The following is a 144,179-nucleotide window of genomic DNA, read 5'->3' as shown; positions in this document are numbered from 1 at the left end:
GGGGCTAAGCCCCGGCGGGGTCAAGGGGTAGAACGCCCGAAGCTCAGGGGGTATGGGCATTTAATTACGGTCAGATGATCATATTTTGATACCTTATTCATGACACGGGCAGGTCACTAATATGCGTGGGGTCCAGGGGGCTGAGCCCCATGAAACTCAGGGATTTGAGGCTTTTTATAACGGTCAGATAAGCATTCAGGGGCTGTCTTAGGCTCCCTGGTAACGTTGATGGGGCGGAGCCCCGGGAAGCTCAGGGGTTTTAGGCATTTAATTACAGTCAGATATGCTTAAGTTATTTTTGACACTGGCAGGACACTTATCAGGACACTTATTGGCGTGGGGTCTAGGGGGCGGAGCCCCCAAAAGTTAAGGGGTTTAGGCATTAAATTACCGTCAAAATGAGCATCCAGGGGCCGCCGCGCGACCTAAACTTGTCTTTCTCTGTCTCTCACTCTCGGTGTTGTACGTTATTTTGTCGGTAGTCGGTGGCCTCAACACCCCCCCCCCCCCCCCCCCCACTGAAAAAAGTCTAGCGACGCCCCTGATAACAAGACAGTTTATACACTCGATAATTTTTGCAAGCACTACTTGTGAGGTATCAGACCACCACCTTGTGCATTGTGCAGCAACGAAGCATATTATAATCTCGCGACGTGACATGCAGATCACTTTTCTCTACAGTTATAACTTCTAACCAATCAGAAGGCCAATCTCTCCAGGAAGTGCCGGTGGACATTAATGCGCCAGTTGTGGTTCTCAAATTGCAAACGATCCCTACTCATGGAGAGGGTAGGAGAAAGCAATTTTGCGTCAATTACTCCAGGAAGTGCCTGAAAATGCGCCTAATGTGGTTCTAAAATTGCAAAAGCTTCCTACTCTAGGTGGGGGTTCTGACCCCCTCCCAGACCCACTCCCGTTTGGTCGCTCCGCTCCGCCGCCGCTATGACGCCTCGCTCTATTGCTTCGCTCAATCGTTTGTCATATATTTCACCCAATGTGATTTTGTGCCCCCCCCCCCCCCCCCGGTAAGAAATTCCTGGATCCGACACTGAGACTTATTATAACTTTTGTAGAAAAAATGAAAGATTATTACATCAAAATGAGAATGGGAAATGCAAAATAAACTTTTACAAATTCAGTATAATGGCCTTTTTTATTTTTGTCATGAAACTGAAACAATCGAATATTATTTAATGGTTTGTAAGAAGTATGTAAGAGATAGGAAACGGTTGTTTTCAAGGTTAAACATTAAAGATAAGAGTTTAAAGAATTTACTGGGGAATGAGGATCATTCTGCACGCTCTCATTGTGTTGGCTTTCATAAAAGCCACAAATAGATACCACTCATTATTTTATTTAGGTCTAAACGCCAAAGTTATTCGCCTTCTCTCTCTCTCTCCTGGAGAGGAGGGGAGGGAATGTATAGTTTAGCACTGCACAGTTAACCTCTATTATTAATAAAATACTCGCACCCTGTTCATGGTCGACACCTAAATTATTGCCCGCACCATCAAGTGAACGGAAGCTAACGTGACGGAATCAATGTTTGCGCCAGAGGAAAAGAAACAGCGCCATCTGTCGGTAATCATCACTGATGAACTTACTCGAAAAACAGTATAGCCAGGCGGGAATAATCTTTTCAGATTGGACAGCCTTATGAACCCAACAACAACAACTAACCGGGGAGCTAATACAAGGAGTGGAATCAAGCCGCTCCTTTAACCCCATGCTTAAAGCCGTCGAAAAGTTATGCGCTCCTCCACAACAGTTTGTTGACAAGGTGGTGAGATAAAAGAACGCATGAAATATCAGGATTTAGAATTCCTACATCAGAAAATGGTACATCAGCAATATTGTTCGCTGTCCCTTTCAATGAATTCTCATCAATTATTATTGGATGTGTAATGAGTTGAACAGGTGAACCATGACCAACTTTTGTAATATCATACCTTTTTCCAACTGCAAAGATAAAAAAAAAAGCGAGCGAAAGCACGCATAAGCAAAGTTATCGAAGATTGTAAATCATGGATTAAATGACGGGACATTGAAATAATCGGATTATCCTAAGATATTGAGTTTTTGTCAGCATCTAATTTTTCTTTCGCCAAATCTGGCACAAAAATTATAGCTGAAAGGGCGGAGTACTAAATTTGAATAATTGCACAATTCCCAATATAATCCCCAGTCATAATAGTGTGGTATTCTCGAAAGCGGTCGGACTAGCTTTAATCCATGGTTTAATTTACCGACTAAGTATGGAATGCCAACTGTCCATATGAATATGTTTTATTTGATAATTTAATCTGTCACTTAATTAAGATAAAACGTAATAACATAATTAATAAACAACAATATAGCTATGATATAGTTATGTTATCATGGTAATTTAGGGACAAATCAAATTATTTTTAAAATATATTCATATGGACACTTGGCATTCCATACTTAGTCAGTGGATTGAACCATAGACTAAAGTAAGTCCGCTTTCGAGAATATCACCCATAAAGTTTATAATTTACACTGGAATTTTGCCGGCAATTTAATGTGAAACTGGGGCAAACCCGGACTTTAGTGCCCCAGCTGAAAATCTCAGTTTATTATGGATTTAATATCAATAATATTAATTATGCTAATATATGCAAATATAAACATACCAAAACTTGATGATTTTTAATCATTTGACGTCATAAAAAGCAATTTTAAGCCAAAAATAGCAGCGAAGTAGGGGATCTCCTCTTTGCTTGATGCGAGATACTAGCGAACTGAAATAACCGAATAAAAACTATGGTGAACTAAAAAAAGAAAAGAAAAAATCAAACCACCTCTGAAATTACCTTTGAAATGTTTATTAATTTTTTCTTCCGATATGCGCACATGATAGGGGCAGGTTGGGATGGGATGGGGGGGGGTGCTCAATAGTCGCCAAATTTGGGGTAAAAGGGCAACTGGCCTTGGGGGGGGGCTAAATTTATTATTTACTTATTTTTCTTTGTAATCATTTTTCTAATTTTTTTCCGGGGTGGCTCTTTTCTTTATTCTGCCCCCAAGGCCAGTTGCCCTTTTACCCCAAATTTGGCGACTATTGAGCACCCCCCCCCCCATCCCATCCCAACCTGCCCCTATCATGTGCGCATATCGGAAGAAAAAATTAATAAACATTTCAAAGGTAATTTCAGAAGTGGTTTGATTTTTTCTTTTCTTTTTTTAGTTCACCATAGTTTTTATTCGGTTATTTCCATAGAGATATATACTTAATAAGGCTAGAGTGCGGACTCGTCATACGCGCCCGTTCAAAGCTCTGTGCGCGCATGGAGCGCGGTCCGCCATTACTAAGGAGGGCACAACTTCGAGAAATACCCGGATGTTCCCTTCGAAACTGTGCTACTGATAAGCAATGTGAAGCTTCATTTTTCGAGTTGATTTATCGGTTTTCGAGTATGAAACGTTATAATTGTGGTATTTTGCATAATGCATGAACCCTACTCATGCCTCAGTCATGGTATCTGGTGTAGGTCAAGATTAATTACGGGTGTTATGGTGAGGTAAAAGGGACACAAAAAGCTATTTATATTTCAGTATATCTTCAATTTTTCTTCCTCTTTGTCAATATAAAACTGCGATATTATGACATCAAATATTACTTGGCTTTCAACCAATCAGAATCAAGCATTTGGGACTTGTATTTGATATTTATGTCATGATATTAACCAAAGTTTTATGCTACAGGGCCAATGCCGGGGGTCAATGTCTTTCTAATTCAGTTATTATGAGAGCCAGGGTTTATTGATTTGAAACGCTTTAAAGGTTATATATTCATTTTATGTTTATGGCTATTATAAACAGATTGATACTTATAGATTTGGGATAGAGATGGGTATAGCTAGACACATAAATAGATGGATAGATAGATATAACATAGAAGGATAGGTAGATAATGGAAATGCAGATATAGGACGATACTGAAGATAGGAAGAGGGGAAAGGAAAGAATTATACACATTTATTTAAAAAAAATTATGTTATTTACTCATCCAATCATTCATCCATCCATCCATCCAAACATTCTTTTTCTTCTTCTCTCACTCATTTTATATCAAATTCACACCTTATGTCTTTCACCTAATCTCTATAAAATTTCTATGTCTGAAAGAATAATTCAATTTTTTACAGTTCACTATAAATATATATGAATATTCTTTAAAAACAGCTGATCATTGATGTAATAATTATTTATTCACATCACCTTTTTTCTCCATAAATAATATTCTCCTTGATACAGTGTATTTCTTATTTTCTTCATCAACCAGTTTTAGAGAATAAACTTATAATTCAATTTGAAGGAAAAAAATGAATAAATGAACCTTATATTACCACACGGCACACGTGTGTTGATATTCTACAGCATAGGCATTTAAGTTTTGACATTTTATTATACTGCAATAATACAACACAATTGAAAGGACAGACATTGCAAAAACAACATCTCAGATTTTAGCCCCAAATTTACTGTCACGGATCATAGGCAACACAACCACGACAAATTGATTCGCCACCAAAGACAAGCATTACACATCCCAAAACCGCCACAATAACTCCCAAAACATAAATGTCAGGAGGCCAATGTCTATGTGTCAAGATGTCAGCGATAACGAACACTTTATTAACTAGTCTTGGCTCCAAGCGCACGCAGGCGCGTTACATTTACTAATAATACAAAGACATTTCATCGAGTAATAAATGCAAACCAGAAAATGTAATTGAGCATATATATTCCAAGTCACCTGTATTGCTATGAAGAACTATAATTGAAGAGACTTACATCTCAGGATACTGCACTACACTATTCAGTGAAACCTCATAGTAACATGGTCTTTTGACATCATTATTCATCAGGTATAATAATAAATTTGAAACTGATTACCCTCAAATGTACACAGTAGATACAACAAGCCAAAGAGTGCACAATCTTATGGGTTTACATCTAGTGACATTATTCCATATAATTGTTCTGTTATCAAATCTCTTCAAAAGCAGTTTTCCATTTTGGAACAAAATTCAAACCTATGTACAAAACGATCTATGGGTGTGTATATGGTGTGCAACTGTGCATTACACAAGCTTTTCAATTGCAACACATCTGTGAATTCTTCTCGTTTATTGAAAATGGGCTCACTTGATGTGAATTTCTTGCTTTTCATCTTTAATGATGTAAATCACTTGGTTGAGAGCAATCCAGACAATGTTATAAAAAAAGGTCTACATGTTTATCTCAGGTTATCCATACTGTACCTGCAGAATCAAAGCACATGTAGAGTGCAAATAATTTGCAAAAATTATAGCAACTGAATCAGATACAGCAGGTACAATTATGAAGCTTATAGAGTAAATATTCAAATACAGTGTACCTCACAACAACTCAAAATTCAAGTACATTTTGTTTAACCCCTAATTTAATCAACTCTTCTAAGTTCCACTTTAGTTTGCCTTCGTGTAAAGTTAACAAACAGAAAATTATGGTTAGGTTGTGCAACTGTCACAATGTGTCCCAAGAATTTTATTTCATTACACAGAACAAAAGTCTCAGATTGTTCTGTTTTTTAAAAAGATTATTGAAAGCTCTCTCCAGTTTTAAACGGCTTCACAGTCAATCATCCAGTGGATAAGCTATGCAGACAAGAGGCAAAATATAAAAGACTGATCTGTCTTTGTAGTTTGTACGAATGAAGTTCTATGTTTTGTTTTTTTTTCCTGAAAATGCGTTCTCTCCAAAGTTGTGTTGAAGTAGGTCAAGCTGATCCTGGCTAATGAGCTTGCTTTCGTGGACTTCCTGCAAGAGAGTCCTGGTTTTTCCATCTCTCCTGTTTACCTTGTTTCACCACTTGAAGCTGTTTCTTGGCATCCTGCACTTGCTGTCTGGTTATATTCAGTTTCTAATCAACTCAGACAGAAAAAGAATAGTCATGTTCTTTTGTAATGTCATAGGGTTTCTTTGGAGGCACGGGAACACTTTCCGATGTTGTACATGGTTTTGCTGGGAGTCTTGAGCCATGGGTCTGTTTATAGGGAGGATGTCCAGGAAAGACAGTAGGCACAGCTCTAGGAATGAGATGTGGTGTGTAACATCCTTTCCTCTCTTGAGTGTATTCCTGCATTACAATAAAAGCAAATGGAAACAATAATGAGTTTTTTCTCATAACATGACAATTGTTCTACTATTCATGCTATTTCATGTGATTTTTAAGACTGAAACTGAAAGCAGCTTCCAGCCAAATAAATAAAATAATAATAATGTCAGCAAGTCATAAGCAAATTTGATAGAAATAGTGTAGTGTGCGGTGGGATTTTCAGGCTTGCCTAGCCTAGCTGGATAACTCCTGTGATGTGAAATATGGCAGGCTAGCCTGGCTTAGACCAAAAGCTTCAGTCTCTCTATATCGTCGGTTGTTCTACCGAGACTGCGTCTGGCTCCACTAGACCTCTGATTATATTATGGGGAATGTCAACAAATGTCAGTTTTATTAAAGAAATGACCCATATCAGACGGTTATTTCTGTCTAACCTGGCTTTGCTGTTCAGGCTTTAGAAATTAGAGACTAGAGTTTAGATCTAGAGTCTAGAGTCTAGATCTATCATCTAGCTCTAGTCTAGTCTAGTTAAAATATAAAGAAGCTGACATTTGATTTTTAATTTATCTTGAAATTAGATAAGATCAAATGAATTATATCATTTTATTCTAGACTTTTCTTTAATAGAATCAAGCTCATGGAGTTATATTTCCGAGTTGGACTCTCTGACTCTTGGAGTTGCGAGCGACTCCAGCGCAGCAGAATTTTCCCATCACCATCCCCAGAACCTTAACCCATGCCTGCTCCAGCCCGGCTGGCGTGGACTGGCGCGCTCCGCTGCTGCAGGAGCTGCCGTGGCTTGTCATGAGACAACCCGGGTACAGACTACAGTCACTGCATTATCTGCATAAACTACATTTTTAGCTCTAAAATCTCCTTATTAATCAACATAACATTAAGAAGAACTTACTTGTGAAATATTATGCAGTTCCCTTTCTTTCTTCGGTTCGAACATCCAAATGCAACGCACGAACCTGGCTTCTTCAATTTTTCCACGTATGTTGTGCACAGTATCTTGTTGGGTCGTCCGTTTTTCTGCCCTCCTTAGTAATGGCGGCCACCGCTCCAGCTCGGAGCAGCAATTTGAGCGAGTACGCCCTCTAGTGTTTAGTAGTATATATCTCTATGGTTATTTCAGTTCGCTAGTATCTCGCATCAAGCAAAGAGGAGATCCCTACTTCGCTGCTATTTTTGGCTTAAAATTGCTTTTTATGACGTCAAATGATTAAAAATCATCAAGTTTTGGTATGTTTATATTTGCATATATTAGCATAATTAATATTATTGATATTAAATCCATAATAAACTGAGATTTTCAGCTGGGGCACTAAAGTCCGGGTTTGCCGAAACTGGTGCCTGGCCTCCGAAATTCTCTGCAGTAGAGCGACTTTAAAGCCAAGTGGAGTTACGCATCCATTATTGTTGGCAAGACATTGATCTAGGCCCGTTACATATTATTTTGTCACTCTCCACACAGGTATGGCACCCGGTAGTGTGCGAAAGCTTACGTGCTGAGATTAGCGCGACCAGTGTGCGCTTGTTAAAGGGAAAGTCCACCCCCAAAATAAGTTTGTTTCGATAGAGGCAGAATAATAAGAAAATCAGGTGAGTGAAAGTTTGAGCAAATTCTGAATGAAAATAAGAAAGTTATGAATTATTGAAGTTGTGATCAATCAAATACAAATTGGCAACTCTGTGACTTATTATACGAGCTCTCCTTCATTTGCTTTGTGCATAATATTCCATAAAATCATGTTTTCTTCGTTATTGATGACGGAATATATATTTGTTCCTTGCAGGGGGAGTATAGAAACATATTTGCAATTATTATATTTAGGGTGCATGTATGGTTGAAATTTTTCTTGAGGAAAAATGAAAATTTTAGATTTTTTTAGTACTGAGCAAATGCAAGTTGAGCTCGCATGATACGTCATAGAGTTCCTAATTTGTGTTTGATTGATCACAACTTCAAAAATCCTAACTTCCTTATTTTTAATCGGAATTTGCTCAAACTTTCACTGACTTGTTTCTCTCATTTTTCTACTCCTATTAAAACTAACTTAATTTCAGGGTGGACTTTCCCTTTAAAATTGTTACTACAACTATTACTAATAATAATGATAATAACATTAGTAATAATGATAATAATAATTATAGGCCTAACAATGATAATGACGATTAACTTAGGGGCTACATAGTAGATAATTTTTCGGAAGTTACCAAGTCTCCAAACTATAGTTGGGAAAAGTATCGGATTGAAATCAAATATAAATAATACAGGGGCGGATCCAGGAATTTCTTCCCGGGGGGGGGGGGGGGGGGGGCACATGGGGGAATACACGGGGGGTAAGAGAACATAATATATATTTTTTTTAGTTCCCAAAAAATCGCAACAAATCTGCCAGCCGCTCAATAAGCGGGGGGGGGGGGGGGGGGAGTAAGGTCATCTTTTTAGGTCAGCCCTTGGTATATATATATATATATATATATATATTTTTTTTTTTTTTTTTTTTTTAAATAACATTTTTTATTTAATTTTGTAGGTCGGGGGCACGTCTCCCTGTTTTTCAGTGCATTTCTTGCGAATTTAGGGCCGATTTTAACATATTTTTTTTGGCCGGCGGGGGGGGGGGACACGTGCCCCCTGTGCCCCCCTGGATCCGTCCCGACTTACTTTGTAATTTCGTAAATATAGATGGCAGCCTTTCCATTTTATACGCCTACTGCTGAAGGCTCCATATATAAGGCCATGTAAAAAAAATATATATATGTTTAGCGTCCCCGCCCGCTTCCTTTTTTGGGGCCGCCTCCTCTTTTTCTTTTTGATTTTTTTTTTTTTTTTTTAATTTTTTTTAATTTTTGATTTTTAATTTTTGATTTTTTAAAAGAAAAATAACATGAAAAACACTGCTAAAACTAGCTCTATTTCTGAAAAAAAAAAAAAAAAAATTCGGCGGCCATCAGGAAGAAAAGGGCCTCCTTCCTATTTTTCGAAAAAACAGGACGCTAAACATGTTTTTTTTTTTATTTGGCCTAATTACATGCAGACAACCTCTCTATCATTTTTAGGATGTAATTAAGCATTATCTAGGGGAGTGAGTGTCCCCCTTACTCATCCCCGGGATGGTGGAATGGGACAGTGCTTGTACTAGACCGTCGTGCCTTGTCGATAATTGTGCGTAATCTTGTCTGCACTATATGAGACTACGTAAATGCTATAGCTGCTTCTGACCAAATGGCCGCCACCATGGACTGACACAGCCAGAAACTGACGGATGAGGCTCTGCCCAAGGCTTTAGAAATTGTAGTAAAGTTTCAAATTAGAGTCTGTGATTGTAGCCAGACAGTGATATAACCGGGGATGAAATGGGACAGAAGTGGGACGTATTCTCAAATGCCGAAAATCGCATTATTTCATTTTTTATTATTATTTTTTTACATGTCATTTTGCCGTGCTGGATATAATAGAATCAACCTATAACTTGAAGCATTAACCATCATCAAAGAACTGTTGAATTTCAAACCTAATCAACAAAATCGCAACTTGCGCAGTTCCCGAGATACTTTGTTGCTACAGATTCCATCTATCAAAACAAAAATAACGCTAGGTGATCGAGCATTTGCTTGTGCAGCCCCAAAACTCTGGAATAACTTGCCATTTGAAGTCAGGAAATCACCATCTGTAAACGTCTTTAAGTCAAAACTGAAAACACATCTTTTTAATTAACTCAGTACCGTAAATCTAAGCATATCAGGAGCTCTTGTAGCGCAGTAGAATATATACCTAATGGTGTTATTATTATTTTGTACAATTCATTTTGATAAACTGATTTATATTTTGTCAGTTTTAACCTTATTCAACATTTTTGTTCACATTCGGCAATCCCGGGGGGGGGGGGGGGATACTCAAATTTCGTTTGGATGGGTGTGCCGCTGAAGCCTTGAAACGCCAGTTTAAGGGTCATTCAATTTGGGATTTTTTTTTGGGGGGGGGGGGGAAATAAGGCACATTTTTTTACAATTTTAGGGTGTTTTTCGGGCCGTTTGCAATCCCGAAAATTTTGGACATTTTGAAAAAATAGACCCGTTTTTAATGGTATTATTGTTAAAAATAGGAGCCCGGCCATGTTTAGGGATTTTTAGTACACCCCCGTATGTCATAATATGTGATACCGCCCCCCCCCCCCCCCCCCCGGATCGGCACTACGTTCCTTGTTTGTGAAGTAGTTTAAGTCCCGTACACAAAACGTCAAGAGCGTCAAAGTCAACTTGATAGCCACTATATTTTATTTTTTTACTTTTTACCTGATAAAAAAAATATAATGTCAAAGTATTGCATGGATCATACTAAACTGAATTTCAATAAAGCTCGAGTGTTCACAACATCTACATGGATACAGACAATTTGACACGCATGAACGCCGAAAAAGGTGGAAAGGGTCACCCGGCCCCCGCCCCCCCCCCCCCCCCCGGCCGCCCCCATGAAATGATGATTAATAATAATAGGCCTACATCTACATGCAAAATTGTGATATAAAATGTACATTTATTAACACTGATGATAGGCCTTTTGTAGGATTCGAACTAATTATTTGCCATAACATTTAGTTCTCTTACAGGAACTGTACCGCATAGAGATGTAGACCTAGATCCTATAACAACTCTATGATGCTTTACCCTCATCTAGATGCTGAACAGGCGTTGATGAGTATTACCGTACTAGAAGTAAGGAGAATTTTTTTTTTGGATATAGTTAGATGAGGTGTACAAACTCGATGTGCACTATACTCTTCCGCGTCCAAGTTGATACTGATACTAGACCAAAATGATTTTGAAGCTAAATTTGTGATGGAGATCTAAGGAGAACATAAGAAACAAAAATATCTTCCTCTATTGTAAAGGCATGCCTTTTATTAAGGTTGTGAACATAATTTTATGGAATTATACCAAACATTTTTTGAATGATAAAAACTGAAATACATCTATTTATAACGCACGCAGTGTACAGTTGTGACATGATAGCAGACGATGCTAATGCGTAGCGGACGACAAAAATCTTCGCAACCCATCTATGCGTTTAACACGTAAAGTCCCATAGGCGAGCTTGGACCTTTTGGAAGGATCGGACGGCCAAGGGTGTTGGCCAATCAAATAGCTCAAAAATTGACCAATCGGTCTTAGTTATTTCTGCCCCGATATCCAATCAAATGTAGGTTTTTCTAGCCAATCAGATATGAGTATATTGCCGGCTCTACGCCAATAACATATCTTCTTATTGCGACATAATTGAGTAACCAATGAGGATTTCCGATTCATACTCCACATACACATAAAAGCACGTTTGATTATTTTGATTGTTTTCTCACTTCTTTGGTATCGACAAGGCGCGTAATATTTCCGACGAAACCCGCTGATAAGTAAGTAAAAATAGGTCATTTTCTAGAGAAATTCATGTGATTAATGAATCGTTAATTTAAGGAATGAGTTTAGCATGATTTACTGTACGTGTTTTACATGGTGTTTTGTAGATATTAACTTTGATTTAGATGTAATTTGCTAAAACTTATGTGGATATTGAAAAAATTGCAAGCCGACAAGACGATTCAACAAGCGCGCGCCATTCATCTGGTTCACCGTCCCGTCGTGCTAGTTGCCCTTCGTGGTGTTTGATTGTGGCATGCCATTGGCATTGACCATGTAAACTGGTATGGCTGTGGCTGTGGCTGTGTTTGTAGTTAGTAAATTGTACTTAGATCTAGACCCTAGGCCTAGATATAGAGGTCTATACAATCCTGCATTCCATTTTTGCTGATAGATCAATTCAATTTTAGCTTTAGTCTAGTTTTACTTTTAGAAGAGTTGCATTGCTGTCTGTCTCCTGTCAAGTGTCAGTGTGGTTGGTGTCGAGAATTTTTCTCAGACACCCAATCCCGGTTTGTCCTCCCATTTTCAATTCATGTTCAACAGTAGACTTGAGGGGTGCTGGTCCGAGAATAAGGATTGTCTGCATAAACATAGGCTAGATCATCTTCGTAAACAGACGGACGCTTCGACCAAAATAAGGATCGTCCGCATTTTCGCCGACTAGATCTAGGGACGATTCTGATTTCCGACTGCACGTTATTTTACTTGATGCATTTCACATTGACTTTGTAGACTAGATTTCTACAGAGACTTTCATGTTGTGAGTGATAAATCCTCGGGAAGATGGACAATCCATAAAAATAGAAGGTGAAGTGTGGGTAGACCTATTTCATTAGCTAGGGCTACGCGAAATCCGTTTTTCGCATTAGCAGCGCAGATCGAGAACCCAAAGCCAGCAGAGCGCCGAAAAAAAAAAATCAGGGGAAATATTTTAGAATTCATTTTTGTCCGCGTTAAGATTCTAAATCGGTTTCCCGATTTAAAAAAAAAAAAAAAAAAAATTTAAATATTTTCTTTTACTTAGTTTAGAGTCTAGACCCTAGACCCTACTGATTTTTTTCTCTATTCTTCCCTATTATTTCCCAATTTTTCTAATTCAAAAGGGGAAATGTTGTTAAATACCATTTTTTCCCCAAAATCCCCTTTTACGCAAGGGGGGCGTGCGTGGTTGAGGAGCGAAAAAAAGCCCCTCAAAAACTGCAATATTCATAGCGGAAGCTTTGGCGTTTCATTAAAATATTAGAGAGAGAAGACCATTTGTTTTACCGTTCTCGACTCTAAATCCTTATCTGAATTCAGTTCCCACCCCCCCCCCCCCCCCAAGCTGTGACATTTTATGAATTATTAGAGAAAGAAGGCGATTCGTTGTACCGTTCTCGACTCTTAATCCTTGTTCTTCCTAGAGTAAAGTACCCGGTTTTCGGCCACTTAAGACAAAATCCTATTTATTGGACTCTTTACTTCCTATTTATTATCATTTCTTGTTCAAATCATGAAGCAAATATTATTATTATTTAAACAAAAAAAGAATCCCCAAAAAAAATCACGAATTGCCATGACAATATTCATTTCAATTTTCACTGTTTTGGAGCCGGTTATCGGCCGAGCGTTTCAGTTTACGGCCGCATGTACAAAGTCAATAGGAAGCGCTCGCGCGCGCCGTGCGTTTCTGCGCTGATGTATAGCACAAGCGGGCGGAGCAGGTATCCCACGCCGGAGCTCCCGGGTGCTCGCCTGGCCGAATACAGGCACAGCGGTGATCGGAAGTTGGAATCTGAATTAGAAAGACATATCGTGTGTGCGTCGTGGTGTGCGGCTGCATTGATTTAATACATGCGATGAGATACTTTTGAGCTTGCGACCAGCACAAAATCGGGCTCTATATCTGAAAAATACTTGAAATAAAGCTCATTTTATGGTACCCATATTTCTTACATACACGCGTAAGAAACTCGATTTTTCAGATTTGGGTAGCGGGACCGCCGATTACATCGCTAAAATGTGATATTTTAGGATATATTTTTCATTGCAAATGTGGTTCTTCAGTGACACTGGCATGGTATGGTATGTGTGGGATATGTGTTATGCTATTATGCGATGTATTTTAAAGTGATTTTACCATGTATCCAACCAATTGGCCGAAAACCGGAGCTGACCGATTACCGGGTACTTTACTCTACGTCCTCTTCCTTTCTCTCTTTTTTTTTGGGGGCCCCCCCCCCCCCCCCCCCCCCTTGGCTACGCGCCTGCCTGTGCTACTCGCACTAACATCCATTAGTGGGACTACAACATCACTTTCATTATCAAAATCACTCCCTAGTACTAGGGCTGCAACGAGTAGTCGAATACTTGAGTACTCCCACTGTTTACAACTACTTGATTTCTCATACCTGAATATTCGGCCGCTAAAAAAAAAAAAAAATGGTCACCTGGCACTGTCCAGGCCAACGCTTAGCCGTGCCAGGTAAAGCGCCTGCCCCGGCATGGTACCGTTTGTAAAAATGTTTCCCAGCTTAATCACTGTCAAACTCACCACTCAGAAACTGGGACCAAATGTCCGAATTTCTTTTTGGACTCGGAGGAAAATAGATTATTCTGCCATCTTTGGTTTTTAAAACAGCATTGTTTACTGTTATTATTATTATTAAATCGGCGCCTTTAACTGCAACTCAAAGTAAAATTGCTTGAGTTTTCGGAGACGGACCTGGGATACTGCTCCCGTGGTATGGTGGTGGCAAAAAAAACAAAACATGGCGTCCGAATATTAGTGTACCGTATTCGCTTGTAAGCCTGGGAGTGTACTTGGGTACCTCATTACACGGTTGTGCACAGCCTTACTCCCTTTCGCCTTCTTAAATATCTGAGCAATCACTGAAATCACTTTCACTTTTGTAAGCAAATGTATCATCCAATTTGTTACAACTCCGAAGTGAACGGCGGGCCGCCATTTTGAAAGTTTTTTTTGCTCAGTACATACATACAGCTTACATAACTGAACACATATATAGTCGTTAAAGAATGCCAGATTTTTTTGGCAAGAACACCAACTACTGTTCAAGACCTGTTTAACATCATTGCTGTGCTATGGTCTTGAAAGTACAATGCCCATACAAAGCACCTACATGTATGTGATCCGCAGTCTAGTGGTTTAATCACTTTTTTTGACCAAGATATTTTAGAATTCCGAGATGACGCTCCTTCGGAAATATGGAGATAAACCTGCTCTTTCATAAGACACCTCATTTATTGAGTATCACCTTCAGGATCACGAACAATAAAGGTTCAAATCTCAATTTGGTTATAAAAACATTGACCAATTTTGCATGATCGCGCAATGCAAGAACATGTAGGCTGCATAGGGATGCTTGCAATCTATGGGAAGGATTTTAGCACACAACATCGAGTGCGCGATCAGACACCCTATTACTATTTTCTTAAGCCAAGGGCTAGGTGAATGTTAACTCCAGGGAGCTCTGGCGTCGGGGCTCTAGAGGCTGTGTTAGATATGATTTGAAGAAGTCTTCGATGGGAAAAAGGGTGATTCCTCATCCCATGTTGTATATCGTTGATTCAACATGACAAAGAGAAAGATATACTGCGCATGCGTACTTTCAAGTTGAATCGACGATATACAACATGAGATGAATTGGGTTAGGGCGAGGAATCACCGTTTTTCCCTTATAAGACTTCTTCAAATTATAATTTCAAGTGGTTGGAAAGATGCTTAGAGAAGTGGAACATTGTAATTACCACTTCTTTACATTTCAAAAAAATGTGACCCAACCCGCGGTTCAAATCGTTTCAAGCGGAGCTCCCTGCAGTTAGACGAATATGAAATATGATATCGATATAACGTAGCCTTAATTTGCACCCTACTTATGTACACTATAAAAAAAATATTTGGATTTTATTCTGATAAATTATGCATACCTTTTTTTTTCCTTTTCTTTTATTATGCCTACAGCTAAACAATGGCCCGTACTAAGCAGACCGCTCGTAAGTCCACCGGAGGTAAAGCTCCCCGTAAGCAGCTGGCCACAAAAGCAGCCAGGAAAAGTGCGCCCTCAACCGGAGGCGTGAAGAAGCCTCATCGTTACAGGCCCGGTACCGTCGCTCTCCGTGAAATCAGGCGTTACCAGAAGAGCACAGAGTTGCTCATCCGTAAACTACCATTCCAGCGCTTGGTTCGTGAAATCGCCCAGGATTTCAAGACTGAGCTGAGGTTCCAGAGTGCTGCCATTGGCGCTCTTCAGGTAAGCCACTGCAGCTTCATTTTAACAGCAGATTTTTCTCTCCTTTGGTGCAAATTTCTCACCCGTTAAAAGGGCCCAAGGATCTAGAAAAGAATTTCAGGGGGGGGGGGTTTGCAGGGGAATGTGGTTAAACCTTCAAAAATGTATTTTTGACTATAAATTGTTACCGGTGATAGGAAGAAAAAAAATTGAAATATTTTACGAATGCTTTTGTGTAGCTCTTTTACAGCACATTTCCCCCCTATCCTGATTATTCAAGAAGAAATATTTTCTCTGCAAAAATATAAGGATTTCAAGTTCATAGTAGCCTTTTTTTTTCTTCTTTGTAACATGTCCTTAATTGATTTTACTTTTGTTTATGAAATCCTAGACTCCAAAGTAATCTAACTCTTTTTATACCACATTTGCCTCTGACTCTGCAGGAAGCCAGCGAAGCCTACCTGGTCGGTCTCTTTGAGGATACCAACCTGTGTGCTATCCACGCTAAGAGAGTCACAATCATGCCCAAGGACATTCAACTGGCCAGGAGAATCCGTGGTGAACGTGCATAAACTGGAACCTTGTCATTTAGTGTGAACCTGTATATACATAAATGAAGCAAAAACAAGTAAAGTAGATGGCACTAAGATGGGCAGTGGGGCTGGGTCCTGCCTCCCCCTTTTTAATATCGGATTAGCAACACCGTACGCAGAAGGCAGTATTCAAGAGACGATTCCAGATGTTTCATAATCAGGGCTTCATAACGAGCAAATCACATAACACATGTACGCTGCATTCTGAAGTTTGTTGCAGACCTCCACATTGTTCACAATCGGATTGGTAAAGAAGACCAAATGTTTTCGACAAGTTTACCCACAGTGCAGAACAAACGAATAAGGATGATTAGCACATCTTTCTCTTTAATAGTCTGTCATATCTACCAGACTTCAGGCAAATATTGCTGAAAGGGTGTTTGATCAAAAACCCTCCAGTACAAAACAGAAAAGGTCGTTTGTTCTGCACTGTGGAGAAATTATGATAAATATTATGTATGCCTACCACCAAGAAAACTGATCTTGTTCTCGTCATTGTGGACTTTGTGTGATGACGAATCACTTGAATCGTGTCTGTACAACATTCATTCAATCATCAGGGATTGGTGAATTTTTTTAGCCATGTGACATTTTGTATGTTTCTTTTTATTATTGTTGTTGTAACTTATATTTAAAGAATTTTGGTGAAGTGTTTCAGTGGTGTTTATCAATTACATGTAGTTGAAATTGTGTAATTTGTTAGACTGTTGTACATGCAATCAAGTTTTTATGCCCCTTTCAACTCTGACCTCTATCTAGCCCAGCATTTTTATATATAAATTTAATTTTTCATGTCACCCAAATGACCCAATGCATTATATTAAACTCAACCAAAAATTTCTTACAAATTATGATACAAACAGAATCTAACATAAAAATCTTCCTACATAGTTCAGACACAAAATAATGGTCACTGAAACAATAAACTTACTTTACTTTCAATTCAGAAATGCTAATTTGATGTTACTACATTTACTTCTGATAACTTTTGGGGGTGTGGGCTTATTTTGAAGAGATACAACAACTATTGTATTTGAATGTAAACTTTATTGTGGGGGGGGGGGGGGAGTAAAGACCAAAATTTATGTCCTTCATAACAAAAATATGTTCAATTGTGTTTTCATGTAATAAAAAAAAAATGGGCGACAACAAAGGTTTCAATTTGTATTTTTTTAATAGTGTAAGTAGTGAGGTATGTATGTGTTGCTGAACTGAATGTCTGATTACTTTGTTTTCAGTTTTAAATTTTAATTCATACCTAAGCCTAAGGCAGTGACTGTAGCACCGAGGAGACGGACATCACCCACAAAAAGTGAAACAACGAATTCCATCAAACTGAAGAAAATCTTTAGTCGGTTGTCTGTTTGGGAGTGTTTGCTGAAGCAGTATTTGGTTGGTGCCTTGTCTCAGTTGTATGTACATGGATAAGCCTACAAAATTTCCGGTTTTTTTTTCTTCATAAATCTGTTAGTTAAGTTACGAACGACTTAAATATGAAAAGCCAAATGGGATGCTTAACATTTTTCAACTGCATCATCTAAAGTTGAACTGTGCAGATGTACATGTAGATTAGCATTCTTATTGTAACAAACATTTTTAATGCAAAGTATGTTTTTTTGCCATAATTTAATTGAGGTTAAATATTGTCACACTTTGTTAAAACATCTGAAAAAACTTTGGGCATCTTATCTGGCACTCGTATTCACGTCTTTTGTAAAGTCATGCGTAACTTTATTAACAGCTTCATGAAACAACCCCTGAGAGGTTAGACACTAAAGTGCAAAGAAACAAATGATCATACATGAATGTGTCTCAGTGTGTTGCTTATTTGAAATCTGGGTCTGAATTTGTGTTCTGGAGTGTGAACAAAAAATTGTGCAATGCTTATTTTGAAATTTGGATCTGCATTCAGTGAAGTTTGGGAGTTCATGTAATTGGTTAATTTGTAAGAATATCTGAAAGTGCATTGACTGTGTTTCTTTGAGGTGATATAGGAGGATAAATGTGATTGCAGAGTTGAGTAGTTTCTGATGAGTTGTTAGTGACTTTTAGATCTGCACGACTAGAACGTGGACTGCGACGTGTGACATCTAAAAGTCCCTATTATCAAAGGTGTCTGTCTACTGATGTGTGATGAACATGCGTGTCTGTACAGTGGAACCTCATAAAAGAACAAAGAAAAATGCAAGAAGTGATCTTGCTTGCCAAATTATTTGTTTGTTTTGGCACGATTTCAATATTTCACTTGTAAAAGGCAATTTCTTTAGTCACAACTCTCCAGGAGTTCATAAGAGAAATGTTCCATTGTACATGTTCATGTACTTTGAAGTGTTAGTCCATGGACTTACTAAGTCCATGGTTAGTCATTAAGAACAAAATGCATGTACTGTATGCGGAAAGCCACAAATTCTCACTCTTCCTTGTATTTCCTGTACGTAAATAAACTAAATAAAGCCATTTCTCAAAATAAAAATTTCTTAAGATTTTGGGAATTTCCAGATGAGAAGATTTCATTTTAACATGCACTTAAATGTATTTATTGGGGAAAGTATAGCCGGCTGGATACAGTTTTTGTCCTCTTTTTCAGAAGACAATAACTCAATTTTTGTAGTAGCAAAAAAAAAATGATCTCGAGTAGTTCTTAAAAGGGTTGGGCGGTAAATACCGTCCAGTAAATAAGATGGGCGCCCGGTAAATATGTAAAAAAACGGGAAATATGATTTTAATTCTCTATTTATTAATAATTTTACTTGTTTTTAGCCTCAACAACTGAAAATATTGTTCTGAAATAATTAGCAACACTCGGAGTAGAAACACACAAACAGATTTATAAAATCTACACTGCATACATGTACACACCCAAACACACATACACAAATAGTACACACCAGAGCAACCATACTCGATACCATTGTTATTATGTTCAAAATTGGACTATGCCTATATATGGCTATGAACAAGTGAGTGGAAAAATATATTTCCCGATAAATACCGCTTATTTCCCGCCGTCCGTATGCCAACACTGGTTCTTAACCATACTGATTATGTGATGCTATATGCATGCCCATTATAATCATCAGCATTTACATTGTACATGTATTTTTTAATTTGTTTACACAATCTCTTTGGATCAAGGAAATGAACTGAAGACCTTGTTTCTAGTTATATGTATGCTCTTAAATCGGCAAAATGGCTTTCCTTTTCTTTCCTCTTTCTCCCCCCCCCCCCCCCCCTTTCTCCTTCTCTCTCTATCTTTCTGTCTTTTCATGAACATATGAGGGCATCCAAGTTTCTATGAAAGTGGGGGAAGGGGTGGTGCAATTCCAAAAGATCCCATGCAAGTAAAAAAAAAAATAAAAAAACATGGCGGGGTCTTAAATTAGATAAGGAGATAAGGACACGCATTGAAATGGCTCACAAATTTTGTGTACAGTATTTCAGTATTTAATTTTAAGCTCTAAAAATATAGGGCAATGGGCCAATTATGCACCCCCTGATCTGAAACATGTAGTCATTTATATCACAATTCTATTATGGTTGTGAACCCTGTAGGAAGGTGGAGGACCCATTAAATAACATACCATACAATTGGTACTTATTTTGTCAACTTGTTGTGCCCCATCTTTTTAATTTCACCACTTTCTGTGTGAAGAATATCCCCCCCCCCCCCTCAATTCTTTTAGACACTGATAGAAAATATCTTGTTCTTTTCTCCCCGACAAAGAAATTCAATTGAATTACATGACATTTTAAGATCGAATATTGTTCTATAATATATGTACACAGATGCCAAACAGTAACTTTTTTTTTTAGTACGATAAAACAAAAAGTGAAATACAATAACTTGTTGTCGCCGTTTATTTTTTTGAATTATCCGACACCTGTTTTTCTTTATAATTTCAGTTAACAGGAATGTGGCACATATTTCCACGAGTATAATGCAAGTCCTTACAGTTATTTTTCCTCACTTCTACTTCAGGCTTGAACCAAATTTTCATTGGCCCAAAAGATGTCAGCAATCAAGTTGTATCATTATTCTCATTATGCATTTAAAGTTTTAAACACCCTTTTTGCATAAGAATTATACTGGTGCTTTACAATTTTCTCAAATTCTAATAAGTGTTAATGAAAGAGCAAACATTTTACTTGACCGTTCTTATGAGTAAAACATTTTTCTGATATTTTAATGGCCCGAGGCCGACGGGCCAGTGGTAGTGTCGAGTTTTCATAACAATCTGATTTTAAAAAGGATATTCAGCCCGTTTTTGTGTGTGTGTCAAGAGGATGGCATCTAGTAGGGTCCATGGTATAACCCAACACTCGTGTCGGTCTCCTTTCTAAACCTTCCCACTGCCACTCCCCCCCCCCCCCCCCCCATCCACCCCATTCTCTCTCCACTCCCCCCCCCCCCCCCCTCTCTCTCTCTCTCTCTTACTTACAGGGTCAATATCCAAATAAATGTAAATAGAGAAGCTGGTTTGATCACTTTGATTCATTTAATTCAACATCATGAGTGAACCACAAAAACGCTATGAATCTTAACAAAAATCAATTTCACGCATCTGCAGTGTGCAGCTGCAATCCAGATTGATCGTTTAACATGAAGTGCTCCTAATCCTTTCAGGACATGTACTGCTGGATGGCAGAGTATAGTAATGTCATGGAAATCCTAGTAGAAACTTACAAAGTTTTGTCCAACTTATCAAAATCTAACAAAGTGACAAACCCACCCCCTTCCACTCAAAATGGTCCAGGGCCCTATTTCATGAAACTTGTTATCAATAACAGCTGCCACAGACCTACAACAAGTTCGCCAATCAAATTCAAACATTTCAGTAGCTTGTAAAATTAAATTATTATAATTGATATTGATAACAAGTTTAATGAACAAGGCCCAAGACCCAGGTTAACAACCAAGATCATTCATTTTGTTTGATTGGTACATGTAAATGTAGTAAAACCTGTAACTCCATTTTAACAATGATACATGTACACTGTATACAGGAATCCCAGGCCACCAAAACACTTGGTCAGGCATAACAGATAGAAATTTGGATGTACATGTATATGCAAATGGGCAATAAAGGTTTTCAGTTATAGATGAGCCCTGCTGTGAAATACAAGAAAAATTGAATCAAATACATATAGTACGTTGATATTGCATGTATACAACTATTGGATAATGTATTTATCTTTCTTTTTTTAACAATACCTGGATGGTTATTGCCTGTAAAATAAAAGTAAGCAATCTACCGGTATGCAGAATCAGAAAGGAGCTTTGCTCTACGTTTTCATATACAGTATAGAGTGTAGCAAGGAGGCAGCCTCCCATTAGAGTCCCTTCCACACTTCTTATCTTAACTTCTTAGTGTCACCTTATCTAAGTTCACTTTAAATAATGGTGAACTGTAGCCAAGTATTACAGTAGCTTATTGTAGTAAAAGGAAATATAAACACTATATCGATCCACTTTGGGAGGGCCTTGTTGCATTCTTGCATTGTAATCACAATGATTGCAAACACAAAAAGTACACATAAATCAATGTTTCTACATGTCCAACACTCAGATTTTTTTTAAATTCATATTTATGCAAAGGGTGCTGGGGGCAGGGTTTATTAATTTACATTAAATGTAAATTATATCATATGGAAATGTTAATTTTTCTGTTAGGTATAAAATTATATCAAATATTATATGATTTGTATATTGCCCATACAAATTAACCAGCCAGCTGACAAAATACTTCTGAAAAGAAATTCCCCACCATTTGCACATCCATGCTCAAACAACAGACAAAATGAAATAGGATCCTCTCTTGGATGTGGATGGTCTTTCCAGAATCTCGAAGACTTCGAATACAACATGAATTAACATAGTTAAATCAATACCAAAAGCTCAGTCTTTTAACATTATCTCAAAGACTTCATACAAAAACATGCACTGACTGCTTTACCGGTAAAGTTCAATACAGAGTTCAAATCATCTTGTGTCTTTTGTGACATCTTCTGCTTCAATTTGACTTGATTCCTCTTCTGGAGGTGGAAAAAGATCTGGCAATCTCTCGCTCAAATTGACCTCCAGCTTCCGATCAAGGTCCGTCTCTGACCTCAGGAAAATCCATGCCACCAGAGCAACAAGCGACAGGCTCAACGGAGCTACCTTCCACCAGGGGCGAGAATACTGGGAACCAAAACTCTTGTCCACTGTCCAGTGCGCTGCTTTGCTCTTTGAAAAGGAATATGGCTTTTCAGGGTCTTCTTCTTCTACCGGTATTTCAACATTGCTTTTGCTGTTAAAATGTTTGGAGTTTGTTGAAAAGTGGGAAGCAAGTGAGGCTGAACTAGGGAGCTGCTGATGAAGTGAAGTCCTGGAGTGTATGATTGAAAAATAATAAATAATTAGAGTTCATGATCAAAGTAACATTTATGTACATGTACAGGTGTATGTAGTCAGAGTAACTGCCTCTGATGAGGTCATCACTGATCAAATTTACCCATTATTATTGAAATAACAAAGGTCACAAAATCATTAAAGTTTGAAGGTACCATTGTCTATATCATTATTATTTGTATTTTCATTGTGTCTATAAAGATAAAGATTTACAAAACAAAAGTTTGATTGAAAACAAAATTCACAACATGTACATGTATCAATATTCATTTTGAGAAATTTAAAGTGCTCAAAAAGAGCAAGTGAAGTCCTCATTCATAATCATTATACCCAGAGTATATCCAAGACGTGCGAGTCCGGACAGCAATTTGAAGAAGTTTACAAACAACATCTCATAAATCTTCTAAGCTAGATTTATTTATAAATAGTGATGTTGCATGTTGGACAATATTATTACATTTACAAAGGACAAGTATTGATGCTTGTTAGTGTTATTTGATGAATATTTTTCATTCAATCCGAAGGCTTTCTGTTTTTGTCCGGGACCCCCAACCCCCATCATACAAATACATGTTTATCTCGTAAGGTACTTTGTAACATTGTCAATAATGTAAAAAACACTTTTAGTATGAAAGTATGAATTATAAAGAAGATTATTTACCCACAAAATAATGTAAAAGAACATGATGGACTTTTAGAAGATAGATTGCTAAAAAGTAAAAAAGTAACGGCTATGCTATCTTCAGTTCAGTTTGATCAACAATATCATCATCATCACGATCAATTATCGTTAACATGGTTAAAATTGGACTTAAGTTATAAAGTTATGAATGAGACATTAACCTCACAAATACCACACATAAACATAGCTGTATTACTATCCCAGTTGTATTAAAACCTGTTCTAGTGATTATCAACATTTCAAACACCACTGTACAAAACTAAACTGATTTCACTAAAAATCGGTACTTTAGTGACAATTGTTGACACGTACATGCAGGCGCGTACGCAGGATTTTTTCAAGGGGGGGGGGGTTTAACATTTATAAATCGGGCCGAAAATTTCGCAATGACTCAGCCAGCCGATGAATAAGCAGGGGGGGGGGGAGGGGTAAGAGGTCACTTTATTTTCTTTCTTTTTTGGTTCCAAGAAAATCGCAACGACTCAGCTGACCACTGAATAAGCAGGGGGTTGGGGGGGGGGGGGGGGGGGGGTTAAGAGGACACTTTTTTCTTTTTTTTTTGGTCTCGAAATTTGAAAAATTGACATTTTGCTCCGTTGGGAGGTAATCCCAGCTTTTTTAGGTCAGCCATGGGAATATTTTTTTCAATTTTTTATTAATAAATAAAAAAAATTAAAAAATCCAAAGGGGGGGTTTACACACAAAAAAAAATACCAAAGGGGGAGGGGGTTTAACCCCCCCCCCACCCCTCCGTGTACGCGCCTGCCTACATATAAATAGCAGTCAGATACATTGATTTCAACTTACCGATGTTATTTAAAATTAAAATTGCGACTCGTGAGTCTAGAATCTTGATCTAAAGTTCGGTAAAATAAAATCTAAGTTAAACTTAGTCTTCACACACCAGCAACACCACTACAAATACATGAAAAATTGACATTTTGCTCCGTTGGGAGGTTATCTAAGCCTAGACCGAATTTTCCGTCTCTTTCGTTCGTTAGCCTCTTATTGGGGTAGGGTCGGCCGGCTCTCTCTTTAGAGACGGAAACCGTCTATACACATTCCCTTGATAACGCCACGGCCATTTCAGGTCGTAGCGTTTTGCCCCCAAAATCCCCCAAAATGTCATTTTACCTCGTGCATTTTATATTGTAAATTAGGCCTAGGCTATAATAAATCAGTTCCACTTACCAACTTGACTGAAATAATCAGTTTAATAGTCCCTTTTTAGGAAATTATGGGTCAAAATCGAAATCCATGTTGAAAAAGATTTTCAAAATGGATTTCGATTTTGACCCATAATTTCCTAAAAAGGGACTATTAAACTGATTATTTCAGTCAAGTTGGTAAGTGGAACTGATTTATTATAGCCTAGGCCTAATTTACATGTGGATATGCACGAGGTAAAATGACATTTTGGGGGATTTTGGGGGCAAAACGCTACGACCTGAAATGGCCGTGGCGTTATCAAGGGAATGTGTATAGACGGTTTCCGTCTCTAAAGAGAGAGCCGACCCTACCCCAATAAGAGGCTAACGAACGAAAGAGACGGAAAATTCGGTCTAATCTAAGCCCAGCTTTTTTAGGTCAGCCATGGGAATATTTTTTAATTTTTTTTATTAATAAATAATTATTATTTTTTAAATCCAAATGGGGGGGGGGGGGGTTTAGGGGGGTTAAGGGGGGGGGGGGGTTTACACACACAAAAATACTAAAGGGGAACCCCCCCCCCCCCCCCCCCCCACCCCCGTGTACGCGCCTGCCTACATGTAAATAGCAGTCAGATACATTGATTTCAACTTACCGATGTTATTTAAAATTAAAATTGTGACTCGTGAGTCTAGATCTAGAATCTTGATCTAAAGTTCGGTAAAATAAAATCTAAGTTAAACTTAGTCTTCACACACCAGCAACACCACTACAAATACATGAAGTCTAACCGTAAACGATATGCATATTATTTATCTAGATTATTTATGTATGAGACTAATTGACTATGAGTATGAGTGTGAGTTTGACTGTGAAGCTGACTGAAGCTTGAACTTTCGCGACGTTAACAACACCACTCGGCGTTAATTTAGGAGCTCTGGTCTAGAATTAATATCTACTTAGTACTAACCTGCGTAAACTGAAGTAATTTCTCCTTCCGATTAATTCCAAACAGAATTTGCAAGTAGATATCCTTTGAGTTTGAGACGCCATTGCAATGAACGTCTGAGACCTCTCAGCTCAGTTTCGTGAAAACGTAAACACGACTGCAAAATGTACGAGTGGTGCCACTGTTGCGCAAGACCGAGGAGGAAATGCTGAAGTAAACGACTGACAAAAACGTGTGGACCAGTGGTCGTATTGCGGGTGTTCTAGTAATTTAGCGATCATGTATGACAATCATGTGTAAAGCTAGGCCTACTGAGCCTATTTGAATGGTTGAATGGGGGGGGGGGGGGGGGGTCAGTGGCGGATCCAGGGGGCATGATGGTCAGAAAAAAGTAGCAAAAGACACCGTTTTTTTAAGTTAAAAAAAGGAAGACGGGCCCCCACCCCTGGCAAAAAAACAAGTTTAGTTTTGATGCTCTAGGTGGGGAAGGGGGGGGGGGTTTGAATTAATTTTAAAAAGTGCTCGCTTCCACCCCCTTCCATTAAGCAAAAAAAAAAAAATAGTGATCCTTATAATTATATCCCCCCCCCCCCACCTTGAATTTTTGGCAATAAGTGATCATTTTAAGGGTAATACAAAGTTTGGGGAAATTTTGAAAATTGGCTGGATATAGTGATTCCTTACAATTTTGATATATTATGATGCCCCTGTGGATGTATTATAAGCACCAAGAGATTTTGGGAACATGATTGAGGTCCCTCCGTTTCCGGATCGCGGAAAGTGGGGGGGGGATGGCGGCCCCCAATTTTTCAAGCACCCGAAAAGTGTCCCTTTTTACATAGGAAAAGTGCCCCTTTAACTTTGTAGGAAGTGGTCCTTTTTTTTTACTTTGACAAGTGCCCCTATTAATTTGTAAAAGTGCCCCTTCCCCTTTTCACCTCTTATAAGTGCCCCTTTTATTTCCACACGTGCCCCTTTTCCTTCGACAAGTTCCCATTTTCCTTTGCAAAAAGTGTCCATTTTCCATTCTCATATAAAATGCCATTCTTAATCATTATAGTAAGTGTTCCTTTTCAGGTACGAGAAGTGCCCTTTTTCACTTTTTATAAGTGCCCCATTAACCTTTGATAAGTGCCCTTTTCAAATCTGAGAGGTGCCTCTTTTACTTTGACAAGTGCCTCTTTTCCTTTGTAAGAAGTGCCCCTTCCCCTTTAATGACTACCCCCATTTTAACTCGGATAAGCACACCATATATTTTCACATGTGCCCTTTACCTTTCTAATAAGTGCCCCGTTTCCTTATGAAAAGTGCCCCCATTACAAAAAGAGTCCCTTCCCCTTTTCATCTCCGGTAAGTCTCACCTCCCTGGCTAAATTACCCTTTTTAGGCACGAGAAGTTACTCCTTTTCACTTCAGATTAGGGCCCGCTTCGCCACCGATATATGCCCCTTTAAAATCTGATCGGTGCCCATTTTCTTTCAACAAATGCACATTTTTCATTCACATAAGTGCCACTTTTCATATCTGATAATTTCCCTTTTAACAATGATACGTGCCCCTTTTCCTTTCTAATAAGGGACCTATACCTTTTCATAAAAGCCCTTTTTACCTCTTATAAACGCCCCTATCAAAATCTGATGGGGGGCCCCTTTTCGTCGACAAATGACCATTTCTATTCTCATGACTGACTTTTTCATCCCTGGTGAGTGCCTCTTTTTGAAGTTGTAAGAAATGCCCATTTTCTTTTTTGATAAGTGTCCCCTTTTCCTCTCATCATTAAATGCGCCCCTAATTTCATGCGACTAAGAGCAATTCCCCCAAAGCTCGCTCGCTACGCTCGCACGCATTTATAGATGATATACTTATGTTACTTATCAAAGGCCTTTTCTTTGCTTATAACCCCACCAGGATTGGGTTTTTTCCTCTATAAGTTGTAATTTTTCGTACTGCCACCTAAAATAATCTTAAACTTTTTCCTCGCTCGCTCGCAAATAAATGTTCAAACCATCACACCCAGCTGCAAAGTAATATCTTGTATGGTGTATAAAGTGAAACAAATATTGAAATCATCCCTGATAATGTAATCACAATGTAGGGGTATATACCAATGTCTATAAAAAAAATTGTATATTTTCGCTTTGAGATTTCCTTTTGTAGGTGCCCTTTTTTCTTGCCCCCCCCCCCCCCCACTTTAGAATTCGTACGGCCGCCCCTGATTATAGGCCTATCATTAAAAACTGGGGTGGGGGGGGGGTGTCTCAAACATAATTTGAACCATCCTATCCAGCAGTGGCGTACCTGGGGTACTCCGTCAGGGGGGGGGGGGCAAGCAACCGAAACAAACAAAAAAGGCGATGCTAATTTTCACTTCTGGCGAGCGAGCGAGCACAAAAAAAAATCTTTCAGTAACGTTTGGTATATTAACTGGTATTGTTGCAAGTCGGGGGTGGGAACATTCACTTGTTAGCGACGATAATTTCATTTTTTGCAAACGAGCGTAGCGAGCAAGAAAATAATCACTTCTTTTTTTAATAATTGCCACTTAAACTTGGTTCAATTGTCCTATGCAGGGCGCGGGAACAATATTGTGTTTAGGGTGATTTTATACCCATTTTAGCTAGCGAGCGAAAATACATCTTTCTCTCAATGAATTGCTATATAAAATTTGTTTCATTGTTGCAGGTCGGGGGCGGGCACAATCGTGTTAAAGGCAATGTCAATCCCATTTTGGCGGGCAGGCAACCCCCTACATTTTTCTTTTTAATATTGTAGCAGGTCAGTGGTTGGCACATAATTCCATGAGCTAGCGAAAAAAAATTACTTGGGTTCATTGTTCCATGTCAGGGACGTGATTATTAAAAGCGATGTTATTTCTATTTTGGCGAGCGAGCGCAGCGAGCGAGCAAAATTTTTGTAATGATAATTGGTTCATAATTGGTGGGGCACCTGTGGAAATACTCAACTAAATATAATTTTACTATTGCAAAAGAAAGCAATGCGAATCATTTTTTAATGATATTGTAGCAGGTCAGTGGTGGGCACATATTCCACGAGCTAGCGAAAAAAAATTACTTGGCTTCATTGTTCCATGTCAGGGACGTGATTATTAAAAGCGATGTTATTTCTATTTTGGCGAGCGAGCGAGCAAAATTTTTGTAATGATAATTGGTTCATAATTGGTGGGGCACCTGCGGAAATACTCAACTAAATAGAATTTTACTATTGCAAAAGAAAGCAATGCGAATCATTTGTCACACCAATTTTCGCGCTCATACTAATGAACTCTTTCACGCAAATAAGGTTTTGAAGATTCATGACTTATTTTCCTATAACTTGGGTATATTTATGTATACACTAGAACAAAATGAATTGCCACAAGTTCTCTCAAATATGTTTAACAAAAATACTGAATTTCATAGTTACCCCACGAGAATAGCAAAATGTTATCACCTACCAAAGCCAAGAACGCAATTTTCCAGCAGGATTTTCACTTTCACTGGCCCAAAATATTGGAATGCCCTTCCTGGCACATTACAAGAAAAGCCCTCATTAAGTGGTTTAAAAAATGCCCTCAAGCACTTTTTGTTGCAAACGAATCAGAATAAGTAGTTCCCCTCTCCCTCTCTGTCTCTTTCTTTCTTTGTCTCCCTCAACCCCCTCTCTCTGTCTTCTTTTTATCTTCCTGCATGTCTTCCCCCTTTTCTGTTTTTACTCTCTCTCATTCTTGTATATATTCTTCATTTATCATCATCTTGTCAGTCTGCTAATGTTTCTGATTTGTTTTTGTCTCGTTAATTTTTGTTTTTTCTATTGTCTGTCATGTTTTTTTTTATTCCGTAATTTTTCTTCAAAATTAAGTTATAAATAATAATAATAATAATAATAAATTTATATAGCGCAGCTTTTATACAAAATATATTCAGCTGCGCTGGTTATATAATTATTATTGTGCGAAGCAACATCTAACAAGCTTTGCTTTCAAGTAGGTTCGTTTTTTTCATTTCTTGTAATTAAATCATTTTGCATTACAATGACTAAAAAACAATGTCAACGATATTTCAATGCTTATTTATGTTATACCATTACGTTTATTATTGTTTTGTTATTGTTTATATTATGTGAAAAAGAAATGGAAAATAAATTCGCTCTGTATAGAGCTATTATTATATCATTATAAATTTCAGGTTTTGTTGTTGCAGGTCAGGGCTTACACAATCATGTCTAAGACTATGTTAATTCCGTTTTGGCGAGCACGAGCACACCAAAACTTCTTTGAATAACGTTTGGTACATAATTATTAACTGGTTGTTGCAGGTTGGGGCGGGCACGTTAGCGATGTCAATTCCATTTTGGCGAGCGAGCATAGCGAGCAAGCAAAAAAAAAAAATTCTCTTTTAATAGAAATTAATAAATAAACTTGTTTTTATTGGTGCAGGTCAGGATGGACGCATTTGCGTTTAACGCGATTCAATTCCTTTTTTGGCGAGAGGGCGAAAAAACTCTTCCATTTTTAATGATTATTGTTGCAGGTCAAGGGTGGGCACAATAATTGTTTCCAAAGCAATTGTCTATTCATTCTTTTTTCGCGAGCGAGCGTAGCGAGCGAGAAAAATGAATTAGTCTCTTTTAGTAACATTTGGTACATTGTGTGTTATTGTTGCCATGGTTGCAGGTCGGGGCAGGCACAATTGTATTCTAGGCAATGCTAATCCTTTTCTCTTTTCAGGGGGACGAGCAAGTGAAAACATTTAATGCAAAATAGGCTAGCAAGCAGTTCGCGCCAGCGAAGAGTTTCGAATTTGTTATATCACTTATATTTTCCTATTTTCATTTGTCTTAATTTTTCAGGGCCGTATGCGGAATATTTTCCTGGTGGGGGAGGGGGAAAGATGCGTTAAAAGTTTTCGAAGAAACTCAAAAGCGAAAGGAGTGAAGGGAGCTCGAGCGACCGAACTGGTCACGAGGGTACTTTTGCATTTTCAAAGTAGAATTGAAGGATTTGGTATAGGCCTACACTACATTTTCAGGAAAAAAAACTGTACGTTTTCAAAATATCTGGGGTCAACTGCCCCCCTTCCCCCGGTGCGTACGGCCATGGTCTTTTTTTTTGAATTTCTCCATTTTTTTCCTTTTCTTTTCTTTTCCCTTTTTCTTCCTTTTCTCTTCCTCTTCATTTTTTTCTTTCCTTTTCCTTTTTTCTCTTTCTTTCCTTTTGTCTTCCCTTTCCTTTTTTCTTTTTCTTTCCTTTCCTTTCCTTTTTTCCCTTTTCTTTCCCCTTTTCCCCCCCTTTTTCTTTTTTCCCCTGGAGCCCGTCAGGGGGGGCACTCTGCCCCCCTGCCCCCCCCCCATAGGTACGCCAGTGCTATCCAGCATGCATCATATTGGAGTACGTCGATCTGCATTAGTCGTTCTAATTTTGAAATTTTCTATGGGGTATGTAAGATATCCACTCCAGCGGTTATTTTTTAATTTTTTTTATTCATCATTCCTTGGATTTAAAACAAAATATATATATTTGAAGACACATCTCAATTCGCATGCCCTCACAAAGTTATCTACTCCTTAAAGAACCCCTTAATTAACCTCAAGCTCAAGCCCCTCAAAATAAAATTTCCCCGAAGCAAATGTAGAAAATAAATGTATAAAAAACCCAAGCCTCCCTCCAATTTGATTTAATTTTTGATAGTGACAATAAAATCTTCTAGAATATTCCTTGATCATCAACGGTGAAGGACAATTAAGAACGACTCAAAGGAGTTATTTGACTTGGTTATAAAATATATAGTGTGATTCATTCCTCTATTTCTCATTCTTCAGCTTGATCATTGCAATAAGACAAGACTGCAAATTGGCCGAACCATTGTGTATGAATTGGTATTTGGACTTCCAAGTAATGATCATTGCATATTTCGTAATGATTTCATAATGATTGATAAACGTTATGAAGAAAAGAGACAAATAAATTATATTGTAAAATAATGCAACATTATTTAACTTAAAATAGGCTGTTAACAATATTTTCAACAAATTAAGATCCATTCTTTAGAATATTGAATTAGAAATAATGTGGCTTGAGTGAGCTTGCATGTACATCATGGCGGCCCAATCAAATCAAATGACGTCTGCAGCTGTGGTTTCGGCTTCGCGCAGAAATAGCTAGAAATATACTAAAAGTGAGTTTGAATGATTTTGGTTATTATTTGATGAATGTCAACATTACGGATGAAATTTATCGGGTGTAGTTAGTCTGTGACTAGATCTATATGAAACTTTAATGTCTTTCAGTTGGATCAGTGAGTGAGTGGATCAACTTTTACTCACTCCAGCAAAGCATAGATAGGGTCAACGCTAATGCGTATTGACCTTTAGCACCGCACTACGTGTTAATAATAGTAGGCAGCATTTAAATACATGAAATGAATAGTCAATAGGCCTACGCTCATAACACACAGATGGACACAATCATGCCGATTGGGCTGATCGGCAAGTTTGACAGTGGACTCACAATTTGAGATTTTAAATTATTCTTTCTAACATTGGAAAGTTGAAAAAATTGTATTTTGCTGCCATTTTACGTGTCATCAATCGTCAATAAAGACCAATTTTGAGTGAAATCCGTACGGTTGAGTAGACATCTAGAGCCTAGACTCGAGGTCTAGTTTTGTACACACATAGGAGCATCACTATCCTGACTGTGTAGTAAAACAGGCAACACTGGCACCAGCACATTAACGCGACACATTTGAAAGCCTGCGGTATGACACTTTCAAATGTCCTACTAATTAATTAAATGGGATAGTCTATACTAACCCATCACAAATAAATAAAGAATGGAACTTACAAGTTTCGTTAGTGTAAATTTCATTGGTTTCTAGACATCTGGCCTACTTGTTTGCTTATAGCCCATCCGCAATTCAGCTAACGTGCGCCATTTTCGGATTTTATGACCTTTGTTTTTAAAGACCGTTCGCGACCGCTTACGTCCGAATATATGCATGTTGATATGGACGCGATCGGTAGGCTATTGCGTACGAGCGTTTTTAGAGTTTGGTATACATTTCAGCCCAACTATTAGCCGACAGAGGTGGCGGAGCATTACTATATAATGCACCTGTCAATTGTATGACCCACCCCATGAACCCCGGGGATGGTGCGTCACTTGTCTAATGTGCGTCGGATTTTACTATACCATGACGTACATATGCGGCAAAACTATGACGAACTTCAGGCTACCAATGACGGTACCTCGGTCAAAATTATGACGCACCAGTTGTTGATTTTGACTGTCATTTTGACGCACATTCGACATGGTCGAAATGATACAGAACATGTTTTTCCTGATTTGCGATCGGGGTCTAATCTCATTTCCAGGCACGAGCACTCGTTTGTTGTTGCAATACCGTTCCCCCACCTGCACCGTGCACGGCACAATGTTTTCTGTTTTCTAGTAGACATCTACAATAGATCTACTGGGATGGTGGTGCAGGGCTTTGCCATAAAATGCCCTTGTTTTTATATAATATTCCCTTTTCTGAAATCTATCATTAATACGCTTTAGATCTATTATCAAAATCAAAGTAAAATACAGAATACGTACGGTCAGATTTGTTTCATATTTCTTCAAGTCTTTTTAATGCGCGCGATGGTGATGCACAGCGGTACGTCACTTGAATCTCACACTCATCACATGGATGAGTTTGTTTTGCTGCACTGCGCAATGTCTGGCTTTTACATACACATTTCAAGGCACGTAAGATGCTGCGAACGTAAAAGCGCATTTAAAACGCCGCTTACCTCAGTCCGATCACTACGTATTGAACCCACAGAAAACCAACCGCATGGCGATCTGCGATATATTTGCTTTCCTATGCGAAAAAATTGTCTGTAGCTTGTCGAGTGCTGAGCTGAAAGTTAGTAGTACAAATTTAAGTGCCAATTACAAATCAATTTGAAGATCGTATTATAAGTATGATCGTAAGTAATAGTACTTGCATTGTTCGTGTTGCGGTGACCAGCGCATTAATTTCGCTCTTTAATTTGGCAATTGCTTGCAAGAACACATTGATTTTCAGCAATACATGTGTGTATTAAAATCCCGCTTTGAGCAAGTTGACATTTTCTTTTTGAAAGTAAAATGCCAAAATAATGAATCGCTTACGAGATTCTAACAAATATAAATACCAAAATATTTGGGGCAAAGTTTGCCGACTCGGCATTTTGGTTGGACTAGACTTCACGAAGAACACCCGCGCTAGCGAGCTTGCGGGCTTCGCTAGCGTCCGTGAATACACTGTACTTTATTCAGTGACGCACCTATGTAAAGTGACTGACATCGACACACCCCACCGTCAATATTGTGACTGACCATAGGAGTAAAATGACGGTACCCTGAGTCACACCTTGATGGTAAATGACCCAACCATGACGCACCTTCCCCGGGGTCCATAGGGTGGGTCATACAATTGACACCTGCATAATTCCAAAGTATAATAGACCCCAATTTAGCAATTTTGGGGTCTTAATAATAATAATATTAATAATGATACTAATAATAAGCATTTCGAAAGTCTATCTAGAAATTTGTACGGAATAAGAGGCCTAGGTGCTTTAAACCTGCGATAAAGCAATAAATGAAAACGTCTGCGAGATAAGAAAACTACCCGTCAGATGTTGCGCAAGAGCCACGGGTCACGAGTCACGTATGTTTTCACCGGGGCCTAGACAACTCGCCACAAAAACAACCCGCCCCAAGACAGCTCGACACAATACCCTGGACATCTCGCAACAATACCCTGCACAACTTGCTACAGTCGAGTTGTCCAGGGTATTGTGGCGAGATATCCAGGGAGGGTATTGTGTCGAGTTGTTCAGGGGCGAGCTGTCTTTGTGGCGAATTGTAGCGCATGTAGAAGTCAGTGTATGGTGTGCGTAAAGTGCGCAGTTTTGATGTCATCGCAATCGAGGAGGGAATCATGCTGCCGTCTCTGTAAAAGAAGGAGGAAAAAGGGCTTTAAAAGTTAGTTTTGAATTCTTTTTTTCTATTATAAAAATAATTTAATAATCTTAAATACTGTAAAATGTAAGACAAATATAACATAACCTATGTTATGTTGTATTTGTCTTACATTTTATGATCTTAATACTAAAAAAAATCCACCCCGTGCATACCACATACATGCAGTGCTAGAGGTCCATACGCATTAGCATGGACTCTCTATGCTTTGCTGGAGTGGTTTTGTACAGTCTCAAAGTCGGAGACATGCAGTTATAATAGGGTCTAGTGACAGGCTGAGACTGGTGTTTGAGACTGGTGTTTGAAATGTTGAGAATCAATGGGCCTATAATTGTATAATAGCACAGCTTTTAATACACAGCCAGGATAGTATAATGGACCTATGTTATGTGTGCTTGTAGTTTTACTCTGTTGCATCATCAGCAGGTCATGTAGATTCTGTAACTGAGCTGAGGTAGTGTGCATGCATGCTGATCTGGCTGTGGCCTGTGTAGGCCTAGACCGAAAATTTCTGTCTCTTTCGTTCGTTAGCCTCTTATTTGGGTAGGATCGACTCCTCTCTTTACTACTTAAGAGAAAGAAGCCGACAATCGGGTCTCCTGCATGTGCAAACGTGTGGCCATGAATGGCCACAAAACTTTGCACAAAATACTAAATAGATTCTAGATCTAGATATTTTTTCTTCTTTTCTTGACTCAATTTTATCCGATTCATATCCAATGCATTTATTTTGAAAATTAGGCCTAGATCTATTCTAGGTGGCCACATCCTTTAAAAAAATAATAATAATAGGGTCTAGATCTAGAGTCTAGACTCTAGACTCTAGATCTAATCATTTTTTTAATTTTTTCTTTTTTTTTTTCTTCATGAAAAACACTGCTAAAATGGATCTATTTCTGATTTTAAAACAACAACAACAACAAAAATGAAACAAATTAAGAAGTTTACATATCAAAATATGAGATGTATGCAGGACTACACACCAACAGGAATGCACTTGAATTTCAATGTCATGGACCCTTGAAGGGAGGTGAGGTGAGCCCTGGGTTAGGGGACAGGTCCATGTAGTGACGTAGAGACTAGGCTAAAGGTTCTATTTTGTTTTTGTTTTGACTTTGTAATCTCAAAATTTCATCATGTAGGAATTTTACACACAGAAACCCAGAAAGTGTCACTTTGAACCAAATTTTTAAAAAAGTAAGCCATAGACCTAGACCTAGTCTAGTGTACTTTGCAGAAAAATGAGAGGTTTTACAATCAACCCACTAAGACCACTAACTATTGCTTAGAAATGTTCCAACATGGACAAGAAATTTCTGGATTGTAAAACATCCAATTTCTTCTCATTCTCTTTTATTAGGAGGCTCACCAAGGATTTAGGGAAGAGCTTTTTTTGGTCTTTCCTAAACCAAATAATCAAAACTTCCTTCCCATACCCAAATTATTGAACCTTCTCTCAAAAACAATCACATGGTATCTACATGTATCATGTAAGCAGAAAGACAGTCATATGGCATCTATTGCACCTATCGCCTGTTGAGAACTGCCTAATCGTTGGGCCATATGGTCCCCTTTTTCTTATGTTGATTAAGAGCTGATTTGATGAGATAACCACCTGTCAGTGACCACGCAAGGAGGTCTAATCCCTCCTGGCCAAACTAGTTCAGATAGGCTTTAAACCACTATCATGCTACATTGCATTCATGTCTACATGTTTATCTCCCTCAATTTTTGCTACAGCATTTCTAAGGCTATCGGACATGGTTGTACGGAGTGGCTGGTTCTATAATGGGCATGTCACATTTTCCCAAGGTCAAATCCTTTCATCAACAATTTCTATGGATCAGCAACCAGCACAGTGTGTTAAAACTTATGGAAACGAATGAAGCTATTTAAATTAATCTATGTCCTCACGTTTGCTGCACTAGAAAGGTATAAAATACCTTATGGAGAATTTTAACGCCAGTAATGAACAGTTGAGCTGAGAAGCGGTTGGCAAATCATTGTGGGCTATAACTGGACACACAAGGAGTTTATAACACACCCAATGTTGATTTGGAAGTCTTGCTTGAGGATCTCTTTGTGCACCTACATCAACATGGCACGAGGACATGCAACCAAGGTTCTGAATGTAGCAGAGAAGAATGATGCTGCCAAGTCAATAGCAGATGTCATGTCTCACGGTAGATACAGGAGGGTAAGTTGACAGAATAAATGTTTAAAGCTTTTATCGAATGCTTTGATTCAACTGAGATTGCAGGAACAGTTAATACAGTTTTAACCGGTCAAGGGCATTTCATAAGTTGTGATTTGGCTCAATAAATATTTTATTGTACTTTGTTATTTGTCTTATAGAAAGCATGAATGTCCATTCATCTAAATCAAAAAATGGTAAAGGCTATTAATGAAGTGAAGAATTTTTTTTTTTTTTAATCATTTTTTTTCTCTTTTCCCAAGAAAATGATTGGATGTATGTTGGTATGTGTCGTTTCTGTCAAATAGCCCTAACTCTATTAACACTATAGTGATGTAAAAGTGTACTTTACTTTTCATGTATCGTTGATTCTTAACATTTATGATTTCAATCATTTTTGTTTCTGTTCCAGAGAGAAGGCTTCTCAAAGTTCAATAAGATTTATGAGTTTGACTACAGCATGTTGAATCAGCAATGTGATATGACCATGACGTCAGTCTCCGGGCATCTCTTGAACTATGAATTTGCTTTGGCCTATCAGAAATGGTAAGACTTTGGGGTACTATAAACTGCAAAGAAATCAATCTTTGATCCTCTATTGTTGACTTCATATTGTCTGAATACATACCACCTTTGAGCTAATCATGCATTTTGGATCTAACCCATTGCCTACAGGAACTGGGTGGCTCATCGGGACTGTATTGAACCCTATAGGAATGAAACAAATTCAGTAGTCAATGGGTTGAATTTAGTTTACTTGTTCTTAAGGCAAAGATTTCTATTATTTTTTTTGAATTTCATTTTGAATTTGAAGGTGAAAATAAAGAATGTATCAGATATTGGAATAGTTATCTTCTCCTATACATTGTCAAGACATGTACATTTGTGATGTTATCATAAACCCCGTATTCATAGGAATAGATTATACTGCAAAGAAATAATAACACAGATTTCCACAGTAATGAAAGGCACATACATGTTGATAAAATAAGAGACATCAGACAAAGAAGGGGTTTATTCCATTAAATAAAAGTGTATTCAATGGAATAAGTGTCAATATACCATACCGGTAGTCATGCTTTTCTGTGTCATTGACAGATTGTTTTGAGTTGGAATGTAATTAAACTGTCACTTTTGCTGCTCTAATTGGATGTAAACGTTGTATGATATATATTCAATTGTTATAATACAATAATAAAAGTAATGAATTTTTCTTTTGTATATCTTCCAAAGGCATTCATGCAATCCTGTGGCCCTCTTTGATGCTCCTGTGCAGAAAGGATGCCCAGAGAACTACAAAGATATTAAGGTAAAGGAATATCACATACGACATATTAAAAAAGCTTAATATATGGGATTAATTGACTATGGATACATTTGACTATAGATCCATTTGACTATAGATACATTTGACTATAGATACAATTGACTATAGATACATTTGACTATATATACATTTTACTATGGATACATTTGACTATGGATCATTTGACTAGATACATTTGACTATGGATACATTTGACTATGGATACATTTGACTATAGATACATTTGACTATGGATACATTTGACTATGGATACATCTGACTATAGATACATTTGACTATGGATACATTTGACTATTTACTGTAGTGGAGGGTTCTGCTTCAACTTGCACATTGTTTGTGTAAAAATTCTATAGTTGGAATCTGTGTATGAACTCCACCACAATGTAGGTAATGTTTGAACTGTGTTGGGCGTTAAAAGTGTGGAATTACTCTACTATAATTATTGGAAATTTTAAAATGCCAGTTTAATCAAAAGACTAATTTTGTATATGTGATTTTTGTATTTTGTATATTTTGCTATAATGTGAACCTTATATTGAGACCTTGACCGTATAGAGCATGTTGAGAATTTGCATTTATTTGTAGTTTACTTCACACAATTCTGTTTCTATAAATACTAGTTTCTTTTCTCTATACTGTCTGTCCTGAATATTTAATTTCTTACTATATTTTGCTTGGGAATTTATGTTTTGCCATTTTTCTCTGTCATTTGGTAATGTATATTGTGTGTTGTTTTACTGTACCATTTCTGGTCCCCAAGGAAGACCAGCGGCATCATAATACCACTGAATATGGGCTATCCATCCGTTTATTTTATCTTGTAATGCATAATTCTATTCACTATTGTTTTACTGAATGCATGTTGTCTTTTTTTATACGGAAATAAAACAAACAAACAAAGTGATTATGTAACATTCTTAATCAATCAGGGCCAATTCCTTTTTCATTAGAGTGTACTGGTGAAGGGAGAAATGGCAAATTTTCTCATTCACTGCTGGGTGCTGCATCATGACACTTTTGTTGGTACCATTTATTCCAGGGTCTTAGCTGTTTAATGCATGGATTATAATTTCTCCACCACAGAGAACGTTAGAGAGAGAAGCAAGAGCGGCTGATGTCCTCGTCATATGGACTGATTGTGATAGGGAAGGGGAGAATATTGGCTATGAGGTCATTGATGTTTGCAAAGCAGGTATGAAACCAATGAGAAATCAGGAGACTTAGGACTGCAGAATTTTATTTTGGACAGAAAGAAAAAAAATTAGATATTGGAAAACCAATCTTTTATGCAGTTAACATATTTCACTTTATATTTGTCATTTAACAAAAATTATCTAATATTAGCATTGTGATGGGAAGGAGTGAATATTATCTATCACATCATTGATGTATACAGACCAGGTATGAAACTAGTCAGAAATTAAGAGACTGACTGCAGAAAAGATACAGGAATACAATCGTACAATTCAGTGCTTCATTTATATTTGTAATGCTTGGTTAACAAAAATGTATTCATAATTGCATCATATTTTTATTTGATGATTAGATGTGATGAAGTCACAGACTTGTGTTCCTTTGAAGAAAATGATAGTTGAAAACAAAATGAAATATGATGGTGCTTATATTCCTGATTATAGTATTTTCGTCTGAAAATGAAACTGTTTTCTGCCTTTTCTGTGCTGTTAAGACATTAGGTGTTGTTAAACACAGATAATTGAAACTGTAATGTGCAAATTGCTGCTGACACCATTTAAAGTAGCAGCATCATTCAATATTCATGAAAATTAATTGAAGTCTTTTTGATATTTGATATACATGTATAATAACTTCTGATAACCACTTGTTGGGTGTCATTTTCCTCCCAAATAGTGAAACCTAGACTGGATGTATACAGAGCCCGGTTCTCCGAGATTACTCCGCAGTAAGTACAGTTGAGATGTGATGTATTTACTTGTACAATAATGGTAAAGCTCTGCCCTTTTAAACAATATAATACATCCTGTAATGATATTGTTTCAAACTACATGTCGTCTGTTTGGAAGCATAAAGGCGTTAACTCAAATCATCAGATAACAACCTTCTGGTTCCAAACAGATGATGTATTGCACATGTATCACTAAAATTTGTAAGCATTCCCACTAATCAGGAGCTATAATAGCCCAGTACGACGAGGGTTAAATTATGTATGTGGTTATCTTTGTTTTCGTATTTATCTGAAATTTTTATGATTATAAGATATCATTTAAATTTTAAAAACAGATTAATTATCACTTTGATAACAGAAAAATCACAAAAAACTTATTATTCTCACATTTATCATAAAAACAATACCGTAAATCTCTGTGTATAAGACACACTTTTTTTGCATCGGAAAAATTCAAAAGTCGGGGATGCGTCTTATACACAGGTACAGGATATTTTGAGTCTTCAAAATGCTACTTTTTAGTGGTTTTCAAAAACCTCTGTGTCTCAACATAAATAACATAATGCGAATAAAGAATAGGATACTATTTGAAGTTGCCCTACATTCCTAATTTGAAGGGGATAGAGTTTTTTTTTTTTTTTTTTTTTTTTTTTTCTGTCTCAATAAATTATGCCCTTTACATGGCACTCTGACGGCCGAAGCTTACCTGTGTCTTCAGCTCACTCACACAGGGGATATCGTCTCACCACTCGAAAACTATATAGCCTGTCCAAATTTCTGTTTGGACTCGGAGGAAAGTTTGTCTGGGCTTAATTCTGCAGTTGTTCCTTTATTTGTGACAAGCACAAATCGGCGCCATTAACTTCACCTCGTATCAAAATGAAAGTCCCTTGGGTTTAAAAAAAATATATATTTGGTCTTAAAAATAGGAGTGCATCTTATACACAGAGATTTAGGGTAGATATCCCTGTGCAATTTGAAACTAGCATGAGACTGGTAACATCATATTCAACTTTCCTGTTCCTTCCCAGATGAATATCTTGTTTCTTGATCATTGAAAGAAATACTCTTTGTCATGTAGATCCATCACCCGTGCGTGTGCGAATCTTGTCAGACCTGACCAGCGTGTTTCCCAAGCAGTGGACGTTAGGCAGCAGCTTGACCTAAGGATAGGTAAGAGAGCTAGTTTGCTAGTATGACCATGACATGATATCATTACAGAACTATTGATTTCACTTAATGAAGATTGCCAGCAGTAAGCTTAAAGACCGACACTACTACTGGGCCAGAAGGGATTAGACCACACAGCGAGGTCACTGACAGGTGGCTATCTCATTAACTCAGCTCTCAACTAACATAAGAAAAAGAGGATCATGGGGGACCAACAGGCACCGATTGGGGAAGTTTTCTATATAGAGGGAGCAAGTAGCTACAAGTAGGACAGTGGGGCTTTGATAGTTTGTTTTTCCCTGTCAGATAGACTTAAGTGCCTCTTCCCCTCATCCACCATCTGCTCCTCCATCTCCTCTCCCTTTCCTCCTCACTCAGATATTACACATGTAAGTATTGGGCTAAGGTTGGAAAAGGTAGCTTGCATCCTACCATGTTTTAATGGGAGGGGGGGGGGGGGGGGGGGGGGGGGGGCTAAATGATTTTTCCCAATTCTCTTACTCAAAAGGGGGGGGGGGGTTTTGTTAGATGCCATTCTTTTTTTCCCTGAATCCTTTTTTTTATACTCCCCCCCCCCTTCCCCCCGTATTATAATCATGCAACTGGATTCATGCCTGCTTACACCTTTACACATGAAGAACACTCATACATTATTATAAGGGCAATTTCTCTCACATGTATTTTCAAATCATACCACGTTCCCCCCCCCCCCCTTGCTCCCGGGTATGGAGTGGCGAATGGAGATGAATGTCTCTCTCTTGAGAGTGGTGCAATGGGCATTTGCATTCAATGTGCTGATGGCAAAGGATTTACAGAGATGCCAACCAGTACGATTAAATCATATTTAGTACGATAATAAGAGTGAAATGCGATCTTAAAATCTTAAAATACGATTTTTCATCAAAAAAACAATTTTTAATTTTTTTTTTTTTTAAACTCATAAAAACAATGGAATCACATAGAAACATGTATAAGTAAACCCCCACAAACCCAACAAAAACTTTGCTTTACAATTTTTTCAATAACTTTTAATGAAAGAGCAAACATTTTTCTCAAATTTTACTGGCCCGGGGCCGATGGGCCAGTGGTAGAGTCGAGTTTGCGTGAAAATCTTTTTTTTTTTTTTTTTTAGGATACTCAGTCTGTTTTTTTATGTCAAGAGGTTGGCATCTCTGGATTTAACTCGAAGCTTATATTTTTTATCCGAACAGGTGCTGCTTTCACCCGATTCCAGACCCTACGCCTCCAGAGAGTCTTCCCTGATCTTCTGCAGAACCAGCTCATCAGCTTCGGCTCTTGTCAGTTCCCTACCCTGGGTTTCGTAGTGGAACGCTACAAGCAGGTTGAAGCCTTCATTCCGGAAACATTCTATAAGATCAAAGGTAATTATGCAAAGTTTTCTGTAACCATGGAAACCATCAGATAGTCTACTCTGGATGGGAAGATGGCCTTTGGATTGCACATGTAGGCTTATGAAGTCATTGATATGGGCAATAAAACAACCATTGTTAATGAAATATTACATTTTCCTCATATTAATTGGATTATTGAAGAATTCAGGTAGATTAAAAAAAACGTAGTATATATCTTTATGATATCATCTTCTCTAATATGAATTTTTTTAAAGTTCAGACTAAAGATTGAATCATATTTTAGTATAAATTCATATTTTTTTTGTACAGTGTATGATTGCGAAAGGTTAATCATTTATCCATTCTTTCCCATTCAGTAACACATAAGACTGAAGATGGCCTGGTTGAGTTCCACTGGAAGAGGCATAGGTTATTTGATCAACTGGCCTGTCAAGTCTTCTACGAAATCTGTACTGAGGTAACACTTCTGGGGCTGCATTCAATTCTGTAAACAGATTTTAAGTCAGTGTTGTCCTTAGCATTTAGGCTAAGGATTATGTCTAAACTTGTAGTGAGATACCATCTAAGTACTTTGCTTAAGCAAGCAGACCTTAAGGCAACATTTTCATTGATTAGCCATGTGAAGTCACATGATTAATTCATTGTAATGTGCAATTAAAGGCATCGAACGTGCAGCCTTTTCACACACAAGTACAATTCTTTAAAGCTGATTAGTTTAAAGCTCTTTAAACTAATCAGCTTTACATACGACATCATTCACACAGATAAATTTTGGTGCGATCGTTGATCGTTTCGTGATTAACTACTGCTCTTAAAAAGCGCAGTAGTGCCATTACGCATTGAAGGTCATGTAATATCAAACAAAGCGCACGCTCCATCCAGTTTAAACATGTATAACCGTTCACACACAAAATGTCAAGCTCTCTAGATACAAACTTCATATCTGCAGCCTGCTTTGAGGGGCGTATGAATCGCGACTTCGTATCTTATCAGAACATCGTATAAACGATGTTCACACGGAAAATTTTCTTTAAAGCTGTTTAAAACTGTTAAGTTAAACAGCTTTAAAGGCCCACTGCACTACTTGTAGCTACTTGCACCCTCTATATAACAAACAATGCCTAATCGGTGACCATTGGTCCACCATGATCCTATTTTTCTTGTGTTATTTGAGAGCTGAATTAATGAGATAACCACCTGTCCAGTGACCTTACAGGCTGGTCTAATCTCTCCTTTACACTAGTACTAATAAGCTTTAAACTAATCAGCTCTAGATACAATGAATTTTAGCTGTGTGTGAAAAAAGCTGCATATGACTACAATGACTGCGTATAACAACCTCATGCCTGCCAAGTGCCAATCAAGGGCTCCAAAATTGGTGGCTTTAGTTAACTCTGGAGCTGTCTTAAACTTGGGTAAAATACTCATCCAAAAGCTTCAATTGAATTCCAAAGTTGGCTTTGTATCAGTAGCAAAATTTTCTCAAAACTGAAAATTATATAAAGAAAGAGGTATGAAAAGAAGCCAGAAAATGTATAAAATAAATGAATGTTAGGGTAATAATATATTTATCTGTAAAGCGCTTTGAGTGGGCCTTCGGTCCTGAAAAGCGCTATGTAAGAACTAGCTGTTATTATTATTATTACAAAGATTCATGCAGTCAGAATGGTCAGAAAGCTGTCTGATGTAAATCTGACAAGAGATAATTGTATGACTTTGTTTGAGCTGGGTATGCTTGAGAAATTCATGTAAATTGCCATGAAACTGATTCAATTAAAATGTTTACATAAATGATAAATCAATCTGTCATTGGCTCCAGTAGAAAGAATTTGGAAAAGATATGGAAACTCAAAACAAAACAGCTACTTCAAATGTTTAGTTGATGCGTAACAATCAACAGAGCCTGAGTTATCATTATCTTGGTAATGAAACTATTTTACTAAATCTTATATTGATTTCTTCATTTCTTAGAACCCTCTTGCAACTGTTGTTGATGAGCGCAGTAAACCCAAGAGTAAATGGAGACCACTGCCACTGGATACTGTGGTATGTATCTAATTCAGCTTTCAAACTTTTCACGATTTGGAATGACTACTATAATTGATGATATGATTCCTTACTAATTCTTGTCCACACATGTGGAAATATGCTTTCCATCAGAAATAAACAGGCAATATAAGAAATCAAGACAGACAAATAAAGTACAATAGAAACACATACATGTATACACATACAAACAACCAAGAAAATAACATCTGTTCACAGAACCAAATGGATGTATCTCTCCACAGTCTACTAAAAGAAGTATACTCATATATCTTTGATGATAATATTTATTTTTTCTGGAGTTTAATACTACAGTCTTGCATACTGAGCTTTCGTCGTAGTCCTACATGCGATCTATAAAACAGATAATGACAATACATGTCTAAATTATTGATTACAACACATGTAGTATTGTATACGAGGTACATGTTCATGTTATTACTTGCTTTTCATCATGTATTACAAAGTTATTAAATTCCATTTCGAAATTCAGAGAACTTTTTTGCTATTGAATACATACTTCATTATTGTACTACGTATTTCAATGTTTGATGTGTTCCAGTATATTTGTGTATATTATGAGAAGCTCATAGTCTTTGCTTTATTTTCTTCTTGTGTTTGACCAACGGTTGATCAGGAACTAGAGAAGCTTGCTGCCCGTAAGCTGAAGATCAGTGCCCAGCAGGCCATGAAGATAGCAGAAAAACTTTATACTCAGGGGTGAGTTTGTCGTAATCTTCAGCTGATGCTGGCCAATTAGATATTAAAGATAAAGACCAGTTATGGTCATGCGATCGCATTGTGAAAGAAACGTTGTGGAATCGATCAGAAAAGGTTGATCATCTAGCATATAAGTATTGGTGTGTACTGTAAGGTTCTGGAATCATCAAAATGATAAGAAACTTGGCCCAGTCTTGGTAAAGTTACAAGAACTGTACACAGAAAGATGTATATGGGACTATGCGACACTTGCGCGATATCTATCAGGTCCAAATAGATAATAATTCAAAGCGGTAAAATTTGTATCATCACGTATTAGTCAAAACATATTCTTTCACATGATTGGTAATAAGAGCTTCCATTTCATTTTTTGATAGGGGGTGTTTCCAAAACTGGTCTTTTCCTGTAATATGTGTATGTTTAAAGGTAATACCCAAAACTTAGCAATAATTTTATATTTCAGTGTGAATGCCTTGCATTAAGATCACTCCTTTACCACAGCACTATACACTCTCAGAGTGCTACATTTTAGAATCATATGAACTTATGCATTTTTATCATTGATTTCTTTCCTCATTTTTTAATGAACATTTTCTTGCCCTCCCTCCTTCCCCCTCCTGTCTCTGTCTTTCTTTTCCAACTCAGATTCATCAGCTATCCTCGTACAGAGACCAACATTTTCCCAAAGGAGCTCAATTTAGTTCCATTGATTGAGAAGCAGACTCAGGACGCCCAGTGGGGAGGTATGTGTTCAATAACTCCCTCAGTACTACATCCAAAGCATTACTGATCTATACATAGTATTTTTTGTTCAAATGTTTAATTAAATGTCATTTATTTTCAAATTCCTCCTTTCTCTCCCTCTCTCTCCCTCTCCCTTTCTCCCTCTCTCTCTCCCTTTCTCCCTCTCTCTTTCTCTCTCTCTTTCTCTCTCTGTTTATCTCACTCTCTTTCTCTCTCTGTTTATCTCACTGTCTCACTGTCTTTCTCTTCTCTCTCTTACAGTGTAGGAGTATTTGCCCAGTTTCGAAAGTACATATGAAATTTTTTATTATTTACAGTAATTCTCTTTCCATAGAGTTAGATATGTTTTTTTCCTCTTTATGAACTCTCCCATCCTTTGTCATACATTATTTATTTATTTTTACCATTTTGGTAGACAAGATAATTGTTTTATCCAGTATCTTACCAGGAAATCTGTTGTCTTCAAAATTCACTATTTCAATAATTTTCTTTCTTCCAGCATTTGCCGGTAATCTTCTGCAGCAAGGCCCCCATCCAAGGCAGGGTAAGAAGACTGACCACGCCCATCCTCCGATCCACCCTACCAAATACAACGGTAACCTACAGGGTAATGAGCAGAAGGTCTATGAGCTTATTGTCAGACACTTCTTAGCTTGCTGCTCTCAGGTAAACATATTCTCAACCCTAGACATGTTATTGATTGACCACGCCCAACCCCCATCTCCCAATTCCCCCATCCACCCATGCACCCTATCAAATACAACGGTAACCTACAGGGTAATGAGCAGAAGGTCTATGAGCTTATTGTCAGACACTTCTTTAATAGCTTGCTGTTCTCATGTACACATATTCTTAACCCTATACATGCAATTGATTGACCACGCCAATACCAATCAAAATGTTGTTGTATATGTCTGTTTTCAGGATGCCCAAGGAAAGGAGACCATTGTTAACATCACCATCGCCGAGGAGGAGTTCACTGCTACGGGACTGATGATCATAGCTAGGAACTACCTGGATGTCTACCCGTATGAGAAATGGAATGCTAAAATCATCCCCGTTTATGACAGAGGTCAGACTTTTGAACCCACTTCGCTGGAGGTGAGGATGGGCAGGGCTTTATGTGGATTGAGATTTAAAATAATAATATAAGATTAAGAAGTAATAAAACTTTAAAGTTTTGATTAATCAGATATTTATTGGCAAGTCTGTGATGACTGAAGATCAAATTCAGGGAACTTTTAAGACTATTCGCATGACAAATTAACTTTTAAGATCATCCCTGTTTGGCTGTATATGACAAGGGTCATACCTTCGAGCCCACGTCGATTGAGGTGAGGAATGGTGGGAGTTTCAATTTCATTTTTAAAGGGGAAAGTCCATTCTGGTATCGAGTTGGTTTTAAAAGCAGTAACATTATACATAAGAGAAATAGATCAGTGTAGAATTGGGACAAAAATAATAAAAGATTAAGAAGTTATTAAGCTATAAAAACGTAAAGTGTTCAAACATAACTTGACAACTCTGTATTAATGATGAGCCACTCTAGGAAAACCTACCGGTACATGTTTTTCTTGATAAGACTAATGGAACACTATGATCATTCCTGTGTATGACAGAGGTCAAACATTTTTAACCAATATCAATAGAGATGAGGACTTTGCGAGTTTCAGAATTCATTGTAACCCTAGGAAGATAAAGATATTGGAGTGGTATTTAAGTTGGAGGAGGGGGGATCTGCAAGATATTGATTAAAGTGGGCAGCTGTTGTAAGCTTACAATGCTTTCAAAAGGTCTAGATTATTCCAGGTCCTTTTTTTTACCTAGGTGAGGAGAGATTAAAAGGACATACATCCTGGGCAGAGATTAGAACCATAAACCTTTTGGTTGAGAATCAATTGAATAAACCACTATACCTCAATATATCCCAGGACCATGGCCCCATTTGGCAGGTCATACAATACAGCGCTATACACACACAAAATATAAAATTATCTACTTAGTGTTACAGACAGTTACAGTTGTGTTCCAGCTATATCTGAGAAAAGTACCCTTCTTTATTCTCCTGGCTTCTTTTATTTTCTTTAGATGGTAGATGGTCAGACACAAGCCCCTCCCCTACTGACTGAAGCTGATCTCATCACCCTCATGGATAAGCATGGCATCGGTAAGGAAATTTACCCTACACAAGGACCTACAATGTTGACATGTGCCCTCATGTCCAACACTAATCAAATTGCATCAGACTCTGACCCATCTTGCACCTCATCATTGTTATAAATGATAATCTGTTTTAAACAGAAATATAGTAGATGCTGTGAATCACATTCATCATCAAAATGATCACTATATCGGTACATTTTGTCTGTTTGCAGCCAGAAGGGTCCTAAGCCGAATCATTTTACACAGAGTTATTGCCCTTCTGGCTGGAAACAGGAGTCATCTGATCAGAGTAATTCATAGAGTGTTGTTACCCCGGTCTTTGGATTTAATTTTGATTCCACATTTTTACACCGCTGACTCTCCACTGTGCAGGGAATATTTCACATTTTTCCTTTAACTATTCGACCTACATAACTTCTTAATTACAGCTCACTACAGCTTACTATATATTTAGAAGACCAGGGTTCTGTAATACTAATACAATACCTAACTTCAACCTGGGACCCAATATTATACCTACTCTCAACCTCAAGTGTAACTTGTAGTCTAATCTAAAAACCATCACAACCCAAGCTTAACCCTATATATTATAATGGAATAAATCTAGAAGCAACTGTTGCCAGAACACATTTACACCTCTAAACATGTTGCTTTTCTTATTCTCAGGGACCGATGCTACACACGCAGAGCACATCGAGACCATCAAGTCTCGGCTGTACGTGGGAGTGCGTCCAGACGGCCGGTTTGTGCCCGGTGAGCTCGGCATGGGGCTGTGTGAGGGCTATGATAACATGGGCTACGAGCTGTCTAAACCAAACCTCAGAGCAGAACTCGAATCAGATCTTAAAAGGTTGGCTCCCAGAAATCAAATACTAGACTTTAAAATGTTAACGAGATTCCATCATCTGACAGATTTTTTTTTTTTTTTTTTTGTGTGTGGAACTTCCAATTGAAAGCCAGTTATTTTGGAAAGGCCCTTGTCTCTCTTTTTGTATTGATCACAGTCAACAACATACTGAACTGACCAAGTCAGGCCGGATTGAGTTATCTTAAACCTAAATCCTTAATCCTCATTGGTTTATTGGTTTATCGTATGAAGAATGAAAAAATGTGTAAACCTCTGATCAGAGAAACTGCACATATTCCCTCTAAAAATAATTTTTATGATATTCTGGATTTTTGCAATGTTTATATTATTTACAAGGAATGTACGTATGACTAAAATAGTCAGTCTGAGTCATGTAGTAGTATCTTATTTTTTAAGGGAGATAGTAGTCAGTTTCCATTTTCAGAAGTTCATAATTCGCTGACACCAGTCTTGGTGGAATACTATCAAAGTCTAGCACACAGTAAACCTGAGGTCTCATCAAGATAAACCTCCTAGTCTCTAAGAGAATCTTCAGGTGAAGGGAATACAAGAGAATGTCTTTTCCATAATATGGGGCATTTGGTGGCAAATGAGGCATGTTTGTCATAAAACTGAATGCTTATTCTGGTGATTGACATGATCACCTGATATTGGGTTCACACACAAATGGTGTTTAATTCCCCATGAGAGCCCACTACCATGCATCTTTAACCTTGGCATTCTGAATACATTTCTGATGTAGAATATCTGATGGTCAGAAGAACCCTGAGGATGTTCTTGCTGAACAGGTGGATAAATACAAGCAGGTTTTCATAGAGGCTGCAAGAAAGGTTGGTAAAAAATATTTCCTTTTATTTCAGGCCTCATATTAACTGAGATCAACTCAATTGGACTGCTTCATTTTCAAATAACATGCATTTCTATTTGGTTCACTCCAGAGATATCTTAGGAATGTTTTCCCTGCATGATTTTTTTTTTAAATGCATTGAAATATTTAGTGTAGAAATAGCCTTACTTCCAGGTACAATTATACGGGTATGTTCATTTTAATGGGGGATTAAGTCAACAATATCTGATTTTAGCATTAGATATATCATGACTAGAGTTCAAGGGTTAAAATTGTTTATTGTTTATTCTCAAAAGGTCTTGACAAATGAAGAGATGTCCATTATTGTACACCTACAGTTAACAACTGAATTATTCATACCCCTTGTACATTTTATGATTTTTGTGTTTTTTTATATAACTCAAGAATGAAAGGTGAACTGGTTGATTTAGGGCCTTTGTTCAATCCCTTTAGATGTAAGCTTTGATATGTCACATTTTCCAAAATATATTTGTCCAGATTTATGTTTCTGAAATATAAATTGGGATAAATCAATTTTTTCCACTTATTTACACTATGAACATGACTGACAAAGAAAGCGGACAAAATATACAGTTCCTCAGGTAAATAAAGGAACATCCCTTCACTGCTATTATGTAAAAATGTGTAGAACAGGTGAATATGCATGTGACACCTGTTCTACACATTTTTACATAATAGCAGTGAAGGGATGTTTCTTTGTCTACCTGAGGAACTGTATATTTTGTCCACTTTCTTTGTCAGTCATATTCATAGTGTTAAACAATAACAAAACTTTGTAAGGATATGAATAATTTAGCTTTTAACTGTACAATTATGTTTGTTTCCTAGGCAACCATGTTAGACAGTGCATTGGAACAGTATTTGGGTCAGCCTGCTCAATCGCACAATGCAACCTGTAAGTTTGAAGATGTGAATGATGTATGAAGAAAGGAATAGGGATAACATCAGCGATTGAGTGAGTGAGAGGAAATAGCGAAACAGATAACACTAGCGAGGAGAGATGTGGTGGATGAGACATGAGGTGTTGTGGTGTGGTGGTTCATTCACTGTACTCTCTATCCAAGGGTTCACGGTTCCAATCCCAGCTCTGAACTAACGTCCTTTGGCAAGACATTCATCCAAAGTTGCCACAAGTTAAAGGGAGTGTATCATGACGAGACTACCGGGTATGTATCTTTCCCGTGGCCCTACTCAGGGGGCAATCAGGTATAATACGGACGACACGACCGCAGCATTCACATGCGTGCAACATACGTGAAACCGAAGCGTGAGGGGAACGTCGGTCTGTTTCATGAACGCTAACGCGCTATTCCAGTTAATCAAGTCCATTCGTTTTCGTGCAGTTGACCTAAAGAAGACGTAGATGGCGTTAACCAGCATTTGCCATGATACACTCCCTTGTACATAAGAGCAGTTAGATGTGAAAGTGAAAACTTTGCACAGTGATTATCTTGCATTAACGATATCTCACAGTTAATTGATTTGCCACTCTTTGTTAACATAGTGATAACATCAGTACCATATATCCGGCATACAGCATTACAGGTGAGTGCGCCCTCTATTGTCCGGAAGTGTCCTCACTGCAGCGAGCCGATGACCCTGAAGGAGAGGAAAGCTGGGGGATGGATGGTTAGCTGTATGGGGTACCCGGGATGCAAGGCAGCGGTCTGGTTCCCGGCCGTCATAGAGTCTGCTGATGTGTCTGATACCGTCTGTCAGCAGGTAAATCCCCACGTTTCTTTGCATTATTCTGATTTTCTCTCTTATGTTGTTCTTCTTCATCTCTTAGATAGTATTAACTCTTTTCATACCACACAAATGTTCTCCCTACAGGTGCCATATATACCAAAGGCTTCAACATAATTTATGTGTTTCCAAGATCAATCTATACCAGTTTTAACCCTATTTAGCCCGGGCTATTTTGAAACTGCATAGCCCGGGGGGGGGGGGGGGGGGGGGGGGCTTCTAAGGCCCCCCCCCCCCATGATCTCGGCCGTGAAACGACCGATCGCTGCAAAAATTTGCATACATGTCAAGTGAAGTGTATAGAATACTATGATAATTTCAATTTTTTGAAAAATTTACTCATTTGCATATTTATGGTAATTTATGCAAATAAGGTCACCAAATTCACATTTTTGCCCATAAATCAGACATTATTCATATTTAAGCATTCTTTCTCACTACATATATTTGTTAGACCATTTGAAATAATAAAACAACACAAAAAATTGAAAAACCAGGGTTATTCCTTATGTTATCTATTGTTTTGAAAATTTCTTATGTATTTCTTTGTTTTTTTAACTTATGTATTTCATTGTTTTTGTTGTTTTATTTCATTTCCAACTATAATTCAACTATTTTGACCCCAAAATAAACACCTTAACTATAAACAAGACCAAATAACCAATGTTTTATCTCTTTATTTGAAAAATGAGATTTCCATATGTTTTGTACACAAATCACAAAAATGAGCGATTTTCGGGCTGACATGCAAAGACAAAAGGACATGTGACTTTGTAATGGTAGGTCCGATTTTCAAAAAATTTCTTTTAAAAGATGCGCAAGACTCGAAAGAAAAAAGTCACAAAATTTCAGTGCAAGATTTTCTTGCGTTAAAAAAATTATCGCGAAAAATGTCGAGGGGGGGCCCCCCGGGCTAAATAGGGCTAAAAGGGTTGTCATGGAGCTTATCAAGACAAGAAATACATGTAGGTAATTTTGCAAAGCCATTGTGTTGCACAAAACAATCCTTTCTTCAGTCGGTGCCTATTCTTCTGTACAAAATAGCACATGTGGCAAATGAGCTACCGTGCAAAGAGGTGCAGAGGCGAAGCAACCGAAGTGTAAAATGAAAATTTTACATAAACTGTGAATCATAGAAGTAAACAACTGTGGTCAAACTCCAATGTCTTTTCAGAAAAAAGTTGATCACCCTTGGTCTGAATTGAATGAAATATGGCTTTGCAGCATCCTAGGTTACAAGTAATTGTTTTGGAAGGACTGAAACATATGCATTGACAAATGCATTGAGATATTAATTACCCTTGGCTTTACCCTTGTCAGGAGAAACTTAGCCATTGGCAGCTCCCCCCCCCCCCCCCTTAAGTTCCTCATGTGTGGTAATAGCACCAAGAGTACTATTCATCAACTATGCATCAAAATCAGCTTCTCAGTGTCTGCTCTCTGTCCTTCAAGTCTCAATGTCGAAGTACAACTCACGCCAAAGTTTTTGTGTAAGGAAGTTCATTGTATCAAATTTGTCTTCCAGTGTCAACCTGGACCAGTCAATAAGATCAAATTCAAGTTCAAGAGAGGATCTGTACCCCCAATGATACCACTTGAGTAAGTCCGGATTTTATCCAGTCATTTCGTTGTATGATAATATGATTAGACATTTACACTGTTACCCATGAAGTTTGGATAATTTTTTTGTGTCTATTTACTGAGCTCTGTGTTATAAGATACAGAAATGTGAAGGGTACACTCTAATCTAAGTTATCAGAAAAGTATGCCGCGGTTTGCTGTGTCATATCTGAACAAACATTAATTAGTCATTTACATTACCTAAATCTAATTCTTTTTTATCCCCTCGCCGACGAAGTCGGAGGGGATATAGTAACGCTGCCGTGCGTCCGTGCGTCCGTGCGTCCGTAACAAATTTGGTTTCCGATCGATAACTTCAGTAATGTTTCACGGATTTTAATGAAATTTGATATGAAGGTACATCATATTAAAATACAAGCTAAGTTCGATTTTGGAGTAAGTAGGTCAAAGGTCATAGCTCATTAAATATGCGAAAAAATACACATCTGGTTTCCAATCGATAACTTTAGTAATGTTTGACGGATTTTCATGAAATTTGATATGAAGGTACATGGTATATATCAAACACATCCTAAGTTCGATTTCGGAGTATGTAGGTCAAAGGTCATAGCTCATTAAATATGCGAATCTGGTTTCCGATCCATAACTTTAATACTGTTTGACAGATTTTAATGATATTTGATATGAAGGTTCATGGTATCAAAACACAGCCTAAGTTTGATTTCGGAGTATGAAGGTCAAAGGTCATAGCTCAATAAATATGCGAATCTGGTTTCCATTCGATAACTTGAGTAATGTTTGACAAATTTTAATGAAATTTAAGAAGAAGGTTCATGGTATCAAAATACATGTACAGCTTAAAAGTTCGATTTCTGAGTATGTAGGTCAAAGTTGAAAGGTCATAGCTCATTAAATATGAAAAAACACCTAATTATATATGTGAAAATGTGGTTAACTTCCTTGCCTAGTAATATAATAGTACAATCCAATGGAGGTAACTTGTTCTGACGTATATAGGCCATTTGTACCGTGCGAGGGGATGCTACGCTTTGCGTTGACTTGTTTTAATTCTTTTTTTTTTGTGTGATACATATAGATATGAAGGATGCATAGGAGGATGTGACACAACTCTTAAAGATGTGCTGGATCTCAATCTAGCTTACCTCAGACCAAGAGATCAGTCTTACCAAGGTATGTAGCACCCTTTTTTCATCTTCTCTATTGTGGACCGCAGTCTGGCAGACATGAGCACTATAAAAGAACCCACTTATTATTATTGCTGTTATCATTTTCATCTTCATCATTAATATTATTAATAGTATTATTGTTTAATCATTGTTATTATTGTTATATACATGTATATAATAGTATCATCGTCATTCTTTTAATGTTTGTGTAGTTCTAGATAGTGCTGTAAGTCAGACGCTATGTTCGTGTTCGGTTCGGTTCGGCAGAGTTCGGCAATTTTTCACCCGAACTTGGTTCGGTTCGGGGTTCGGTAATATAATAGCATGCAGCGTTATAGCCACGGCGGTCGGCACTGGGCGGGCTGGCCTGCCTGCCGGGCCCGACCAGCACGGAGGACTTCTGCCCACTGCTTCCGACCATTTCACATTAAAAACTGCTCTAAACATAATTATTTTTGAAGAAAAATACTACTTACAGAGATGCCAACTAGTACGGATTTCCCGTAATTTCTACGGGAAATCGGCCAATTACGGGCGGTACGGTTTTCATACCATAAATCCCGGATTTTGCCGATTTCAAAATTAGCACTTTAAGGTTTAGCACGTACCGGTACTTTTGACTATTGCAGCGCAGCCATCCTTGAATCCATGCATAGAAATCCCATAGCGCTTCCGATCGGACAATTTGTTATCTAGCACACCCCTTTCACAGCGCAGGTGCATACATGTGCTTCGCGAGCGGGGGCCGGGTGAAATACCTCTCTTGGCCGCGCCGCTACCGCCGGGCCAGCGCCAGGCCTCGCTACGCTAGCGCCGTGTACACTGTCGGATTTCTCACAGGCTGTCACAGCGTTCGTCGATTTTCGTCGACAATCTGAACTCATGTTGGTTGGATTTAGATATCAATCATCATGTCTTCCACAACTAAGAAGCGTGGCAAGAAGTTACAGACTTTTAAAGAAGAATACAGTAAGAAATGGAAATGCATCGTGTAACACCAACTAATGAACAGGTATGTTACTTTTATTTAACTTGTTGTGCTATCGCGCTTGCCTGCGAGCTGCGCTTGCCAGCGTGCAGAAAAATTTGCGTCGCGCAGAAAATTACGGATTTTGTCTCCAAATTACGGATTTTTAGCCTTACGATTACTGATTTGTGCTCTGAAAGGTTGGCATCCCTGTACTTACATTCGTATTTCCGTCTTGAATCGTGTTTTATTTTCAATTTTAAAAGAATCATGTTTTCAATTTGTAAATAAATGATATTTTGTAAAGATTTTCCGAGACGGTTGTTGTCTAATGTTAGAGTCATGAAAGCTGCCATCTTGAATAGAGACACATGCAGGCTCGTCAATAACTGTTTTTTATAAGTTTTTATTTTCAATAGGAAAAATATAAAATCCCATTTTTCCTGAATAAATAAATACCATACTATAATATATATTTATTTCATTATTTATATTGTAAAATTTGTCCGATATTGTTACAATTAAAATATTATTTTTTTGTTGAATGGATTTGAGCTGAAGTTGTTTTGATCACGCTTTTTTTGTTTATGTCTTGCGATCGCGACGTAGCGTGGTCAGGATTTGGGATTTAAATGGCGCCAGTGAAGTCGGGCCCACCACTGGATAGGCATCAATCACAAAGGCGGAAAATGGCAAAAAAGTAAATATAAAATGAGCAATCATGACATGAAAATTAGGTCCAAATTGACAATATTATTAGCTTGCAAAAACATTTACATTTTTCTGCCGAACATCCGAACCAGGCCTTTGTGTTCGGTTCGGTTCGGTTCGGTTCGGGAGTGCCATGTTCGGCGAACTTCCGTTCGGTTCGGCGGTTCGGCTACAGCACTAGTTCTAGATTGTTCATCCAAATCTAAGACAGACCCAGATTTTTCATATTAAAACCATGTAAGAAATACATTGAATTGTATAAAATCCAAGTAAAAGATCTGAATGCTTTGAAATTATTTTATTAAATGTCTCTTTATCCATTCAACAAGTCTTTTGTCTTTTTTCTGTTGATAAACATATCTTTCTCCTCATTTGCTTATTTTACGATTTCAAATCATTTCCTTTTCATCTAAGCTTCTGGTAACAGAACTGCAAACAGAGGAGGAGGAGGAGGAGGAGGAAGAGGTGGTGGTGGGGGAGGCGGAAGAGGGGGTGGTGGGGGAGGAGGAGGAAGAGGGGGAGGAGGAGGTGCTGGAGGAGGATTTTCCAACAGCACCAGAGGAGGAGGTGGAGGTAGACCTGTAGGGGGAAGCTCTGTGGACATAGATGATAATGAAGCATCACATTGGTTCAACTCTAGCAGTGCCCCATCGTCAGCATTGTCATCTTCATCATCTACCAGAAATGGACAGTTTGGAGGTAATAGGGGAGGAGGAGGAAGAGGAGGAGGAAGAGGAGGAGGAGGAGGAGATGGAGGATGGAATGATAATTCTTCATCAAGATCATACTCCACGTCATCCTTTGGAAATTCTGCCGCAAGGACTCCCCTTTCTCAAATTCCATCAAGGTAATGGAATATTTGCCTCATACACTTAATTGCTATACAAATCGGTATTTTAATCTGTTGTATGAAGAGAATGGGTTGTTATAGTTTGCGGACTGTCACCCATTATCTCCTTCGTTATTAACATGCCAAACAGGTGAGATTGTTGAAATCTCAACTAATTATTACCAAAGAATTGCTTAAGTTAGGGGTTAAGATTTCAATAAAGATTGGGCCTGAAAATTAACCTGAAGGGATATCGTAATCTATGTTATATCCAATGCAGTTTAGTCTATTATATAACTGCAAAATGTAAGAAATTTAACTGATTTTAGGGGGGAGTGACCGGCATGACATTTGTACATATATTTCTTATTGCAAACAAAAATATGTAAAAGAAAATCATTGCCATGTTCCAACTATGCTTTACTTTTTTTTTTTCTTCTTTTTGTTGTTGTTGATACATATGGAACAAATGTGTGATATTGTATCTTTGTTTAAATGATATTAATGATAATTCAAGATATCTTTGGTCTTGACAAGCAACTGAAATTCAAGAAAAACATAATTTTATGAGTCCAAGATTGAAAATACTTGTATCTTTTACCTCTACTCTATATAGGAATGGGAGTAAAAGTAGTAGTAGTACAAGCAATGCAGTGGTATGTAGCTGTGGTCAGGATGCTGTTCAGCTCACTGTGAGAAAAGAGGGCCCAAATCAAGGTGAGATCATGTTTCAATCCTAGACTTTATCTGGCACTTTGAATTCATCTTATGTTTTATCTCTCTTTCTCCCGTTCGTTCTCTTTACTGTCTATCTTTAAATATTTGCCTTTGATCTTCACCTTTTGTTTACTATCTCTATCCAATCTCTCTCTCTCTCTCTCTCTCGATCTCTTTCTCTCTAATATTGTGCATTCTTGCTCTGGCGTATTTCACCCTCTTCAATGTTGTGGGTCTGACAATGGATGATAAATTTAGTACTTGTACTCAGAGATGACTAGGGGAGTGTTTCACAAATACTAAGATGGACTTAAGTTGGACTTATATGACAGGCCATTCATGCCCCTGGTTGATCTCACCATTGGTCTCTCAATTATGAACTTTAGATAATATTTTTTCCTTCAATAAATGAACTATCATAACAGCTCAATTCAGTAGATGTGTGACCATGATTTGTAACTCCCTTGAGAGACCATTGCCAGTAAATGGTGAGAGCAAACAGTGGCACAAACAGCTTGCCATAGTTAAGTCCAACTTAAAGTCAATCGTAATCTTTGTGAAACACCCTCCAGGTATGACAACTTCTTGAGTAAGTATTAGTGCCGTTGTTTTAAAGCGACATTATGCTCAAGTAACTTGTCATCTGCCTTTTGAGCTAATTGCCAATGAGAATTGATTAGAATTGAATTGATTTATTGTCCATTAAAAAATGGAAATTCCTTGCTCACTGGTATGAGGAATAAATCTTGGTTTTCCTTTCTCTGTCTACAGGTCGCCAATTTTTCAAATGCCAGTCAGGGGGCTGCAACTTCTTCCTCTGGTCTGAAGAAAACACAGAGAATACCTCAACCCCAGATCTTGGCAACACCGGTCGAAACAACACAAGTCCCTCATTCAGTGGTGGTTTTGACACCCCTGCCACTGGCCTGAATGGAATGGCCGATAGATCCAGTGGGTATGGAACTGATGGAGGGGACCAGGGTTCTTCCACTAATGTCTGGGGGGAGGTCATGTGCCAGTGCAATGCAGCTGCAGTACAGTAAGTAGAATAATTGCTTCAGTAAAATTTGGTCATAATATAATCATGAAGTGGAATTTTTAGGTTACTATAAAGACATAGCATTTCATTATTGGATGATGAAAGCTAACAGAAAAATCATGACATTCATGGAAAAGTTGTGATAGATAGATTTTTACAACTTTAAATTTGATTATATTATTTTATTGAGGAAGTTTTTATGAACCTCCAAGTGGTCTGTATACAGAATGAACACTCCCAAATTAATCTGTGCTTTTGTTGGGGGTTTCAGTTCATTACAAAAATGACATACCAACTTGTTATATACCCGTAAATCTCTGTGTATAAGAAGCACACCAATTTTTTTTTTTTTTAATTCTTCATTTTTTAATTTTTTTTCCTACTCTGCCGGCAGCTAGCCAGGTCTGTGTTAAAAAATCCACACGGGAAGGACTTTCATTTAACTGCGATGTTCAGTTGAATGTGTAAGATCATTAATGTAAATTAAAAAACAGTAGAGGACCTAGGATAGAACCTTGTGGTACACCGTGTGTAATAGAAAAAAAATTGGAGGAATGATTATTATAAATTACATATTGAGATCTATCAGAAAGATTACTTTCAAACCAAGATGACAGACAAATTTGAGAGTTATTTTAGTTTCCGAGTGGAATTTTTTTCGGCGTCTTATGCACAGAGATTTACGGTACCCAAATTACATTGATACCAGTGATGTATCTTTCTACAGGTATGCTTGAAGATTGAGAGAGAACACCAAATGTGTACAGTACATGGGGATGAATGAATACCGGTAGTGAAATTTGAATTTTTTCACTTATTTAGTGATATACTAAGATATGGTGGAATGGGAAGGAAGATGCCAGCTTTATCAAAATAGAACATGGATCATTAAGTCCTTCATCAATCGTTGAATCCTTGTACTTTTATTTGATCTCCGCAGACGTACTGTACAGAAGGAGGGTCCAAACCAAGGTCGTCAGTTCTACGTGTGTGGCAAACCAAGAGAGAAGCAGTGTTCATACTTCCAGTGGGCTGATGAAGAACCCAAGAGTGGTGGTGGTGGTGGTGGTGGTGGAGGTTTCAAGGGAAGCTCTAACTTCAGCCGAGGTATGGTTGAGTTTTGACTTGTGATTTTCATTGATAACATTGACTCTACGACCTTAAACGTTGGGAATACAGCCTAAAACTCTGTTTATATATTTAAGGCATTGTTTATCAACGTTTTCAGTTTTACAAATCTGAGATGCATGGCCCTACGTGTTATCAGTGTCTGTGATGTGGTGTAATATTGAAGCCCTAAAAATATTGTCCACAAAATGATCATGAAGTGCCTCAAAAAAGTGAAAATCTGTGAGTAAACGGTTTTACCATACTCATTTTCCCCAATAGATGATAGTGTTATAAAAACCGTTTAGAAAACGGTTATTGAAATGTCAAATTCCAATCATAAATATCTTGATAATCAGACAGGGATTCCTAACTGACCTAAAGGTTTATGACTAAGATTGCAGCATGAGCTGAATCCAGGATTTCGTTAAGAATCTGAGACACAGATACCCAATCCCTTCAAAATTCCATGCCTCAACTTTGTTCTCCTTCGTAAGGAATGATTATGTATAGATGTGGGTTTTCCAGGGCAGCTATCAGTCCCATCATAGTTGATTTGTGGATTTGCTTTGCAAGAAGATAAAGTAAAATAGTGAAAGTTGCTTGCAAATGTCTTTGAGACAAAAAATGCAAAATGAGGACCTCAAAATGTAGATTTTGATGCGCTCTTTAGGCCTACAGTTTGCCTCACCTTGAATTCAAATTGATGTTATCCTGTCCTTTTTATGCCTCCGTTACGAAGTACCCGGAGGCATTATGTTTTCGGGTTGTCCGTACGTACGTACGTCCCGTTCTCGTGATCGCGTTATCTGAAGAACCGATTGATGGATTCTTGCCAAACTTTGGTCATGTATGTATCTTGCAGAGCCAATGAACTGATTAAATTTTGGGGTCATGAGGTCAAGGTCAAAGGTCATGCGGCTCATTATGTATGCAAAAACAGCTCGTGATCGTGTTATCTCAAGAACCGATTATTGGATTCCTGCCAAACTTAGGTCATGTACGTTACTTGCAGAGACAATGAACTGATTAAATTTTGGGGTCATGAGGTCAGGGTCAAAGGTCATGCGGCTCATTATGTATGCAAAAATAGCTTGTGATCGCATTATCATTAGAACAGATTGATGGATTACTGCCAAACTTAGATCATGTATGTATCTTGCAGAGCCAATGAACTGAGTAGATTCTTGGGTCATGAGGTCAAAGGTCAAAGGTCATGGGCTCATTATGTATGCAAAAATAGCTTGTGAACGCATTCTCATTAGAACTGACAGATGGATTACTATTTAACTCAGGACATCTTGCAGAGCCAAAGAACTGAGTAGATTTTAGGGTCATGAGGTCAAAGATCAAAGGGTCATATATGTATATGTACCGGGCATGGTGGCTCAGTCGTTAGAGCGCCTGCCTCATGAATGGGAGGTCGTGGGTTCGAACCCCGGCCGAGTCATACCAAAGACTTATAACAATGCCTTCTAGCTAGGCGCTCAGCATATTAGATTGGAGAAGGGTAGTAATAACATAATTATGCAGGGCCCACTGGAAGAACAGTTTCATAACTGAAGTGCTACCCTGGGTAAATAAAAGTTATTATTATTATTATTATTATATGAGAAATTTCTTGTTATCACAATATTCTGAGAACCTGTTAATTGATTACAATTGAACTGGAATTTGAAAAATTTCTGCTGTTTTGGTTTGTAAAATTGCTTTTTGACGGAGGCATCATTTTCGTCTGCGCGCAGTCGAAGTTCCATCTAGTTCATTATAAGTCCAATTTTCGAGGCAATAAGTTTGTATGTTTGAAAGATATGGAATCGAGATGTTATTATACAATTTTGATGGTAGAATGTTGTGGTCAGTTGACTACAATGATAAAATTGATGAGGAATAGGCTTGTCAGATGTTTTATTTCATTAACCCTAATTTTTTTTTTTTCAGGAGGAGGAAGTGCAGGAGGCCAGGCCAAGAATTGGTCCTCTTCTTCATTCCAAGGTGGTCGAGGTGGAAGAGGAAGAGGAGGAGGAGGTGGAGGCAGGGGTGGTGGAGGTGGTGGTGGGCAGGGCAAGAGGAGAAAGCCAACATGCAGTATCTGCCATGAAGAAGGTAATGTACCCAGTATGGAAGGAGATCTCAATCAAAGAAAGTTGCAAATCATAGCAAAATGTTTCATATGTTACCCAGCAACGCAACATTATATTTAAAAATCACCACATAAGATAAAATAACAAACAAATTGTTTTTTCTAAAAATTGATATAATCTGCTTTAAAATGATATATAATTCATCATAAACTGATATTCTGAATGCAATGTAAGAAGGTACAGAATTGTCCAATTATAAAGAATGTATCTTTAGAGGAAAAGATTATGTAAAATTTGAAGTCTATTGAGGCACTGTGGCTCACAATCATACGGTATTGTGTGTAAAGGACAAAAATAGGATTAAAACTCAAGGAAATTTCTGTAAAGGGGTTATCAGCCCTAAAACTTGCCAAACTGATTAGGTACATCCTGTTCATTATAATGTCCCAAGAATCAATGTAACATCTTATACCACTCATACATTGTTTGGTGCTTCAAAATTTACATCATAAAAGTTAACTCTTAATTTTTTCTCTAAAAAAAAACAACATCAACCCCCCCCCCCCCCCCAAAAAAAAAAAAAAAAAAAATGACTGCACTGACCAAATGCACCTTTATTGACCTCTATGTGCAACTTTTTTAGTGTTTTTTGTCGTACACAGTCTATAGATAATCTGAATTATTATTCTATGTTAAGTGATATGATGGTTCCCATGGAAATAATTATAAAAGAGTTCCCTTTAGCTCCCAACACCTTTTTGTGGTATTTTTTAACCATGATAGGTTATTTTGTACTTGTGATTCACATGCATTGAGAAATTTGCACCTTTTTTTTCATCAGTCATCCTAAAAAAAATTAATGAAGTAAATTAAAGAAAAAACTAACTAGGACATTCAACAATGTTTTTTTCTCCAATTTGATGACGTCCTATGTATCCTTTCTTCTAGGCCACACCAAGAGATCCTGCCCACAGAAATGAGTCTTCAAATACACTTCACAGAGCTGAGGACACCTATGGAGGAGAGAAAGCATTCAGTACTACCAATCCTTCTAAAAGATCAGCCATTTTGAAGCTCAATAATTGAACAAGATTTTATTTCACCTGATTTGTGGAACATGCTTCTGTCAGTCAATGAAATTGCAATTACTTTTTGAGATTTTGTATTACTTTCAAATTTGCGATACTATGCAATAAAACACATAACATTTTCTATGAATAATATTTCTTGCTTTTCTCATAATTTACTAAAGACAGTATGATGAACAAGAAAATGTGAAGATGAGTTAAAATCCACTTCATAACTCTGTCACACCTCCAAAACCCACTTTAAAATGCTCCCAATTGACCAATTTGTTTTTGCCATTTGTTGTAGTGTAAATACTTGTCTCATCTGTGCTTAATAGGGCCAATTTATAAACCAAAAAATAGGCACTTTCACCTCACTTTCTTGCCTAATTATGAGTGTTATTATTAAACAATTTATTGATGACAAATTGTGGTGGTCAAATCCTAGAGATGTCATGGTCTCGTGAATACTTCACCGCAGGACTGTGAATGCCAAGGTGATAAAAATACAGCGCTTTGGCACACTAGTATTAAAGACCGTCAACAGTACTATGCCAGAAGGGATTAGACCACACAGGGAGGTCACTGACAGGTGGCTATCTCATTAACTCAACTAACATCAGAAAAAGAGGATCATGGGGGACTAACAGGCACTGATTGGGGAAGTTTTCTATATAGAGGGAGCAAGTAGCTACAAGTAGGACAGTAGGGCTTTAAAGCCCCACTGCACTACTTATAGCTACTTGCGCCCTCTATAAGAAAATACCTTATCAGTGACCATTGGTCCCCCATGGTCCCCTTTGTCTTATTAATTGAGAGCTGATTCGATGAGATAACCACCTGTCAGTGACCAGGCAGGGAAGTCTAATCCCTCCTGGCCAAACTAGTGCAGATAGGCTTTTGTTATCTGTTATTATCAATTTTATTATGTCCCCAAAAGAACACATGTCAATTTTCATATCATTTGATATTTATTTGGGGGACAATGGTAGACAGAGGTGTCCTTTACAACATGTGCCAAGTTTATGTTTATTTCATCAAGAATGATTCATCTCTCTGGTCGACTTTTGATTAATTTTGATGGCAACTAAGGATTGCCCAAAACATGTGCTGTTAATAGGCTCGACAATTCTGTCATGTTTTCCCTTTTCTCTAAAATGGAATAACCCATTAATGTTGTGAAGGTTATGAGTATTCATGTATCTATTATGAGATAAATGTATGAATATCATCTCTTGTGCGGTATATCAGATATTTAAAAAGCTTATACATGCAATGTACTATGAGTATTATTATGTTATCGAATATTGGCCTTGCCATATTGATTGACTGTCTTCCACAGAATGATGTAAAATACTGAAATGCTATTTCAATATCTGTTTGTTAACATCTGCAATCTGGTAATTCCCTATAATGCAAAGGTGGATAAAGAAAAGAGTGGTGCATCGCAACCACAGCGAAGTAATGTTGCCAAAGTATGTGGACTTCTTTCATATTAAGGTATATTGCAGACATACAGGATGTCCTAACCCAGCTCCATCCTGTATGCTCCAAAATGATATAATAGATAAATGTGAAATCTGTTCACTAGAATAGAAGTTAAAAAGGACATGTGTGCGTATATATATACTTAGATTTGGTCTATTCCTCCCTACAGTGCTGAATGCTTATAGGCAGAGCAAAATATATATTGGATAAGGCAGCATGGAGTTGCAACCATGTTCCATTAGTCTGCCTTATCCAATATATATATATATATATGCATTTGTTCTCGTTCTACCAAGTGTTTGAATAAACTTAACATTATTTTCAGTACCCTTTTCTTGTATAAGACTGACACTAATATGTAAGAGTAGTTCTACATATGTAATGAAGAGTAGTGACTCACACAGACTGCAGATGCTGGAGTAAAACTTAAGTGGTACATGTATTTCAACTTGTAAATTTAAAAATCTATTTGGAATATTTGTAGTTGACACATATTTCATGTTTTGTACTTGATGATTAAAGTGCAATGTATATTTCAATAACAATATAGATTTATATACCTCTTATTTTTTCTCGATGTCTGTTAGAAATTAATCATATATTGCTTGTTAAAGATAAAGACCAGTTATGGTCATGCGATTGCATTGTGAAAGAAACGTAGTGGAATCGATCAGAAAAGGTTGATCATCTAGCATATAAGTATTGGTGTGTACTGCAAGGTTCTGGAATCATCAAAATGATAAGAAATTCAGTCCAGTCTTGATAAAGTTACAAGCACTGTACACAGAAAGATGTATATGGGACTACCCCCACACGTCCGCAACACATGCGTTATATCTATCAGGTCCAAATAGATATAATAATTTGCCAAATATATTAATTAGTAGCCGGTTTCTCGGCAAAATTTGTATGATCACGTATTAGTCAAAACATATTCTTTCCCATGATTGGTGATAAGAGCTTCCATTTCATTTTTTTGAGAGGGGGCGTTTCCAAAACTGGTCTTTACCTTTAATGTTACACTCTCATTAGCCTGATAACACTTCTAAGTGGGGTTTGCAGAGACACACATCACTTGTTTGGAGCTAAAAGGGCATAAATTCATTTATTTTTATACAGAGTTAACGCCCTTCTGGTTCCAAACAGACAATATGCTACATGCATACACAATTTGCATATTGTCTCAACAAATCATACTCTTATTCAAAACTTTAATCCACATTAAGTACCTGATCAGGCAAATTTCTGATCATCTGGATAGAGCGACCACATTTCCTGCTTTCTCATTGAAACACTGATTAAACATACGGTACTTGTTCATAAAGACCACCTGCATATAAAGACTGCTGTTGTCTCCCTCAAGTGGTCTTTATATGCAGGTTTTCACTGTAATTCCTCTCCAATATTCATCACCAACAGAAGATTCACAATTTCTCCTTGGTACTCTCTTTTTTTTTCTTTCCCTGATACGTTTTTCAGTACATGCTGCTGAACAGTAGGCCTATTCATGTTCAAGGTTATGATAAGTTCTTGACTGATCAACTTCCAAAATGGGTGATTTTTATTGTATTAAAAAAAAATCACTTCATCCTGAAGAAAAATAACAATAAAAAACAAACAAACAAATTTTGTTGTCCAAGTTGGTATATGCACCTGTATTATTTCTTAAAAATCCACAACTTGGTAACATATTGAAATATAATGAATGTGGACATAGGCTACACTGTACTACAGTGCAAACCAAATATGGAAGGAAATAAAAATGAGTCTTAATTGAAAAAGAAATTACAAATCCTCAAATGTGAATTCAAACCAAATTAAGTGATCAAATTCATACATTTGAATAATGAATCATATATTATTAATTCTTCACAATCAGAAAATCAAGCCCTACCTATATTACGGAATTGTCCTAAAATGGGGAAGAACTGAAAACGAAAAGCTAATGAATTCCATGAGACAGGTTGCATGCATACATATATTCATTGATGTGTCAGTCAATCCTGGGACAAGCTTTTTAGTTGTCATGAGTAAAATCTGAAAAAGTTGGTATTTTTTTGTAAGGGCTGATGGGAGGGGTTCAAGATGGACAGTGCATTTGGCCCATCTCACACTGCTATATCACATAAGAAGTAATGTTGATCGTGAATATACCCAAATATGGTCAGTGGGTCATTATACAACAAAAACAAAATTATCAGCAAAAAGGACCGATTTCCCCAGGTGAGGCTTGAACTCACAACCTCCGCATGTCTACAGTGTAGCCAGACGACGCTGGGTACTGTCTATAAGTACAGCGCGCTAACCTATTGCGCCACTGGGGACGGTTGGCGGGAGAAGTGTAAATAGCGCAATGTTCGCAGAGATGGTACAAAGCCCGAACACGGGTCATTTCTAGATATAAAATTCATCGTTTCGAATGCAATATTATTTTACATTACTCAATGACGCTATAACAGTTTTTTAAAAAGTGATTTTTCATTTTTTAGAACAGAAGATAAGAAATATAGATTGGACCACAAGTTCCCAAGGATTAAAGAGCTCTCAAATTTATTTCAGATTGGCAACAGTTTTCTCCATATACCTTTAAATTATGCAACGAGCTTTAAATATATATAGAAAATACTATTTCCAAAAATACAGCAAAGTGCTTTAAAACCAAATAAAAATAATATTATTAAATATTAGTTTTTAAATCAAGTAATTTTGTTAATCATTTAAAAAGCAAATCTTAGTTTAAATTCTCTTATTTTTACTTCTTTGGCAGAAAACCGATTTTCAAAGGAGAATCCATTAAATCAAGGGAAATAATTTCACTGTATGATCGAGGGACAATAGTGTGGGATAATATATTTTGAATATATTTCAGATATTTTCTCTTTAAAGATAATAAAAATTCACCTTCTCAAATAATGAAAATTCTTATTTGTCTCTATACCAAATGCATTTTGCTGATTTTAATTCAATACTATTTTCAATTATTTCTATCTTCGAAATATCCTTACCCTCCAAATATTCGATTATTCCTTCACAGCTCTATGTTTACGTGTAATGTCTCGAAAAAGACACGAAAGTCATAGAAAAAAACAGACCGAATGACTCCATTTTATGAAAAAGGAAGCTTGGAAAATGAAAAATGAGCTGGTTTAATCAAGCCAGTCTGTCTTCATTTGCAAAAACAGCCTTGTCGTCCGCCCAAAAGTCGATCGACAAAGTTCTCGATATTCAGGATGAGGAAGGCAGTGACACCGGCAGCGGGAGCCAGGCTGCCCAGAGCTCCGGCGGCACTGGGCGAGCGTCGTCGTTGTCGAATCCAGGCAGTGCCTCAGCTGGTAGTCTGTCTGGAAAGCTCCAGTCTAACTCTGAGGAAGACGGCCCTTCAGGGCAAGAAGGTACTTATGCTAATTATTTTGCGCTTGTTCAGAAACCTTTCCAAAATTTGACCCTTAACAGGTGCCCGTGCATGCCTGTGTGAAGTTATCTACCGTACGGCGTAATGTCTCAGATCCTCATTACGGTAGATAACTTCACACGTTTAATGAATATTTCCTTCACAGCAAACTGAAGCACAATACAATTAGGCCTACATACCGTCCGGATGGTGGGGTGCAAGCGGGCGCGTGTGTTAAGTTAGTGACTGTCATTCTTAGTTTACTGTAATTACGCGAAAACCGCTAATCGGGCCGTCATTTTTGCATGACATATCACGCTTCTCATTCAAAAAAACATATTTTTCTTCCATACTCCATAGATTTCGCTGAAATTTCACCAAAAGCAGATTCACATGTTAAATGATCAATTTAAATACTTTTTTTCTCAATTTCATTGCAGGATCAGGGTACAGAATGGCACTAAACAGGGCTCTTGTGAAACAGCGCTGCAAAACAAAATGGCTTAAACTGTTTAAACATAAATCATAGAAAGTGAAATGAAAGATCATAATGTCATTCTTCTCATCCAATAGAAATCATGAAACAAAAATCTTATCAGCCATTCAAAAGCCCTCATTTGCGTAGGTTATCCAAATGGTCTCCAATAGTGCATAACACTACAGCCCCATGGCAGAAATCTTCATGGCGAAAGTGCACGCATTGTTACATGCCCACCTAGAGTCTACAAAGTCTATGTACATGTAGAGCTCTTGCACATAGAACTTTGCGCGTTGAGCACTGTATACTGAGTTTACATGCTCCCATTGGCCGGTCTGCTCGAGTGGCTTCAAATTTAAATGAGAGAGGACCTACTAACTTAAGCGCAACTTAAAGTCAATGGCAATGTCAATTCATAATATTACATAACACACTGACATGTCATACTTTAAACAGGTGACGCACTACACACTGAGCTCAGCATAGGTTCACGCACAAAATAAAAAATTGACAAATATATCAGTACATCTAGCAAGTTTTGTACCTTAAATATGACGAAAATGAGAATTTTTCAAACTAAAACAAAGTTACGTAAGACTTAAACTTAAGTGAAATAATTAACCTTTTAAGGATGCTGAAAAAATTGTAATAAATAGAGGGTTTGACTGAAATATAATGATTTTGGTATCAGATCAAACAGAAAATCGCAAGCTTTCACCTCGCACCATAACATATAACATGGAGCTAATGGAAGCCAGTGATAGCCAATAACTAAGAAGGGGCCCTTGTTGGCGCCAATTTAGGAAAATGAGGCTGCAATTCGCCGAGATTGGATGAACGTTATGTGCATGCCCTAAATGTAAGCTAAAGTTCTATGTGTCTTGTCTTGACTTGAGTCTTGATTGATAATGACAAATATGATTGAATATTGCACAGTAGGCACATAGAATTTTACGCACGTTTTTGCCGGTAGACAGCACGCACTTGCAAGTACGGCGGGATGTGACCACCGCATTACCGAGTCCCGTAGGTGATAGTATGACTAATATGATATCGATATCACCTAGCCTTAATTGGCACCCAAAGTCCTGCGTGAAGAGGGATGTAAACAAAACCAAAAATGCGTTTGTAGTAACCTATTCCTGCACCCAACAAACATTGCAAACTAGCTTCAGAGTTCGCTAGGGGACTTTTCTCTTTCTCATACAAAGCACTTTGAAATCTGTTAAGATTAAGAATTTAACCAAATTTCCAAAAGTATGAGATTTTGATACTGGAGTGATAGTAGTTTAGCTTTACCTTCCACTTGTTTCTGATGATAATGAGCTAATGTGCGATAAACATTTAAAAAACACTGACCTCTTTACGAGAGTTCATGATGTTGTGTCTTCCTGAAGTGCAAATACACAGGGTGTATACAAAATACACTGTTTTCTTATTGCCAATTTGGTACTTACTTTACAAGGGGCAAGCACTGTTTAATTTAGCCAACTCCCTGCTTTTGCACTAATCGCTATTTATGAATACATGAAGATGAAATTTATTTTCATATTTGTCTTTTTATACGCTTATTCACTATATCTTTCTGTATCTTTACAAAAATTGCAGGATCCGAGGCTTACTCATCACGAGCAAAGAGCCAAGTTTCACCCCAAGATGACACATTTTTCAGTGCCTTTCTCACAGGGAATGAACCACCAAGCAAGCCAAAGAAATCTCTAGGCAAGAAACTTCAAACCCCAGCTAAATCGGAAGATGTCGCCAAGGGAAGTCCCACTGACAAACCTACAAGGTTATCTTCCATGTCAGGAAAGAACTCAAAGACTAAGAGCAAGATTTTGTTGCAAGACAGTGATGATTCAGACGAAATAGATAAAGAGAGAAGAACCAGTAAGTCTGGCAAGAAATCCCATTTAGGATCAAGAAAGGCAGACAACAAAGAGGTCAAAAGTGAAGCTGTTTTACAACCCCTGCATGTTGATGTAGGGCTGCCAGAGCCAGTCTTGCCACAGGGTACTGCACTTGCAGAAGATGTCCTAGGTAGTACCCAGGATGACGCTAAACAGGACACAAGTCTCCAAGAGACAAAGTCGGAAGATAGTGCAATAAATCCTGAAAATGTGAAGTCGACCGAAAGCTTCTTGTTGGTGAAATCATCAGATGTTCGAGAATTTGAGGAAGAGAATGACACCTTGGTGGATCAGCCTCTAGGACAAAGCCTTGAGAGTAGTAATTCTACAAGTACTGGGACAGTTGAAGCAGATGAAAAGGAAGGAGAACATCGCATTCCAAGTCGCCGGAAAAGTAGCGACCTGGACACCAAATCAGAATCGGAGAACACAGACGAGCAGACGTCCATTAGGAGTGATAGTGACTTTGTAGTGATAAATGAACATACAGCTAGCGAGCAGTCATCCGTCTATCTTTACGACACCAGAGAGTCACCAGAGAATACATCACCCAAGCACTATTCTTCATCATCTAACGGGAAGCGGAGTCCTACCGACAGTGACTTCAGTATCATCTCGGAAGGACGCTTCAACGACATGCCGGATCCCATGCATGCCGGTGCACAGAGCCAAGATGTTGGAAACATTGTCGAGCAGGCCTCCATGGCTCTAAGCCACCGCGTCTCTCCCTCATATTCGGCTGATGTAGAATCTGAAGATCAGGATGACAAGATGACGCCGTCCTCGAGCACCGATGAGCGCCCCAGGTCCAGCTCGGAAGAAGGACTTGGGATCCGGGAAGAGCATAACTCCACACCAACACCAAAGGAGTCTGAGAGCCAAGAGTCATTGCCACAGACAGAGCAGGAGGAAGAAACACCAAGACCTGAAAATGAGGATACATTGAAAAGTAAGAAATTATATTTTGCAAACAATAAATTTGTTACTGTTAATTTTTGTAAAAATTTGTTCTCAAAAGCAACCATTTTCATCAAATATATATTTGTTTTAATTTGATTTTGATGGGGAATAAAAGTCAAATTTAGAAAATGAATTCAGTAGTTACAAGTTGATGATGTCACAAACAGTGATACACAGGAAGACCTGTTGATTTGACCATTGTCCTACATGTAGATCAATTGTATAATTTTTGTTTAGATTGTTAATTATTGAGATGACATTTATATTGGTGTATACTTGTGCATTTCCATGCATTTTACATGCATTAACTTCTGTGCATGTTAAATGTTGATTAGGAGATACACTGTATAGGAGAGGGGGAAAAGGAAATCTGGTTAAATTTAGATACCGTAGGCCATGTTTTGAAATCATGATGACTCTATGGTACTTTAGTTGGCATGAGAACTACAGTACTTATAGGGGTAAGCCCTGAAATGGTGCCAAGCTACCCTGAAATCTGTCTGCTGCCCTCTTTTACTGAAAGGTCAAGATTGAGATAATGCTACATGTAGGGGAGGGGATGGGGGCAGGGATGGGGCAGCAATAGAAAGTCTTAAAGAATTAGTCGGTTCTTAATCTATAGCTGTGATCATCAAGTGAAGTCAAATAAGTTATCCAGTAAATTTAAATGACAAAGGTACACTGTAAGCTTATAAAAACAAATAACAGATCAGGGAATTTCATGTACTGAACTTTTAATAGACCTGTCTATAAAAGTAGATGTAAATTGTTTATATGTGCGTACAATAATAAGAGTCTAGAGATCATCCACTCCCAGTATACGTGTATGTACACTGTAGAGAACTTGATCAACTATCTGACGTCATTCTTTAGTGTGTCTTTTGTTCTGCCGCCACTGTGCGGTTAAAGTTCAAAGGAACCCCCAGCTTTACACCAAGAGCAAATTTCTATTGTGCCTGGGAGTCAATTACTATAGAAACAGACTTTACAGTGAAGGATGTTTCCCAGGTACCGTGTGTACATGTACACCCTTTGACTAGAACTTTTTAAAGGCAGTGTAATTGCTGTGACTTTTTAAACTCATAAGTGAAAATGAGTAGAAGGTTTAACTTAAATTGCCTCAACTCGCCTGGCTCATATGTCCATAGCAACATGTTTGGGTTCTAAACTTCTAGATTGACAGAAAAGGGTAATGTGGAGCCCAAGATGTAGAAATTGGCCATTTTTGCGTCAAAGACCTATCAATTGTCAATAAGCTTCAGAATTATAGTTTGGTGCTGTATTCTGTCCAGGGGCACGTGTAAACACTGACAAAAACTGAGAGCAGCAAGCATTTTGCATTTTACAGTAAATGTACACGCAGTAGCTCTGTGAAGCTTTTTAAAAAGAGCTTGTTTTTAGCTTCTTAACAGAATGAAAAGACAAAGGTAGAAATTGTCACAAGGAAATTTCAGAAGTTTCCAAACAACCAGTGCATTTGAATAATTAGGGTTGATATAAATGGTCAAGATTTCCAGATTTCCATGTTTGAAGGGGGAGGGGGAGGGAAAGGGGCACATTAAAGTTCAGTCTGTACACAGCTCATGTATGCACTCTGGGCTGGAGCCAAAATGATGTCAATGAAGGACAACATTCTAAACACTCTCATGCATAGTTATAGAATTCACTGAATTGTCCAAACATAAGACAATCTGGTCTCCCCCATGGTCATTTGATTTAAGTTGGATTTTACCATTAAGTAACCTCCACTTCATGAGTACAATGTAGTAGTAAATTGTTTACACGAAAGATCTTCAGCTTTTGTGTAGACATTTCACTCTATGCTGTTTAATCTTAGTTGTACCTGTAAGGTGAATAGATCAGGGCCTGTATTGAATGACAAATGGTTTACGAAGAGATCATGTAAACAGAACAGAAGTGAAGATTTTGTAGGATAATACAGACGTCAGAAAGTCACTTGAGAATTTATTCTAGATTCTATCACATCGGCTCGGTGTAAAAATGTCAGAGGTAAAAATGTCAGAGGAAAAAATGTCAGAGGTAAAAATGTCAGAGGTAAAAATGTCAGAGGTAAAAATGTCAGAGGTAAAAATGTCAGAGGAAAAAATGTCAGAGGAAAAAATGTCAGAGGTAAAAATGTCAGAGGTAAAAATGTCAGAGGTAAAAATGTCAGAGGTAAAAATGTCAGAGGTAAAAATGTCAGAGGTAAAAATGTCAGAGGAAAAAATGTCAGAGGAAAAAATGTCAGAGGTAAAAATGTCAAAGGTAAAAATGTCAGAGGTAAAAATGTCAGAGGTAAAAATGTCAGAGGTAAAAATTTCATTAATTTCAGCGCTGCTTTAATTTCTTCTTTCTGTAACTTTTATTTACCTTACTGCCCGGAATTGGGACCTTTTGCCCAAATATTGCCGAGCGGAGACGGGGGAGGGGGTGCATCCTTCGTAATGACCCGGCTGCCTCCCCCTCATATGCCTTTGTCTAAGCAAATGATACTGGTACACTGAGCAAACTTCTGGGAAAAATCACTAAATAAAAAGAAAAGTCATCACAGCCCCCCCCCCCCAAAAAAAAAGAAAGAAAGAAGAAGATAACATATCACGCCGTGAGTCCTCCGCCCCCCCGCCCCCACTTCACCGTCCCTTCTGAAGATTGATGGACATTTTAAAATGTGGCAATGACTACTATAAAATGTAATTTCCTACAAAATTGAATATTTCCAACATTTTCACTTTTTTGTGTGCTTGATACTTTGATACCTTGATACAAAGCAGAAAGCCGCCCATGTATCAAATGCTAACCGCACCATCACATTCCAGAGAAGCGCGCGCTTTGCAAAGAGTTGATCGTCGATCACTATTGCGGTATAAATAGTCTGGGAGAACATCAATAAGCAGCTTGATACTCTGATACAAAGCAGAAAGCCGCCAATGTTACATCAAATGCTAACCGCACCATCATATTCCAGATAGGCGCGCGCTCTGCAGAGGTTCTGTTTAAGCTACATCGTTCTATAATTATTTGATGTAAGAGATCAAACACTGAAATTGACAAATATTTATTAATGAGTAACATATCAGAAACATAGTTTTACTGTACACATTTATAGCATCATGATCAAGGGCGTCAATCCGAGTTAGAGCATGGGGGGGGGGGACACAATTACATGTCACCTTTACAGTTACTTTCAAAATTATACCACGTTATGTTGCTACACACACACTCTTTCTCTAGTTATTCTGTTTCACGGCATGTAATTTCATTGGTGACCGGTTCATTCATTGCCTTTTTTTTTTTATCTTTGACGTTTCAATACATTTTGAGAGAAAGAAGACGATTCGTTGTATACCGTTCTCGACTCTTAATCCTTGTTTGAATTCAGTTTCCCCCCCCCCCCCCACCCTCCCGCGCGGAAGCTTTGACGTTACATTAAATTATTAAAGAACTTCTTTTCTGACAAAACATGGGGGGTACATTTCACCACCTGAACATTCGTGGGGAGGGGGGACGTGTCCCCCCGTCCCCCCCCCCCCCCCCAGGATTGACGCCCCTGATCATGATACTGCTTGTATACATGGTAATATTGTTTGAAGGATATTTGGTGCAGGATTTATACAAGGTGTGCTGGCATACACTGTATACGACAGTTTCCAGCAGGTACATATTCGTACAAGTCTACACATTAAACAAAATGCATCATGAATTTTGCAGAACAAAAACGGTTGAAGTTGAGGTACTTATACTGTATTTCTCCCACGTTTCTTAATCGTAATTTTTAAATATAAAGTTGCAGTGTTATGGTCGAAACTCGAAAGCACATGATAAAATACCTGGGTAGATATGTCTCAACGTTTATTACTTGTAGGCCTACTATCTGACAATATTTAACATTGTTAAACTTTTGTAATAAAGTATTGATGAGGGGGACAAAGCATCCGTGTCTTTTTATTAACGTTTTCTTGTCATAACAGTCTTTGCTGGGATGGACATGAAGATGGGTCTAATTACTGAATTTGTGGAATTTCTGTGCGATCTTTATAACTGATTCCCTGTTGTATCTCATTCAATCTTAATATTCTATTTATATTTTATGGCCTACTTCCTCAAAACCAAATAAACATTAAAACATCAACCAATATAAAATCTCGAAAATGATAGAAATTAATATATGCAAACCTGATCACAAAATATAAGTTTCAAATTTATTTTCCACATTGTATTATCCTCAGGACATGCACGAAGTACAATACACAGTCATTTATAAAATATAAGAGACAAGCCCAATAGCTTACATCTTGACATTTTGTGTGATAAAGTGCCGAGATATAATGATGGCACCAATTTTTCCTCCCTACATTTTTTTTTGTACCTGACATTTTCTTTATATCTCTGACATTTTTACCTTTAACATTTTTTCCTCTGACATTTTTACCTCTGACATTTTTACCTCTGACATTTTTTCCTCTGACATTTTTACCCCTGACATTTTTACCCCTGACATTTTTACCTCTGACATTTTTACCTCTGACATTTTTACCTCTGACATTTTTACCTCTGACATTTTTACCTCTGACATTTTTTCCTCTGACATTTTTACCTATGACATTTTTACATATGACATTTTTACCTCTGACATTTTTACCTCTGACATTTTTACCTCTGACATTTTTACCTCTGACATTTTTTCCTCTGACATTTTTACCCCTGACATTTTTACCTCTGACATTTTTACCTCTGACATTTTTACCTCTGACATTTTTACCTCTGACATTTTTACCTCTGACATTTTTACCTCTGACATTTTTTCCTCTGACATTTTTACCTGGCACCATCACATCTGCCAAACCAGTGTGCTGTACATGTACAGTGTATGTCTGCCTGTAGGTTTTTAGGTAATATATTGGCATTTTGTGTTGAATATCTGTTTTGATAAGCAGGTAGTGTATAATGCAAGTTAACTACCGGTATTTGGAATTGCATTCATTTTTTAGCTTGATCAGATCATGATAGCAAATGTCTTTTTAAAAAAGGGGAGAAAGGAAAGAACCTATAAAAGTGAAACTAATAGTCAATTGTGTTTAATTCATTTGCTAGCTACCAGTCCTGATGCTGCTGAAGAATTTGACCAGAACAGTGCTACACAACCACAGAAGCTTCTTAAGGTGAGTTAATGAACTGGAATGACTGCAATAGTTTGTGACAAGGCAACACAAAACTACTAACATTTTCTTGTTACGGTCTGATTCTAAAGAGGCGATTCTCAGCTTTAAAATGATATATAACTCATTATAGTTGGTTGTTCCTAGCCTAATTAGAAATGTGAAGAAACAAAATCTAGTCCTTGAGGCCCGAATTCACAAAGGAGGTTTGTCGACAAACCTTGGTTTTCGTACGTCATATGACGTGTTTTACGCGTTTTTTACAAACCTGGTTTGTAAAGAACAAAAGGAGGTTAGGCGAAACAAAAGGAGGTTTGAGCTCAAACCTTGGTCTGAGCTCAAACCTTGCTTTGTGAATTCGGGCCATCAAGTTTATAATGTTACTTGAGAGAAAAGGGCATTAAGTCTGTACTCGAATACACTCTGTTTCACAAGGAGTCCTGCAAAGTGTAAAATAAAAAGGGTGGATTAAAAATTAAAAAAACCTTTAGAAAGTTACGTAAAGGAATTCTCAAATTGTCCACAATCTTTGCACACTAATATATGAATATCCTGCTCCTTATTGAGACCAAGTATCAATGCAACATCTTACTCTAGATAGGAGATAAAAAGAGAGCCACTAGCCAGGGCCATCAAGAAATGAAAATAACTATTTAAAAAATTAAGATCAGACAATCTGTCTCATAGGTGTACAAAAACTCTCCAAAATACTACTTTCAGGTTATTTTTGTGCTTCGAAATGTTGAAAATAGATCTATATTGGAAAGTATACTCTTTCAGGAAATACTAAAAAGTAAAATTTTGCCATCCTGACCAACTGCCGCTTGAGCTCTTACTAAAAATCACACCATGCAACTGTTGGTGGTTTTGTGACCAGTGCATGATCACATTTATAATTATTGTTGCCATATTTGGGTGAATTATTTGTGTAACCCTTATGCTTTAGTAGAACTTTAATGAGAAGCAAGTCTATGTCACATTTTGCATTTTACCAAGGGGAGACTTAGACCTATTAAAAAGTTGGTATTCATTTTCATTGTTAATCTTAATTTAGTGTAGACCAAGTCTAAACCCAGTATTTCTAGTAGAAGATGAGGAAAAGAGTTAATGGTCATCTTTATAGACATATTATGTCTAAACTCAATGTGGCCTTTCTCCCCTTTCTCTTCACTTCTCTATTTTGATTACTTAGTTAAGAAATACATACCAATAAGTTTCTTTTTGTTTCTTAACATAGTGTAACGGAGTTGTTTCAACGTAGCGGGCGCATGTGGGTCAGTGCATGCGGGTGGGCAGTTAGGTATTAGGCATGAGCAAGAGAGGACGTGTTCGGGCAGGTAGCTAGGGAGGGCAGGATAAGATAGGTGAAACAGGGTGAATCGGAGTACTGCTACTAGCTGTTGAAGGGAAGTTACATTGTAAAGTTGGAGTTCTTCGTGAATAAAGGCAAGTACCTTTTGATGTAAAATGACACTGTGTTTCCGTGTATTATAGAAAAGTAGCGTGATCTGAGTGCGATCGATGATGTTGGAGTGATAGCTTCACTGTTTATGAAAGAACCGTGCGGGTGATTGGAGTCTCGTGAGATTTATTGACCGCTCGGTAAATGGTGCAGGGACCCCGGACAAAACCCGTTACATTGGTGGCCGCGGTGGGATAAACATGCTGAAGCAGGAATTAAGCAACATCAAGTGATTATCGGGAATGCTAGTTCGCCTACACCTACGCCTTCACCTACTATAGTTCACCTACACCTACTATAGTTCACCTACACCTACTATAGTTCACCTACGCCTTCACCTACTAGTTCACCTACGCCTACACCTACTATAGTTCACCTACGCCTACTATAGTTCACCTACGCCTACACTTACTATAGTTTACCTGAACCTACTAGTTCACCTACACCTACACCTACTATAGTTCACCTACGCCTACACTTACTATAGTTTACCTGAACCTACTAGTTCACCTACATATATAAGTGCCTATTCTCCACATCCTATGTATAGCGCCTATAATGCTCTTCGTGTTATCACCTAAATAGCGCCTACACACAGCACACTTGCCCAGCTACACAGCACACAGTTTGAAGTTGTTGGATCACCGTGTGGCAGTATGGCAACTAGCCTGCATTCGGTGGAGGAGCTAGAAAACCTGGTGGCTGAACTGCAAGAGAGTAACGAGTACCTCGAACACTCCAAAGGACAGAACAGGCTGTTGATGGAGCAAAATCGCCTCCTTCAGTTGAAACTGGATTCAGCTACTGCAGCACACGGACGGAGGGATGAAGAAGTGCAGCTTCGTGACTGGGGAAATCCCAACAAGTTCGAAGTACGATCTCCAATGAGTTATGAACTGCCTGCCACAACAGTTGAGAAGACGGGAGAAATGGATAAGGCTGAGTTTCCCAGCAGGCTGTACAGAGAGGTACAACCACAAGGCACATTAACATCAAGGCAACACTTGCACAGTGAAACAAGTGAGTACAACCTCAGAGGATCAACTACAAGGGCCGACCAAGAGGAAAAAGAGTGGGATAGGGAGCATGCGAGAGAAGGAGGCATGTCACAGGAACCAAGGATGACAAGACAGGAATTGAGTCCTGGGTTTTCTGATGAAGAAAAAACAGGAATGTCGCGCATTTCCCGACCCAGCATTGTGCCAGACAAGTTCGATGGGAAGAATCCATGGATCGACTACATCCAGCATTTTAGGGCATGCAAGTTGGCGAATGGTTGGAACGACGAGGAGGCCAAGATTTTCCTTGCCGCTAGCCTTAGGGGAGCAGCGATCAAAGTCATGGGGAGCCAGAGGCAACTCTCGAGGATAACGTACCAGGAGCTCGTTCATTTGCTCGAGAAAAGGTTCGGCCCAGGGCAGATGGCTGAAAACTACCTCCTTGAATTACGTTCAAGGCGGCAAGGACCTCAGGAGACTCTTCAGGAGTTGGGTCAGGCTGTTCGAGAATTGTCTGAATTAGCATACCCAGAACTACCAGAAGAGGCGCGTGATCGTTTGGCGCGTACACACTTTGCAGAAGCAATAGAGGAGCAGGAAATCCGTGAGGGCATTTTCAGATCACAGCCAACCACAATGGATGAGGCAATACAAGCTGCTATGACCACGGACAACTTTTTCCGCCTTGAAGACCAACGAAGTGGGAGAAGCAGGTTCCACCGCAAACTAGCCAGATCGACGGAGGAACAGCAATCACCTCTCACAGAAATATGGAAAGAGTTAAAAGAGATGAAGCTCAAACTTGAAGAACGAGACAACAAGGTAGAAACGTGGAAGAACCAATCACGTGGAGAAGTTCGGAACTGCTACAATTGCGGCGAAAAGGGGCATTTGGCTCGGAATTGTCCTCAGAAAAAAGGACAAGATCCGTCGGGAAACGAGCACGAGCCGACTCTGCAGCCCGAGGGAAGGCCACAAGAAAACAAGGGCAAAACCGGAAAGGACGAACAGTAGAGAACAACCAAAGGGGCAGAACTGATCAGGAAAGACATAATGTGTCTAGGGCATGTGTCCAGAGTGGACTCTACGTTGAAGTTGAGATTAGGGGAGTCAAGACCATGCTTTTGGTAGACACGGGAGCAACAGATACAATTCTTTCTAACACAGTATACTACCGAATTCCCAACGAGAAAAAGCCAGAATTGACAAGGTATGGAGCAAACGTTTCTAATGCTGATGGAAGCAGAATGGAGACAATGGGCAGCTCCTGTCTAGAATTAAAGGTTGGCAGGACGGTTTGTTCAATTCGTGTCATATTTGGCAATACTGGCTCAGCAGAAGGGATCCTTGGAATGGATTTTCTGATAGCAACACATGCGAAGATCGACTTACAACAACTGCAACTGGACTTGAATGGAGACAAAATCAAATGCAGTGATAAGCTGGGGCATGGATTATGCTTCAGGGTGGTGGTAGAGGAGACTACCAAGATTCCACCGGGTCATGAAGCATTGGTCCCAGGATTGATTAAGGGGAATCCTGGTGAAGCCGGTCTCGGGATCCTAGAACCTACAGAGGAAAACGAAGTAGGAAGAAAAGGGGTGATGGTTGCAAGAATCTTGGCAGAATCTACAGACAACACAGTACCTATTCGAGTGTACAACCCCGGAGACAGGGAATGCACTATCAAGCGAGGCACAATGGCAGGTCACTTTACCCCGGTGAAAAAGACTGATGTTGTAGACATGACAATGCACACATCCAACGATGAAGATACAGGTGACGTCCCTCCACATTTGGTTGATTTGTTCAAGCGGAGCAAGACAGAGGTACCCAACAGCTTTCACGATAACATTGCCGAACTTCTACGCAAGAACCAAGACGTATTTGCGAAATCTGACACAGATATTGGACGGACCAACCTTGTTCGCCATGGCATCAACACAGGGAATGCGTCAACGATAAAGGAGAGGCCACGAAGATTCCCACCAAAGGAACAGCAAGAGATTGACTCCCAGATACAGGACATGCTTCAATCTGGAAGCATAGTGCCAACAGAAAGCCCGTGGGCTTCAAACGTTGTGTTGGTACGCAAAAAGGACGGATCGAAGAGATTTTGCATAGACTATAGGCGACTCAACAACGTGACAGTGAAAGATGCATTTCCGATACCCCGCATTGATGAGACACTGGACACTCTGGGTGGATCAGAATGGTTCTCAACTCTAGATCTAGCGTCAGGATATTGGCAGGTCGAGCTAGATGAGGATGCCCAGAAGAAGTCGGCATTTGTGGTCCGTGGTGGCCTCTACTCCTGGCGGGTCATGCCGTTTGGGCTCTGTAACGCGCCGTCGACGTTTGAACGTCTTATGGAGCGTGTCCTTGCAGGGTTACACTGGAAGGTTCTACTCGTGTACCTCGATGATGTGATTGTTTTTGCTAAGACTGTAAATGAAGAGTTGACAAGACTAGAGACAGTTTTCCAGCGCCTCCGGGATGCCGGGTTGAAGCTGAAACCCAGAAAGTGCCATCTTTTCAAAAGGAGTGTCTTGTACCTTGGCCACGTAGTGTCACCTGATGGCATCTCTACCGATCCTGAAAAGATCAAAGTAGTGGAGGATTGGCCAGTTCCAACTTCTGTTAAAGAAGTCCAAAGCTTCCTCGGATTGGCGTCATACTACCGACGTTTCATTGGTGGTTTTGCAAACATTGCACGTCCTCTTCACCAGCTCACCGAAAAAGGCAGGGAATTCATCTGGACTAACGAGTGTGACTGCGCTTTCTCTGAGTTGAAGGAACATCTCCTGACGGCACCAGTCCTCGCATACCCAGACCCTGAAAAGTCATACATACTGGACACTGATGCAAGCAACGTGGGCATAGGTGCGGTACTCTCTCAAGAAGTAGGAGGAAAGGAGCGAGTCATCGCATATGCAAGCAGAGCTCTATCCAAACCCGAAAGGAACTACTGTGTGACAAGACGCGAACTTCTAGCCGTTGTTGTCTACCTCAAGCATTTCAGACAGTACTTATACGGAAGTAAAATTACTGTCAGAACCGACCACGGCGCCTTGAGATGGCTGCTGAATTTCCGTGACCCGCAGGCGCAGATGGCACGATGGCTACAGGTCATAGCAGAATATGACATAGAGATAGTACACAGGGCTGGTCGTTCTCATTCCAACGCTGACAGCCTGTCGAGAAGGCCATGTGTTGCTTGCAAGCAGTGTGGAGGAGGTGAGCCACCTCTGGAAGAGCAACAGAAAATCCCAGAAGTTCACATAGACAATGGAGTGAAAGTGAACGCCGTGACCCTCGAGCCATCAATCACCTCTGCAGACATGAGAGACAGACAACTAGATGACAGTTCCATGAGTTGGGTCATAGAGATGAAGGAGAAAGGAGAAGACCGGGCCAACTGGAGTACAATGTCTTCCTTTTCAGCTGCGAAGAAGGCATATTGGCGATGCTGGGACCAACTCGAGATCAGAAACGGCGTCCTTTGTAGAAGATGGGAGTCAAACAGAGGCGATCAGATTGAGTGGCATGTTGTGTTGCCTGAGGCCCTCAGGAAGATGATGGTCCAAGAAATACACAGCGGGCCTTCAGGCGGACATCTCGGAATGCGTAGGACTACAGCAAAGGTTCGCCAGCGATTCTACTGGCCTGGCCTGGATACAGATGTTAGGTCCACAGTACGTCAATGCAACGTATGTGCTTCTAAAAAATCACCCAACAAGACCAGGAGGGCCCCCTTGCAGCAGCACCAAGTCGGCATGCCGATGGAAAGAGTCGCTTTGGACATCATGGGCCCCCTTCCCGAGTCGGAGCGAGGGAACCGATACATAATGGTTGTGGGAGATTATTTCACCCGATGGATGGAAGCCTATGCAATACCTGACCAGAAAGCAACAACTGTGGCGACTGAGTTCGTGAACCAGTTTGTATGTCGTTTTGGAGTCCCATCAGTCTTGCATTCGGACCAGGGCCGAAATTTTGAATCAGCGGTCTTCAGAGAGATGTGTAGTGTCTTGGGCATAGAGAAGACACGGACAACGCCGTACAACCCGAAATCCGATGGACTAATTGAGCGATTCAATCGTACGTTGATCACCATTGTGTCCATGGCCATCGAACCTACCAGACGGCAAAGAGATTGGGATGAGAAGTTACCCCTCGCTCTCTTCGCCTACCGTTCATCCCCTCAGGAGTCGACCGGCGAGACACCGAACATGTTGATGTTAGGGCGAGAAGTACATCTGCCAATAGACCTTTCCGCTGACTTGTGCAAGGATGATCGGGAGCTGGATCGCGGTCTGGATACGGATTATGCGGAAAACCTAAGGAACAAGATGAGGCTGGCGCACGAACGAGCAAGGGAGAACACATCAGAGAGTTCAAGGAGGCAGAAGAAGGTCTACGACAGGAAAGCACATGCACATGAATTAACGGTCGGGCAATTTGTGTGGTGCTACAACTCAGCTAGGACAAAGGGGTTGTCTCCCAAATTGCAGCGTCGTTGGAAAGGGCCGTTCCTCATCATTCATCGATTGTCTGATGTCGTCTACAGGATACAGGCAAAGAACCGAGGAAAGAAGATGGTAGTTCATGCTGACAGGTTAAAGCCTTATTTAGGTGAACCTCTTGCCTCGTGGATTGATGAACCTACAAGTCAGCCAGTAGACCACGCTGAAGAGGAGATTGGAATATCACAAACAGAAGACCTTGTAGAAGATGGTGTTGGAGTCCAGGCAGAAACAGAAACTGAGCAGATACAAGACATAGCCGAAGGGGAGTTGTTGCAAAGTAAAGCGGACAGTACTGTACAGCCAAGCCCAGTTCCTAGACGAAATCCACCACGGACAAGGAATGCGCCAGGGCGACTTCTATATGAGATTTGACTTTAGCGTGATTGCATTGACATGATTATGTGACTATTTTGCTGGATTGACGGATGAAGCTTCGAATTTGTACTGAAATCATAGATTAGTAATCACTTCAATTCTTTCTTTGTTGCTTGCACAGATCGTGTTCGTGCTGAGGGATCAACATGGGAGGGGACTCCGAGAGGACAATCAAGTGCTTCACATGCCAGAAGTACTTTGCACACAAGAGGAGCTTGGATCGTCACATTGACGTCGAACACAAGGACGAACAACGCTTTGTATGTCAATATTGCAGCAGAGCATACAACAGGAAAGATAACTTAACGGCACATTGCAGAGACAGACATCCTGAGAAATCCCAAGACCGGGAGCGAAGCCAGTTGCGGGGAAGGTACCTTGAAAGGCAGAGCAAGTCTGATCATCGCCGTCGCAGTAGGAGCCCGTCGAGGTCGCCTTTGCCGAACCGGAGAGAGGAGAAGAAGAGAAAGGACAGGAAGAAACAAGTTGTTCAGGCAAAGCTTGAACGCGATGAGTTGCCCCAAGACCCGCTCCAGGTTGTCGTCTCTCCTCGCACCAGGGAAGAAGTAGAGGGGAGGAAAGACAGTCGCTCGAGAAGACTGTCTGGTAAGCCACTCGCTATGATGAGACAGCAGCAACTCACCAGTTCTGAATCAGAGGAATCTGCAGTCTCTGATGTGGCGTCGCCGGAAGATGGTTGTGGAGGCACAGCTGTTGATGTCAGGAGTGTCCAAATAGGTCGTCCGATTCCGCCCCTTGACGTGAAGAGGTTGTTGCGCAACCAGAGGGTGGAAGTTAATGAATTTTCCTCCCAGACCTCGTATAATGGGGCAGAGAAAGTTTTCCAAGAGACGAGGGAGAGGAAGTACGGCGCCATCTTCTTGCGGAATAGTGCCGACGGGAGTCAGAAGGAAGAAGGCGGGGGGACGACGAAGGTGCGTAGTGTCCAAGCTGGAGTCGTAGGTGTTCATATGTCAGATGAGCAGTTCTCGCGAGCTATCTTAGGGAGGATTCAGAGTGTGACGCAGACTACCACTAGGCAAATATTTCAAGGGGGGATCCTTGTTAGTAAAGAGGAATCAAGGAAGGAGTTTCATGTCGACATCATTGCAGGATTTGATGATTCAACCCAATCCGTTCAGTGAGATGTTAGACGCTATGCACAAGTTCATATGATGATCGCAGATAATAACCAAAGGACTTACTACGTGTAATAAAAAAAAAGAAAAGAAACGGACTCTGTATATTTTTCATGTTTTCATCAGTTATTAATTGTTCAAGTTTTGAGATGTTTTGTGACTTGCAGTTTTATAGTTAATGTTACGCACGGGATTAGTTGTTTTTAAGTTTATAAAACGAGGACGTTTTTAAATTAAGGAGGGGGCAGTGTAACGGAGTTGTTTCAACGTAGCGGGCGCATGTGGGTCAGTGCATGCGGGTGGGCAGTTAGGTATTAGGCATGAGCAAGAGAGGACGTGTTCGGGCAGGTAGCTAGGGAGGGCAGGATAAGATAGGTGAAACAGGGTGAATCGGAGTACTGCTACTAGCTGTTGAAGGGAAGTTACATTGTAAAGTTGGAGTTCTTCGTGAATAAAGGCAAGTACCTTTTGATGTAAAATGACACTGTGTTTCCGTGTATTATAGAAAAGTAGCGTGATCTGAGTGCGATCGATGATGTTGGAGTGATAGCTTCACTGTTTATGAAAGAACCGTGCGGGTGATTGGAGTCTCGTGAGATTTATTGACCGCTCGGTAAATGGTGCAGGGACCCCGGACAAAACCCGTTACAATATATTTGTTATAACATCTCCTCTTTTTGAGGTTATACATGTACAACTTTGTAGTTTAAATGAATATTTTCTTGGCTTGTACGTATATCTACAATGTACATGTAGCTTAAATCTTTGACTACTCATTGTTTTGATCCTGTGTGAAACCTCATCATTGTTCGTGGGTGGTTGACTGGTTGTTTATAACTTCAGGCCTTTGGAAAGTAAATAGACGTAGCTAGTATTGATCTCACTGGTATTTACAAGCTCGCTCTGATGCCCCCATAATGTACTGGTATGATCTTTTAACATTTAGAGACTATTCCCCTTCTATGAAAAATATTATAATGTACATACACATGTAGGCCCTACATGTCATTTACAACGTCTGTGAGATTAGAAAATCAATACTAATGTACATGTACATGTATATTCCACATATGAACGCATGTAATATGTATCTTTTAACCAGGAGTTGTGAGTGTACCAGAGCTGCCAACCATTATGTTTTTCCCGGAATTATTCTGTTTTTTCCTCGAAATTACGGTAGCACGTTTTTTTATTTAAACATTTTTTTTTTAAATACCGCACCTCAAACAGCTGCCCTAAAAAATAATGTTTAATAATTTGATTACGAATTCAATAGAAAACTAAGGTTAAAACATACTTGAAGAGAAAAATATATTTTAAAAAAGAATGTGTCGATAATACCAAAATACCTACTTGTAACTAAACTATACATGTACACTGTAGGCCCTAAAATGTAAAAAACAGCATGAGGAATGGACATTTCTGCATTGGAAGTGTGTCGCGCATGGTTGTAAGTTTCATTTAAATTTTTTTTTTTTTTGCCATCTTGGTTCCCTTTTTGGGTTGCACAAGGTTGGCAGCTCTGGTGTACATGTACAGAACATACATTATAGTAATACTTCTTTTGATACATTGTGCACTTTCAGACACAAACACAAGTTTTATATGTGCTTACTTGTTTTGTTCATAATAAATCGTGCATGATGTTTTTCTCTGTGTCAATATACATTGTACATGTACCTCTTCCTCAATGGTTGGACTTAATGGGAGAAATATTTTGCTTGCCCTACCTACATGTAGCAACGACTAATTTATGCAATTTGCAGATTTCAGAACATGGATTATAAAGCATACTGAAGAAACATTTTGAAATACATTTGTAGTATGACAGGTCTGTATGTTATTGACCAAAGTGCATTTTTTCCCTGGACAGTCATTATAAAGCTGGTTGGTTCATATACATTTACACGTTTATAATTTATAGTAAAATAATGTTATGCATACTTTACAATGTATACATGTACACCTCCTCATGACAACTGAAAAAAGTTTTAATTAAAGAATCACATGGATGAAGCACCAAATAGTATAGTATAGTATTAATGACTGCTTTGAGAGAAATAGTTGTTTTATTACGCTCAAGGGAAGGTTAGAATTGTGCTATTCCCCGAGGCTTGCCGAGGGGAATAGCCCAATTGTAACCTTCCCGAGAGCGTATGAAAACAACTATTTCTCGAATATTAAAGCAGTCATTAATACTTTTATATGCCGAAAAAAAATAGACTAAAAAATAAAAAATAAAAAATACTTTTTTTTTTGGTCCAAGATGAGATTCGAACTCTTGCGTACAAAAGGTGATGTATCTAAAGTCAGCGCCTCAGACCTCTCGGCCATCGCGCGTTATTAACATGCTGTGCAGTTTTGTATTATATATACATTAAAATGGATTGAAACCGGCTTTGCGTGTGATGAATGCTTCGCAAAAGCTCCATGAAACGGACCCTTCTTTTACTTTTGCAATGCATATTGGCACGAACTTAGATCAAGATCTATCGGCAGATGTTGTTTTTTTGTTTTTGAGAGTTAATTTTCGTCTTCATGTCAACAATGCAAGATAAAATTGTCGGTAAGATCGATCGAGATTCAATTGTATTGAAATTGCCGACCAATTATTCGCACACGTATGGTATCCTCCATCGCTCAAACCATTTTTTAACATGTAAACCTATGGGGTAACCATGGAGACTGACCTATTTTTTTAATAACCATGGTTATTAAAAATATTGAAATGTTTTATGCATGGTTACCGGGAATTTTACAGGAACAGTTGAAGTTTATGAATGCAATTCGACCAATCAGATGGCTGGATTTCTTAAGTGAGGTATATAAATTTCACTATTATATGAACCCTGCACATTTACCTCCATTTAATTCAAACAGTCAAACCATTTACACTCCAAGAGAAATATTTCAAATGACAGATGAACCCAAAACAAGATACCGATTCCTATTACTTCTTTGGGGAAACAATGTTTTGTCCCCCCCCCCCCCCCCCCCCCCCTCTCTCTCTCTCTCTCTCTCCCTCCCTCTCTCTGTCTACCTCTATCTCTCTCTATTTTTCCCTCCATCCCTCCATCTCTCCCTCTCTGTGTGAATATCTCTCTCTCTCTCTCTATCTCTTCCTCTCCCTCCCTCCCTCTCCCTCCCTCCCTCTCCCTCCCTCCCTCTTTCTCTCCCTTCCTCTTTCTCTCCCTCCCTCTTTCTCTCCCTCCCTTCCTCCCTCTTTCTCTCTCATTCTCTCTCATTCCTGCGCTCGATGTGCCTTTTGTACCCAATGCATGAATTATTCATCAGGAAAGTGTCAAATATTGTGTTGTCTGTTGGCCACCCCACAATCACCTTCTTGTGTCAATATTTGTCAGAAGTAGCCTGCTAAGCTTGCTCTAAAGCCAGATATATTGCTATTGAAGTCAATTCTTCTATTATTCCCAGTGAGATGTTTGTGTTGCCCGCAAAATGGAACTGAAGGAGGAGGTCGAGAGCTGGGCTTTCCTTTTCAAACAGTTAAATTGTTTTCGGTACGAAGATAAAAGAACCAGCCTGGTGGAAAACAGAAAGAATGTGAATTGGAATAACTATTAAAGAGAGAAAGTTTCACAGTATGTGAGTATTTCTTGAGGAGCTTCTGTTGATGTAGGAGTGTCACCGGCAGTACCAACTACCAGCACCCTTTGATACCAGGGAAGGGGTACCAGCGCTTCAGCAGAGGCACAAATGAACCCACCAGCATGTCATTTTAACTACTACTACCTCAAAGGAAACCACCCTATCAAATACCACCTCCTTCTGTTAATACACACAAACAAAGTTAGTTAAGATTTGCTTGTGCAACACTATAAATCAAACTCCACATGGCAAGAAGTTGTCAGAAGTTATGCCAAGGAATTAGAGTCTCTGATACTGGTGTCCTTGGTTGTTCTTGTCCTTTTGCAAGGTGAGTTAACAGGTGCGCCTTGCAGAAAAGAGAATTTTCGAGAGTGACTCCAGGAGAGTGTCAAAATAAAATTATTGTTGGTTCACAATCTCAGCCATTTTTATACAGAAAAAAAAAAATTCTTTCAACAGGTTGCTTCTCATGTTTTTTTTTATCCTCCCCCCTCGCCCAAGCTGTCTCTCCCCTTCCCCCTGAAAATACTCTGAGTTGCTTACTCTACATGTACATGTAGCTGAAGCACTCTATTCTTGTGACTTTTACTGAATGAAGAGACGATTTTATACAGTTTATCTATGATTTTGATTTTTAGGTCTTCAGTTGGACTTTTTTGCCAGTGGAACAGAAAGTTGTAATGCTTTTAGTGTTCAGGTGTGCATGTAAATCATCTGAGATGTTTTCAGAACATAGATTACAAAGCATAGTGGAAGAAACATTTTAAAAGGCATCAATACAATCACTATTCAGGAGATGAAAGTCATTTTGTTTTCTTCTCTCTCTTCTGTTTTCAGAAACTAGCTGAAATGGCCCAAGTACTTGAAGCAAGAGAATCCCAGATAATTCACCTCAGTCAACAGAACGGGGAACTGCAGGAGTCTGTTACAGATTTCAAAAGGTAAGTTTACTTCAAGGAACTGTCTTGATTTGAAAGTGCATGTTGAAAATCAGTTCCAACGGTGTTAAGAAATCAGATTGGCATCAAAAGTGGTATTGGATTTCATTCAATGTACCCCTCTTGTATGTATATGAAGTCTTTTTGCTGAAAGTGAATGACGTCCTTTACATGATCTATGAGATGTTGACATTGCTGAACACTTCCTGGGATAGCTTCAAGGAGCTGCTGAAAGGGCTTAGCACTTTCAACATTCAAGGTTCAAGAGATGTTTTTTTTATATACCTGTATATTCCAAGCCAAATTGATTAACAACATTATTACATTCATGACCACTGACCTTGACAAAATGTTGCATAGTGTCTGTAATCAAATGATTTATATGAATTTACTCAATTGTAATATATTCACCTTTAAAAATACATTGTATCATTTGACATGAAACGACAGCTGATAACAGACTTTTTGTTGTTGAAAGTTTCAAAATATTCAGGAGGTATCTCAACAAATCAGATATCGTGTAAGCTACACAAAGAAAAAAAAGGGAAGGGGAGGGAGAAATGCATTTTAATAGTTGAATCAGGGAGGTGGGAGGGACGCTATCATACTTTGTTGGGAAGTTACTGGTATGCACTTTGCCATTTTGGGGGATAACAAACAAAAACATTTTATAAAGGCGGTATAGCCAGTATTCCCTCCCATCTCCCTGGTTAAATGGTGAAATCCTGCATTTGAAATTAGCAGTGTGGGAGACAAATTTGTTTGTATATATAGCTCTTCGATCCCTTGACAGGCAAATTACTTGTTGATGAAAATAATCTAAAATTTAAAGATCAACCTGCAGCTAACACTTATCTAAGCTTTATCTTCATGCATACTTGAACTACCGGTATGAATGTTTCTGATTTAATAGTATTATTGTTTCAATCGAAGAGTATGCTACATGTATTTGTATTTTGTTCAGAATTTTGAGTTCAGAACTATAGATTTTAAACAACTATGTTCTACATGTATACTTTTCAGGTATTTATATGTAGGGATTAGGCAAGCACAGATTCTACTTAAAAACTATCAATAATGAATTGCATTATCACACAAGCTCAGAAAACATGACTTTGCCATCACTGCCTTAGAAAGGTACTCCATATGTACATGTATCTCCTGATTCTTTTGGGGGGGACATGTATTTTGTTGTTATTGTTTTTGTTATTGTTGCTTCATATCACCTTCTGTAATTTGTTTGTTGAAATTTCATGAAAAACCACCAATAAGAAAAACACTCTATTATGATGGAATCTATTTGTACTTGCATGTAAATCTGTTCTACTGTATATATATGTGATGGCTGTATATGACTATAGTACATAATCCATGTACAGTGTAAGTTGTTCATCTGTGTCATATGGAGCAACGAGCCTTGACTTAGCCGACCTCTTGAAGTCTTGGCTAACTTGATTACACCAGCTAGATGCTTGAATTTGTTCTTGAAAGTTGAACTGGTATTTTCTATTCTTAACTTGTCATGCATCGATCGCTAATTTTTATGCCTCCGCCACCGAAGGTGGTGCCGGAGGCATCATGTTTTCGGGTTGTCCGTCCGTACGTCCGTCCCGTTTGACCGTTATCACAATATCTCAAGAACCATTTAAGATTTAAACTTAAGACTCGGGAATAGTATTTATCACCATAGGAAGACGATCTGATTAGATTTTGGAGTACGTAGGTCAAAGGTCACAGGTCACAGAGGTCAACTTATGAAATTCCTTGTATTGAGTTTGTTAGCGCGATATCTCAAGAACCATTTGAGATTTAAACTTCAAACTTAAGGATAGTATGTATCACCATAGGAAGACGATCTGATTAGATTTTGGAGCACGTATGTCAAAGGTCAAGGGTCACAGAGGTCAACTTATGAAATTCCATACATTGAGATTGTTATCATGATATCTCAAGAACCACTGGAGATTTAAACTTCAAACTTAGTGATAGTGTGTATCACTATAGGAAAACAATCTGATTAGATTTTGGAGCACGTAGGTCAAAGGTCAAGGGTCATAGAGGTCAACTTATGAAATTCCATACATTGAGATTGTTATCATGATATCTCAAGAACCACTGGAGATGTAAAAACTTCAAACTTAAGGATAGTATGTATCACCATAGGAAGACGATCTGATTAGATTTTGGAGCACGTAGGTCAAAGGTCAAGGGTCACAGAGGTCAACTTATGAAATTCCATACATTGAGATTGTTATCATAATATCTCAAGAACCACTGGAGATTTAAACTTCAAACTTAATGATAGTGTGTATCACCATAGGAAGACAATCTGATTAGATTTTGGAGCACGTAGGTCAAAGGTCAAGGGTCACAGAGGTCAACTTATGAAATTCCATACATTGAGATCGTTTCGCGATATCTCAAGAACCACTGGAGAATATTCACTTCAAACTTAGTGATAGTGTGTATCACTATAGGAAAACAATCTGATTACATTTTGGAGCACGTAGGTCAAAGGTCAAGGGTCATAGAGGTCAACTTATGAAATTCCATACATTGAGATTGTTATCATGATATCTCAAGAACCACTGGAGATGTAAAAACTTCAAACTTAAGGATAGTATGTATCACCATAGGAAGACGATCTGATTAGATTTTGGAGCACGTAGGTCAAAGGTCAAGGGTCACAGAAGTCAACTTATGAAATTCCATACATTGAGATTGTTATCATAATATCTCAAGAACCACTGGAGATTTAAACTTCAAACTTAATGATAGTGTGTATCACCATAGGAAGACAATCTGATTAGATTTTGGAGCACGTAGGTCAAAGGTCAAGGGTCACAGAGGTCAACTTATGAAATTCCATACATTGAGATCGTTATCGCGATATCTCAAGAACCACTGGAGAATATTCACTTCAAACTTAGTGATAGTGTGTATCACTATAGGAAAACAATCTGATTACATTTTGGAGCACGTAGGTCAAAGGTCAAGGGTCATAGAGGTCAACTTATGAAATTCCATACATTGAGATTGTTATCATGATATCTCAAGAACCACTGGAGATGTAAAAACTTCAAACTTAAGGATAGTATGTATCACCATAGGAAGACGATCTGATTAGATTTTGGAGCACGTAGGTCAAAGGTCAAGGGTCACAGAAGTCAACTTATGAAATTCCATACATTGAGATTGTTATCATAATATCTCAAGAACCACTGGAGATTTAAACTTCAAACTTAATGATAGTGTGTATCACCATAGGAAGACAATCTGATTAGATTTTGGAGCACGTAGGTCAAAGGTCAAGGGTCACAGAGGTCAACTTATGAAATTCCATACATTGAGATCGTTATCGATTGTTTAAATTGCTCTATGGCGGAGGCATCATTTTCGACTGCGCGCAGTCAAAATTCCATCTAGTTATGACTGGTTTCATGAAAAAGACACAGGTACAACATGTACACATGTACATGTAGCCTTTATTACTAGTATTCTGAGACCCCCCCCCCCCCTCAGATACATGTACATGACAACACATACATGTACATTTACAAAGTATACTTTAACATTTAGAATGATTAATATTATTCATACATAAATATTTAAATTAAATATACAGTTGTCAATGAGATGATATGATCATATAGTTAAAATTTAAAAGTATGATTTATTGTTCTAAAAAATTTAGTGTTGAGTTTATAAAGGTTAAGCTTAATGTATTGACCCACTCACTGATTAATGAGCAATGAGTAACTTAAAATGTGTTCATGTACTGTACATGTACATAGTTGTAACCATGTGAAAGAAGAATTTCCACTTAATGTGGACAAAACAAATCAATCAATCAATCAATTTATGATGGGCCTAATTTATGAGATTCATCATTATAGATTATTTCTGACAGCAGAAAACAACCTGCCAAGTCGCAGTGCTACTACATGTATGATACAAATTAAATTTTCAAGGTCAAATATATTTGAAAATGATTGATGAGAACAAACTCATCCCATGGTCTCCAAAAAGCATACAGAGTTTATATAGTATGCTCTATGAGAATGCAAAAATGCGAACCTCTGAGTGTGGATCATATTATGCTTAGAGCATGATCTAACTGCTGTATCTTGAAGGTCTTCACATATTGTGAATTAGTGAAGCTTTCAAACGGCAAAACAACATGTTTTCTTTTAGGGTTTCAGGTTTTCCCCTTCCCCCCACCAGTTGTAGAATTAGAACTGAAATTCCTCACAACCACTGTTGCTTGGTAATTTTTATTACCAGAGCCTTTTTTTTCAAGTTTTTTTTTTCCTCTTTTTAAGCTCCTTGGAGCTAAACTCAGAGCTAAACTATTTTTCCACTACCGGTATTTTTTATATGTAACTGGAACTTTTAATGGTTTCAAAGCTTATTTTCCTTTTTAAAATTCCTGATATCAAGTGCAATGGGGTCATTTAAAAAAAAGTGAACACAATACATGTGCCCACTTATGCAGAAATATGTGCAGAAATGTTTGCTTTGATTGATTGATTTTATTTGCCAAGTCTCCAACCTACAACAATATGAAAGAATAACAGATCAAAATTAGGTCAGCTTGACTAGATAATCCACAAAAGCTCAAGAGCTTATTTCTAGTGGGGTGCTTGGATGCTTTACTGGACAAAGTGCCTTCAAATTCCTGTTTAAGAAAATTATCTTATGCAAAAGAAATGAAATTGACAAATAGAGTATGGGTTGGTGATGTAAGAAACATATATCCTACATAGACGCCAGCTCAGTGTAAAGATTATTATTATTATTTTATTTCATTTTATTTATTTTATTTGTTTACTGGAGCTATTGTAAAGATTTACATTTTTTCCTTGTGATTATTATGTTTTTCAATGTTGACCCGAGATTGTTTTTATTGGGGGGGGGGGGGGGGGGTAGGGGGGAGAAGTTTGCTTTGAGCTTTCGAGAGCCAAGTTGCTCACAGCTCCCATGTATCTTTCACAGACCCAGCCTGAGATATCTTAGGTACTGTGGTCCGTCATCAACAGCTTAAAATCAATAACGATATTAAGATGTATTCCTTTTTTTGTTTTTTTTGTTATTCCAGTCAGGTAGCAGTGTCCGAGGAGAAGAGGAAGAACGAGACGTACGATCTTCACAACCTGACCGATGAGTTCACACAGAGGATCAGCTCCATGGAGAAGAAATTACAACTGGCTAACAGAGAGAGGGACCAGTTCAAGAAAGATTCACAGAAGATGCAAAAGGCTCTGAATGACATGTAAGTAAAAGGAGAAATCGTCTGTCCGGAGTCAGAAGGGCATATAGTCATATACTTTAAAGGTACTATGTCCCATTTTTTTCGAAGCAGTAGATGAGGTTCAAGTCCCGCTGGTTCCAATTTTTTTTTTGACTTCGTTTTTCAATACAGATCGATCAATCGATCTTATTTACTGGGTGTAAGCCACAAATATGTTTAAATAATATGTCCCATTTGCAGGCCAAAAAAATGAAAAGGTTCATTAGGTCATTGATGTAGACAAATGCTCATGTACCCTTTTACAGCTCATTTTATTTTATACCAAAGAAGAAAAAAAAGCCAGTAAGTCTAGCAAGTAAACAGGGGGGTGTTTCATAAAGCATGACTTTACGAACGACTTGTATATGAAAAGCCAAATGGGATGCTCAATCATTATTAACTGCATCAACTCAAGGTGAACTGTGCAGATGTAGATTAGCATTCTTATTATAACAAGCATTTTTAATGCAATGTATATTTTTTGGTATAATTTAATTGAGGTTATTGGAAATATCAGGAAAAACTCTGGGCGTCCTATCTGGCACTTCATATCCAAGTCGTTCGTAAAGTCATGCGTAACTTTACAAACTGCTTTATGAAACACCCCCCAGGTTTCCTTGCATAATTTGAATATTAGGATACTGCTAATGTTTAAATTTCACAGATAGGACATACATGACATATTCATAATTCCTGCAAAGTTCTTCAGAATTTGATGTTGGCTGCAAAAGGGACATACCGTAGTATCTTTAAAGGTAAAGACCAGTATTGGCAACGCCCCAATTTCAAAAAATGAAATGGAAGCTCTCATTACCAATCATGTGAAAGAATATGTTTTGACTAATACATGATGATAAAAAATTTGCCGGGAAACCCCCTACTAATTCATATATTTGGTAAATTTATTTCTCTCATGGTCTGGTGAGAGAGATAGGGTAGTCCCATATACATCTTTCTGTGTATAGTGCTTGTAACTTTACGAAGAATGAGCCAAATTTCTTATCATTTTGATGATTCCAGAACCTTGCAGATGCTAGATGCTAGATGATCGACCTTTTCTGATCGATTCCACAACGTTTCTTTCACAATGCAATCGCATGACCATTACTGGTCTTTACCTTTAACACAAGTTCTGGCTCTGAACAAATAAAAATTTCATATTCTTCTTTTCCTTGAGGGTACATACATTGTAATCTAAATATTCTGCTATGATGTGATCAATTCACTTGCTATCAGCTGAGAGCCAGAGCCAAAATCATATCCTTTCAAGGAGAGTTAACACCCTTTTATATTGTTCCTCAATGCAGACATTGTATCATAGCTCCTGAATGAGAAACTATCAATTATGTAAGGGGTCATTCACTACAAAGATATATGTATGTCTCAAACCAGTACTTTATGATATCCTAAAAAAAAAAAAGAGTGATTTTAAGGCGGCATCCTTAGTTTTAGGCTGTCATTTCACCATGGATCCCTTGTTATTGTCATTCCCTCTGTAATTACGTGTACAGTACATGTAGTAATCTCATATCAGTTAAATCAGTTCAACCTCATTCAATAATCGATTTGTGTGAATTCACTAGTAAAATGCTGTTTGAGCTGGTTTCCGTTGATTAGTGGGGAGAAACTGGGTCAATTGGGGGACAGTGCATACCATTCAACATCAGTGTAGTGATTTTACCAGTATGGCTATTGACATTTCCATCTGTACGTCATTGAATGAATGTTTCTTTAGCTATTGTGTTGAGCTTATTCAATGATCGACCTTGTTCATAAGTACTTTGAGTGGAGAGGAGAGTTGTTAAAATACATTAGGTAGCTAAGATGTTTGCAGACATGTCTTTTCACTCACCCCATGACCTTTCTAATTCTTTCTTCTTTTCTCTCTCTCTCTCTCTCTTCCTCATTATATATATATTCTCTTCCTTCTCTCCTTTTTTTTCTCTCTCTTTTTTTTTCTCTCTATTTTTTTATATCATTTTCTTTCTTCCTTTATCATCTTTTTTTTTCTTTCTTTCTTTTATTCACTGTTTCCCTCTCTTTATTCTCTCATTTCTTTCTCTCTTTCTCTCTCTCTCTCTTCCTTTTCCTCTTTTTTCTTCTTTTCTTCTTTTTTCTTCTTTTCTTCTTTATCATTATTATACTTTCTGTCTTGCTCTTTCTTCTTTTAATTGCTCACATTTTTTTCTTTATACATGTGTCTCAAATTTTTATTTTTATTAAACTCTTTGTTCAATTTTGACTCAAAAATCTCTCTACTATTTTCACTTATTCATTAATTTATTTTTCATTTTGCTTTCTCTTGACCTCTCCCTTTTCCATGCGTCTTTTATTTGACCATCTCTCTCTCTCTCTCTCTCTCTCTCTATCTCCTCCTCTTCTCTCCTATCTCTCCCCCTTTCTCTCCCCTCCTATCTCCTCCTCCCTCCCTCTCTCCTTCCTTCCCTCTCTCCTTCCCTTCCTCTCTCTGTGTAGTGAGAAGAGTGATGTAACAGGCAAGGTGCTAGCTGAGAAAGATGAGCAGATCTCGGAGCTGATGGTGGAGGGCGAGAAGCTCTCCAAGCAGCAGCTCCAGAATTCAAACGTCATCAAGAAACTACGAGCCAAGGAGAAGGAAACAGATAGACTACTCAATTCACAAAAGTAAGTGATATACCGTAATACGTGGGGGCAAGCCCAAGGTACATGCCATACGTTACCAAGTATTGTTAATTTGTATTATAAAATTGTGAACATAAATCGAAATGAAAATGTAATTTCATTTGATGTTTTGCCTGATTCAAGCTCTTGTAGGGCTATCAGTTTGATATGGTCATCAAGATATACTGAAATCTGAGATGTGGTCAGTGACGTATTTGATAAAATAGCTTTGACTTGCCCACAGAGAAAAATAGTTTTGATAAATGTCTGTTTTGTGTCGCTGTTAGCATCTATTGTGTTATTTTGCAACTATTTGCGATTCTTTTTTTTTTTTTTGTAATACTGCTCTCTTCTATTTTGTCATGTAAACTTCCTTCCTTGTTTTCAAAGTCTCTCTGAAAATTGAATCTGCTTGTTGTAGCAGCATTCTAAGATACATGTCCTTCTTGTTCTGGGCATGACTGCAGGAAATGTTATGTATTCTAATATCTTATTTTTAGAAGCAAAGGCGTGTTTCAATTTCTTTTTTAAATAGAAATTTTGTGGAAGAGATTATTGAAGGGATAATTATTGAAGGGATACTTGACTTTAGAGTTTAGTATAGTTTTCTTAAAAACAAAATGGAAAACTATTTAAAGGACATGTACCACATTGCACAGCAAGAATAATTATGTGCATGTAGAGACATGTATGTATTATATATATATATTAGTTAATCATTTGATTACAGCTGTCATGTACCTGTATGTACATGTATAGACCTAATATATTTTGTAACTCTAATGTGTGATGTGCCTAATCCCTTGTTAATGTTACTCTATGCATTTTGAGTCTGGAGTCTAATCATTTAAATCAATATGTTCAGAGGCTGAGTTTCCCAGCTGTGTTTATATTTTGGTACGAGTCGGCACTCAATATTGTAGGTGCTTCTCTCTCCAACCATTTTACTCTTTTTCTACCTCTTTATCTATTTCCCTCTCTCACCCCTACCTCTATCTCTCTCTCTCTCTCTCTCTCTCTCTCTTTCTCTCTCCATCGCCTCCCCCTCCCTCCCCACTCCCCTCTCCCCTCTCTCTCTATCCCCTCCCCACTCCCCTCTCTTTCTGTCCCCTCCCCCTCCCCCCACTCCACTTCCTCCCTACTCTCCTCTCTCTCCACTCTCCTCTCTCTCTCTCGCTATCACCTTCCCTCTCTTCCCCACCCCTCTCTTCCCCACCCCTCTCCCCTCCCCCTCTCTCTGTACATTTATCTCCTTTCCCCTTTTCCCTACTGCTAAATCGCTTTTCTTCCATCTCTCTCCCCCTACCCTCTCCCACTCTCCTCTCCCACTCTGTCTGTCTCTCTCTCTCTCTCTCGCTCTTTATCTCTCTCTCTATCTCTCTCTCTTTCTCTCTCTTTCTCTCTCTCTCTCTCTCTCTCTCTCTCTCTTTCTCTCCCTCTCTCTGTAGTATGGGAATGGGACAGGTGAAGACCCAAATGGTATTGACACCATTACATTGCTTGTTTTCAAAACACTTGAAATGTTATGAGTGAAATTCCATGCTATACCGGTATGTCAAAATTTAACCATGTACATGTACGGTATTGTACCTGTACATGCAGGTTAAATGTGAAGTAGAGAGTAGAGAAGAGGCTCCAAATCGAGGTGTGGTGAATTATGGCATTTGATTGATTTTGCTTTGTCTGTGTTCAATTTAGATTGTTTATTTGTTTTAATATTTCAGATCGATTATAAAGATTTTACACAGGTGTATGGTAATGAAAGATAATTTTTTTCTGAAGTTAAAAGTTTATTCTGTTAATGTGTAATGAATTTTTTAGTCCCAAGGCAGATATCAATATAACATAATTTAATTTTGAGTATAATTGCAACCTATAAAATTGCTGCAAAGTAAAGTAAATAATAAATCGAATATAAATCCCATTTATTGATTTATTCAGATTTAGAGACATACATGTATGGTTAATTTGTGCAAAACAAGCTAACATGCTATCGGCCGAGCTGAATCGTGATGAATTTTCAAAGAGGACTGGTTGCTTTGAAATTGTTTGTTAAATTCAAATAATAATTGAGCAGGGGAGGGGGAGGAATAGAATACACCTCCATATTTAATAACTCAATTTATGACACTATTTAACAGGGAACAGTTGGATGAAGCAGAAGCAAGAGTCTCTCATCTAGAACAAGTCTTGGATGGCAAAGAGGATGTAGAAAAGAGGCAGAAAGGTAAGACTTTTATTTGTAAAAGCCTACTATTTAATCCAGGTTTAAACCCCAATTAAGTGGGTAGAGTTAGTTCATCAAGTTGCTTAGCTTCGACCTATTCTTTCCATAAATGTTCTTTCATTCTATAACTAAAAGGACAAATAGAAGTCTTGTTTTGAAATTTCCCAATTTTATCTCACAACTGGAATCATTGTAAAAAACATTTTTGTTTTTTTGTTTACAAAATGTCACTTTGTACTCAATAAATCAGTTGTTTAATTGAGGAACAAACCCTTCTGCCTTGTATTAAACTCATTTTTAAACTTTTTTTAAAACGTTTATTTTAAGGAACTTACCGTATGAACACTACTGTTAAATAGTAAATACCACACAATTCAGCTTAAAGTTTGATTTTTATTTAAATATACATGTTCATGTATTATTGTGAATATGAGAGTTTAAGACTTAATAGATGATTAAGCCATTTTGTAGTATGACTATAGATTTGATCTGAGTATGAATAAATCAAGTGAATACCATTCATTCCACATGAACAGATGCCATCAAGACATTGAATTCTGCCGTAGAGAAACAAGAGAAGGAGATCTTGAATCTCAAGTCTGAGTTGGAAGATGGGAGGGATAAAGTACGCAGTACACAACATGCCTTGGATGCCTCATACAAGTAAGTCAAGATTCTTGTCAAAAAATAATTTGGATACACCATGATTTAAGTAAATGCAATATACTTTGTTTCCAGGAAAAGACAGATAAGATAACAGAAACTGTATTGAACAAAATTGTTGTCAAAATATTTAGAAGTAAACTGTTGATCCATATGTGCCACTGAGTTCAAGAACAACTATCATGAATTTTTACCTGAAAGTGACATTTGAGATTTTCTTTTTGTTTCTTAATAGATTGTTAATGAATGTAATATTTTATTTTCCCTGTTTTGCTTCAGGATGGGAAAATAGTCCAGGTTTGCTTTGATGTCCAAACTGTTTCATATTAGTACAAATTTAAGATAGGAAAATTTTTAAAATTTTAAGGTGTAATAACTTAAAACAAAAACAACAAAAAAGAAGATGATGTTGCATCTTAGAACATGCTGGATGTTAGTGGCTTACCCTCAAAGTTTTGTAATTATGAGGCCTTATTTAATGATAAATTCTTATCTTCTTTCTCAATTTGTAAACAGGGAGATTGCTGAGCTCCATCGCAGCATTGCCTCCAAGCAGAGTAAGGTCCAGGAGACTGCCCTCAGTGCCGAGATGAATGCCAAGGAAGAACTCAAACTGGCCCTGGATCGCTCCCAGCTAGAGGCTAGGAGACAGCACGAGGGTCTCCTTCTACAGGTGGGTTTACTTTAGGATGCTTCTTCTAGTTCAAATCTGTCTTTGATTATGCTTGAACACTCTTTTGCAAGGAAAGTTATGGAGGGTAAATGGTTGCCAATTTAAATCAACAGTGATTTAGTCACTGATTTGGACTCCTGCTACAGGTGGGTTTACTTTAGGATGCTTCTTCTTGTTCAAATCTGTCTTTGATTGTGCTTGAGCACTCTTTTGCAAGGAAAGTTATGGAGGGTAAATGGTTGCCAATTTAAATCAATGGTGATTTAATCACTGATTTGGATCATTAATTCAATAATAACCAGTGAATGATATCGATTTGTATGATTAGTTTGATTTAAATCACTATTATACTCTTTATTATTAAGTAATGAAATATTCAAATTGGCAACATTGACAAGCATAGTTCTTGCCTCCTCGTGAATATTAGCATTAGTTTCATCACATGTACAACTTTTTAAAAGCGTTTTCTTGTCTCTCTCTCTCTCTCTCTCTCTCTCTCTCTCTTGATTGACCATGGCGATCATGCTGTTCCACAACCCTCGGCTCCTAACCTTCTCTATAAGCACTAACCCCAGTTCCTTCACTCCTTTCTCTTCTTACAATTTCTGCAGACTGTCCATCCAAAGTATCCTTCTTCTTTCCCTACTCCTCCTTCCCATAATTTCCCTTTCAAAGCAAGATTCTCTAGGCCTTCATGTATATACATTGGATAGAAAAGCATTAAAATAAATTTATCAGCATTGCCTATTTCAAGAGTAAAGTTATTTACTAAGCCATTGTTAGCCTTTAGTAAGTGTTAGGATAATCATGATCTCTCTCTCTCATTTATTGTAGGTCAACGATCTTCAGTTGAGCCTGAACCGAGCCGACCAGCAGAACGCACGTAAAGAAGATTCCTTCAGACAGGAGATCTCTGACCTTCAGCAGAGGTTACAGGAATCAGAGGCACGTAACCAGGAGCTCAGTCAAAGCGTTACTGCAGGTCAGTTCCTATTGGAAAAAGAAACGTTTGCCGTACATTCAGAGGTGTCTCAACACAGCAATAGCGTCCTTTGGCAATACATTCATTTAAACTGGCCACTCTTCACCCAGGTGTTAAATGAAGTGGGTACTGGTAGGAAGGATTTCCTTGAATGCTATGAGCACTGAGATCGGTAGCCTCAACTGAGTCTGGGTAGTAATATTGGAGCACCTTGAGAACCTTATGTTATGGATATGAGCGTTAAAAAGAATATGATTCATAAAGAAGACTATATATGCCATACTCTCTTTTTAATCAGTGGCCTTCTAAATTCCCATTTCATCTTCCTAGTCTCACCTGTTGCCCCCTCAGTTGCCTTCCTCGCGCTTCCTGCTGGCATCGTACCATAAGCAGGATGCAAATACCTAAACTCCCTTCATGATGATTGTAAAACCTCTCATTTCTCCCTACTAATTAATATTCATGAGTTTCCATTAGGACAGTGTTTGATATGAAAGGCATATTTGATGGCAGGTAATTTTGTTGTGCTCACAATGCGTTTAAAGAGAGAAAGTTTCGGCAACTTCAGAGGGTCAGAGAGAAAATGCAAACAGATCGATTACACTCAAGTACAATGGAGGGATTAACAACCCTAAATCCCTTTTATTGTGTACTTCAAGTGCTGATAAACGTGGGTAAACTTGAAAGTAGGCTGCCCCTGTCAATGTGAGGACAAAATCAAACAAGGTATTATCGAGAGTCTATTGGCAAAGAAATGCAGAGGAACGCCCTTACAATGAAGTTGCATCACCAAACAAGTTATCTTAGTCCTACTGGAATTTGAGCAAATTCATTAAAAAAGGCCTTATATACATTTAGATTGGGGTTGTTTTGGATATGTTTTTCCAATTTTCTGGAAAACATAGGCATAATTTTACCAAAGATAGACAAAGAAATTTCTTGATGTATGCTAATTCTTGTGTACCAATGTAAGTATTTGAATTGTTTGATGATTTAAAGCTTGTCTGAGGCTTTCATGACACATCGTTTTTCACATCACTACAGTCTATTGGGGAAAACAAGTATGGTAAAACCGGTCACTCAAAGGTTTTTTACTTTTTTGAGGCACTTCTTGATCATTTTGAAGCGCAATTTTTTTAGGGCTTCAATATAACACCATATCACAGACACTGAGATCATGTAGGGCTGTGCATCTCAGATTTAACAGTGTTAAATGATCCATTTAAATTGTGTTTCAACAATTTCTCTTCCGATGCAGCTACCAGACCGTTGCTCCGGCAGATTGAGAATCTCCAGGCCACCTTCAACGCCCAGTCCTCGTCTTGGGAGCAGGTGGAACGGAGTCTGACGGAACGTCTGAGCGACGCCCAAAACCAGCTTGCGGTGTCTACAGAGAAGGAGCGAGGGGCGCAGGAGATGGCCATAGAAGCCAGCTCCAAGGTGGCTGCTCTTGAGTCTCAGCTAGCCATGCTGAGGCAGGAGAAGTCAAGGCTTAGTGCACTCCTGGAGATGGAGAAGGCAAGGCTGGAGAGTCTGGAAGAGAGCAAAATTAGGTAAGCAGGGTTGGGTGTCGTCAATAGACCAGTTCACGGTTAGCCCATTACTGCAATGACCCCAAATATCCACAGATCTTCAAAACATGAAGAGGTCCCACTTTGTACATTTTGAAATAATCACTCCTACAGCGATGGAGGTGCTTCTAAAATAGCCTTTGTTTCCCCTTTTCAAAGTATACTTCCACCTGTGTATCATGGAGTGCACTGCTTGTGCATGGATGAATAATGATTAGTGGAGGTGGTGGTTATTTTACCTGACTGCTAAGAAAGCATAAATGCTTGTAAGTAAGCAACCAGAAGGCCGACGGCTTTAGGTCCTCTCCGAGGGACCTGGTAATGAGGATTAATGGATTGCCAAAGGGCACTAGCGCATCGCCTTGGTTTCCAACCCGGGTCAGCGGATTACGAGACCACTGCTCTACTGACTGAGCTATTACGCCTCCATAACATAACTTTCAAGAGCACGTATCCAGAAATTTGTCTCTGTGTATTTCACAATTTGTTCTGCAATGACCTTTATCTGCTCATGCTCAGACTGCAACCGTGAACTGGCTCATTGTGCAGGAGTGAGAAGACTGCTATGTTTACTTCTGACTGAGAATCTTAGACATGCTTCTTAAGCTAAAGCGCCTGAATGTTAACTCAAAATGTTTGGTCTGAGGTTTCCTGACATAGCAACATATGTATGCCGGTTAGATTTGTTCCCTGAGATGCTACAGTTAAAACTGTCTATAGTGGCCTTTGTAGACAGGTGGTCTTTGTAGACAGATTTCTTTAGTACATGATTCAATGAGAAACCATTTTTAAGAGAAACAAAAAATGTGGCCTTTGAAAACAAGTGGTCTTCGTAGACAGGTGGTCACTAAAGCAGGTTTGACTTTTTTAACAAAACAGGCATTATACCTCATGAGATCCTGAGTCACAAAACCATTGATCGGAAAACATGTTTAAAGCTCCATGTTTATGTTACTGTTATTCCTGTATTTCACATTGGTCTCCATATCCCAAGTGTTCAATATTAAAGATTTAAGATTCAAGAAAATTTATTGTCTGATTTTAAAAATACAGAAATTCGTTCTCCACTGGTGAGTGACATACATATACAAGGAACATAAACAATATATACATTCGAGGATACAAAGAAAATACAACAATAATAATAATAACAATAATAGCAATAACAAAACTGACATGGAAATATGAAAAATTGAAGCTTGACAATGCACAGAATGCATGAAATAGATGAAATAAATGTACTCTGAACATTCATGACGTTGTCCATTCTGGTGCCATCTTTCAGGGACTTCAGCCACATGGAGAACCAGCTTCAGAACTACCTGAGATCCGTGGAGGAGGCTCAGCAGGAGAAGTCAGACCTGGAGAAACAGCTCAACATTGAGCGCATCAAGGTGGAGACAGAGAGGAAGAAGCTGAGTTTAACCCAGGAGGCACTAGAGGAAAAGGTAGGAAAAATTATTGAGAATTCAAAGCCCCACTGCACAACTTATAGATACTTGTGCCCTCTATATAGCAAAAAATGCCTAATAGTTGCCTGTTGGTCCCCCATGATCCCCTTATTCTTATGTTAATTGAGAGCTGATTTGATGAGATGATCACCTGTCAGTGACCATGCAGGGAGGTCTAATCCCCCCTGGCCAAACTAGTACAGACAGTCTTTAACTCTTTATTTGGCATGGATCAAAATCTTGGCCTGCCTACTTGTTTATCCCATTGGTTGACCAACACCTTGTCCTATCCCTTGCAAGACAGGGATTTTGTTAGGGCTGAATTGATCACATGTTGTTCCTCAAATTTGCAACAATGAGATTTTAATTTTAATGCTACACTCTTCTAATGAAAACAATATCTCTGATAAAAAATAATCAGTACTAATTTTGTTGAGAAGTTTAAAAAATAGCAAATTTTAATAGAAAAACAATTGCTAATTTAAAAGATTTTAAGGAAAATTCCTGGCGTCAAACGTAATGTGGTCATGCAACAAAAGTGGACACAACCTTTGCATAAATTGTTGCTCTTTATTTCATGCATCTGTTATATTGTTCAGGGCTATAAATAAAAAGTCATTGTGCCTGACCACAAAATGTGGAATGATTGTCCTAAAAGTGAAATAGTGTTTTATGATATAAGACCCTCAAAACATGATATCCCTGATGTTTTATTTGACAGGAGAGGCGGTTACAGCAGGCCGAAGATAACTCTGGTTCACCTAGCCCCAGCTCGAGAGCTAGCACTCCTGTCCATTCTGAAATCAGACCTTCATTTATCACTAGTATATCCAGGACACCCTCCCAGGTGAGTTAAGAGAACTTGTCTTGGTTTGAGTGTAATATGTGTAGCCAAAATAAATGTGGATGTTCACGAAGTAACAAGATGTGTCATTAGTGGAAGGGTTTCTAAGTGGTAGAAATTGATTGTGTGATTTGAATTTTTGACTGAAAGATTTAGTGCTTGTTTATATGCTTGATTGCTTCTTATGTTTATTGATTTCTTATTTCATTTTGTGTGCCCATAATTGAATTACAAAATTAATGTTTCGTTGATGGATTGGTAGAATGACGGAATTGGTAATGATTGACATTTTAGATTGGTTTGGTATTTTTAACAAATTAACTGGCATTGAATGATGGAATGGTTGATTGATTAATTGATTGATCTGTGAAATATATGACTGAATTGTACAACAACATTTTGTTTTATAATCAAACATATACAAAGTTATATAAAAGTCATCACAATATTGTTGTGGTGTAGTTATTTTGTTCTTTTTCTGTATCTTATTCTGTATTCATTGTTTGTTACGAATATGATAAATTTCTTTCAAAATCTGAAATGAGATTTTAATGAATTTGTAGTTAATGAAACAAAACTATATTTAGAGAACTTGGACACAAAGAAATTCAAAGCAACCTTCAATCATCTGGTATAGAGGCTTAAAAATGAAAGTATGAAACTTCTTTTATATATATCTACCATCCAAAAATAATAAAAAGTTGTTATATTTATCTTTTCTAGGGTGAAATCTTGGAGAGGACCATGTCAATGAGTATGACAGGCTCTGTGTATGATAACATTTTGTCAAGTTCATCAACGTCCATTATTGAGAGTCTACAATCACAGCTGAAACAGAAAGAAGGGGAAATATCACAGCTTCAGGTAGGCCCCACATGTAGACATTATCGTAGGCTTTTACATTCATATCCCGAAACCTGAAGAATGTTAGTGCATATAAGATATGTTTGTTTGTTCTTCAATTATGAGTTGTATCTTACATACCAAAGGTCTCTGCCTAGAAAAAGTTCAGTCCAGGATACGCATATTACAAATCACAGCTACCTTTATCTGTATAATAACTATGAAACTTACTATGAAATAAATCAAACAAGGGACCACAATTTTTTTGTTATGAAATTCTGCCCCCCTTTTTACTGAAGAATAAAAGGTCTAAAGCTATAGAGGAAAAGGAACACATATTATAACCTAGTCATGATTAGTATAAACAATTTTAATCTTGATTTTACTGGAGGATACCGAAATCTTGTTGCAGTAACGATTTAATCTTTAATCAGATATTAAAACTTTCTCAAATACAAAGTAAAGACATTCATTGTGAGAGCCCTGCCGTTTCATTACAATCAGAAACATTGCCAATTTGGCTTTAATATATTTTCTAGCAGTTAAGAGGCGTGACGTGCCTATTTGGGATATAGACACCTGGGCCCATATTAACAAAACCTTACTAAGCTATAGTTTGAACATATTTGTGGCTTACACCCAGTAAATAAGATCGATTGATCGATCTGCACACTGGGTGTAAGCCACAAATATGTTCAAACTATTGAAATTTCTCCCAGGAAGCATTACATTTATAAAAAAAGTTATTGTCCTATGGCTGATTAATGAATATTAATAAGTCAGACTGAATCAGGAGAGCTTGGGTATTTGTTTCTAGTTCATCGTGACTGTGCCATGGACCAGTGATGGCCTGGTGGTAGAGTTGCTGCCCGGCAAGCAGTAGATGGCAGGTTCAAATCCCGCTGGTTCCAAGATTTTTCGTGACTTGTTTTTCAATTACAGATCGATCAATCGATCTTATTTACTGGGTGTAAGCCACAAATATGTTCAAACTATTGAAATTTCCCCTAGAAGCAATACATTTATAAAAAAAAAACTTACTAAGCTAGTTATCAAGTAATTACATAGGCTACAGTGCACAGTAAGTTGACCACTAGGCTTAGGAAAGTTTTATGAATGTCTTTTATGAGCTTGGAAGATAACATGATAAAGCACTTAATTATCTGCATTAATTAAAAACATTTTTGTGTATGTTTTCATCTGTTATTCCTAGTCTGAAATCTATCAGCTAGAGAGAACGAGATCATCAATGGCCGAGGAGATCGTAACGCTGACCAATCAGACCGATAGACTGGAAGAAGAAGTCAGTTATATACCAGAACTCAGAATACAACAAAAGGTAAATCAGATGAACAAAGGGTTATTGATTACAAGACAGATTTAGATTACATGTATCACTGGAAGGCAACGCTCGAAATACATGTACACGGGGGCAACGGGCAATTTGCCCCTCGTGAGCTACAAAAATTGCCTCCTTCAGTTTGCTCACGGGGGTTATTGCAAAAATAATAATCACCCCCGTGGAATTATCTTATCTGTTATGACTTTCTCACAATAATAAGTTTCAAACCTTAAATAAATGTAATGGAACTATGGAAGTAAAATTAGCGTGCAAGATTTCTTGCTCAAATTTATCAGTGTCTGGTGGCAGCCATATTGTAAACAAATGTATGCTTATTCGCAGCACATCTCAACATCTCTATGAGTATTACCGATAAAAACAACAGAAGCTCGCAGCTCAGTGCAGCAGTCAGCAGCGGCTATACTTGTAAATTAGTATTAAAAAAGAGCCCCCATGGAAAAAAATAATAATTTGAGGCTTGCTGACGGGTTTATTTACCCAGGGTAGCCACTCTCCTTCCTTCCCACCTCTGCAATTATTTTTGCCCCCCGCACATTTGTTAGTGTGTAGATTCATTCATTGTGTGGCGTGAAAGGAAAGAAATGTGCAAAGTTCCTTGCACCAAAGCACTTCTGAACTAAAAGTGTGCCTTGTATTCTAATAGCACTCACCGTCATTCAAAGAAAACTCTGAACTCTCGACTCTGGGCAAAATGAAAAATGATTTGAGCTTTCTCATTCTGTGCATGTCAGTATGGAAATATATTGTACTGAAAATATCCACTGAAAAGGATTGCTCTTCAAATGCCCTTGTATTTGAAACATAACAAGAAATAGCTGATTAGTTTGGACCAAACTTTTAAACCACAAGTGAGTGAAGTCCCATTTACCCACTTCTGTGTGCAGTATATGTGATTTTCAGCAAGATATAGTCAGTTTCTTTTCATTTTGGTCATTCAAAAACCTCACAGTACATAGCGATTCTTCAGTCAATTTTCTTTCATAATGCTATTGCATGACCAGTACTCAACTGTGTCTTTCATGATCATGTTTCCTCTCTAGGACCTGCAACATCGTTACAATGCAGTGCTTCAGATGTATGGTGAGAAGGCTGAGGAGGTACAAGAACTTAAACTAGATTTACAGGATGTCAAGGAGATGTACAGACAACAGGTAAATAATATTTATTATAAGATGATGACGTGGATCCTAATCAAATGATTGGTCGAGAGCATACACGTGACCAGGCATTTATTTTGCCTAACGCGTAATTTGGATAATGACCGATTATTATCCAATGGTAATGACCGGTCATTAGTAAAATCATGTTATAAAACAAATAAAACATAATCTAATAAAACAAATAATATCATCATTTTGTTCGGGCATTAGTAAAATTACCCACACTCAGTACCTTCAAAACAGTCCAAACACCCTCGGCTATCGCCTTGGGCGTGTTAGAGTGTTCCAAAGGTACCTTGTGTGGGTAATTCTTACTAATGCCCTCATTGCTGTGTATTATTTGTATACTATTTTTACTTTGTAATATTTATGTTTTCATACTTTGTATGACATGGTTGTTTGAATGTTTGCGATTTGTTTGTTCGTTTGTTTACCGGACAGCTAAGAAAGCCTGTGTATGCTTGTTAGTAAGCAACCAGCGGACCGCCTGTTTTAAAGTCCTCTCTGAGAACTTGGTAATGAGGATTAATGCATTACCACAGGGCATAGCGCATCAACTTGGTTTCGAACCCAGGAACTCCTGGTTACAAGACCACTGTGCCACCACTGTGCCATTACACCACCTCATTTTTTGTTTAAATAGCCACTTTAGGTTTCAACAGATAATTGTGCACACCTGGGCCCCGTCTTACAAAGAGTTGATATCAATTGTAATTTGTTTGTGATTGATATCAATCACAACTATGTATATAAGAGAAAGGAGACTGTAAACTTGGGATTTATTGGAGGACTTGCGATTGATTTGGATCAATTGCGACTCTTTGTAAGATGGGCCCTTGTCATACCAGTATTACCTGTGAGGAGAGTTCCCATTGGCCAATCAAGTTGGTTCGCTGTTGCTCTGATGATATTACCTGAATATATTTCTAATCTATTAGAAAACAATAATAACTAGGTATGTTCCAATAACCAAAGGGAGTAAATTACATGCTAATTGTTGTTAGAAGAAATGAAGTTTTAATGTTATTTCTTGCAAACTAGATGAATGGCTTGACTGACACCTTTTTTTTCTCTTTTTTTCACAGATTGAAGATTTAATCCGGGGGTCAACATAAGGCAACCGTCCTCAATCATCCAAACTTCATTCCTGCCATAAAAGATATATCAAGACCAATTCTGCATTATACATACATATTGAGGACATGATTACTAGATGTTGACAGGCAAAGAGATTGTTCTGACTTTCTTCGCAGGGTACTGGTAGGGGTTATTTCATACTTGGAAGGCTCTTTGTTGCTTTTGCTTAATTTGTTTGATTGCCTTGATCCCTCTGGGATATTTGGACTGCGTAATAGCTCTTCAAACGTCCATCTTTTGTCTTTTCTGTTTTTGAAAGTAAGATTGGATGAATACTTGATGACAAACTGAGTGTGATAACCAAGAAGAAGTAGAATTGTCCCAACCTTACTTGCATTTGCCAAGATAATATATAAGACAAATATTCTGAGTTACAATTGGAGACACATGTAGAAGTTACCAAATATCCAACGCAGAACTGACAGAAGAATAAAGAAACTACATCAATTCAATTTCAATTCAATTTTTATTGTCCAATGGAAATTTGCTTTGCTCACATTTTGCCTACAACTTTACATAACATAATATAAATAGCATAGCAAATGTAGAGATCACGACATAGGTAGATATTATAACATGATAAATATATCTCGTTGTATCCAGGTGTTGATGATGATGATAACATTTTGTCAATGATTTGTCCTCTGTGAACAACCAATTGCAAATTTGATGTTCGGTTGTAAACTTGATATTATTCCACTGGAATATTACATATTGGTGATTATGGTGATGATGCTAATGATGACAACAGTGATGATAATGATTATGACATGCATATTTCAAGTTACAACTTAAATTTACCATTCCAATGGAATGCTAATACAACATTGATTGATGATTGGTAGTTGAATAGTGATATATTTTGACTACATTTGAAGAAAACATATAAGTGCTGCCTGTTTTCTCCTTATCAAGTTTTTTGATATAGTAAGCCACTATCGTTATTGTTGTAAGTTATCATACTGATCACTTATTTATGAAGCAAGAGTCAAACCCAATATATTCAAGACTAGACTTCACAGTCTGATTAGTCTGATAACGAGTGCAATTTGAGCAGAACTCAGTGTCAATAGGAAAAAATAGTGTTTTCGCAAAATTAAGATTATTTTTATATCATTACTAGTAAGAGTTCATCAGTTACTATCATTGGCAATATAGAATGGTGTGTATTAGTAGTAGTGTACTCAAATATGTTCATTTTCAACCGATACGTGTCGTTCTTGCTTTGTACAACGACTTGATATGAGTTCCTTCCAAGAGCTGTTTATGATGGTAGCCTCACAATTCTTTTAATTGTAGTATTTATATGAAATTATGTCCATTTTTATGCTAGTTTACTATTTGAGCTTTTTTTGTATACTCTGTATAAAAAATATGTATATTATGAATTGTAAATATAAGTCTCTATCTTGAATTTAAAAAGAATAATTATCTTTGATGTGTGATATATATACGTAGGTTGGAATTAGCAATGTCATTCTAGTTGACAATATTCTATCTCTTGCACATAGCGTGCACTTTGTTGTAGAATGGTACACTTTTGTTTTGATGCCGTGCATTGATGAAAAATAATATTCATGCGCCATGTCAAATTTATCAACCATTTAGAAAAAATACAGCCTTACAACATACAATTAATTACTGTTGTGAGTAGCATACCCAAATGTTAGGTCATGCATGTGTTGCTTTATTTTCTTCATAGACCTGTAAGAGGGTTTATTTATTATCTAATAGAATCTGGTTGAAATAAGGAAAACTATGTCCAGTTGCATTCAAATAGCTAATTTAGTCTCATTTTGCATATAATGTATGCTTGCTTTAAGAAACATAAGTAGTGTGTAATGTCATACATTTTGTCGATATTGCTTTGACATGTACATGTATTAATAACTTATTTTCCCTTAATTTGCCATTATATTTGATATGTTATTCTGTCAAAGACATTAGTGTATTTAATATTATTTCATGGGGGTTAAGAATAGTAAATATGTTTAAAAGTATAAAGCTTAAATACTTGTATCTTCACCTTTTCACTGTTTATGAAACAAATGTTGAAGTATACCTATGTCATGAATTGATTTTTATTTTACCTTACTACCAAGAAGTAAGTATATATATCCTCTTAGATAAGCAACTAGTGATCAACAGCTTTATGTCCTATCTGAGGGACTTGGTTATTGAGTATTACGGCTTGCCAAAGGGCACTAGGTCATGGACTCGGTTTTGAACCCAGTGCCTCCAGGTCATGACCCCACTGTTCTACCACTGAGTTGTTTGATGAAAAGACTGAATATTATTGTAAATTAAACATTGTCTTTTCTCTTCTCACTTTATTTGGAAAACAAATGTTTTGAAATATTATACATGTATGAGCCCTGACTCTATATAAAGATTTAGGGAATTCAGCATGTAAACAATTTTTTCTGACTATTTATGAATGTAACATCTGTTTTGGGTTAACTTGCCTTTTGAGAGATAGACAATTTTATGTTTAGAAAAGATCATCTTTAAATACTGATGTACTTGACTACATACCTTCTCCTAGGATTTTTTTCAGTTTTCTTTGCAACATTTGAAAAAATACTTTCCATTGATGAGAATTGACCTAAAGTAAATGAGAATAAACTTAATGGAAGTCATTTGAATGACATTGCACATTTACTATAATTTGAATACATATTTATTGATGTCGTATTCAGTAGAAAAATTTACATGATAGGATTTACCGCATAAATGTATTATGAAATTTGTTAAGTATAAATTTTGTTCATTCATATTGACCATCCATCAAACATAAGGATATTGATTATGTTTGTATTTCTAGCATTTTGAAAATTCCCAACAAATTCAATTCTTATCTAAGATATAATGAAGTGTTTTAAAATCATTGAGTATCATGTTATTTAAGCATTTATCATGTATTGTCTTTAGATATTAGTGCACGCAGGCTTTGAAATGTTGTTATAAGGCTGATTTGATTTGAAGAAATGTTTTGTATCGACCAAATTTTAAAAACTTAAATTTGCACACCATTTTGCTCCCAATGAGGCACCAGCGGATCATAAATGGAAAAAAAAAAGAATTTTAATAAACAAACTTGCAAACTCCCCCTCCCTCCCCTCCGCTAATCATTAAATACAACAATCAAGTGATTCACCTAATGAATGGTTTGTCATTTAGATAACCAGTTGTGTAAGCAGAACATGAAAAATTGCACAACGTTTGATTTCTTGAGATAGTTTTCGATGGCATTCTTACTGCTTCAGACAGATGAAAGTACAATTGCATTGTGTGTCTATTATGATCATATTGTAGAATGCTTTTATTATGTTCAAGAAATTCTTCTGTGATTGAAATTTTCATATTTATGTGTCTGTCTTCATTTGGTTGTTATGTGTAACAACAAAACATCAAATTAGTCCCGGTCGAATATTTTATGAATTATGGACAAAAATGCTTCACTTTTTTTTTTTTGGGGGGGGGGCCAAAATTAATTTACTACAACCACTTGTAGTTTTTGTTGAAAAATAGAAATAAAAGGAAGTGAAGGTAGGCCTACTAATGGTTTGAAGTGGAAACTATTGCTGAAATAGAGTGAACAAAAAAGGTACCATGTAGCGCGAGTTGATCTTTCATGGGATTGACCAAGGTGAGAGAGAGAGAGCGAAAGAGATATATTGTGGGTGTGAGAGAGTGAGAGAGATAAGTGGGAGGGAGAATGAAAGCGAAAGGGGCGGGGGAGAGAGTAAGAGAAGAGTGATACAGTGATTAAGTGGGCAGAAAGGAAGAGAGGGAGTGGAAACTAAAGAGAGAATAAAAGAAGGGGGCAAATCGTGAACGGGTAGCTAGGAGCGAGTAATGGGATACATTATATATATATTTTATACTAGTCAGGAGCTGGTGAGAAAAAAATACTCGGTGGCAAGATGGGCTGGTCAAATAAAAGGGCGGTGGAAGAAAAGGGCATAATTATAAAGATTGAGTAAAAGAAAAAATGAGTACAGGTTACTATAATAATGTCACAAAAATTATTATTTCAATACAAATTTGTATGTGATTTACAACTATTTGTAAAGGAATATTTTTCGCTTTGTTTGTTTTTGTTACGTGCAGCCATAAGAAAAAGCCACAGCTCATTACTCTCAACCTTACACTTAAATAAAATTATTTACATCTTTGTTAATGGCATACTCATCAACTACTGTTTGAAAGCCCTGGAATCCAAATATTCTTGCGGCTGGAGAGGTACAAAATGTTCAAATATAATAAAGAAATTTGACACAAAATGCCATAAGCTCAGATCAATCACATGTAGAAATTATTAGGAAAATGTTGAGCCTCGCACCTATTGGTGATCCAAATCAAATGCATGTATATTTAGCTTGATACGAATAATTGACTGTTCACAGCGTTGCACAATGGAAGAGCGACGAGGCTGTCGAACGATGACGTCACAATGCATTTTCTATCTGACGTCATCGGCATTATGATTGTGCAATGACAAGTATAAAGTAAATAGGTAAGTATATATGGGAATATGTACCACTACCTCTGGCTGGCTAAGCAGTGTGGATACTTCGTAACACAAAATGGTTTTGTACTTATCTGCTAAATAAGCTCTGTGGGTTCAAATCCCACTGCGTCCCTTTCTACACGCGCGATCCAGCCTTTTGTATTATGTTTTTTTTAACTGGTATAATAGTTTAATATGTATATTATAAGCCTGTATCTTAGCAAAGGAACTCCAATTAATCGAAACATTCATAGGTATTTAGGTGACAAGATTTTGATCGGCAATATATTAACATGTACTAAAATGATAATGGATTGACCTCCAAAGAGAGAGGGGGAGATAGAGGGTGAGGGAGAGAGAGAGGGAGAGAGAGAGAGAGAAAGAGAGGGGGAGGAGGAGAGAGAGAAAGAAAGAACATGGGAGAGAGAGAGCGAGAGAGAGGGGGGGGGGGTGGAGCGAGGAAAGCCGAGTCCGCATATTTTGAAAAGAGCGGGTGTAGAGAAAATACTAGGTGGCAAGCCTATAAAAAGAAGGGCAAATGTAGGGTGAGCGAAATTTGCATAACGTCATAACAGTTAGCTGATAAAAGATTATATTACATTTAACGCTTTCCAGATAAGTTAAAGATATGTTTAATTAATGGACTCCGTTGAATCGAAGAATTGGGAATGAATACTAATTGAATTGTTTTAATATATTATAAAGTAAAAATTATTTTTATTAGAATGCAAAAAACTTGAGAATAAGCGAAAAAGAAAAAAGTATAAATTGAATTTGTTAAAGTAGAAATGATCACTATTAGAATGTAAAAAGTAAAAACAAAACAAAATGGGTGCTAGGTAGCGCGAGTGGATCTTTCATGGGAACGACCCCCATTGTATAATCATTGACAGACCAATCGGCAAGAACAGTTAGAAGCGAAGTAACCACATCGCCAAGCTAGCGACCCGCTCCACTGGCGAAACAAATTAGGTTATGATATCTCGCTTCCGCCATCTTGGATATGTCGCAATCGCATTCTCTCTCTCTCTCTCTCTCTCTCTCTCTCTCTCTCTCTCTCTCTCTCTCTCTCTCTCTCTCTCTCTCTCTCTCTCTCTCTCCCTCTGTCAGTTTGTATCAATATTGAAATATAAACAATTTTAATGACCGCGACTGAATCGAATACCCAATGCTTGCTCGTTTTTGTTTGTCTTTCTTTTTAGTATTTGTGCAACCGAGCTTTTATCTTTATAGCTATGCATTACTGTGCTGCACTAACAAACTTATTGCATAGATATAGAGATACTTAAAGACTTCTATCTCTAACTCTGTGTAATTTATCTTCTAATAATGATAATATTCAGTTCTTGTATAGCGCATAATATATTATGAAATAACATCTCTATGCGCTTCCAAAGAGCCTTGGAAATTATTGCCCTATAGCTTAAGCGGTTTACCAACATATTCACATTTTGGGACGTTTCATAGTTTCATTCATTGGGACATATAGTGACCAGTTATTCCATTAACCTGTTATTAAACTATAACTTGGAATCCAGTCTGCATACATTACTTGGTGCTATGATGGTCAAGCCTTGGACAAGCTTTCGTGTTGTTAAAAACAACATTTGTTTGAAAACTATGCATACAATATTTGAAAGTGTTAGTAAACCGGTCAGACTATTGCACTGATCTATCTACCTCAACCCCCCCCCCTTTTTTCCCTGTCCCCCCCCCCCCCTCTCTCTCTCTCTCTCTCTCTCTCTCCCTCTCTTTCTTTCTGTATCTTTCTCTCACTGTCTCTATCTCTCTACATTTCTTTTTCTATCTCTCTACTATCCTCCCTCTCTGTCTCAGCATATTTCTCTCTCTCTCCGCTCTCGCTATCTCTTTCTCATGTTATTTAAATCCCTTCTTATTTTAAAATCAAATTTGTAATTTACTTTTTTATTCAATCACTCTTCATATTTTCATGCTCATACTGCGCTCGGCATAAGTCACTATGCTCTACGTGTAATTATGTCATGCATCGAATAGGGATATATCCTTTGATAATATGACGTCATGATAATAATAATTTTTCCTCATTAGTTTGCAGACACCAAACCCAGTCGCTGTGTGTAACATTTTTTGCACTGTGAGACTAGATTGATTAGCCCATACTACATAAATTATCTGGACTGTGTACTGCGGCTTGTTATTTTGACACAGCGAGGGACGGACAGAGCCAGGCTCTGCTCAAGACTGTATGAATTATTGTGGTTAAGCTTCAAATTAGGGTCTGTGCTCGTAGACTACTTTCATATCGCATGCATGAGAGTCTATCTAGCGATGATGGTATAAATACCTGCACTGACACCTCTGCTCAGCTGGCCAGCATTGTGGGTACTTCGTCCCGCAAATACGGTTTGCCTCTTATAGTGTTTTAAGGGTTGAGGGTTCAACTCCCCGGTGGGTTATAAATACTCCACAGGCGCCATCCAGCTTTTGAACAAAGTAGAATTCATTCTCCTTTAAAACAAATAGAATATGTCTGGTCAGACTGCCGCATTTAATGTCAATGTTTATTTAATATCGACTCTCTACCTTATCACTTTCTCTGCCCATCTCTCTCTCTCTCTCTCTCTCTCTCTCTTTCTCCCAACACACCCACACAAACACACACACACCATCTCTCTTATTCTCTCTATCCCTTTCTCATCCTCTCTGTCTTTCTCTATACCCCCGGTCTAGACTCTACACCCCTCTCTTTATTTATTTATTTTGTACTCTCTACCCCACCCCTCTCTCTCTCTCTCTCTCTCTCTCTCTCTCTCTCTTTCTCTTTCTCTCTCTACCTCATTTAATTTTTCCTCCCTTCCTCTCTCTCTCTCTCTTTATCTCCGCCTTTTACTTTCTCTCCCCCTCTCTTTATTTCTTTCTTTCTTTTATATTCCGTTTCTTGCTTACTTTCTCTCTCTCTCTCTCTCTCTCTCTCTCTCTCTCTCTCTCTCTCTCTCTCTCTCTCTCTCCCTCCCTCCCTCCCTCTCTCTCTCTCTCTCACTCCGTCTACAGTAGTTATTGATCAAGGGTAGGGAAAGGAGCGTTAATTGCTCAATTGCCGGTGAATGTTTCATCATAGTAGTCATTCCTGTTCCCACCAAGGAGCAATGTTTTTTTTATTTTCCAGTTATCGTCAACATCGATGGGGGAACTATGTCTTTACTCCTAACCCCCCCCCCCCCCCCCCCCCCCCCCCTCCCCCTCGCCCTTACCCAAAGATGTATTTTCTATAGGCACATGATCGTACCCATCGTGATATAGGTTTTTTTCAAAGTGCCTGTAACTAATCTCATTATTTGATTTCAAACCGGGTCTGCATATCAAATTAAGTTTTCCTCACAATCTCTTTACTGGCGTAATTTTCCTGATTTGTTTGTTTTACATTGTAAGCTAATCTCTTTGTGTCTCCTATTAATCATATTTAAAACATTTTAGAAAAGCATTTGGATAATTTCACGATGCATCCTCTAGTCATTTCAGTCTTTAGGCCTATACTAAACATCCTTGCGAAGATTTCAGCAATAAAATATGTACAAAAAGTGACGGATTCTCCGACGAGCAAGTGAACAAAAATGGTTCCTAATTTGTGACAGGCTTTAGGGTTTTGTGTTCATAATTATCTGAAAATCTGAAAAGCGAAAAATGGTCCATGGACTGGATAACAGGGCGGGTTTTACACAATGTATTAAAGGATATTTTAGTTGGGGGACGTGCTCTTTCACTTCTTCGTATAGCTAAATGGTATAGCCCTTATTAATCACATGAGTATCGTGGGTTCGATCCCCACTACGTCTCTTTCTACACGCGCGATCCAGCTTTTTTGAAATTCAATTCATTTTTCTCCTATTCAATTCAATTCGTTTTATTAAACCGTTTAAAATAAAAATAAAACCAATATACAAATCATTTGTATTTTTTTTATACAGTGTAAATGGCCAGGGTGGCCCTAAAAGCCAAGGCTTGATTAATGGGGCCCCCAATACATAAAGAAATATACATCAAATAGACATGGGAGGAGAGATGAATTTACGTGTTTATTTGGCATAGGTAGTTATTATTGAACATTTGAGTTTGGTTTTAAATGAAGTAACATTAGTGCTAGAGATTATATCAGAAGGGAGGGAATTCCATATTTGAGGATCAGCAGATGTAAATGCAATAAGAGTTGACTGATTGAGTGCTAATGGAAATTGGAATTTATTGTGGGAACGAGTATTATATTGATGGTAATCTTTATTATACTGAAATAGATTGATTATATTAAGAGGTGCTAAATTATGTTTCACGTAATACATCAAGATCGCAATTTGGATTTTATGAATATCAAAAACTATCAATGTGGTTAATCTTGCAAATATTGGGCGTGATGGAGCTAAGTATGCCCAACATTTTCTAGTTTTAAGCGTAATTTTAAGCACAAACAAGTATCAAGTTACAGTATACTTTTTTAGCTTTTATTAGTTCTGCATGTCCTTGTACGTGTGTATATGTCTTAGTTAATGTACATGTAATGTCTATATTGTCAATATTTTGCTTTTAATCACTGAAGATTTTATTTTTGGGGTTGTAGAAAAAGGGGACCAGCCTAGATAGGTCAATGGCCTTTTCTGGTCCCTCACATCCCTACTCCACCCATTAATCATTTCGTCCTTGTTTTCACGAAGTGACGGTAGTGAGGAAAATCGTAACGCAAAGTGAATGCAATTTCTTTTTACTACCGTCACTTCGTGAAAACAGCGACGATTTTTAGTGTTACTGTTGTTGTTTTATTTGTTCTTATTATATTATATTGCATTTTGTATAATTGTATTTTGAATGTTATAATGCTGTAAGTTTCTTATTGGATGTGAAATAAACTGAACTTGAACTTGAATTCAAACATATATGTAAGGCCCCTTTTTACAGTCTATTTATAGGGTTCAATTAATATCAATTAGCGGATCCAGGAGGGGGCCGGGGCCCCCTCCCCTGGGAAAAAACAGGTAAAACACGTTAATGTTACTTTACTTGGAGACGGACCCCCTTCCCTGATGCTCGGGGGGGGGGTGCGATTTTGCAATTTATGAGGGCAAAAAAAAAAGTTGCGATCGATCACTACCACCCCCCTTCCCCTTTTTGTTTTACAACAAAAGTATTGATATCATCAAAGCCAGTGCTATAACTCATTTTTATATCTTTAACAATTTTGATGATTTATAATAAAAAAATTCATTAGTTTGATCAAATACATAGATGTTTGAATTAACATCTATGGTGATCTCTTCAAGTCCAGTTGAATGGGGGGGGGGAAGGGGTTGCGAGCGAGGATGTAAATTATAATGTACATATTAATTCTTTGCCAGTTGATGGCATCATGATGAATTTAATAAATGTTATACACTGTCAGCATGAAATTGTTGAAATATAATGCAAGAAGGAATAAAAAGGCTGGATCGCGCGTGTAGAAATAAACGCAGTGGGGATCGAACCCACTATCATTAAATGAAGGTTAATTGCAATGCCATTATGCTATACGAAGTATCCACACTGCTTAGCCAGCCAATGTATGTCACACGAATATATATTTATAGATTGCCCAATCACACTACATGATGACATCATTTTATTCTTCAATAAACTATATTCGTTGTGATGCATGTAAGTGCCATTGTCCTGTCTCCTTTTTGATAATACTGTTGTATATAAATGTTATCTCCATATCAAAGCTCAATATGTACATCGATATACACCTTTACATACATGTACATTATTACATACATATACATACATGAACATATACATGACTTTATACATTAGACTTACGGTTGTACCATGTGAGAGAAGAGGGGATGATTGGGGGACCTGTAAAGGACTCTCGGTAATCTGTATTTCTTTCTTTGTATATCAGAATTTAATTAGTTATGAATTCAAGCAAAGTGCAAGAAAATAATGATAAAATCTAATGTGGGAATCGAAACCACAACTAATATAATACAATTTAATTGCGTTGCCATTTTTGCTATACAAAGTATCCATACTGCCCCGCAAGCCAAACCTAGTATGCAATGACACACCGTTAAAAAAAACCTACATGTTGTTGCACCACCACAATGCAATGTCATTGATGTATTACTCATTCTTCCTCCTAGAGATATAGGGCTGAGCGGTGGCGTAGTCTCAGTCAGTCGACCCAGGGGCGTCTCCAAAGGGGGGGGGGTGTGGGGTGCGACACCCCCACCTGTGATGGTATTGTCGGTAAAATTGCGCTGCCGTCGGGAAAAAAGAGAAAAGGGGAGGGGGAAAAGAGAGGGAAAGGGAAAGAAAAGAAAAACAAGAAAAGGAAACAAAAGAAAGGAAAGAAAGGATAAGAAAGGAAAGAGGAGAGAAGAAAGAAAGAGAAAAAAGAAAAAGGGAGGAGAGGAAAGAAAGGAAAAGAAAGAAAAGGAGAAACTGAAAAAAGAGAAGAAAAGAGATAATAAGGAAAGAGAGGAGAGAGAGGGGGAGGTAGGAGCCTGAGACAGAAGGGGTGGGAGTAAAAGAGAGCTGGTTGTTTGGTGGAGTCGTCTCGTCGAGGGAGCAAATAAGACACGCATAAATATTATGTTGCTGTGTCTGGTCAGCTGTGTTGGTATTCTTTCTCAATCCTCGTGTACTATATCAATGCAGAAGTTTGAAGTCGGTGAGATGTATAATGTCGGTCGGCCGACAAGTTTTTTTTCCTACGAACTGTGACTTTTAATCCGCTGTGACGACTTCGGGAGAGACTGCAACTATAATACTTGTATTTTCTCGAAGTTTTACTTTCCTATAATATCAGCTAAAGAAATTAGAGGTTTAACATTTTCGGGGAAACTAAATTCGAATACGGATTTAGAGTCAAGAACGTTACAACGAATAGTCTTTTTCTGTCTCATATTTTAATAAAACGGCAAAGGGAAAAACTACATTCAGACAAGGATAAAGAGTCGAGAACAGTTTGAACGAATCGTCTGCTTTTTCTCATAATTTAAGGAAACGAGGAAAACTGAATTCAGACAATTAGGGTTAAAAGTTGTGAACGGTACAACGAACCATCTTCTTTCTATAATAATTCAATGAAACTTCAAAGCTTCCGAGCTACGCGCGGGAGGGGAAAAACTTCATTCAGACAAGGATAAAGAGTCGAAAACAGAACAACGAATCGTCTGCTTTCTCTCATAATTTAAGGAAACTTCAAAGCTTCAGCGTTTTGCGCGGGAGGAGGAAAACTGAATTAATACAATTAGGGTTAGGAGTCGGGAACGGTAAATGAATCGTCTTCTTTCTATAATAATCCAATGAAATGTCAAAGCTTTCGCGCTTCGCGCTTCGCGCGGGAGGGGGGGGGGGAGGAATTCATTCAGACAAGGATTAAGAGTCGCGGGAGGGAGGGGGGGGGGGGGGGAGTTTGTGGAAAAGAAGTTTCGGGAGTGCACGTCTCCGGATGTAGAACTTGTAGAAGTGAGGGAGAAAATAAAAGAAAGAGTTATTATGTGCTTCCACCCCTGAACGTTTAAAGCATTGAAGGCGTTACATATTGCAGTAGTAAGCTTGTTGACACTGGCGTAAATACGGAGGGGGGGGGGGTGCAAAGAAAAGAGAAAACAGAAAGAGAGAGTGAAAGGAACATGAAAAGAAGACGCCAGGACCTTTTTTAACCCCTCCCCCATGAGTGACCTCGTTACTTTGTATTTTCCTTGTATTAGACCGTGCACCCCCCCCCCCCCAGAATGTCAACGCTTTCTCAATGCCTAGACCCAAGAGCGTCTAGGAAAACTTATCATCTTATTTTGGGACGTCTATCATGGTCATGTCAATAGTTAAGCACGAAGACTGAATAGTCAGTATTTATTTATTAATATTTTTTTTTTTCTTCAAAAATATCACTTCCCCGCAAAAATGCTGGATCTCGCGTATAGAGTTACGCAGTGGGATTCGAACCCACAAGTGTTATATGAATAATAAATGCAATCATTTTGCTATACGAAGTATCCACCATGCTAAGCCAGCCAAGCTAGTTGTTAATAATACTGTTTTGAGCAAACCACACGTTGTTACACCATCGGACAAAATATGACGTCACTAGTCCATACTTCCCAACGATAAACGTCAAAGCACTTAAAAGCTTTGGTTCTTTTTTTCTTTCTCTTTATATATATATTTATTTATTTATTTTTGGAGGGGGGTATCAGATTTTTTTCCTCGAAATTGTGCCCCCTCCCCCCTCCCCCTATTCTACAGAATCCTGGAACCTCCCTTGTCATAGACGTCCATATTTGTCCACGATTGATTTATAACACGATCTCAAAGACTTTCGGGAAATTCACTCAAGGGCAGTTCATATAGAAAAATCATGTTTGAACTATGGAACACGTCGAAATGTTCGCGTATAGCAATAGGTAATAGACAAACCTATTGACATTGCTTGAGGCTGACTTCTTGATGTTTTCCTTGAGCTTTTGTTTATGAACTCTTTTTCAAAATATATCATTTCTGTTGGGGAAGTTTGAGGCATATGGATGTTGGGGGTATATCACTGTAATATAATTACTTGTTCAAAAGCTGGATTGCGCCTGTGGAGTGCTTATACCCGACCTGGGAATCGAACCCAAAACTCTCAAATCATCTTAAGAGCAAGCCATTTTGCTGCGCCAAGTATCCACAATGCTCGCCAGCCGATCAGTACGGCCTGTGAACGCCCTCATGAGGTTTGCGAAATATGACGTCATGTAGTTTGAAAAAGCATTGATATTTCTGGTGCCATCAAAGCTGAGTTCTTTTTCATGAAACAAAAATTGTTTGGGGGGGGGGGATAAAAAAATAAGAGTCCGCTTCATTCAACTCAATTCAATTCATATTTAATTCATATTCAACAGAAAGGTAAACAAAGCTATTACATGTTTTTCGTACATAATTCATTTTTTTCTGGTAACTTATACAAATACACTTTGCTGAGATAACTCTTTTATCTTTTTAATTTTTTTTTGTACCTCTATTAACCCAATGAACATATTCTGCCGTTATACATTATAGAATGACTGGTGATGTATGAACAGAATGAGAGAGAGGATATGACCAGGATGAAAGCGAACTAAGCCACGGAAGTGAACTTGCAGAAGGGTCACATTTTGGGTGACGTCATCTTTCAGTGCCTTTGTGCAACCGATGTATTCGCGATGAGCAGGCGTTTGGCGGGGGAAGCACGGATATATTAATTGACGTCTTATAACAAAATAACACCAAAGAGTCATTAAAAAAACCTACTACTAGCTTTATCATGCTTAGTATAAGTTTAACTTTCACCGAGTGGTTGGAGTAAAGCGCGGTTCAAGAAGATTTTTTCCTTTGGGGTGGGGGGGGGGGGGTCTTTGGTGTGGCTTTTTTTTTCAGGGGGAGGGGCTTTGACCGGGATTTTTTTTTTGTAGGTGTGTCTTGTTAAAGTCGATACATAATCAAGAAAATGGATGGGTAGGGGGCTTGAATAATTTGTATTTTGTTAAGCGTATATACAGTTGTATTATTATTAGTTATTATTTGTTTTATTGTTGTTGTTGGGGGTGGTTGAGCGCTCAACACCCCCCCCCCCCCCTGTAGAACCGCTACTGGGTGGAGTGAGTCCACTGATGTATGGAGCGCTGGGTGTCAGGCTTTTATAAGGTATTACATAATTACATTTAATTTTTAATCTTCGGTAATTTCCTACACTAACCGAATTTCTAACGACATCCCTGGACCAATCACCGTCATAAAATTATCGGATGCGACGAATGTGCATGTTTGGGGAAAATATCGGAGGGGGAGGGGGGGGGGGTATGTGTGGCCCCTCGCCCCAGCTCTGCCGTGGCTATCTCCATCAACCAGGTAAAGTTTTAATAAAAAATGTAGTACCGAAGGTCATTGAACCTACATGTATCATCCCGGAAGCATTGTTATTAATAATAAAAGTGAAGGAAAAAAAGGTTGTGCACATATATACCGTTCTTTATTGAAGCATAAGATAAAGGAATGTAAAAGTCTTACAAAGTGGAAACAGGAGTATGAACTTGACAATACTGTATGGAGTTCTTTTTACCTTATTCCCTTTAATTCAATCGTCGATTTTAACATGAGGTGGTTTCAGTTCAAGATACTGAATAGAATTCTTGATATGAAAGATGCTTTGTTAAGATTTAAATTAGTTACAGATAACTTATGTACATTCTGTAATAAAAGTGTAGAAACGATAATACATATATTTTGTTACTGTATACATTCAAACGAAATATGGTCAAAACTTGAGTATTGGCTGTCCCGTAATAATGTACTTATTAAGTTTAGAAATCAAAATAAGTTGTTTGGGTTTCACGGTAATAGTAACAGTGCCCTCAATTGTATTATAATTATAGTAAGGAAAGAAATATTCGCAGCCAAATGCAAACAGTGTTTGCCAGTTTTTTAAGACATAATATCAGCGATAAAGTGTTATTATAAGATGGAAAAGTATAAATGTTAAACAAATCTGGAAAAAAAAATTATGAACAAATGGTTACTTTTTGCAAAATGTTTCTGATTGTTTATTTCTTCTAAAATCATTTTGCCGAATAAATCTGTGATATTAAAAACTTCGATTTGTAACTGATATCTATAAAATGTTCTTATCATATTTTGAATGGCCAAGAATATTATTTTGAAATTCTGCATGTATAAATCAATTCTTGTATACATATGTGAACGATATTATTTAATAAAGGATCCCTGTGGAAGGGGAGGAAAAAAAAAACCAGGTAAAGCCTTATGAACCCACAAGAAATGGAACAACATGCAACAAAAGAGCAAATCACAAAAATAACTGTATGGCGCGTGTAGAACGAGACGCAGTAGGACTCGAACCTACAATTCTAGAGTTTTAATCTGGTATGCTACCATTACATTATACGAAGTATCCACACTGCTTAGCCAGTCGGAGATGTAGTCACCAATAGGTATATATCGAGTATGGATACTCCTGCGCACTTTCACCGTTCATCAGTCACGTTTAAATCGGATATCATTTTAAGCGTGAAAGGTATCTGCGCATGGGTAAGTAAAAATCATTTGTACAAACCTGTAAAACCAATCGAGCCGACTGATAGGTTCGTGTTCATGAAAATTATGTGACAATTATTCATTTATGCACCGGCGGCACATTCTATGATACACGGGTGGAAGTATTATTTTTAAGAGGGCAAACAAAAGATATACATGAAGCACTTCCATCAATTTGACCGGACTTTGACAGTGATTATTCTAAAAAAAACGCACACAATATTTGGGTGTCTGCTATTTCTAAAGTATAGCTTATTGATGGGCTTGTGACATTTGTGATGAAAATGGCAGAAAATGGACACTGTAAGAGAAAAATGTTCTAAATCAACATAAAAAACATTAAGGACATTACTTTTTGAAAATACGAACCCTTTAAAAGAGAGTCTCTGAAAGAATTTGATTTATAAGACTTTCAGTGAAATAAGCCCTTGTTCATATGTCGCGGCATAGTTTTCTTGGTGATGGGTCAGGCTAGGAGATAGATTATCATCATTATTAATATTATTTATATTATTATTAATACTATTACTACGAGAGGCAGCGCTCCAGGGAAGGGGGGGGGGGCAGGGGGCATAATGCCCCGACTTTATCAAGTACCGGCAAAAGCGCCCCCTTTCCTGTGTAAGAAGGAAGTACCCCTTCCCCTTTTCACTCTCCAATCTCTTAAGTGCTCTTATTCATATTTGTTAAGTGCCCCCTTCAACTCTAATAATTGCCCCTCGTCAAATCTAAGAGGTGACCCTTTTATTTGAACAAATGCCTCTCTTCCTTTATAATAGATGCCCCTTTTCATCTCTGGTAAGTGCCCCTTCAGGGTGACATGAATAGCTGTTATACCAGCAAGAAATCATTGAAATAATATAGCAAGTAAAAGGAAAACAAAACAAAAGAGCTGGATCGCGCGTGTAGAAAGAAACGCAGTGGGGATCGAACCCACAAACATTAAGCCACAATTAATTGCAATACCGTTTTGCTATACGAAGTATCCACACTGCCTAGCCAGCCAATGCATGTCACACGAATAGATATTTATATATTGCCCAATCACACTGCATGATGACATCATTTAATTTTGAATGAGCTATATTCGTTGTTTTGCATGGATGTTTCATAATCCTGTGTGCACTTTTATTAAAATTTTCATCTGCGAAAAGTGCCTCTTTTTACTTTTGATAACTACCCTTATTAAAATTTGGGAGGTCCCTCTTTTCTTTTAACAAATGTCTCTTTTCCTTTATTATAGATGCCCCTTTTCCATTCTCATAAGTGCCCTTTTTCATCTTTGATGACTGCCCCTTTTCAGGCCGGTGTGAGAAGTGCTCCTTTTTCACCTATGATAATTACCCTTTTTACTTTGACTTGTGTTCTATATCTTTTCTAAAAAGTGTCTTTATCTGATAATGTAATCACAATGTAGGGTTATAATATACCAATGTATGAGAATGATAAGTATTTTCGCTCGGAGATTTCCCTTGAGAGAGATAGATAGAGAGAGAGAGAGAGAGAGAGAGAGAGAGAGAGAGAGAGAGAGAGTGGGGGGGGGGGGAGGGGAGGGGGAGACGAAGAAAGTCGGTTGGGGGTATTAAATGGTGACATTGGATTGAATGCTTGTTATTCATTATAACCAATTTTGCTTCTTTTTAGAGAAGCGCATAAAGTGACGTCACTTCCAAACAACCTATGACGACACCAAAGGAAAAGTTAGTATACCTATTTTGATGCCGATGAGTGGCTGGCTAAGCAGTGTGGATACTTCGTATAGCTAAATGGAATAGCACTTACTAATCACATGAGTATTTGTGGGTTCGATCCCCACTACGTCTCTTTCTACATGTGCGTTCCAGCTTTTTTGAAATTCACTCATTTTTTTCTTCAATTCAATTAAATTCGTTTTATTAAACCATTTAAAATGTTAAAAAACAGTATACAAATCATGCGTGTATGAACATTTTTGATACAGCGTAAATGGCCAGGATGGCCCTAAAAGCCAAGGCTTGATTAATGGGGCCCCCAATACATAAAAAATATACATCAAAGAAACATGGGAGGAGAGATGAATTTACGTGTTTATTTGGCATAGGTAGTTATTATTGAACGTTTGAGTTTGGTTTTAAATGAAGTAACATTAGTGCTAGAGATTATATCAGAAGGGAGGGAATTCCATATTTGAGGATCAGCAGATGTAAATGCAATAAGAGTTGACTGATTGAGTGCTAATGGAAATTGGAATTTATTGTGGGAACGAGTATTATATTGATGGTAATCTTTATTATACTGAAATAGATTGATTATATTAAGAGGTGCTAAATTATGTTTCACGTAATACATCAAGATCGCAATTTGGATTTTATGAATATCAAAAACTATCAATGTGTTTAATCTTGCAAATATTGGGCGTGACGGAGCTAAGTATGCCAAACATTGTCTAGTTTTAAGCGTAATTTTAAAACACAAACAAATATCAAGTTATAATATACTTTTTTTTTAGCTTTTATTAATTCTGCCTGTCCTTATATGTGTGTATATGTACATGTACATGCAATGTCTATATTGTTAATATTTTGCTTTTAATTACTGAAGATTTTACTTTTGGGGTTGTAGAAAAAGGGGACCAGCCTAGATAGGTCAATGGCCTTTTCTGGTCCCTCACATCCCTACTCCACCCATTAATCATTTTTAGTGTTACTGTTGTTGTTTTATTTGTTCTTATTATATATCTTATATATATTGCATTTTGTATGATTGTATTTTGAATGTTATAATGCTGTAAGTTTCTTATTGGATGTGAAATAAACTGAACCTGATCTTGAATTCAAACATATATGTAAGGCCCCTTTTTGCAGTCTATTTATAGGGTTCAATTAATATCAATTAGCGGATCCAGGAGGGGGCCCCTGAGAAAAAAACAGGTAAAAACACGTTAATGTTACATTTATTTGGAGACGGACCCCCTTCCCTGATTCTCGGGGGGGGGGGGAGGGGGTTGCGAGCGAGGATGTAAATTATAATGTACATATTAATGCTTTGCCAGTTGATGGCATCATGATGAATTTAATAAATGTTATACACTGTCAGCATGAAATTGTTGAAATATAATGCAAGAAGGAATAAAAAGGCTGGATCGCGCGTGTAGAAATAAACGCAGTGGGGATCGAACCCACTATCATTAAAGGAAGGTTAATTGCAATGCCATTTTGCTATACGAAGTATCCACACTGCTTAGCCAGCCGATCAATTTTACACGAATATATATTTATAGATTGCCCAATCACACTGCATGATGACATCATTTATTCTTCAATAAACTATATTCGTTGTGATGCATGTAAGAGCCATTTCCCAGTTTGCTTTTTGATAATACTGTTGTATATAAATGTTATCTCTATATCAAAGCTCAATATGTACATCGATATACACATTTACATACATACATGAACATATACATATATATGTAATTATATGACTTTATACATTAGACTTGCGGTTATACCATGTGAGAGAAGAGGGGATGATTGGGGGACCTGTAAAGGACTCTCTGTAATCTGTATTTCTTTCTTTGTATTTCAGAATTTAATAAGTTATGAATTCAAGCAAAGTGCAAGAAAATAATAATAAAATCAAACGTGGGAATCGAAACCACAACTAATATAATACAATTTAATTGCGTTGCCATTTTTGCTATACAAAGTATCCATACTGCCCCGCAAGCCAAACCTAGTATGCAATGACACACCGTTAAAAAAAACCTACATGTTGTTGCACCACCACAATGCAATGTCATTGATGTATTACTCATTCTTCCTCCTAGAGATAAAGGGCTGAGCGGTGGCGTAGTCTCAGTCAGTCGACCCAGGAGCGTCTCCAAAGGGGGGGGGGGGGGGGTGGGGTGCGACACCCCCACCTGTGAGGATATTGTCGGTAAAATTGCGCTGCCGTCGGTAAAAAAGAGAAAAGGGGAGGGGGAAAGAGAGAGGAAAGGGAAAGAAAAGAAAAACAAGAAAAGGAAACAAAAGAAAGGAAAGAAAGGATAAGAAAGGAAAGAGGAGAGGAGAAAGAAAGAGAAAAAAGAAAAAGGGAGGAGAGGAAAGAAAGGAAAAGAAAGAAAAGGAGAAACTGAAAAAAGAGAAGAAAAGAGATAAGGAAAGAGAGGAGAGAGAGGGGGAGGTAGGAGCCTGAGACAGAAGGGGTGGGAGTAAAAGAGAGCTGGTTGTTTGGTGGAGTCGTCTCGTCGAGGGAGCAAATAAGACACGCATAAATATTATGTTGCTGTGTCTGGTCAGCTGTGTTGGTATTCTTTCTCAATCCTCGTGTACTATATCAATGCAGAAGTTTGAAGTCGGTGAGATGTATAATGTCGGTCGGCCGACAAGTTTTTTTCCCTACGAACTGTGACTTTTAATCCGCTGTGACGACTTCGGGAGAGACTGCAACTATAATACTTGTATTTTCTCGAAGTTTCACTTTCCTATAATATCAGCTAAAGAAATTAGAGGTTTAACATTTTCGGGGAAACTAAATTCGAATACGGATTTAGAGTCAAGAACGTTACAACGAATAGTCTTTTTCTGTCTCATATTTTAATAAAACGCCAAAGGGAAAAACTACATTCAGACAAGGATAAAGAGTCGAGAACAGTACAACGAATCGTCTGCTTTTTCTCATAATTTAAGGAAACGAGGAAAACTGAATTCAGACAATTAGGATTAAAAGTTGTGAACGGTACAACGAACCATCTTCTTTCTATAATAATTCAATGAAACTTCAAAGCTTCCGAGCTACGCGCGGGAGGGGAAAAACTTCATTCAGACAAGGATAAAGACTCGAAAACAGAACAACGAATCGTCTGCTTTCTCTCATAATTTAAGGAAACTTCAAAGCTTCAGCGTTTTACGCGGGAGGAGGAAAACTGAATTAATACAATTAGGGTTAGGAGTCGGGAACGGTAAATGAATCGTATTCTTTCTATAATAATCCAATGAAATGTCAAAGTTTTCGCGCTTCGCGCGGGAGGGGGGGGGGGAATTCATTCTGACAAGGATTAAGAGTCGAGAACGGTATTACGAATCGTCTTCTTTCTCTAATAGTTTAAGGAAACGTCAAAGCTTTCGCGCTTTGCGCGGGAGGGAAGTGAATTCAGACAAGGATTAAGAGTCGAAAACAGTACAACGAATCGTCTGCTTTCTCTCATAATTTAAGGAAACGTCAAAGCATCCGCGCTTTGCGCGGGAGGAGGAAAACTGAATTAATACAATTAGGGTTAGGAGTCGGGAACGGTAAATGAATCGTTTTCTTTCTATAATGATTGAATGAAACGTCAAAGCTTCCGCACTTCGCGAGAGAGGGACCCGGGAATTGAATTTAGACAAGGAATAAAAGTCAAGAACAGTTACAGCGAATCGTCTGCTTTCTCTCATAACTTAATGAAACAACAAAGCTCCCGCGCTTCGCGCGGGAGGGAGGGGGGGGGGAGTTTGTGGAAAAGAAGTTTCGGGAGTGCACGTCTCCGGATGTAGAACTTGTAGAAGTGAGGGAGAAAATAAAAGAAAGAGTTATTATGTGCTTCCACCCCTGAACGTTTAAAGCATTGAAGGCGTTACATATTGCAGTAGTAAGTTTGTTGACACTGGCGTAAATACGGAGGGGGGGGGGGGGGGGCCGGGGTGCAAAGAAAAGAGAAAACAGAAAGAGAGAGTGAAAGGAACATGAAAAGAAGACGCCAGGACCTTTCCTAACCCCTCCCCCATGAGTGACCTCGTTACTTTGTATTTTCCTTGTAAGATCGTGCACCCTCCCCCCCCCCCCCCAAGAATGTCAACGCTTTCTCAATGCCTAGACCCAAGAGCGTCTAGGAAAACTTATCATCTTATTTTGGGACGTCTATCATGGTCATGTCAATAGTAAAGCACGAAGACTGAATAGTCAGTATTTATTTATTAATAATTTTTTTTTCTTCAAAAATATCACTTCCCCGCAAAAAAGCTGGATCTCGCGTGCAGAGTTACGCAGTGGGATTCGAACCCACAAGTGTTATATGAACAATAAATGCAATCATTTTGCTATACGAAGTATCCACAGTGCTAAGCCAGCCAAGCTAGTTGCTAATAATACTGTTTTGAGCAAGCCACGCGTTGTTACACCATCGGACAAAATATGACGTCACTAGTCCATACTTCCCACCGATAAACGTCAAAGCACTTAAAAGCTTTGGTTCTTTTTTCTATCTCTTTATATATATTTATTTATTTATTTTTGGAGGGGGGTATCAGATTATTTTCCTCGAAATTGTGCCCCCTCCCCCCTTCCCCTATTCTACAGAATCCTGGAACCTCCCTTGTCATAGACGTCCATATTTGTCCACGATTGATTTATAACACGATCTCAAAGACTTTCGGGAAATTCACTCAAGGGCAGTTCATATAGAAAAATCATGTTTGAACTATGGAACACGTCGAAATGTTCGCGTATAGCAATAGGTAATAGGCAAACCTATTGACATTGCTTGAGGCTGACTTCTTGATGTTTTCCTTGAGCTTTTGTTTTATGAACTCTTTTTCAAAATATATCATTTCTGTTGGGGAAGTTGGAGGATGTTGGGGTATATCACTGTAATATAATTACTTGTTCAAAAGCTGGATTGCGCCAGTGGAGTGCTTATACCCGACCTGGGAATCGAACCCAAAACTCTCAAATCATCTTAAGAGCAAGCCATTTTGCTGCGCCAAGTATCCACAATGCTCGCCAGCCGATCAGTACGGCCTGTGAACGCCCTCATGAGGTTTGCGAAATATGACGTCATGTAGTTTGAAAAAGCATTGATATTTCTGGTGCCATCAAAGCTGAGTTCTTTGCCATGAAACAAAAATTGTTTGGGGGGGGGGGGGATAAAAAAAAATAAGGGTCCGCTTCATTCAATTCAATTCAATTCATATTTAATTCATATTCAACAGAAAGGTAAACAAAGCTATTACATTTTTTCATACATAATTCATTTTTTTCTGGTAACTTATACAAATACACTTTACTGAGATAACTCTTTTATCTTTTAAAAATCTTTTTTTTTACCTCTATTAACCCAATGAACATATTCTGCCGTTATACATTATAGAATGACTGGTGATGTATGAACAGAATGAGAGAGAGGATATGACCAGGATGAAAGCGAACTAAGCCACGGAAGTGAACTTGCAGAAGGGTCACATTTGGGTGACGTCATCTTTCAGTGCCTTTGTGCAACCGATGTATTCGCGATGAGCAGGCGTTTGGCGGGGGAAGCACGGATATATTAATTGACGTCTTATAACAAAATAACACCAAAGAGTCATTAAAAAAACCTACTACTAGCTTTATCATGCTTAGTATAAGTTTAACTTTCACCGAGTGGTTGGAGTAAAGCGCGGTTCAAGAAGATTTTTTTCCTTTGGGGGTGGGGGGGGGGGGGGGGGGGGGGGTCTTTGGTGTGGCTTTTTTTTTCAGGGGGAGGGGCTTTGACCGGGATTTTTTTTTTTTTTGTAGGTGTGTCTTGTTAAAGTCGATTCATAATCAAGAAAATGGCTGGGGAGGGGGCTTGAATAATTTGTATTTTGTTAAGCGTAATTATTATTTATTTTGTTTTATTGTTGTTGTTGGGGGTGGTTGAGCACTCAACACCCCCCCCCCCTGTAGAACCGCTACTGGGTGGAGTGAGTCCACTGATGTATGGAGCGCTGGGTGTCAGGCTTTTATAAGGTATTACATAATTACATTTAATTTTTAATCTTCGGTAATCTCCTACACTAACCGAATTTCTAACGACATCCCTGGACCAATCACCGTCATAAAATTATCGGATGCGACGAATGTGCATGTTTGGGGAAAATATCGGAGGGGGAGGGGGGGGGGGGTATGTGTGGCCCCTCGCCCCAGCTCTGCCGTGGCTATCTCCATCAACCAGGTAAAGTTTTAATATAAAAAAATGTAATACCGAAGGTCATTGAACCTACATGTATCATCCCGGAAGCATTGTTATTAATAATAAAAGTGAAGAAAAAAAAGGTTGTGCACATATATACCGTTCTTTATTGAAGCATAAGATAAAGGAATGTAAAAGTCTTACAAAGTGGAAACAGGAGTATGAACTTGACAATACTGTATGGAGTTCTTTTTACCTTATTCCCTTTAATTCAATCGTCGATTTTAACATGAGGTGGTTTCAGTTCAAGATACTGAATAGAATTCTTGATATGAAAGATGCTTTGTTAAGATTTAAATTAGTTACAGATAACTTATGTACATTCTGTAATTATAGTGTAGAAACGATAATACATATATTTTTGTTACTGTATACATTCAAACGAAATATGGTCAAAACTTGAGTATTGGCTGTCCCGTAATAATGTACTTATTAAGTTTAGAAATCAAAATAAGTTGTTTGGGTTTCACGGTAATAGTAACAGTGCCCTCAATTGTATTATGATTATAGTAAGGAAAGAAATATTCGCAGCCAAATGCAAACAGTGTTTGCCAGTTTTTTAAGACATAATATCAGCGATAAAGTGTTATTATAAGATGGAAAAGTATAAATGTTAAACAAATCTGGAAAAAAAAATTATGAACAAATGGTTACTTTTTGCAAAATGTTTCTGATTGTTTATTTCTTCTAAAATCATTTTGCCGAATAAATCTGTGATATTAAAAACTTCGATTTGTAACTGATATCTATAAAATGTTCTTATCATATTTTGAATGGCCAAGAATATTATTTTGAAATTCTGCATGTATAAATCAATTCTTGTATACATATGTGAACGATATTATTTAATAAAGGATCCCTGTGGAAGGGGAGAAAAAAAAAACCAGGTAAAGCCTTATGAACCCACAAGAAATGGAACAACATGCAACAAAAGAGCAAATCACAAAAATAACTGGATGGCGCGTGTAGAACGAGACGCAGTAGGACTCGAACCTACAATTCTAGAGTTTTAATCTGGTATGCTACCATTACATTATACGAAGTATCCACACTGCTTAGCCAGTCGGATAGGGAGTCACCAATAGGTATATATCGAGTAGGGATACTCCTGCGCACTTTCACCGTTCATCAGTCACGTTTAAATCGGATATCATTTTAAGCGTGAAAGGTATCTGCGCATGGGTAAGTAAAAAATCATTTGTACAAACCTGTAAAACCAATCGAGCCGACTGATAGGTTCGTGTTCATGAAAATTATGTGACAATTATTCATTTATGCACCGGCGGCACATTCTATGATACACGGGTGGAAGTATTATTTTTAAGAGGGCAAACAAAAGATATACATGAAGCACTTCCATCAATTTGACCGGACTTTGACAGTGATTATTCTTAAAAAAAACGCACAAAATATTTGGGTGTCTGCTATTTCTAAAGTATAGCTTATTGATGGGCTTGTGACATTTGTGATGAAAATGGCAGAAAATGGACACTGTAAGAGAAAAATGTTCTAAATCAACATAAAAAACATTAAGGACATTACTTTTTGAAAATACGAACCCTTTAAAAGAGAGTCTCTGAAAGAATTTGATTTATAAGACTTTCAGTGAAATAAGCCCTTGTTCATAATTATGTCGCGGCATAGTTTTCTTGGTGATGGGTCAGGCTAGGAGATAGATTATCATCATTATTAATATTATTTATATTATTATTAATACTATTACTACGAGAGGCAGCGCTCCAGGGGGGGGGGGGGCAGGGGGCATAATGCCCCGACTTTATCAAGTACCGGCAAAAGCGCCCCTTTCCTGTGTAAGAAGGAAGTACCCCTTCCCCTTTTCACTCTCCAATCTCTTAAGTGCTCTTATTCATTTTGTTAAGTGCCCCCTTCAACTCTAATAATTGCCCCTCTTAAAATCTAAGAGGTTCCCCTTTACTTTGATCAAATGCCTCTCTTCCGTTATAACAGATGCCCCTTTTCATCTCTGGTAAGTGCCTCTTTTCAGAATGACACGAATAGATGTTATACCAGCAAGAAATCATTGAAATAATATAGCAAGCAAAAGGAAAACAAAACCAACAACACCTTGGAAGATGCTCAGCCGCCCCTGCTACTACTCCTAATAAGTACTATTACTTCTCCTACTATTACTATTCCCGAAAAGAAAGAAAAAAGCATACAACTCATATGAACTCTGGGTATGAAATTGGAAGATTGCACCACGGAGTGACACAACGATGTGACGTCACTGATGTGTTGGCGCCCTCTGTAGATCTCTGCAAATATCCGTTCTGTCTGTCTTGGTTTAGATTATTAAAAATTGCTGTACAATTTGGAGTTCATTATGGTGTACCATAAACTATTAAGAGGGAATAGGCAAATTCAGAACGAGATTGGGGTAAAGGGGCAAGTTACCCCTACTAAAATATCCTTAATACATGGTAAACCCCGCCCTGTACAGGCGCGGATCCAGGATTTTCCAATAGGGGGGGGGGGGGGGGCCGGGGAAAATTTGAAAATTGCGCAGACCGTTTTGTCAACTCAGCATAACAATACTGACAAGGTCATATTAGAAGCACCATACCGGTACAATTTTTGAAATTTTCATCGGGGGGGACGGCTATAACCTCTTGCCCGAAAAGTAATTTTCTTGTTTCACAATTCGGCGAGCGAAGCGAGCGAGCAAAAATCTGAGCATAATATGTATTTAGTAAAAGTGGTATTTATCACCAAAATAAACGAGGAAAGATATGAAATATTCATATTAGGGCAGCTCGCTGCCCCCCCCCCCCCCCCCCCATTACGCGCGAAGCGCAGAAGCTTTGCTGTTTCATGAAATTATAAGAGAAAGAAGACAATTTGTTGTACCATTCTCGACTCGTTAATACTTGTCATAATCCTTGTCTGAATTCAGTTCCCCCCCCCCCCCCCACCCCCCGCGCGAAGCGCGGAAGCTTTGACCTTTCATTAATTATTAGAGAAAGAAGGCGATTTATTGTACCATTCTCGACTCGTAATCCTTGTCTTAATTCAGTTCCCCCCTCCCCCCCACCTCTCCCGCGCAAAGTTCAGAAGCTTAACGTTTCATTCAATTATTAGAGAAAGAACACGATTCGTTGTACCGTTCTCGACTCTTAATTCTTGTCTGAATTGATTCCCCCCCCCCTCAACCCACGCGTAGCGCGTAAACTTTTGACGCTTCATTTAATTATTAGAGAAAGAAGATGATTCGTTGTACCATTCTTGACTCTTAATCCTTGTTTGAATTCAGTTTTCCCCCTCCTCCCGCGCATAGCGCGTAAACTTTTGACGATTCATTAAATTATGAGAGAAAGAAGACGATTCGTTGTACCTTTCTCGACTCTTAATCCTTATTTGAATTCAGCTTCCCTCCTCCCGCACAAAGCGCGGAAGCTTTGACGTTTCATTAAATTATTAGAGACAGAAGACGATTCGTTGTACCATTCTCGACTCTCAATCCTTGTCTGAATTCAGTTGCCCATCTCCCCCTCCCGAGTGAAGCGCGGAAGCTTTAACATTTCATTAAATTATTAGAGACAGAAGACGATTCGTTGTACCGTTCTCGACTTGTCAGAATTTTCAAAAATGTTTCTTTTTCTGCTCCTTTTTTCGTCCTATGTCCTCTTACTGCCCCTACCGCCCCTAGCTACGCGCCTGCTTTAAAGGGAAAATGAAACAACCGTGATAGTAATAGCACACAATTAGGTTAGTAGAAATTAAATTACACCAACCATGGATAAATCACGGCCGGGAGCGTCATATCATAGTTTTGTGTTATCGGGCGAGGGCCGGCCGTAGCGACCAAGCGAGATTTTGCAATGTTGAATGCTGAAATTATGCATTCTAGAAAAATCCTTAGGCACAACATGTACGTTCTTTCCGCTATATTTCTTTCTAGCTATATTTCTAAATTTCCTGGGGGATGTGTCCCCCTATCGGACCCAGGATCGCCGCCCTTGTCCATGATTACTACCAACATGAGTTCAAATACATGCATAAGCGAGTTGGTATGAGCTGAATCCAAATTAAGGGCAACATAAGAGTTATGAAGCGGCCCTACCGTTAATTTAAAATTTGACTGTTGAGTATATAGCTTCTATTTAAAAGATATACACAATATTGTGCCCTTTTCAAATTTCTCACTAAAGAGTGATGACCTTTGTAGCGCAGGGGCTGTTTTTAATGTTAAACTTTGCATCCGCAGCTCGAGATTCTATCCGGCCGGCCCTGCCCCCTCTGTTCAATAACGTTTGCCAAGCCTTCTGGAATGACCCCAAATCTCCCGATTATAGTTTTCCCTTATTCGTCGTTACTGTCACTTAGCACCATTTCCTTGTCATTCCCCTTTCTAACCCGACCCCCCCCCCCCCCCCACAAACTCGGTGTTATCTAGGGTACGCGCATGTATGTTCCCTCTCTTTGAAAGCACCCATCTAGTATCTCCGGTGTGTAAAGTCAGTACGGGACGGATTTTTGTGTATTACGGGCCGGACTTTGTTGGGTGAAAAGTAACCCTTTATCGGAGATTTGGGGAAAACAAATTCGGTCCGTCCGACCCCGGACTGGGAGGGGGGGGGGGGGGGGTTCTCCTTTTTTATTTTTTTTTCTCTCTCTCTCTCTCTCTTTATATTTCTTTTCTCTTCTTTCTTTTCTTTTCTTCCCCTTTTTTTTCTTCTCTTCTCCTTTTTTTTTCTTCTCTTCTTTTCTTCCTCTTTTTTTTTGTGCCGCCAATAGGGGGGGGGGGGGGCCGCGGCCGTTTCGCCCCCCCCCCTGGATCCGCCACTGCTGTAAACAAACACAATAGACTACGTCCATTGCGCCCCTTCTTCAGAGATAGAGAGAGAGGGGGGGGGGGAGCTAGAGAGAGAGAGAGGGGGGAGGGGGAGACGAAGGAAGACGGTTGGGGGTATTAAAATAGTGACAGTGGACTCAATGTTCGTTATTCGTTATAACCAATTTTGCTTCTGTTTAGAGAAGTGTATAAAGTGACGTCACTTCCAAACAACCTATGACGACACCAAATGAAAAGTTAGTATACCTAATTTGATCATATTGAGTGGCTGGCTAAGCAGTGTGGATACTTCGTATAGCTAAATGGTAAAGCCCTTATTAATCACATGAGTATTTGTGGGTTCGATCCCCACTGCGTCTCTTTCTACACGCGCGATCCAGCTTTTTTGAAATTCAATTCATTTTTGTCTCAATTCGTTTTATTAAACCATTTAAAATAATAAACAGTATACAAATCATTTGTATTTTTTGTATACAGTGTAAATGGCCAGGGAGGCCCTAAAAACCAAGGCTTGATTAATGGGGCCCCCAATACCTAAAGAAATATACATAAAATAAACATGGGAGGAGAGATGAATTTACGTGTTTATTTGGCATAGGTAGTTAATATTAAACATTTGAGTTTGGTTTTAAATGAAGTAACATTAGTGCTAGAGATTATATCAGAAGGGAGGGAATTCCATATTTGAGGATCCGCAGATGTAAATGCAATAAGAGTTGACTGATTGAGTGCTAATGGAAATTGGAATTTATTGTGGGAACGAGTATTATATTGATGGTAATCTTTATTATACTGAAATAGATTGATTATATTAAGAGGTGCTAAATTATGTTTCACGTAATACATCAAGATCGCAATTTGGATTTTATGAATATAAAAAACTATCAATGTGTTTAATCTTGCAAATATTGGGCGTGACGGAGCTAAGTATGCCCAACATTGTCTAGTTTTAAGCGTAATTTTAAACACAAACAAATATCAAGTTATAATATACTTTTTTTTTTTAGCTTTTATTAATTCTGCCTGTCCTTATATGTGTGTATATGTCCATGTACATGCAATGTCTATATTGTTAATATTTTGCTTTTAATTACTGAAGATTTTACTTTTGGGGTTGTAGAAAAAGGGGACCAGCCTAGATAGGTCAATGGCCTTTTCTGGTCCCTCACATCCCTACTCCACCCATTAATCATTTTTAGTGTTACTACTGTTGTTTTATTTGTTCTTATTATACTTTATATATATTGCATTTTGTATAATTGTATTTTGAATGTTATAATGCTGTAAGTTTCTTATTGGATGTGAAATAAACTGAACTTGAACTTGAATTCAAACATATATGTAAGGCCCCTTTTTGCAGTCTATTTATAGGGTTCAATTAATATCAATTATCGGATCCAGGAGGGGGCCGGGGCCCCCTCTCCTGGGAAAAAAACAGGTAAAAACACGTTAATGTTACATTTATTTGGAGACGGACCCCCTTCCCTGATGCTCGGGGGGTGGGGGGATGCGATTTTGCAATTTATGAGGGCAGAAAAAAATGTAGTGCTCGATCACTACCACCCCCCCCCCTTTTTTTGTTTTACAACAAAAGTATTGATATCATCAAAGCCAGTGCTATAACTCGTTTTCATATCTTTAACAATTTTGATGATTTATAATTCATTAGTTTGATCAAATACATAGATGTTTGAATTAACATCTATGGTGATCTCTTCAAGTCCAGTTGAATGGGGGTGGGGAGGGGGTGCGAGCGAGGATGTAAATTATAATGTACATATTAATTATTTGCCAGTTGATGGCATCATGATGAATTGAATAAAATGTTATACACTGTCAGCATGAAATTGTTGAAATATAATGCAAGAAGGAATAAAAAGGCTGGATCGCGCGTGTAGAAGTAAACGCAGTGGGGATCGAACCCACTATCATTAAAGGAAGGTTAATTGCAATGCCATTTTGCTATACGAAGTATCCACACTGCTTAGCCAGCCGATCAAAATTACACGAATATATATTTATAGATTGCCCAATCACACTGCATGATGACATCATTTATTCTCCAATAAACTATATTCGTTGTGATGCATGTAAGAGCCATTTCCCTGTTTGCTTTTTGATAATACTGTTGTATATAAATGTTATCTCTATATCAAAGCTCAATATGTACATCGATATACACCTTTACATACATGTACAAACATATACATACATGAACATATACATATATATATATATATATATATATATATATATATATATATATATATATTATATGACTTTATACATTAGACTTGCGGTTGTACCATGTGAGAGAAGAGGGGATGATTGGGGGGACCTGTAAAGGACTCTCGGTAATCTGTATTTCTTTCTTTGTATTTCAGAATTTAATAAGTTATGAATTCAAGCAAAGTGCAAGAAAATAACAATAAAATCAAACGTGGGAATCGAACCCACAACTAATATAAGAAAATTTAATTGCGTTGCCATTTTTGCTATACGAAGTATCCACACTGCCTAGCCAGCCAAACCTAGTATGCAATGACACACAGTTTAAAAACCCACAGGTTGTTGCACCACCACAATGCAATGTCATTGATGTATTACTCATTCTTCCTTCGTAGAGATAAATAAGGGCTGAGATGTGGCGTGTAGTGAGTCCATCCATTGAGGGGGGCACCGGCACGATTAAAATGGGAGAAGAAGAAGAAAAAGAAGAAGAAGAAGAAGAAGAAGAAGAAGAAGAAGAAGAAGAAGAAGAAGAAGAAGAAGAAGAAGAAGAAGAAGAAGACGAAAAGAAAAAGAAGGAAGGTAGAGAAGGAAGAGGAGCACGCTACACAAATCGCCTGGTTGTAATTTATTTTTTGAATCAGATCCTAGCCATTTTGACAAGGATTCTGTTCACTAGCATTTCCTCGAACCTTTTTGAAGATTTGACGAGAAATCATATACTATACATTATTTAAACCTCCTTTGAAATATGATTGGTTAAGCCGTGGGCTAATCGGGCGGGCACGCGCATGCGTGGAGAAAAAAATGGAATTTGTGGAAAAGAAGTTTCGGGAGTGCAAGTCTCCGGATGTAGAACTTGTAGAAGTGTGGGAGAAAATAATATGAAGAAGAAGGAAAAGAAAAAGAAAAAGAAGAGAAAAGAGTTATAATATGTGCTTCCATCCCTGAACATTGAACATTGAAGGCGTTATATATTGCAGTAGTAAGCTTGTTGACACTGGCGTAGTTACGGAGGGGGGGGGGGGGGGGTGCGGGGCAGTGGCCAAATGGTACGGCGGAAAAGAAAAAAAAGAAACAAGAAAACAGAAAGAGAGAGTGAAAGGAACATGAAAAGAAGACGTCAGAACCTTTCCTAACCCCTCCCCCATGAGTGACCTCGTTACTTTGTATTTTCCTTGTAAGACCGTGCACACCCGCCCACCCCCCCCCTCCCAGAATGTCAACGCTTTCTCAATGCCTAGACCCAGAGCGTCTAGGAAAACTTATCATCTTATTTTGGGACGTCTATCATGGCCATGTCAATAGTTAAGCACGAAAACTGAATAGTCAGTATATATTTATTAATAATTTAATATTTTTCAAAAATAACACTTCCCCGCAAAAAAGCTGGATCGCGCATGTAGAGTGACGCAGTGGGACTCGAACCCACAAGTTTTATATGAACAATAAATGCAATATTTTGCTATACGAAGTATCCACCATGCTAAGCCAGCCAAGCTAGTTGTTAATAATACTGTTTTAAGCAAGCCACACGTTGTTACACCATCAGACAAAATATGACGTCATTAATACATCCTTCCCGTTCACCGATATACGTTAAAGATTTCAAAGCGTTGGTTCTTTTTTCTTTCTCTTTATATATTTCGAGAAAAAAAATCTGATACCCCCCCTCCCCATATTTTTTCTCTCAAAATTGTGCCCAATGAACATATTCTGCCGTTATACGTTATAAAATGGCTGTTGATGTATGCAAATAATTAGTGAGAGGATATGACCATGATAAAAGCGAACTGAGCCACGGAAGTGAACTTGCAGAAGGGTCACATTTCGGGTGACGTCATCTTTTAGTGCCTTTGTGCAACCGATGTATTCGCGATGAGCAGGCGTTTTGTGGGTTAAACACGGGGATATTAATTGATTTCTTATAACAAAATAACACCAGATAATCATTAAATAAAGCCTAATACTAGCTTTAGCACGCTTAGTATAGTTTAAACCTTCGCTGAGTGGTTAGAGTAAAAGCGCGGTTCTAGGAGGTTTTTTTTGGGGGGGGGGGGGGAGGGTTGGGGGGTTGGGGTGTGGGGGCTTTGGTTTAGCTTTTTTTTTTGGGGGGGCGGGGCTTTGACCGGGGTTCTTGGATTGATTTTGTAGGTGTGCCTTGTTTGAATTAAATCATAATCGAGAAAAATGGCTGGGGGGGGGGGGGGGGGGGCTTAAATCAGTTGTGTTTGGTTATTTATTTATTCATTTATTTTGAGGGGGCTTGAACACTCAACAGCGCCCCCCCCCCCCCCCACCCCTTAGAACCGCTACCGGGTGGAGTGAGTCCAATGATTAATGGAGCGCTGAGTTTCCTCCTTTTATGAACTATTACATAATAACATTTAATTCTTCAAACAATAAAGATGGATACGGTACGACATGCCAGCTCCTGCGACAGTGTGTCTTTTCTGTCTTAAATTTCCTACTAACCGATTTTTTTTGTTTTTTTTTGACGACATCCCTGGACCAAACACCGGCATAACAATATCGTATGCGAAGAATGTGTATTGTTTTGGGGAAAATATGGGGGAGGGGGGGGGGGGTATGTGTGGCCCCTCGCCCCAGCTCTGCCGTAGCTGTCTCCATCAATCAGGTAAAGCCTTATGAACACACAAGAAATGGAACAACATGAAACAAAAGAGCAAATCACAAAAGGCTGGATGGCGCGTGTGGAAATAGACGCAGTAGGATTTGAACCTACATTTCTAGATTATTAATCTGGCATGCTCCCAATTACATTATACGAAGTATCCACACTGCTTAGCCAGCCGGAGAGGTAGTCACCAATAGGTATATATTGAGAAGGGATAATCATCGCACTTTCACCGTTCATCTGCCACGTTTAAATCGGATATCGTTTTAAGCGTTAAAGGTATCTGCGCATGGGCAAGTAAAAGTCATTTGTAGGCTACAAGCCTGTAAAAACCAATCGAGACGAATTATGGGTTTGTTCCTCTATTAACCCAATGAACATATTCTGCCGTTATACATTATAGAATGACTGGTGATGTATGAACAGAATGAGAGAGAGGATATGACCATGATGAAATCGAAGTAAGCCACGGAAGTGAACTTGTAGAAGGGTCACATTTGGGTGACGTCATCTTTCAGTGCCTTTGAGCATGGACCCTACCCATGCTTTGAGCAACCGATGTATTCGCGATAAACAGGCGTTTGGGGGGGGGGGGGATAAGCACAATATATTAATTAATTTCTCAAAGCAAAATAACCCCAAATAGTCCTTTAAAAGCCCACTACTAGCTTTAGCATGCTTAGTACAAGGCCT

At 38.2% G+C, this 144,179-nt stretch overlaps 4 protein-coding genes, 1 long non-coding RNA gene and 1 other non-coding gene across 8 annotated transcripts; 4 read left to right on the top strand and 2 right to left on the bottom strand.

Annotated features, from left to right (window-relative positions):
- Window positions 1-4,622: 4,622 nt before the first annotated feature.
- Window positions 4,623-7,245, bottom strand: LOC105442214. Its single transcript, XR_004063987.1, has 2 exons — window positions 7,035-7,245; window positions 4,623-6,145 (listed from the first exon to the last, which is right to left on the bottom strand). It is a non-coding gene; the product is annotated as an uncharacterized LOC105442214 (long non-coding RNA).
- A 4,163-nt stretch (window positions 7,246-11,408) lies between these two features.
- Window positions 11,409-17,445, top strand: LOC586530 (histone H3.3). Its single transcript, XM_786308.5, has 3 exons — window positions 11,409-11,541; window positions 15,513-15,801; window positions 16,224-17,445. Exons 2-3 carry the CDS (start codon window positions 15,520-15,522, stop codon window positions 16,350-16,352), a joined length of 411 nt encoding a protein of 136 aa, XP_791401.1. The 5' UTR covers window positions 11,409-11,541; window positions 15,513-15,519; the 3' UTR covers window positions 16,353-17,445.
- Window positions 17,446-31,663: 14,218 nt separating this feature from the next.
- Window positions 31,664-63,610, top strand: LOC576753 (DNA topoisomerase 3-alpha). Its single transcript, XM_030985185.1, has 27 exons — window positions 31,664-31,717; window positions 36,298-36,754; window positions 37,164-37,297; window positions 37,985-38,060; window positions 39,162-39,270; window positions 39,948-39,999; window positions 41,084-41,175; window positions 42,384-42,554; window positions 42,902-43,002; window positions 44,517-44,591; window positions 45,229-45,311; window positions 45,957-46,054; window positions 46,555-46,721; window positions 46,980-47,156; window positions 48,144-48,222; window positions 48,885-49,068; window positions 49,829-49,916; window positions 50,783-50,849; window positions 51,492-51,676; window positions 53,226-53,299; window positions 54,378-54,472; window positions 56,561-56,993; window positions 57,592-57,692; window positions 58,464-58,731; window positions 59,672-59,838; window positions 61,780-61,944; window positions 62,871-63,610. The coding sequence occupies exons 2-27, from the start codon at window positions 36,605-36,607 to the stop codon at window positions 62,900-62,902; spliced, it is 3,423 nt and encodes a 1,140-aa protein (XP_030841045.1). The 5' UTR covers window positions 31,664-31,717; window positions 36,298-36,604; the 3' UTR covers window positions 62,903-63,610.
- A 3,082-nt stretch (window positions 63,611-66,692) lies between these two features.
- TRNAI-UAU lies at window positions 66,693-66,801 on the bottom strand. Its single transcript has 2 exons — window positions 66,764-66,801; window positions 66,693-66,728 (listed from the first exon to the last, which is right to left on the bottom strand). It is a non-coding gene; the product is annotated as a tRNA-Ile (tRNA).
- Window positions 66,802-67,492: 691 nt separating this feature from the next.
- LOC580687 (TATA element modulatory factor) lies at window positions 67,493-113,622 on the top strand. Of its 2 annotated transcripts, XM_030984622.1 has the most exons (18): window positions 67,493-67,869; window positions 69,955-71,205; window positions 76,308-76,375; window positions 89,319-89,422; window positions 94,518-94,691; window positions 97,185-97,352; window positions 99,491-99,576; window positions 100,113-100,239; window positions 100,756-100,898; window positions 101,045-101,058; window positions 101,747-101,894; window positions 103,153-103,447; window positions 104,751-104,913; window positions 105,638-105,763; window positions 106,484-106,624; window positions 107,817-107,942; window positions 109,007-109,117; window positions 110,212-113,622. In XM_030984622.1, exons 1-18 carry the CDS (start codon window positions 67,614-67,616, stop codon window positions 110,239-110,241), a joined length of 3,531 nt encoding a protein of 1,176 aa, XP_030840482.1. In that variant the 5' UTR covers window positions 67,493-67,613; the 3' UTR covers window positions 110,242-113,622. The 2 variants fall into 2 exon arrangements, with proteins under 2 accessions (XP_030840482.1, XP_030840481.1); XM_030984621.1 differs by lacking the exon at window positions 101,045-101,058 and having other exon boundaries at window positions 100,756-100,912.
- LOC115923597 lies at window positions 77,608-85,357 on the top strand. 2 transcript variants are annotated; one of them, XM_030984623.1, is made up of 2 exons: window positions 77,608-77,818; window positions 83,858-85,357. In XM_030984623.1, the coding sequence occupies exon 2, from the start codon at window positions 83,883-83,885 to the stop codon at window positions 84,879-84,881; it is 999 nt and encodes a 332-aa protein (XP_030840483.1). In that variant the 5' UTR covers window positions 77,608-77,818; window positions 83,858-83,882; the 3' UTR covers window positions 84,882-85,357. The 2 variants fall into 2 exon arrangements, with proteins under 2 accessions (XP_030840483.1, XP_030840484.1); XM_030984624.1 differs by lacking the exon at window positions 77,608-77,818 and adding an exon at window positions 83,521-83,638.
- Window positions 113,623-144,179: the final 30,557 nt, after the last annotated feature.

The sequence above is a fragment of the Strongylocentrotus purpuratus genome, unplaced genomic scaffold (assembly GCF_000002235.5).
Source record: "Strongylocentrotus purpuratus isolate Spur 01 unplaced genomic scaffold, Spur_5.0 spur5_scaffold_14, whole genome shotgun sequence".
NCBI classification, from domain to species: domain Eukaryota; kingdom Metazoa; phylum Echinodermata; class Echinoidea; order Camarodonta; family Strongylocentrotidae; genus Strongylocentrotus; species Strongylocentrotus purpuratus.
Note: the sequence above shows the minus strand (reverse complement) of the source record. Positions and strands in the feature narration are given on the sequence as shown.

Coding starts and splice junctions, on each gene's coding strand:
- LOC586530 (XM_786308.5), top strand. CDS start 15,520: ATGGCCCGTACTAAGCAGACCGCTCGTAAGTCCACCGGAGGTAAAGCT. Junction 15,802..16,223: donor CTGCCATTGGCGCTCTTCAG/GTAAGCCACTGC, acceptor CTGACTCTGCAG/GAAGCCAGCGAAGCCTACCT.
- LOC576753 (XM_030985185.1), top strand. CDS start 36,605: ATGTTGATTTGGAAGTCTTGCTTGAGGATCTCTTTGTGCACCTACATC. Junction 46,055..46,554: donor TCAGGACGCCCAGTGGGGAG/GTATGTGTTCAA, acceptor TCTTTCTTCCAG/CATTTGCCGGTAATCTTCTG. Junction 48,223..48,884: donor CATGGATAAGCATGGCATCG/GTAAGGAAATTT, acceptor TCTTATTCTCAG/GGACCGATGCTACACACGCA.
- LOC580687 (XM_030984622.1), top strand. CDS start 67,614: ATGAGCTGGTTTAATCAAGCCAGTCTGTCTTCATTTGCAAAAACAGCC. Junction 101,895..103,152: donor CAGTCAAAGCGTTACTGCAG/GTCAGTTCCTAT, acceptor CTTCCGATGCAG/CTACCAGACCGTTGCTCCGG. Junction 109,118..110,211: donor AGGAGATGTACAGACAACAG/GTAAATAATATT, acceptor TTTTTTTCACAG/ATTGAAGATTTAATCCGGGG.
- LOC115923597 (XM_030984623.1), top strand. CDS start 83,883: ATGGGAGGGGACTCCGAGAGGACAATCAAGTGCTTCACATGCCAGAAG.